The sequence below is a fragment of the Erigeron canadensis genome, chromosome 5, assembly GCF_010389155.1.
Source record: "Erigeron canadensis isolate Cc75 chromosome 5, C_canadensis_v1, whole genome shotgun sequence".
Lineage (NCBI taxonomy): Eukaryota > Viridiplantae > Streptophyta > Magnoliopsida > Asterales > Asteraceae > Erigeron > Erigeron canadensis.
The window spans coordinates 32,018,844-32,155,794 of record NC_057765.1 but is presented as its reverse complement, the minus strand read 5'-3'; the positions used below and the strand labels follow the sequence as shown (position 1 = coordinate 32,155,794).

The 136,951-nt window shown below is 32.2% G+C and overlaps 14 protein-coding genes and 1 non-coding gene across 15 annotated transcripts; 10 read left to right on the top strand and 5 right to left on the bottom strand.

Annotated features, from left to right (window-relative positions):
• Window positions 1-3,712: 3,712 nt before the first annotated feature.
• On the top strand, window positions 3,713-10,281 carry LOC122602001 (aconitate hydratase, cytoplasmic-like). Its single transcript, XM_043774738.1, has 20 exons — window positions 3,713-3,962; window positions 4,595-4,699; window positions 5,068-5,228; window positions 5,314-5,406; window positions 5,716-5,901; window positions 6,020-6,181; window positions 6,289-6,433; window positions 6,532-6,674; window positions 6,806-6,862; window positions 6,966-7,045; window positions 7,112-7,187; window positions 7,399-7,584; window positions 7,707-7,774; window positions 7,865-7,983; window positions 8,098-8,219; window positions 8,310-8,408; window positions 8,501-8,980; window positions 9,149-9,247; window positions 9,625-9,867; window positions 9,979-10,281. Exons 1-20 carry the CDS (start codon window positions 3,728-3,730, stop codon window positions 10,042-10,044), a joined length of 2,925 nt encoding a protein of 974 aa, XP_043630673.1. The 5' UTR covers window positions 3,713-3,727; the 3' UTR covers window positions 10,045-10,281.
• Window positions 10,282-13,660: 3,379 nt separating this feature from the next.
• On the top strand, window positions 13,661-17,624 carry LOC122600115 (AUGMIN subunit 4). The gene is made up of 13 exons (XM_043772779.1): window positions 13,661-13,851; window positions 13,942-13,989; window positions 14,140-14,265; window positions 14,872-15,189; window positions 15,284-15,380; window positions 15,483-15,528; window positions 15,673-15,766; window positions 15,862-15,933; window positions 16,026-16,084; window positions 16,608-16,676; window positions 16,773-16,824; window positions 17,293-17,370; window positions 17,454-17,624. The coding sequence occupies exons 1-13, from the start codon at window positions 13,726-13,728 to the stop codon at window positions 17,520-17,522; spliced, it is 1,254 nt and encodes a 417-aa protein (XP_043628714.1). The 5' UTR covers window positions 13,661-13,725; the 3' UTR covers window positions 17,523-17,624.
• Window positions 17,625-18,065: 441 nt separating this feature from the next.
• LOC122601598 (calcium-dependent protein kinase 33) lies at window positions 18,066-20,739 on the bottom strand. The gene is made up of 8 exons (XM_043774348.1): window positions 20,106-20,739; window positions 19,686-19,826; window positions 19,431-19,586; window positions 19,094-19,203; window positions 18,856-19,023; window positions 18,644-18,771; window positions 18,458-18,557; window positions 18,066-18,374 (listed from the first exon to the last, which is right to left on the bottom strand). Exons 1-8 carry the CDS (start codon window positions 20,737-20,739, stop codon window positions 18,327-18,329), a joined length of 1,485 nt encoding a protein of 494 aa, XP_043630283.1. The 3' UTR covers window positions 18,066-18,326.
• A 24,921-nt stretch (window positions 20,740-45,660) lies between these two features.
• On the top strand, window positions 45,661-47,097 carry LOC122601597 (NEP1-interacting protein 2-like). The gene is made up of 4 exons (XM_043774347.1): window positions 45,661-45,733; window positions 45,849-46,000; window positions 46,516-46,599; window positions 46,690-47,097. Exons 1-4 carry the CDS (start codon window positions 45,661-45,663, stop codon window positions 46,975-46,977), a joined length of 597 nt encoding a protein of 198 aa, XP_043630282.1. The 3' UTR covers window positions 46,978-47,097.
• A 1,594-nt stretch (window positions 47,098-48,691) lies between these two features.
• LOC122599775 (reactive Intermediate Deaminase A, chloroplastic-like) lies at window positions 48,692-51,275 on the top strand. The gene is made up of 6 exons (XM_043772342.1): window positions 48,692-48,930; window positions 50,062-50,177; window positions 50,331-50,375; window positions 50,614-50,687; window positions 50,792-50,841; window positions 51,016-51,275. Exons 1-6 carry the CDS (start codon window positions 48,729-48,731, stop codon window positions 51,108-51,110), a joined length of 582 nt encoding a protein of 193 aa, XP_043628277.1. The 5' UTR covers window positions 48,692-48,728; the 3' UTR covers window positions 51,111-51,275.
• A 1,211-nt stretch (window positions 51,276-52,486) lies between these two features.
• TRNAP-UGG lies at window positions 52,487-52,558 on the top strand. Its single transcript has one exon. It is a non-coding gene; the product is annotated as a tRNA-Pro (tRNA).
• Window positions 52,559-60,547: 7,989 nt separating this feature from the next.
• LOC122602190 lies at window positions 60,548-61,095 on the top strand. Its single transcript, XM_043774906.1, has one exon. It carries the CDS (start codon window positions 60,575-60,577, stop codon window positions 60,884-60,886), a length of 312 nt encoding a protein of 103 aa, XP_043630841.1. The 5' UTR covers window positions 60,548-60,574; the 3' UTR covers window positions 60,887-61,095.
• Window positions 61,096-71,870: 10,775 nt separating this feature from the next.
• On the top strand, window positions 71,871-75,732 carry LOC122601596. Its single transcript, XM_043774345.1, has 5 exons — window positions 71,871-72,246; window positions 73,392-74,070; window positions 74,163-74,397; window positions 75,045-75,107; window positions 75,390-75,732. The coding sequence occupies exons 1-5, from the start codon at window positions 71,871-71,873 to the stop codon at window positions 75,444-75,446; spliced, it is 1,410 nt and encodes a 469-aa protein (XP_043630280.1). The 3' UTR covers window positions 75,447-75,732.
• Window positions 75,733-79,918: 4,186 nt separating this feature from the next.
• On the top strand, window positions 79,919-81,609 carry LOC122600964 (probable purine permease 11). The gene is made up of 2 exons (XM_043773743.1): window positions 79,919-80,034; window positions 80,256-81,609. The coding sequence occupies exons 1-2, from the start codon at window positions 79,995-79,997 to the stop codon at window positions 81,365-81,367; spliced, it is 1,152 nt and encodes a 383-aa protein (XP_043629678.1). The 5' UTR covers window positions 79,919-79,994; the 3' UTR covers window positions 81,368-81,609.
• Window positions 81,610-88,424: 6,815 nt separating this feature from the next.
• Window positions 88,425-93,199, top strand: LOC122602028 (F-box/LRR-repeat protein At4g14103-like). Its single transcript, XM_043774760.1, has 5 exons — window positions 88,425-88,583; window positions 89,854-90,812; window positions 90,897-91,052; window positions 92,318-92,617; window positions 92,841-93,199. Exons 2-4 carry the CDS (start codon window positions 89,862-89,864, stop codon window positions 92,600-92,602), a joined length of 1,392 nt encoding a protein of 463 aa, XP_043630695.1. The 5' UTR covers window positions 88,425-88,583; window positions 89,854-89,861; the 3' UTR covers window positions 92,603-92,617; window positions 92,841-93,199.
• A 10,696-nt stretch (window positions 93,200-103,895) lies between these two features.
• On the top strand, window positions 103,896-107,372 carry LOC122600148 (glucose-6-phosphate/phosphate translocator 2, chloroplastic-like). Its single transcript, XM_043772814.1, has 5 exons — window positions 103,896-104,503; window positions 104,659-104,884; window positions 105,189-105,411; window positions 106,403-106,616; window positions 107,155-107,372. Exons 1-5 carry the CDS (start codon window positions 104,021-104,023, stop codon window positions 107,164-107,166), a joined length of 1,158 nt encoding a protein of 385 aa, XP_043628749.1. The 5' UTR covers window positions 103,896-104,020; the 3' UTR covers window positions 107,167-107,372.
• A 78-nt stretch (window positions 107,373-107,450) lies between these two features.
• On the bottom strand, window positions 107,451-111,360 carry LOC122600147 (tryptophan synthase beta chain 1-like). The gene is made up of 5 exons (XM_043772813.1): window positions 110,948-111,360; window positions 109,607-109,963; window positions 108,318-108,760; window positions 108,144-108,238; window positions 107,451-107,833 (listed from the first exon to the last, which is right to left on the bottom strand). The coding sequence occupies exons 1-5, from the start codon at window positions 111,275-111,277 to the stop codon at window positions 107,658-107,660; spliced, it is 1,401 nt and encodes a 466-aa protein (XP_043628748.1). The 5' UTR covers window positions 111,278-111,360; the 3' UTR covers window positions 107,451-107,657.
• Window positions 111,361-116,207: 4,847 nt separating this feature from the next.
• LOC122601595 lies at window positions 116,208-116,585 on the bottom strand. Its single transcript, XM_043774344.1, has one exon. The coding sequence runs from the start codon at window positions 116,583-116,585 to the stop codon at window positions 116,208-116,210; it is 378 nt and encodes a 125-aa protein (XP_043630279.1).
• Window positions 116,586-118,488: 1,903 nt separating this feature from the next.
• Window positions 118,489-121,314, bottom strand: LOC122599946 (probable serine/threonine-protein kinase PBL23). The gene is made up of 5 exons (XM_043772566.1): window positions 121,125-121,314; window positions 120,852-121,033; window positions 119,533-119,722; window positions 119,025-119,419; window positions 118,489-118,941 (listed from the first exon to the last, which is right to left on the bottom strand). The coding sequence occupies exons 1-5, from the start codon at window positions 121,237-121,239 to the stop codon at window positions 118,693-118,695; spliced, it is 1,131 nt and encodes a 376-aa protein (XP_043628501.1). The 5' UTR covers window positions 121,240-121,314; the 3' UTR covers window positions 118,489-118,692.
• Window positions 121,315-132,799: 11,485 nt separating this feature from the next.
• On the bottom strand, window positions 132,800-134,092 carry LOC122602116 (transcription factor MYB114-like). The gene is made up of 3 exons (XM_043774844.1): window positions 133,960-134,092; window positions 133,687-133,816; window positions 132,800-133,392 (listed from the first exon to the last, which is right to left on the bottom strand). Exons 1-3 carry the CDS (start codon window positions 134,090-134,092, stop codon window positions 133,053-133,055), a joined length of 603 nt encoding a protein of 200 aa, XP_043630779.1. The 3' UTR covers window positions 132,800-133,052.
• Between the last annotated feature and the right edge of the window lie 2,859 nt (window positions 134,093-136,951).

Here is a 136,951-nt window from a genome sequence, read left to right as displayed (position 1 = left end):
AAACCCAACACACATAGACTCACACAAAAGTAGCTACGGCTCAAAATCCGCTCCTGAACGAGTAAGTTACAACTTTTCAAATAATAATTCCAACCGACCAATGTGTCTGAAAAAGAGAAAATGTCGACCCATTACAAAATTTAAAGAACCCTGCTTAATTAATTCAAACGCTAACAAAAGATGAAACTTAATTAATCATGAATGGATATACAAATTAGTTATCGGTTGATTATACTAATGGAATTAAATCATTACCACTTTTAATGTCAAAGAATCTCAGTTAACATCATAGATGATACCATTTATTAAGCATCTACTCCAACTAAGGATTAAACATTGGCAGAAATATGTAAAAAGTTGCAGCAAAACATGAAATACTAGAAATCGGTACTAGTGATCGGTTTCCCCGTACCGAACCAGTACCGAACCGATTGGTACCGAAACCGATTTCACCAAATTTCTAAAACCGATACCGATCCCGATTCCCTATCGGTACCGATTTTCGGTACCGGTACCGGTTCGGTTTCTGTATTTCGGTAATTTTGCTCTATCTCTAGATCATACTTTGTCATTTGAAATTTATTATTTATAAATAAATTAAGGGATTATACTTTTCATATAAAGTTAGATGGTATCTATAAAAAAATATTAAATTAATTTCATTTTGATTCTTATTTGAGGATGATCAACATATATATAATTTCAACTTATGATAAGCCCGAGTAAATTTTCTTTAAAGGATGATGCAAATTTCTCACTAAAAGAGTTTTAAACTAGGATTATTATTCGAGGAAACTTTTTAACGTGAATCCGATTAAGATAATGTATATTAGATATAAAGGAGTGATGATGGAGGGAGGGTGGGTGATTAGCGCCATATGACATATGAGGTAGAAAGAATTGCCTTTCGAAAATGGTGAAAATGGATAAATTTTGAAGAGTGAAGCGACTTACGCTATGTAACATGAGGGAGTGGTGGGTTCTTTTTTTTTTAAATTGGTGGAGGGGGTTTCTGTTTTGACTTTTGGGCTGGTCAAAAAAGGAGGAGCGAACCTCACAGTTCGTCTAGGGGGTGGTTCGCCCAAAAAGAGGTGGTGTGGGGGCGACTTTGGGCGAAAAATGACATGGTTCGCCCCCACTCCCTCCAGTCTTAGATTTTCTACCATTTACGTGTAATTCACATGTTAAAAAAATTCAAATACATACGCAACTATATAAGGCTCTTGCCTGTTAGGGTAGAGACTAATGTTCAATCATTGACATTAGTTAGTTGTAGGATTATTTGTTGTATTAGTATTTAATAATAATTGTATTTGCCGTTATAAAAAAAGAAAGAGTAATGATCAATCCTCTTAATTGTTTAGCCTAAAAGCCTCCTAATTAATAAGATCGTGACGTGTGGAAAATCAGAGGATGGAATTAGGAAAGAGAATTAATGAATTACATATTTTAACAAGTGAATATATTAGGATGATTTTTAGAAGTATTGGTTTGGAGGATTTAACATTTTCCAAAAATAAAACAATACGCAACTTTATGGCAGGGGGATAAACATTGGAATGTGAACAGTACGAGGATCAATGTTTGACAAAGCGTCACATCATTTCTTGAAAAAAGGTATTATCCATTTTTTCATCCATTTGCTGTGTGTGATTGTGTCTTGTTTTTCTTACAACCCCACCAAATTTGGGTCAGGTATAATTGGACTTGGGTATATGTTAGCAATTTTGCTTTGTGCTTTTCATCAACAACAAAATATTGATATTTAACTAAATTAATGTATTAGAGAAACTAATATTTATCATTTCTTTTGACTCATTATAAATCCTCATCGACCAATTATATAAAGAGAAAATGAATCAACATAACATTTTTTATACATATTTAAGAGTGATCATAAAAAATTTTTCTTTTAATTTATATTTATTTTTAGTCATGGACTTGAGAGGATTTTTAAAGAAATTTTAATCATTTAATTAATTAAAAAAGTTTCAACTATGAAATATTGTCTTAAAAAAATTATTTCAAAAGATGAAATATTATATATGTGTTCAATGTTCTAGAAACAATCAAAGAACATGAAAACAATTCTAATTATTATCTAATTATCATAGAATATTTGATTGAAAATAAACCTACTCGTGTTATGGGTCTGTATCATTATCAAAGACATATACTGAAAACAATTCTAATTATTATCTAATTATCATAGAATATGTGATTGAAAATAAACTTACTTGTGTTATGGGCCTGTATCATTATCAAAGACATATATTGAATATTGTAAAATACAGGATCGATTACAAATATATTTATATTTTATTTTTTAATTATCTCTCATAATCATATCATATTATGAATACAACTGCTTTCAGATAATTCTATGATAGAAGAATTATTGTAGCATGTGTCATGTGAAATGAATACGACAAACAATTCCATAAATATGTTTCAGCGAATAATGACAATGACGAATATGTGATTATTGTAATACAACTTGCAAAGTATAACAGTTGAAACCGTATATCTTCAAAATTGAATATATTAAATAAATAACAATAAATAATATATATCTAATAGAATAATAATTGATATATATCCAATAAAATAATAACAAATATATATTTAGTTGAATAATAACTGTTCTATCATATAAATATATATTCAATTGAATAATAACTAATATATATCCAATAGTATGTTGTATCATATAAATATAATATTAATTGATTAATAATAAATAAAATTTGATATAAATATATTAACATTTTAAGAACTACTTCGATAAACATATTTAATATTGATAACGTCGTAAGCCCCATGTATTAGACACAAAGTTAAAAACAGTTGAACTAATGACTTAAGTTATTAAAAAACTTTTAAAAATTTACAGTAATATTTTACAAACAAAATACAACGTTCTAACTTCAAACAAATATGAACTTCATTAAAAAAAAAGTTATAATTTTCTTACTTTATATGTATTAACTTTTTGTATCAATAATGTTCACAGTTAATTATTATCAAAGCATTTAGCAATTATAATATTGTAAGTCTCGTGTCCAGTGTTGGACACGGGTCTATATTCTAGTATTTAACTAAGTTAATGTATTAGAGAAACTAATATCTATCATTTCTTTTGACCCATTATAAATCATCATCGACCAATTATATGACAAATATATAAAGAGAAAATGAATCAACATAACATTTTTTTATACATATTTAAGAGTGATCATAAAAATTTAATTTCACTAATGATGAATTGGGTGATTTTTTTCTTTTAAATCTCTAAATGACAAGGGTGAAAAAAAAAAAAAAAAAACCTCCTAAGCCTTTGAACCAAACACCATTTTAAAATCTTTTATTGAAAAGGTAAAAATAGGGCCGCCGATCAGTTAAAAAACACAATAAAAAACCAAATAAGTAAAATCACTATTGGAGTGTGCAACCCACACTCGTCTAAATCTAGCCGACTTCTAAATATATCCACAACCAAAACCAAATCCCACCGTCCACCTTTCCTCCAAACACAAATCTCACCGTCCATTTTAACTCAACAACTCACCCTCACCGTCTTACACTACACCTCGTCACACCCCTGTCAGCATCCATGAATATCTTTCTATCTCTATCCTCGTCATTTTTAACTTGTAATTATATAATCTAAAAAATAATTACTAAAAATAATTAAAATTTAATCTTTCTGGCACACAATACAAACGTGATGCATATAATATCATCACCATCTTCAATAGCATCACTTCTCAGATCATCATCATCATCGCCGTCTTCTCTCCCATCAAAACTTTCTCTCTCTAAAAATTTTCCGTCCCGATCATTCACTACAACTTCGTCGCCGTCGTTTCTCCGCCGGAGATCCGCTCTCAGTGTCACCGCTCAGATCGGAACCACCGTTACTCCTCTCATTCAACAGTTTCACCGAAAAATCTCTTCCATGGGTATATATACTATATCTATATCTATCTATACGTACAGTTTCATTTCATCATTATACTTTTTATTATAATATTATTTATTCATTTTATTGATTAATGATTTAGATTAGTTAAATAAGACGTTGACTTTATTTTACTCCGTTATTATAATATGTGTATATATATTTCTCCCTGGACTAGTGATTTAATAAGTTTATATATATATATCTGTATCTATCACTATAGATATATAAATAAACAGACACACGCAAAGTGCAGGTTATAATTGATGTGTAAGTAAGCATGGTGTTATTTATTTTGACCTTTTTATTTGAAAATTTTTCGAAAAATAAATCGATACTGATTTGGATTCATGTATTAAATCTTAAGGAATATTGACTTTATCAGTGATACTGATTTAAACTTTATTCACTTCACTTTGATTGTCTACTTTATAAGAGCAAAAAATAAATAAAATGGAATAAAGATGCTTTTTTTAATATTAGAATTGTTTTGAGCTCAATCTATATCTCAAATACATTCTTGTTGTGTCTTTTGTGCTGGCAATTTATCTATTGTTTTTAATATAAATTTGATCTTCTGTTTCATATTTATATATATTTTGAGTTTTTTTTTTTTGGTTTTATAATGCACAGCTTCTGAAAATCCATTCAAGGGAATCTTCACTGCTCTTCCAAGACCTGGAGGTGGCGAATTCGGAAAATTTTATAGTCTTCCTGCTTTAAACGATCCCAGAGTTGGTACAGACACATTTCTTGTACTCATTAGAAAAGTTTTTATTTTTATTTTACCTCATATGTGTTGACTCTGCTTATATAGCTTTTTGCCTATTGTTTGTGTTTATAAAGAGGTGTTTATAAGATAAAACGTAATATTTTGTTTAAAACTTCGGTTCTTGTGTAGTTAACGAATTAACCCCTGTTGATCGTTATAAAAAGCTAGCATTTTTGTTGCAGCTACCAAGATATTTGATTTTGTCATCACACAATGTTATCTCTCACACGTGAATATACTATTTGTACTCACAGTGTTTATTAGCAGTTACCCAGTCCTTAAATTCGCTTTTATACGTTGTTTCTCTTTAATTTGTGGATTTACATATTTGCAGACAAGCTCCCATACTCCATCAGGATTCTTTTAGAGTCTGCAATACGCAATTGTGATAACTTTCAAGTTACACCAAACGATGTTGAAAAGATTATCGACTGGGAAAATACTTCACCCAAGCAAGTGGAGATTCCATTTAAACCTGCCCGTGTTCTCTTACAGGTATATCTCATTAAGTATGCAAGTATGTAGTTATTTACGCTAGTACCTGATTGGTCATTTCTGATCATGTGTGAAATTTGTTTAGGATTTCACAGGAGTTCCAGCTGTAGTTGACCTTGCTTGTATGCGAGATGCTATGAACAAGCTCGGTGGTGACTCTAAGAAGATCAATCCATTGGTTAGTTATTTATTAGTTATTATTAACTATCTGCCTTCCAACACTAAGCATTAGTGCATTTGACTAGTCTATGTGAACATTTTTCTTGCTTGATGATTTTTTTTGAGTGCCAAGGAATCTTAAAGGATTGCATATTCTTTCCAGCAATGACATTTTCTTTCTCTGTCTGATTTATATCAGCTGACCTTATTCCAATTTATGTAATCTGACCTATAATATGCTGCATTCTGGAATAACTTTCCATGATCACATATTTGTTGGAGCATGAATCCTTTTATTTTCATGCTTTTAATGTTTGGTAATTCACAGGTGCCAGTAGACCTTGTTATCGACCATTCAGTTCAAGTTGATGTTGCAAGAAGTGCAAATGCTGTCCAAGCAAACATGGACCTTGAGTTTCAGCGCAACAATGAGCGGTTTGCCTTCCTCAAATGGGGATCACATGCATTTGACAACATGCTTGTTGTTCCTCCTGGTTCTGGGATTGTTCACCAGGTAAGATATATGCATTGGAAGTATGATTTTTGATGTTTGCTTCAGCTTTCATTTTGGTTTCTTTCCTTAACCTCTAGACATATATCTGGGACTAAATAGGTTATTTTCATATATTCAGGTCAATCTGGAGTATCTTGGACGGGTTGTTTTTAACACCGATGGCCTTCTCTATCCTGATAGTGTTGTTGGAACTGATTCCCACACAACCATGATTGATGGATTAGGAGTAGCTGGCTGGGGAGTAGGGGGGATTGAAGCAGAGGCAACAATGCTTGGACAGGTATAACTCATTTTAGATTTGGCGATGTAACTCTTCTTGTCTGGTGGCTGATGGGTCGGGATCACTATGTTCACTATAATTGGTTAACTCTTCACTGGCATTGACAGCCCATGAGCATGGTTTTGCCTGGAGTTGTTGGATTCAAGTTGTCTGGAAAGTTGAAAAATGGTGTCACAGCTACTGATTTGGTGTTGACCGTGACCCAAATGTTAAGAAAGCATGGTGTTGTTGGAAAATTTGTTGAGTTCTTCGGTAATGTCTTGCATCCTGCAATCATATCTTTTTATTCTTGTTAACAAATATCTTAACCATGCTTTACACACTTTCTACTGTCATGTTTGTACATGTAGGCGAGGGTATGCGTGAACTTCCTTTGGCTGATAGAGCCACTATTGCCAATATGTCTCCTGAGTATGGTGCAACAATGGGCTTCTTCCCTGTTGATCATGTAACATTGCAGTACCTCAAGTTAACAGGAAGAAGCGACGATACTGTAAGCTATCTTCTTTATAACCTGAATTAATCTCTAAAGTAACATTAATAAAATATAATAAAGTTAGGGGATTTTTTGGAATTATTATAGTGCACTCTTTATATGGTATTTCTTTTTCCGATCGCTTATAGGTGGCTATGATTGAAGCATACTTGCGAGCAAACAACATGTTTGTTGATTATAGTGAGGTTAGCTTTCTTCATGTTTCTTTCCCCTTTCCGGCCTTTTGGAAGTTCTTGAATTCATAAGTAGTATCATCTACTCATCACTAATAATGATATGAAATGACAGCCTCAGGAAGAGAAAGTTTACTCATCATATCTACAACTGGAACTAAGTGATGTTGAACCCTGTATCTCTGGTCCAAAACGGTATGTTATGGTGTGTTTTTTTCATTGTTGTATGTTATACGTTTCTTATACCCAAACATCTTACAGGCCGCATGATCGTGTTCCAATTAAAGAAATGAAGAGCGACTGGCATTCATGCCTTGATAACAAAGTTGGATTTAAGGTGATATAAGTTTATTGTTTTCTGTTAATGTGTGTTTTTCACCTTCAATCAATGTTGTTGCCTATGCTTTGATTAGCTGGCATGAAGTATGGATTTATTTATGGAAAGTGGAAAACCATGGATTTGCTGTCTAAATGATTACTTTGATCTGGGACTCTGGGTTGCCACTACAGTTGGCTTTTCAGTTTTTAAGCTCCTCGGTTTAATGCAGGGATTTGCCATACCAAAGGAGGCTCAAGAAAAAGTTGTAAGCTTTCCATTTCATGGGCAAACTGCTGAATTGAAACATGGTAGTGTTGTGATTGCAGCAATCACGAGCTGTACAAACACATCAAACCCTAGTGTCATGCTTGGAGCTGGTCTTGTTGCAAAGAAGGCTTGCGAACTTGGTCTGGAGGTTCGTATATAGCTCTAAAATGTTATATACTTATGTTAGTATGGTTTGGTACCCATTTATCGTATATGTGGTAAAATAAAAAGCTTCATGCTCCTGAGATAGCCTCTTTTATCTCTTTTCAGGTTAAACCATGGGTAAAAACAAGTCTTGCTCCTGGTTCCGGAGTTGTTACTAAGTACTTGCTTCAAAGGTAATGGCAATTGGTGATGGTTTAATTTGTTCGTTTCCTCATCCTTCAAAATCATATCTATAAGTAGCTGAGAAGCTTTCCTCTATGTAGTGGCCTGCAAAAGTATCTAGATCAGCAGGGATTCAATATAGTGGGATATGGCTGCACCACATGTATTGGGAACTCGGGTGATCTTGATGAGTCGGTTGCCTCTGCCATTACTGAAAATGGTATGATTTTAACTCATATGAAGTGTTAAAGACGGATAAGTAATCAGTGTTAATGTTAATGTTAATGTTACTGGTCTTTTTTTTTCTGAATATTTTGTTTGGTGTGCTTTCCAGATCTTGTCGCTGCAGCTGTACTGTCTGGAAACCGTAACTTTGAAGGACGTGTTCATCCGTTGACAAGAGCCAACTATCTTGCCTCACCCCCCTTAGTTGTGGCTTATGCACTTGCTGGCACGGTATGTGGAGAGCTGGAAATCATTAATGTCTGATTTACAGTATTTTTGTGCTTTGTAGAATCTTCGAAGAATAAATATGTTGTGTTTCAGGTTGACATCGACTTCGAGAAGGAGCCAATTGGAACTACAAAGGATGGAAAGAGTGTGTATTTTAAGGATGTATGGCCCAGTAATGAAGAAATAGCTGAGGTACAAGTCTTTCATTCTTCTTTTTACTCCATGTCCAGACCACATTGAATCTTAACGAGAGTTAAATTTATGGTACTTCTATAATTTAACAGGTCGTTCAGTCAAGTGTTTTGCCCGATATGTTTAAAAGCACCTACCAGGCTATCACACAGGGCAATCCGATGTGGAATAAGTTATCTGTTCCTTCATCAAGTTTATATTCTTGGGATCCTAACTCAACTTACATTCACGAACCACCATATTTCAAGGACATGACCATGGACCCACCGGGTCCCCGCAAAGTGAAGGATGCATACTGCTTACTGAATTTTGGCGACAGTATCACCACTGACCATATTTCTCCAGCCGGTAGTATCCATAAGGACAGCCCTGCTGCAAAGTTCCTCCTTGATCGTGGAGTTGACCGTAGGGATTTTAACTCCTATGGTAGCCGTCGTGGAAACGATGAAGTTATGGCCAGAGGAACGTTTGCCAATATCCGAATCGTTAATAAGTTGTTAAACGGGGAGGTGGGCCCAAAGACTATTCACATTCCCACGGGAGAGAAGCTTTCGGTGTTTGATGCAGCAATGGTATGTTGTAGGACACCTCTATTTTCATTGAATTTGTCAGGAATATGATAAATAGTCAAACCTACTGCTCTATGTGTGCATGTGGCTGTAATTGCTTCATGACGTCATTGTTCACTTTTAAGTTCTTTTTGCTAGATGTAAAACCCTTTATTGTTCAAAATATTGCAGAGGTACAAAGAGGCTGGACAGGAAACCATTGTTTTGGCCGGAGCTGAATATGGAAGTGGCAGTTCCCGAGACTGGGCTGCCAAAGGCCCAATGCTACAGGTAAGTAATTTGTTAATCCTATCTGCAGACTTCAAAGATATTTTGGTCACTTGTAGTCTGGGCTAGATATATTTTGAGTTCTGTTTTTTATATTGGGTTCGCATGAAAGACTTGTGTCCAATGATAGTAATCGAGCACTCGAAAAAACATAATTCAAGTTGGTTTTATACTGTTCGAGATATTTTCTTAATATTTTGATTTCTTAATATTTTCTTTTTTTGATTTTTTTCATACTGTTCGAGATACAACTTGACCCCAGGCTACCCATTCATAATGTTAAGTTGAATCGTCACCTCTAGCTCTAGTTGGAACGATCAATTTGATTTGAGCGATCGAGTGTCAATATGGATTCTCTTTAAACTTTGTAAATGTTTCAGGGAGTGAAGGCAGTGATAGCCAAGAGTTTCGAGAGGATACATAGGAGTAACTTAGTTGGTATGGGTATTATTCCACTTTGTTTCAAGGCTGGTGAAGATGCAGATACTCTAGGTTTGACTGGTCATGAACGTTACACCATTGACCTGCCATCAAAAGCCAGTGACATAAAGCCGGGGCAAGATGTCACTGTGACAACTGACAATGGTAAATCCTTCACATGTACAGTCCGATTTGACACACAGGTATGTTGTCTTTAATTCTTTTGAGTTGTCACTTAAACGCCTATTCTTGTCAAAATCTGTAGAACTTATGAAAGCGTGAGATTTGAGTACCCCAATTGTTTGCATCTACAGGTAGAATTGACATACTTTGATCATGGAGGCATCCTTCAATACGTGATCAGGAACCTGATTAAATAAATGTCTCCCTCCATGTTCAAGTTCCACAATGCCAGCTGATTGCGTCTCCCTTTTTATTTGCGTTTTAGTGCTCTGAATAAAATCGGAATTATGTTTCCTTTCTGATCTCTTGTTCTTGTGGATAATATCATCATTTTATATTAGTTGAGTTATATTTATACAGTTACTGATGCTATGGGTTCTGTATTCAAGATTTTGGTAGCAATTAAAAATTAAAAGGCATGATTTTTGATTTCATGGCTGTGCGTTTTCTGACCCCATGTCGTTGGAGATTAATTTGTATGTTATGCAAATGAATGGCATTTGCCGATATGGCGATTAATCTGTATGTTGGTGATTAATTTAAAAAGCACCATTATTTGGATATTCTAATGTTTGAACTAACTTATAAAAATGTTTCATTTGACTTTTGAAATAGCTCCATTACTCGCCAGTCACCAACAATCTTTACTATTAAGACAAGGGTTTATCAAAATGACTTCACTAGTGGGAAGTTCAAAATCTGTTCCATATGAGGATATGGTGTTAAGTTCAAGGGGAGTGATATTCACACAACACAAATTAGCCATCCAGAACATACGTATATATTCTACTGCACAGTGTACAATTGTGTAAAGCATGTATTGTTGTGGATGGCTAATTTGTGTTGTGGGGATATCATTTCCGTAAGTTCAAAGGCTTGTACATGCTGCTCTTACAAATGTTATTTACTTATTTACCATATGTGGGATAGCCTGTAAAATTTTTTTTCGAAATATTTACAGATATCCATGTCTTACACAATACAAAATAGTCATTTTGGGGAAAAATGGTTTTGTTCGTGATGTGGATAATTTTTGCATAAATCAATGCCTTTATGTAAACATTAGGTTAGATCAATGGGGTTGGATTCATATAGATCCTTTAAAAATGATGGAAACCAAGGGACTAATCTCAGTCTTTGGATCAACCATCATCAAAATCCCATCAAACATGATTGGTTACTCCGGTGAATTACTCCGGCGACTGTGCAATCATATTTGATTGGTTTAGCCAATCAAGCTTGATTGGTTACTCCGGCGACATTATCCAATCATATTTGATTGGTTAAGCCAATCAAGCTTGATTGATTACTCTGACGAATTACTCCGGTGAATTACTACGGCGACATTTTCTAATCATAGTTGATTAGTCAAGCCAAATCAAGCTTGACTGGTAATCACTAAGACACTAACGCCGTCGAATCTTCTCCGGCGACTTCTCCGGCTAATCAATTTCGTTTTCGGGTGGATATGGAACGGGCCAGAGGCCCTTATCCGTTCTAAACTGACCGTCAAGGGACGCATATGGGAATAGTATGGATTTGATGGGCGGCGATCCAAGAGAGGGTGGATTCTGATTTTTCTGGCGACACTGATTTTTCCGGCGAGCTCAAAAACAGTGTTTATTGGATAGGGTTTGTGCGGAATGTGTTTCTGAGTGTTTTGGTACAAGTTTCATGCATTAATTCGAAGAAACAACACAACTATAGTGTTTTTAATTTTTCCGGTGAGTTTTTCAAGTTTTCCGGCGAGTATAGATCGGATTAATTTATGGTCAGGGTTTGTTCGCGGTGTGATTGTGAGTGTTTTGGTAGAAGTGTGATGTTCTAATTCGAAGGAACGAATGATATATCGGCGTTTGAAGTTTTTCAGCGAAGTTTGTTGCATTTTCCGACGGTTGTATCGCCGGAGAAGAAGGAGGAGGAGTAGGTCGCTGTCGCCGGTCAGAGATAAAGGTGGAGATTGCGGTGGTTCAAGATCCCGTCGCCGGAGAGTGGTTGCCAGAAAAGCGGGGGGGAGAGAGAGAGAGTCATAGTGTGTGTGTGTGTGTGTGTGTCTGTGTTTGGTAGGAGGAAGAAGACAATGGGAAGGGAAATAAAGGGTGGGATTTATTTTTGAGGGGATAATCTAATGGTCTAGATTTGTCTCCTAGTTTCCAAGGAAAAATTAGGACTCAAATGAACAAACTTCTAGATCAATGACCCATGACAATTTTAGCTATATACAACTAACTAGATACTTGCACAATGCTGTATAGGCGATTTGATCTTAACGGCTAAGTAGTGTAAGTTATTGACCTTGGGGGGATTCATCTTGGTTCGAGTCCCAATTCTCACATTTGTGGGGTGGATTAATAGGAATTTTTCGAGAGTCCTGGGTATCATCCCAGGCATGCGCGTAATTTAGGAGTAGAAGTAGATTCAAATGTCGTTCGAAAAAAAGGTACTGTATATATTTTAAGAGTTAAAAGAATAAATGATATAAATAGGTGAAATGGATATATTGGTTATTTATCATATACTAAATTTGTAACATAAAAAATAAAAAAATAGCTATAACTTTTATATATTAGCATAGATACGTATTCAGAAACCCAAAATTTTCACACTATAAGTGATCAAATAGGTAGTATTACATAAATATATATATATATATATATATATACACATTATGTAAAAATGTTGACTTAGTCATTTACTTATTTAATGACATATTAACTTACACCTGAGTAATGTGGCCACCCTAACTAAAATGATAAAAAGATTGAAAGATGGTGATCAAATAGCTAGTATTACATAAAAAGTAAAAAAATATACATTATGTAAAAATGTTGACTTAGTCATTTACTTATTTAATGACATATTAACTTACACCCGAGTAATGTGGCAACCCTAACTAAAATGATAAAAAGATTGAAAGACGGTGATAAGTCTAGAGAGTAGAGAAAGAATGAATGAGAGGAAGTTTTTGGGTGTGTGGGTGTGTTTTTATTGTTTGATTTATATGCCTTTTCTATCGACACGTCTTTTGTATCTATAAGAGTAATATGCGTTATTTTATGATGTATGTATTTGGATAAAAAAGACTTTTTAACTTGTGAAACCAGTTTTTAATGGTTTTTTGCCAACATCAACGGTTAATTGTTTTATAGTTTCACCTAATCAACCAATACATAAATTCCATTTTCCCCCCTTTATTTCTTCATTTTTCATCTACAATCTTCTTGTTTTTGTATGACTTTAAACATATTTAATCTTAATTACAAAAACCGTTCTTATGGTTTGTGAGGTACATAAATTATCGTTTTGATTCCTAACTTTTGACCTTTATCGCCATTGCGGTGTTAGCTTAATAGTCGTTTTTCACAATGTGGTTTACTCATGGGGGTCTGAGGTTCGAATTCTGCCACCTTAGCAATGCGATACCCCATCTAATACATGGGGAGTAAACCCATTTGGGCATTATCAGGAGTCGAACCGGCATGAACGCATCCGTGTATAAGGTGTTAGCCAATTATCCGTTGCCACCTTTAAAAAAAAAAACCTTTTGACCTTCATCTACATTTTTGATTCAAAAGTCGATAGTTTTAGTCAAAATTCAACATTGTTGATCTAAGAGTCAACAAGTTTTTGGACTAAAACTGTTGATTGAGCTTCAAAATCAGAGACAAAAACCGTAATTTAAGAAAGGTAAGAATGAAACTTGCAATTTTTAACATGAACGATTTTTGTAATTTTAAATTTTATTCATATGCTTGTTTTGTAACTTTTACTTGTAACACACTAACACCCGGGTAAATTACCTGCCGGCCAAACCAAATCAAACCCGGGCATTTTACTTTAATTTTTTTTCAAAAAAGAAAGAAACACCAGGGCCAAAAATGTCTAGAACCGCAGGGCAAAATCTGGCAGCAGATGTAACACAATTAATAGATCAATTAGATCGCCATTGTTTAGCTCCTGATGGATCCCTCATCACTAAATCTGTTTACAATGATCTTCAACTTGTACCCATTTCTTTTCATATCCTGTTTTTTCCTTTCTAACTAACATTTTTTTCAAATAAATTAAATTAATTTCTTTAAAATTTGTTTCAGGCGCGTGAAGAAATGTCCAGAGAAAGATTACGGTATTTGGAAGCCATGGTACTTATAAAGTTTTAATCTTTTTTATTCAGCTTTTACAGTTTTTTGATTTTTTTTTTAGTGTTTTTGGGAAAGTTATATTAGGGTTTTTGATTATATTTTGTGGGTGTTTTTTAATTTTTAGTGTAGTGATGTTTATATACAATGTAGGCTATATATTGTGAAGCAATTGGGATGGTGGAAGATTACCAACAGGCGGTTTCGGTTGCTAATCTTGGTGGGATTCGAGACGGTCAGGGTTTGCATTCCAATCTTGGCCTCAAGAATACTCCTCAGGTTTACTTCCCCCTTTTTTTTTAATAAAAATGTTAAATGTTTGATGTGTATATTTATTGAAAAGTTGAATTTTACGAAAGTTGGCTTTCGTTAGACCTCACCAGACCCATAATTATGTGAATTAAGCTTCTCTATTGTCCTGCTCATATAGTGACTGGCCTAACCAACTGATCCGCATTTACCGAGGAGTCATTTTAATACGAGAAATGAATTAGGTTCCTCTTTGGCTCAGACGGGATACTTTTTAAATGCCATTAACTTTGGAACCAAGTAGGCTACACGTAGTAAACTAGTTTTATATACTTTGTGAATACGTTCATCATATGTTTTGACTAATTACTGTTAATAGTTTCAATATGTCTTTTATTAGAGGTGGTAATTCAGTTATTTTGATCCATCTACTTAGAATGGGTTGATTGGGGTTATTTTTGAAATCTGGAAATAATAATTCAATGCAAGCTGACTAAATCATACCACTTTGAACCTGTTTTTTAACCAGTCCATTCTGCCACATCTAAAATTGTTGCCTTTTACTGTGACTGTGAGCATGTAACCTTGTTTTTTGATCAGGCGTCATGAATGCGGTTTTTCTATATTATTGTGTAGGTATATGAAGCGCTTGAACATCGATTAGTTGTTGCAGAAGCTGCTCAGAGATTGAGACTTCCTCTAATATCAAAAGATGGGGAGGTCCACGAGGAAGAAATAGAAAAAATGAGTGTATTATCACGAAGCTCCATTGATAGTACAACTACCAATATCACAATAAACTCAAACTCAAGCAACTACACAAACATTTCTTCAATAAACATTGGTGCTTCTGATGCTGGAGATCCTGGAGTCGGTGGTGTTCCTGACCGTTTTCTTGGAATAACACCTGGTTATTTGTGGCAAAGTCAGGTCCAACATGCATCATTGCCTAGGGTAAGATTATAGTTTATGACCACTTAAGACAATAGTTGCTATGCATTGTTTTTAGTCTTAATTTATTTGTTTGTGATTTCTTACTTTTTTGTAGGATGTGGCAGAATACCAAATGCCACTTCTTCGTGAGATTGAGGGTCGCTTGAAGTCTAAATGTGATAAGTTAGCTGACGCTTTTATAGATGACTTAGGTACAATTTTGTGTCTAAAATACTTACCTGATAAGTTCTATATGTATTATATGTAACATATCGAAAGATGGTGAAATTTTCTTAATCTCTCGCGGTCTTCAGATAGGTCAACTGGTAATCAAAATTCAAGTGCCCGGCTTCCTGAAAGGTTTGTATTATTATCTGTTGTTATGATTGGTGAAAGATACATTTGGTATATCTTCTGGTTACCTTCTTTGAACTTTGTGTTTCTATTTATCACTAGCTGCTTTTTTAGCGAATGTAAATATATTCCTTTAATTCTTTGAAACAGGGTGAAGTTAATTATTGAGGAGATTGAAAGAGAAGAAGGTGCTTTACGTGAAGATTTATATTCTGCTGACAGAAAGTTTGCAGAGTATTATAATGTATGTGATAAGAACTATACCATCTTAGCTAATTCCATTTGTTGTCTATATACACAGTTAAGTTGGCTAACCTAAAATCATATTTGTTTCTTAAGGTCTTGGAACAGATACTTGGTGTCCTTATTAAGCTTGTGCGAGATTTAAAGTTGCAACATCATCATAAATATGTGAGAATTGTTGTGTGTTTTCTTTAGACATGATGCTTTTTTTCTGTGAAACCAAATGTGCACTAAACATAGTTTTATTTGAAATCTTGTAGGACGAACTGCATAAAAGTTGGTTGTGCAAAAGGTGTGAAACTATGAGTGCAAAATTAAGGTTGGTATCTATACTCTCTTGGAATCTCTGATAGTAACACCGATGTGGAATTGAAGATGTTATAAATACTGCTTCAAATTCTGAAATTTCAAGGCGTGTACAATTCTTGTAAAGTTGAGAGTTGCTAAAAAATTTAATATATAACATGATGCTGTAGGGGGTGTTATATATGATTTGGAAGTGATTATTGCTACTGACAGAATTAAACTCTCGATTCCTGATTAATGACCATAGCTGGTTCAGGTAGGAAGGGTTATCAACATAGGAAGTGTAGGAAGGGTGATGCACCTAGAGTAAGTGCACTAGGTGCATCAGAGTGTAAAAAGTAGGTGAATTTACTTCAGGTGCATCGAAATGTAAAAAGTTGGTTCAACATCCTTTCTATGTTAAATAACACTGGAAACTCACCCATTGACCATTAATAATCAGAAAGTAAATACGAAAACTGGTTATCGTGACTTCACTTAAAACAGAGATCCAACACGGCAACACCTATATAACATACCATATCTTTTTTGTTCAGAGTATTGGAGCATATTCTCTTGCTTGAGACATACACACAGGAATCAGTTCCAGCTCTGCATGAGATAAGGTGAAGATGTTGATATTTTAGTGGAGTTTTTTTCTCGTCCTGATCTTAGTAAATTTTACGCAATTACATGTTAATGAAATTTACTGTTTGTTACAGGAAATATCTTGTTGAAGCCACTGAAGAAGCTTCACTTGCTTATAACAAAGCGGTAAGTTTGTCTTGCATAACATTTTAGCATTGATGGTTAATTATGTTTCCCATTTATTGTCTGGGACTCTTGTTAGTAAATTGTCGCTTTTAGTGGAGCAATAGGCAGATTGGGAATAGGTCAAAACATGTAAGCTTTTAGCATGGGTCAGAAATGGATCTGGTTGGCTGATCACATAATTTTTAATTTTTTAGAGTTCAATAGTTGATGTAGTAAATATGATTACATGACTATATTATTACAATCACCACCTAAATTTTGTTTAATCGGGTGCTTCAAAAGATTTTCTACATTTAAGTACATTTTGGATGACTTCCAAACCGTTTGACTTGTCCCTTTTAAGTTTAATTTTCGATTTAAAAGTAAAACTAATTAGCCTGTTAGAGATAAACCCAAGTCAACTTTTTTGCATGTAAATGTGTCAAAGTTCTCACTTCTAGTTGACACAATTGCACTGACCGTAAATAGGTGACACGACTTCGTGAATATCAAGGGGTTGACCCGCATTTTGACACGATTGCAAGGCAATATCAGGATATTGTGAAGGTAAGTAGCATAATCTATTGTTACTTAATTCTTTATCATCACTGCTAATAAGATTGTAAAAAAGTCTGATCATATTGTTGCAGAAACTGGAGAATATGCAGTGGACAATTCACCAAGTTGAGATGGACCTCAACCGTTTACCAAGTTCTTGATGTAAATTCAGTGATATGTTGGACCTCTCATTTTGTGCTGTTTGGTTTTGTATCATAATACAAGATGAATCAATGAGATAACTGTGTCGTGATTGAGTGTTATCCATTGTGCATCTACTTATCAGGTTCTAGTTGTATTTTGACACTAGATGCATGAAATGATGGTTCAATTCTAAGTAGGAAAAACACGCATATCTGAAAAAAAAATGTTCACTCCTAAGGTCTGTTGCCGTCTTGCCCATCTGCATGTCTATGTTAATTGATCTGATTAAGTTAATCAAACATGGCAACTAACATGATATTCAAAATTTTGAAGTATATTGATTTTGTTGTTCATAACCTGTATATTTTGTTCCAACATGCTAGTATTTGATCAATTTATCAAGCCGTATATTAGATTTTGTTGTTCGGTAATGTTTGAACTACATTAAGCTGCAACCAGTTTGCTTTTACTTTTATCTTAATATGTACTGATGGTCAATCGTGGTTGTGCACTTGTGTTTGATTGTGACTAAGTGAGATGGTATTACTTAGCATTCCATATAAGACAATTTATCGGAACTTATTCAAACAGATAAGGACATATGACTTGAAGATGCAGTCGTATTTTTTCTATGAAATACCAACGAACATATGGCTTGATAATTATTGCAGTAAGCATCCGTTAACAACCATTGTCATAATACTAGCTTTCACACACATTTTAGACACTTTGACACTGGCATGAAAATGGCTTGTTTTTCTGCTTTTCTTTGTCAGGTAAAGATATCACGAAGGGAATTAGAACGGTAACGCCTGCCCTCTTTAATTTTTTATCATGTCGACGAATTCTATGTAACTTATATGACCATCCTGTGAATTTCAAGAATGTAGAGTCAGTCAACCATGCCACTCAATTTTGTCGAGTTGCATACTACGAAGATGGACAAAATTACCTGATTTACATCAACTTGTTCTATTATTTCATCAATGGTTGCCTCGTTGCCGAATTTATGTTCTTCCAGTACTGATTTAAGCTCATCTTTTGAGATATAGCTGTCGATGAATTCCCCATCAAGATGCTAAAAGGGAGGGGAAAGGAAATTGTAATAAAAAATTTGTTGAAAGTACAAGATGCTTACTTGTCGTCATTCTTATCAAAATGCTTAAAAACTTTACGAAGCTCTTCAGCTTTATGTTTTCTTTGAAAGTTCATGATGGCAGTAATGAACTCATCATAGTCGATAGATCCATTTTCGTCTACATCAGCCTGCAATTTTCAAAATATTACATATAACCATTTTCAAATATATATGTGTATATATATATCGACACTTCATTAAAGATTCCTTACAGCATTAACAATTTCATCAATTTCTTCTGAAGTGAGCTTTGAGTCAAGCTTAGCCAACAAGTTCTTGAATTCATCAGGTTTGATAAGTTTCCTTTCATCCGTGTCAATGTCATAAAACATTAATTTTAGTTCTTGAAGCTCTTCTTGAGGAATAATTTTCGTCATTGTCTAAGATATGAAGTTTCATTAGTGCCTAAGCATGATTTACCCTTTTTTATTTTCGGTTTTTTGAAGGTACCTTGTATGCAAGTTTCTTGAATATGTTCATAGCTCGAAAGTGCTTCACCTTATTAGAAAATTTGTCATCTATTGTATATTCTACTCCATTAATCTTCAACCATGGATCCCCTAGATGATATTTCAACAGAGACAACATTATTATATGAAATAAGTGTAAAAGTAATGATATAAGTTCCGTTGCAATCACAAACAGGTGATCCGTGCACCATTTTTTTTAGCTGTACACCATCATACATGTTTCACTGTATTGTACAGTCTAGCACCTTAAAACTCCCGATGGTGTACTGCTAAAAATAGGTGGTGTACGGATCATCAACTAATGTCAGAAAACATACCAAGAACCTTTTCGGCAGTTGGGCGTTTCTTTGGATCATATGAGAGCATATTCTTCACCAGGTTTTTGGCTTCGTCTGATCTCTTTGTCCATGGATAGCTCTCCATATCAGGTGGTTTATTCTGTGTTATGCGCTCGAATATCTGTTCATCAGTCTCTACAAATTTGTTGGATCAAAATTAGATTTTCTTCAAGTGTTATAACACAAATGCTAAAAACATATGTTGATACTTGACTGAATCATAATTAAACTTACCAGCATAAAAGGGTGGTGCCCCTGTGAGTAACATATACAAAATCACCCCTGCACTCCATATATCGACTTTTTCTCCATATGGTTGACGCCGTAAAACCTCAGGAGCAACATAAAATGCTGTTCCAACTTTATCCTGTGTCACTGGAAAAGATTGCATTCTTCACTACACAAGTCATCATATCATATCATATATCTAATATATATCTACTATTTTGAGATATATTCATATATCATGTCTCATTCTCATACATACAACTTGATCTATATATGGTGAGCTTTTTGTTAAGCAACTCTCATATTTCAAAAGGTTAAAGGTTTATAAGTTACCATATCATCTTAAACCAAAAAACTTGAAACTTTATCAATTTAGTAATAAGCAAATACTGAAAATGAAGAAAATATAAAAAACTACGAAAATACCTTCATCTGTGTAGGTAGATAACCCGAAATCAATTGCTTTCATCATGGAATAATCATCAGCTAAACATGGTCCTAATGAACCTTTTTGTGCACATGGAACAAATCCTAATGCACTTTTTTTTGGCAACAAAAAATTCTCAGGCTTTAAATCTCTATGCATAATACCCATTCGATGAAGAAGACTAACAAATTTCATTATAGAACCAAGTATTTGTGCAGCAACTTTTTCGTTAAACAAACCTTTGGAATCCATTTTATCATAAAGCTCACCTCCTTCACAATACTCCATAACTAAATGCACATATTTAGGATCTTCATATGTATCTTTTAACTCCACAACATTTGGTGCACCTTTTAAACACTCCAAGATTGCAACTTCTCTTTTCAAATCCTCTTTTTCACTATTCGTAAATAGTCTTCTTTTTGGTATGGTCTTACATGCATATTTCTTGCCTGTTTTTCTTTCTTTATAAAGATATGTGACTGCAAATTTACCACTGCCTAGTTGTTTAAGAAATTTATAATCTTCATTTATATCTTTATATCCTTTTCTAAGAAGTGAACCTGACCTTGGAATCGATGGCTTCTGCGGCTGATCCTCCGGCTGGTTATCTTTGCTTAGAGAGATACCCATTTGCCCAAATGTGATGAAAATGAGTAAAAGTTTGAATCTTTATGAAGAATTATGCAAGAAATGGAAGAATCTAGGTGGAGTGACTATATAGTTTAGGATAGGAAGAAATGAAAGGAAAGAATATACTTGTTTATAAGGATTGACAATTGGATCTTTTAAACGGGAGCTGATACTACTGCAGGTTTTTATTCTTATGCTGCATAAAATTGGTTATGGCTACTTTGCCCATATTAATTAAAATTTTTAAAATTAGTAACTACTTTGCCCATAAAATTAGTTTTACACTTTTACCCCCTCCACTCTCATTTATGCCTTTTACTTTTGCTGGCAAACAACATTTAGTCTCGTTTATTGCTTATTATTTTTGGAGTCGATGATATTTTGAGCTTTGATGCTTGTCATATACAACTCTAACTAATTTTGTGGGGCCCATAAACTGTTTGATATAAGTCCTATGACAGATTGGTGCACATATTGTAACTGAACTAGTCACAAAGATTTTGACTAACTTCTACTACGAAAAAAATATAGATTATAAATGCAGTTAATGATTCCATAATAGCGAGAGTTATGGTGAAGTAGTACAAGTTGAAAAAGAAGCTTGCAATGTCATACCGACCCTGTCTGCACAAAAGGCTAAGTTACATGGTTGAATCCCTCTGGCTCCAATGATCAAAAGACCAAAGGCTGTACATCACGTTATATTTACCACTTTTGCTTATTCCCTTTGAACATTCTTCAATACTACTCAAAATGACAAACAAGAATCGTTGAATGTAACAATAAAGATCAACATATGGTATTTGAGTTTGAGAAGAAATACTATTCAACAACTCATTAAATTAGTTGGAATGAAAGATAATACTTCAAACCAAGAAAGTGATATTGTCTTGCAAGTTCAAAACGACGCCATACATGACCAGTTGCAAAAATTCATCACACAATTGAAAGAAAAAAATAACATACAACCAAGAAAGTCAACAAAATTTAGAATCCAACGATGACCAAAACACAACAGCAACCCAAAACCTTGGCAAAAGCCATGTGCCAAGCCAAAGTCAACCTAGCTGATGTATAGCTTCATATTTGACCATCACATCCTACTCGAACAAAATAGAATCACCTCAAATATTAGGATAGACATTTAAATCAAGCAAGTCGTTCTCAAGATGCATATAACTAGATCCCGCGAACACTTCACGTCTACTCTGAAATTCACAAGTAGAGCTTATAGGGTTGTGTGCTTGTAATGATTCCACGTGCTAAAATCTAGAAGGATCTCGACAAGTTGAAGTTGTTCCAGTTCCTTTTTTTCTTTTTTGCTTTCGGAGATCTTTCTTTTGGTCGTTGGATCATTGGCTTAAACAAAACATCAGATTCCGTCATAACTTTGGTGATCATAGAAGTAACAAGTCCTTTTTTTCTTAGAGGCCACGTTTTGTACTTTGAGATCAACTCATTTACTAACTTAATAAACTTTTCATGGTCATTATCATCAGAATCATCTTCCAAATTCAGGCATAATGTGTCGATCCTCCACTGTGAATGAATAAGATCCAATGAAAGGGTCATTCCATGCAAAGATTCGATCTCGTGAGCACATGGAAGACCCATAGTTGCCATATAATTACCAGTACACGAAGTCATTGTAATTAGGATGAATTGAACATAAAGCTTAACAATGTCAGACGCGATCCTTTGACTTGGAAACGAGCATTGTGGTCACTGGAGAGAATTATATCTAGCCATGGCTTAAGAGCTGGGTAATTAAAAGATTAATTAGTAACACAAACTTTAGGTCATTAATACTTAAACAATGAATCTAGCGAGAATTTGTTTATAGGGTAGTGTGAGTCTAGCGACAACACTATTAATTAGGCAAAGTGAATCTAACGAGAATATGAGCCGTGATGAAGTTTCCAACAGACTAGCAGACCAGTAGAATAGTATTTGGTCGTACCATGAGATCGGAGATGCCAAACACGTATTTTAATTTAATTACTGTTATTAGGTTCCTTACAATTTTAGGTTGTTTCTTCAGAAACGGCCTGCGCCAGTAACACCGGATATTTACTTTAAAGTATTAGTTATTTAGGAGTTAGTGACAAACCCCCAAAACAAACTAGAATTACGCATACTACTAGATTAGGTAACGCAACGCGTCTCTGCGAACGATCTTGTAGCTTATCACTAGATTATATTGCATAGACCGGGTTCTCTGCTCGTTAAGTGTGGTTTGTTTAAGATAGTTACTTGTAAAACATTATAAATTTAAAGACCGAATAAAAACCACCATCACTTGAGCATGCTATTTATAAAAGTAATAACATTGGTTAGCGTCTAGCAACACGCCAATGCTCCCGGAAATATTTAAGATTAGTTTCTTAAATTTTTTGCCAATTTGAAACGATTTAATCTTCAATATCCCTTTGTTCAGATACCCTTGTTATTTATGAATATGGATCAATGTCATTTCATAAGTTAACAATTATGTTTTCATTTTTACAATTTAATCAAGATTACCAAATTAGTCAAGACATCTTCTTGAGTTCATTTGGGTATGCGCATACAAACATCTTAATTAATTAATGAGGGCGCCAAATGGTATCATACTTCAGTTGCAAATTGAAGGAACAAATCATGTGTTGATTACAAGTGTTTGGCCCTTGAAATTTCTGAAAATAGCCCTTTATTACTACCTTGTTCAGGACAGTTAGGAACTATATCTAAAAATGCAATCCACACATGCATAACTCACTTGTATCTCAAGTCAAAGGATAAATAAAGTAACCATTTCACGAATTTCATTTAATGACGCCGATCCATGATAATTCGTTCTGTGGGGTAAGTCTAATATTCACTTTGAATATCATATGAGTTTGGTACGAAATCCAACATCTTCAAAATATTCCCTTAAATATTTTCACCAATGTCTCACAATTGTCTTACTTTAATTTATATTCCCATATAATTAATCGACAATAGACTTTTAGAATATTTAAAACATTTAAAATATTTAAATATTCATGGATCTAAACATGCAAATATAGGACACAATTATTAAATAAAATGAGATTACTTATACCGCGTATAAAAATTCATTTAATGCAAATAACAATTGTTTAACATCCCATTATCCAAATACCAAAACAGATTTACATGATATAACTAGCAATATCTAAGACCAATGCCTTCAGCATGCTTATTGAGCTTTCCTTTCGCCAATGCCTTTGTAAAAGGATCCGTTAGATTATAATTTGTTTGAACTTTGAGTAGTTTGATTTCACCCAATTCGATTTGCTCACGAACATAGTGATATCTCCTTTGGTAATGTCTGACGCCTTTTTGAACTCCAGGTTCATTGGCAATGATAATTGCTCCCGAATTATCACAAAATAAATCCACTGGAGTGTTATTTGATGGCATCACGCCAAGTCCAGAAATAAACTTTCTGATCCAGACAGCTTCCATTGCTGCATCCGACTGAGATTTTGTATCATCTTTATCAGTCTGAAATCCAGCATCACAGTATCCAGTGACTTTAAGCTCAACATCGGGATTTCCTCCATACACCAAAAACATTTCTTTAGTAGCACGCATGTACTTCAGAATGTTCTTTATAACAGTCCAATGATCCTCTCCAGGATTTTGTTGATAGCTGCTAACTATATTTTGCGCAACCGCAACATCAGGTCTAGTGCATCTTACCGCATACATGATAGAACCCACCGCCGAAGCATAAGGAATTCTTTTCATACGTTCCACCTCTTCAGGTGTAGAAGCACCGTTCTTGCTAGATAAATTAAGTTCCCGCGCTTAGAATTCTCCATCTTGAATCTCTTCAAGATTTTGTCTATATAAGCACTTTGACTTAATCCAATCAACCATTTACTTCTATCTCTATAGATCTTGATTCCAAGTATAAATGCCGCTTCACCCAAGTCTTTCATAGCAAAACACTTTCCAAGATAAGATTTAACGTCTTTCAACATTGGAATGTGATTTCCTACTATCAATATGTCATCTACATACAAGACAAGAAAAGTGACATTACTCCCACTAGCTTTGCGATATACACATGTCTCATCAGGATTTTGAGCAAAACCAAACCTTTTGATTTGTTCATCAAACCTCTTATTCCAACTTCTTGATGCTTGCTTCAATCCATAAATGGACCTTTGAAGTTTGCATACTTTGTTGGGATGTTCCGGATTGACAAAACCTTATGGTTGTACCATATAGACTTCCTCGTCTAGAAAACCATTCAAGCAAGTGGTTTTGACATCCATTTGCCATATCTCATAGTCATAGTACGCTGCTATGGCTAAGATGATCCTAATAGCTCTAATGTCCGCAACGGGAGAAAAAGTTTCCTCATAATCAACTCCATAAAGTTGAGTATAACCTTTCGCCACAAGACGAGCTTTATAGGTGTGTACATTTCCATCCATGTCGGTCTTCTTCTTGAAGATCCATTTACACCCAACGGTTCCACCATTCGGTGGAAGATCAACCAAGCTCCAGACTTGATTATCTTTCATGGATTTCATTTCCACATTCGTAGCTTCAAGCCATTTTTCAAATTCCGGATCTGATAATGCTACTTTGAAATTAGGAGGTTCATTCAAATCTCCTACTACGTGTTCTTCAGACTCAATCATAAGATTTAATCTTTCACGAGCACGTATTGTCCTTGAGGACCTACAAGTGGAATCGCTTCATCTTCAACTTGATATTCATCTAGAGATTCATCTCTTTGAACATCCCCCCCCCCCCAGTTGAAGATTCCTAGTGCTTTCAGAAGTTGACACATCATCTTTTGATGCTCATTAAGTTCAACAATCCTCCCACTGTCCTTTTGAGTTATGAGTTTCTCTTCGAAAAAACTCAGCAAATCTATATACCTTGAAAGTGTTTTCCGTAAGAAAGTAGAAATAGTAACCCATAGTTTCCTTTGGGTATCCTACAAAGATGCACTTAATAGATCTAGATTCAAGTTTGTCAGGTGTATCTCATTTCACGAGTGCCTCACATCCCCAGTCCTTTAAGTAAGACAATTTGGGAACACTCCCATGCCACAATTCATGCGGTGTCTTGTCAACCTTTTTGGTTGGAACCTTATTGAGAATGCGAACAACAGTCTCAAGGGCATAATCCCAAAACAAAAAAGGAAGAGTTGTATGATTCATCATTGATCGAACCATTTCCAACAAGGTTCGATTTCTCCTCTCTGAAACACCATTATGTTGAGGAGTATATGGAGGAGTAAGATGTTGGACTATTCCACAATCTTTAAGATAATCTTTAAACTCTTGACTTAAGTATTCACCACCGCGATCCGAACGAAGAATCTTGATGGACTTACTGAGTTGATTTTCTACTTCACTTTTAAATTCCTTGAATTTTTCAAAGACTTCATGTTTATGTTTAATCAAATAAACATAACCATAACGACTGAAATCATCCGTAAAAGTGACGAAATAGCTAGCACTTTTCCTTGACACATGCCTAAATGGGCCACATACATCCGTATGTATTAGTCCAAGTAGTTCCTTAGCCCTTTCCGGTTTATTTGGAAAAGGTTTCCTTGTCGATTTGCCCGAAACACAAGATACGCATTTTTCAAATGATTCATCATTTGTTTGTAAGACACCGTCCCTTTGAAGTCTTTCAACGCGTTTCTTGCCAATATGAGCAAGTCGACAATGCCAAAGATAAGTCGAGTCCGAATTTGGCTTGACTCGTTTGCTAACATTATACATTGAATTATCCTTTGAATCACAACCATTCATTTCAATTTCATAAATACCATCACAATCAATAGCATTAAAGTAATGAACATTATTACGAGAAACTGAAATTCCATAATCATTAAAAACATTAATGAATCCGTTGTTTTTCAACAAAGAAACTGAAATAACACCTCTAGTAATAGAAGGTGCATAATGACAATTGTCTAAAACAATTATTAAACCACTAGGTAAAACCAAATGATATTCGCCAATTTCTTCTACAGTTGCCGGTAGGCCATTTCCCACGAACAATTGTAAAGATCCCGACTTCAGTTTCCTTCTTCTTCTAAGCCCCTGTAAAGAATTACAGATATGAGTACCACACCCGGTGTCGTAAACCCATGAAGCACGCTTAGAAAATAAATATAATTCAATAGTGAAGATACCTGAAGTGTTGGCCGAACCAGTTTGCTTCTTCTTCAACTCAGCTAGATACTTTGAATAATTCCGCTTCCAATGTCCCACTTCATTGCAATGATAGCAAGTTTGGTTCTTGGCTGGATGTTCCTTTTTCGCCGGAGGGGTCTTCTTAGGTTTAGGAGTAGCAACTTGCTTTCCTTTATCCTGTTTGCCCTTTCCCTTCGGTTGTTTACCTTTTTGGACCTTTCCCCCCTTGATCATGAGAACTTGGGGTGTAGCAGATTTCTTTGGAAGCTTCTTTTCATACTCATTTGCAAGAGCATGAAGTTCAGCAATGGTTTTATCCAAACTATGCAAAGTGTAATTGCGCACAAATTCCTCAAAGTCCTTAGATACAGACTTGAGAATCATGCCAATTGCTACAGGCTGTGGATAAGCATAGTTCAACCTTTCCAATTGCTCAAATTAATTCCGGACATACATTTTATAATTAACATGATCACACTCCAACAAAAGCCATGTGCCAAGCCAAAGTCAACCTAGCTGATGTATAGCTTCATATTTGACCATCACATCCTACTCGAACAAAATAGAATCACCTCAAATATTAGGATAGACATTTAAATCAAGCAAGTCGTTCTCAAGATGCATATAACTAGATCCCGCGAACACTTCACGTCTATTCTGAAATTCACAAGTAGAGCTTATAGGGTTGTGTGCTTGTAATGATTCCACGTGCTCAAATCTAGAAGGATCTCGACAAGTTGAAGTTGTTCCAATTCCTTTTTTTCTTTTGGAGGTCTTCCTTTTGGTCGTCGGATCATTGGCTTAAACAAAACATCAGATTCCGTCATAACTTTGGTGATCATAGAAGTAACAAGTCCTTTTTTGCTTAGAGGACACGTTTTGTACTTTGAGATCAACTCATTTACTAACTTAATAAACTTTTCATGGTCATTATCATCAGAATCATCTTCCAAATTCAGGCATAATGTGTCGATCCTCCATTGTGAATGAATAAGATCCAATGAAAGGGTCGTTCCATGCAAAGATTCGATCTCGTGAGCACATGGAAGACCCATAGTTGCCATATAATTACCAGTTGACGAAGTCATTGTAATTAGGATAAATTGAACATGAAGCTTAACAATGTCAGACGCGATCCTTTGACTTGGAAACGAGCATTGTGGTCACCGGAGAGAATTATATCTAGCCATGGCTTAAGAGCTGGGTAATCAAAAGATTAATTAGTAACACAAACTTTAGGTCATTAATACTTAAACAATGAATCTAGCGAGAATTTGTTTATAGGGTAGTGTGAGTCTAGCGACAACACTATTAATTAGGCAAAGTGAATCTAACGAGAATATGAGCTGTGATGAAGTTTCCAACAGACTAGCAGACCAGTTGGATAGTATTTGGTCGTACCATGAGATCGGAGATGCCAAACAAGTATTTTAATTTAATTACTGTTATTAGGTTCCTTACAATTTTAGGTTGTTTCTTCAGAAACGGCCTGCGCCAGTAACACCGGATATTTACTTTAAAGTATTAGTTATTTAGGAGTTAGTGACAAACCCCCAAAACAAACTAGAATTACGCATACTACTAGATTAGGTAACGCAACGCGTCTCTACGAACGATCTTGTAGCTTATCACTAGACTATACTGCATAGACCGGGTTCTCTGCTCGTTAAGTGTGGTTTGTTTAAGATAGTTACTTGTAAAACATTATAAATTTAAAGACCGAATAAAAACCACCATCACGTTGCTCTTTTTTTGTTTATCACCAAATGTATCTTGCTAGGATCCAGCCCGACCACGTTGTAAAATGACATACTTATCTTTCCTTGAATCACGAATAGTTAAGGCATATCCTTTGGTGCGATAAAAGTCTCGAACAATCTTTAGTAAATCATCATATAATTCAAATTTGGAGTTAGCCAGATAAAATTCTTCATTTTGAATCACCGAACTTGAAGGCTCAATTGAGCTTATCTGTATGCATTGACAAAAATATAAGAATGACACTCAGTATGGGTTTAGTATGAATATATTACACTATGAATATATGTTTCAACATTATCGTTTTGCAACAAGAATGAAATAATGTATTAGTATAAAAAACATTTCCAAGACAAAGGATCTCATTCAACCTTTAAAATATATATTATCAGTAACTCAAAAAACTAAAAACTATTCAACCAATACGAGTAGTATATAATAATTGGCTTTTTTTCTCAAATGAAAGACATGTTGTGTTAATAATGAACAACATTCATTTGTCACATGAATTGCAATTTGTAATATGATCGATATTAAATTTCAATCGGAATAAGATATTATGATTACCTGAGTCTTGATGTGTCGCCAGAGCAAGAAAAAGAAAAGACGAAAAAGAATAGGGTGAATATCTTGTGATTAGATCAAATTAATAAAAATATTAAAATGACTCAATAAGGGCAAAATAGTAATAAAAATTTTGTTGCAGTGAGGGAAGTAAAATTTGCAGTATAAAAATCACCTCCCTTTTGTTTATTATTGGTAATGATAATGAATACTCTTTCATTAATATGATTCTTGTCCGAGATTCTTGTTATAAATTTACATGTGAAGGATCCTTAATTATCCGTTATTACATTACATAGTGTTAGTGTTCACTCCAAAAAGAGACTGCTAAGTCAAGTGTGACTAGCAGTATAATCATTGGTATAAGACTGCTAAGTGTGACTTGCTATAACATTAACTTGTCAACTCAACTTTGATACCATTTTTAGATTAATAAGCTTACAACAGTGCTCTTACTTTGTGTACGAACTTTATTTATTCTAAGAATGATATCAAAAATAATATGACAAAGCTAACATTTTATTTTTAGAAGTGAACACTTTTGGACAATCTAAAAGAGGGAAAGACGAATACTTATTTTAGATCTAATCGGGGACGGAGCCAGAAAACTTTTTTGCATGGGCAAAATATAAATTTTAAGTGTATCAGGTTTCTAATAAATAATTTAGTCAAACTAAATTCATCTAAACTAAAACTTGATGTGTTATACCGAGATGTTAAAAACAAATTCACATCTATATATGAGAAGGAAACAAATAAACAGTTAAAATGATGAAAATTTATTACCGTATGTTTATTAGAAATACATTTGTGAAATAAAAATACTTTTGTGAAAGAAAAATACTTTCTATTTAAAAGAAAACAGCAAAATTAAAACTATATTTTTTTTGCGATGTAATTACTTACATTCTCTTGTATTTTCTTTAACTTATTTTATTATATTATAATATTAATGTAAATTTGAAAAACTAACTGACATTTAAGCAAAAATATATATACAAATAACTGACATTTAAGCAAAAATATATATAAAAATGACAAAAATATATACAAATGCAAAAGACAAAAAAAAAATAAAAGGTAGGAGGCTATAAGTGAGTATTGTTTCACTTAACCGTATCTTCAATTACATATAAAAAAGGATAAAAATACGTCATGCCTTCCAAATTTTATGGGAGCGGTTGCCCCCATCGTAGCTCCGCCCCTGGATCTAATGATGTATTATAACAATATGTACTCGATTATTTTGGTAGTTGATGTCTTGACGTGCCTTGCGTTTGGGCTAATATTGTAGTGACTAAAGCTTTTATATCGGTTATACATGGGCTAAAGTCCAATCCGAAATATTGTGTGGATGAAGTAAATATCATATATAAATTATTATATATACTACTATATTTTTTTTAACTGCAAATATATATATATATATTAGAAAGGCTTCGGTAAGATACTGAAGTTAGAACTACATTATACAAATAGGACTAGTTTGCCATAATGGCTAAGAGACATGTCTCTTTCTAAAACGACTAGATAACCAATGAAAGGAAGTTGAAACAATTAAATCAAATACGACTCTACTACTTTTACTAGTAGACGAGAATAACACATCATTTCTATGTTTCCAAAGATCCCACCACCATACGAAACAAACCGCTTCTAGTATGCATTTTTCATCAACAGGTAGATCTAATGAGTAAAGCCATGTTAATATATTGAGTGGTGAACCATTAAGAAATTGATGTTGGCACCATGACGACATTAGAGTTTTAAGCTCCACATAAAACTTGCACTCCCCGAATAAATGTAACACATCTTCTAATCCAACCGTGCATAGATTACATTCTAATGCATGAATCTGGATACCATGAAAGGAAAGATTTACCCGCGTCGGAATTTTGTTCTTCAGGAGCCGCCAAACGAATATATTGACTTTCTTCGGGATCCAATTATTCCATTTAGTAGGATTAGAACTCAGGAGTAGAATATCATCTATAGCCTTTCTTAAGATCTTCACAGTAAAATATATAATTTTTGCCAAGGTAATTCCAATCCCAAGTGTCATGTTTGTCCCCTAACTTAATTTGGGCTAAATCTTGACATAAAGTTTTGAGTTGACTTTCTTAAGCCACCTCTTATGCTTCTGCGCCATGACTAACACCACTGGCATCTGTGCCATCTTTCACCTACAAGACAACTTTTTCATTTTCCAGTGCATACAGCCTCCCATAGCGATCTTTAAGAGCCCTTCCTGGGAGCCAATCTTCTGTCCAGAATATAGTAGACATTCCATTGCCAATCGATTTCTTCATAATGTTTTTTGGAATATTTGTTTGATCATGTATAGAAGAGATAGCGTCACATATACGTGACCAAACACTTGGTCCCCTAACTGGACTGTTAACCAGTGTTTCTGACCCCTGAACATCCGAGATGACCTTCACCCAAAGCGATGAAGGTTGTGTAAGCGCTGTCCATTTCCACTTGTACAATAACGTAAGATTTAACAAGTTTAAACTACCGATACCTAATCCCCCTTAACTTTTGACTGTAGTACAGTGTTCCAAGAAACCCAAGCCATCTTTCTTTCTTGACAAGCCCCTCAAAAAAAAAAAACGAGATCTGATAGATTCTAGTTTAGACATCACAACCTTGGGCATACGAAATAGCGAGAGATAATAAGTGCCCAGAGCTCCAGAGCTCCAAGCACTGAGGAGATTAGGGTTGCTCTTCCACCAATAGACTACAATTTCGCGTTCTAGCCAGATAAGCGTTTTTCAATTTTGGCAATAATCGGGTACCAATCTTTTGATCTTGTCATTCTCGCCCCAATTGGAATCCCCAGGTAAGTGAATGGAAAAGAATCTGTTTTACATCCCACTTTTGCCGCCAATGTGCTTAGCTCATTTGTTGAAGTGCCGACTCCATATAGAAATGATTTCTCATAATTTATTTTGAGCCCTGACACTAGATGAAACACCTCAAAAACTTTTCTAAGAACCTTCATGTTATTCGCGGATCAATCTCCAAGCAACATAACATCATCAGCGAAAAACAAATGAAATATCTGGACATTTGGGAAAGAAACACCTCTGAACTTACTAGAGCTAACCAGTTTGCTAATGGAAACATGGAGGCCTTCCATCGCAATGATGAAAAGAAATGGTGCCATGGGATCACCTTAGCGCGCGCAGTCCATGTTGAATATTAAATTCCCCGGTCGGGCTTCCATTGACCAGAATAGATGACTTTGCCGAGTTAAGACACGCATTAATCCATCCGATCCATTTTTCTCCAAGCCCCATCACACACATGATCTTATTAAGGTATTCCCATGATAATGAGTCATATGCCTTAAAATCCATGTGACATCCGTCACCAAAACTGGTACTTTATTATAGCCTTTAACTTAAATTCCAAATTTCTTGACTAGTCAATGTACCTATATAGTATAACATGTGTAGAATTTTGGTGAATAAAATCAATAATTATCAAAGTAATTTATAATCAATACAAGTAGAATAATAATAATAATAATAATAATAAAATTATACAACAACAACAAAAAAAAAAAAAATTTGGAAGTATAGCATTTAAGGGGGAGGGGCAACGACCAAAAGAAAAAAAAAATTGTATTTCTATTAGAACTCTTGTTAAATTATATATTAATATATCCTAATTACATTCAAACTCTAAAACACTTATCCTTATAACAAATATAAGTAAATACCTAAAAAAAAATAAAACTATTTTTGTTTCTCTTTTCCTTATTGCCGTCGACCCAAAGAAAAAAAAAAGGGAAAACTCTCTCAAGATCAAAGCTATAATTTATTGGTAAGTTTAATTATAATTCAATTGAATCTTGATTTAAATTACAATTAATAATAAAATTCTTAAAGATTATACTCTATTCTTTTTTTTTTTCAAGGTATCTAAGAAGAAGGTCATCAATCTTGGGGTAAAATCACTTGTCTTCTCTTTTCATAATATATATATATATATATATATATAAGCATATCTTTTTATTTATTAATTTTTTTTTATAAGTAACCTATTTGATGAATATATATTATGGCAAATTATAATAATGAATGAAAGGGTTTTTTTAGGGTTAAATCAAAAGCTTGAAGTATAAATCATATTAATGTTAAAAATTTACGTATTTATTGTAGCATAATAATTAATGTAATTAAAGAAATTCAATTATGAAGGCATGGAAATCATAATAACAGATGTAAATAGGTGTTGGAAAGATTTGAAAGTTTTTATATAAGTATTTAATTGTAGTAGTTTTTAAAACAGTAAGTTTGAGTTATTTCATAATCTGGACAGATTCAGTTTATAAACTTTAAGAGATCGTATCTTGGTCATGGGAGATGGTTAAGTCACGTTTTTTGTGTCTAAAATTAAGTTCAGGAAGTCTACTTTCTGGTGGAAGTGGTTTCGTGTCAAAATATGAGGTTTAAGGTTGTCAAAAGAATTTTATAACAAAACTGCGCAAAGCTGAGTTTTTCCGAACAGATTTTGGTCAACTTCAAATAGTCATATCTTGGTCGATTTTATGAACTGGAAAATTATTTTTCTCCAGAAACGTTTTTGAGATGTTAAGATTGTACAGTAAAAAATTTGTATTTTTTTGAAGCTTCGAAGGCCCTTAACTTTTATAAAACTTTTCTGTGCGCAAACAGTGATTTTTCTGACTAGTCTGTAATCATTGAATTTTTAAAAATAGTTAACGTGCCAAATAAATTATGTAAAAATTCATGTAAGTATATAACACTCTAAGGTAACAGTAGTTAAGATTTGGAATCTTGAATCGTTCGTTTCATCCTAATAAAAAATAGATAAAGTTACCAAAAATTTCAGTAAATGTGAACTTGTAGAATTTAATCTTAAATCATTAAAACAAATACCATATATTAAGTTATGTGACTTGTAGCTTAATAATATATGACAAATCAGTTATGAATATTTTGAAAGTAGCCATATGTGTATTACATCAAATACGGGTTACAATGGACGGTTCTTGACCATGTCCATAATTGTAACTTGTTCATATTTATATGTTGTGTAGATTCTAGCGACCTTGTTGGATTTGCATAACTACTTGCTTGTTGAGGTGAGTTTCGTGGCCCCTTTTTATTTTATTTATTTGGGGGAAAATGATGCTCAAAACACCTTTCATTTCTTTACTAGTTGTGCCAAAACTTGTTTGTTTTCTTGGACAAATACGTGTAATTATGAAATGTGTATACTAGCTTGTTTGTGTTGATTTCTATGATGCAATAGATGTATGTTGATATCTATTGAAGACTATTGGATAACTATCGACCAACTATATACTCCAGCTGGTAGTTGTTGGTATTACAGTGTGTGATTGAGTTGTTGGCAGGAGTGATGGGGATTGTGTTGTTGGATAACTATGATGGCATTGATCAGTATTTGGATTGCATACAGACTGCTACATGTTTATATTTACACTATTGTCCAAACCTCATATATCATGCACAACAAACTCATTTGTATTCCTTTAAACCTACGAACTCACCAACGTTATGTTGACATTTTCGAGCATTCATTTTCAGGTAATAACAATGCTTAAGGAGAGTGAGCTTATGGACTTTAGGAAGACCAATAAAGAGATCCTTCATGGACTCCTAGTTGTATTTAATCATTGAACCCTATTTGCCTAGACTTATCCCGCTTGTGGGAATTACATTTATTTGGATTTCATTTAGTATAACTCTAGTACAAATTCCATGTGCTATGCTATGTCATTTAGTCATATCCTACGATTCCGCCTAAGGTGGGGTGTGACAATCCCCCTTGAATAACATAAGTTTCCTTTTCTCCTTCTTGAACCAATGATTTCGTTCACGATCAGAGGCCCATTCAATATTTGTCTATTTTTAATGAATGCCGATTGAACGTTACTTACCAGCCATTCAATTACTACATAGAGCCGAGCTGCCAGTATCTTAGTGATGATTTTATATTGGAAACCGATTAGAGTAATAGGGCGGTAGTCTGAAATAAGAATGGGATTGTCACCTTTAGGGATCAAAGTAATGAAGGAAGAATTACATCCAGTAGGAATTCTGGAACTGTTAAAGAAAGCCATCATAGATGCCACAAGTTCATCTTTAATAAGATCCCATTATTGCCTGATTAAACCAAAAGAAAAGTCATCTGGACCCGGGGATTTGTCACCCCCACATTGCCAAACCGCACTTTTAATTTCCTCAGCAGATACCCCCTATTCTAAGCCCAACTTTTGATTACCAGAAAGTTGATTAAATCCGCCTGGGTCTAATTCGAAGTCGACCCCATCAACATTTTGAAACTTAGTAGAGAAGTAGTTGAAAAAAACTTCTTTTACTCTTTGTGGATCTTCAACCCAAAGTCCATCAACTCTAACTCCACTGATAGTTAGAAGCCTTCTCCTACAGTTAACCAAATAATGGAAATACTTGGAATTTTCGTCGCCTTTAATTGCCCATTTTACTTTTGCCTTTTGTTGGAGATCCTTGTTTAAACGTGATTCCATCACCAAAAGTTCCTGTTGTAATTCCAACTTTTTGGAAACTAGATGATCTTGGTTTTGTCCCTTTGCCAGCTCTTGCTCTATTTCGTTGATTCTCTTAACCAAATTCTCACATTCTTTATTTGGAGATGCATTATCAGCTTTCCATCTTTTTATGTCACTCTTCAGTCTCTTCATGCGGTTTTTTAAGTGCACCATACCATACCCCGGTTCTCCATTCAATAGTTGCCAAGAAGATTGAATGCAATCATGAAAACCTGGACACTCCAACCAAGAATTATATCATTTGAAAAGGTTAGGCCCAAAATCAAAAACCTTTTGAGTAAAGAGGATAGGCCTATGATCAGAGAGGATATCGTCTAGCACTTTGCCCATGAGGTTGGGCACCATATCGAAACAACTTTGTGAAAGTAAGAAACGATCTAGTTTACTCGCCTCTAGGCCATTAGAAGTCACACGTGTGAATTTGTTACCACCCATAGGAATATCAATAAAACCACCATCTGCTATAAAGGCATTAAATCTGGAGGCATTTAAAGTTGAGAAATTTGTACCAAACCTTTCGTCCGTGTTACGAACTGAGTTAAAATCCCCACACACAAAATAGCAACCACGATTATTTTCTTTAAATCTAATTAAAAAGTTCCACAAGTCATTTTTATCACTTTCTGACTATGGAGCATACACATTTATCATGAACACCTTCATCTTCAACGCTACCCACGTCCCCTCTACAATTAACACATTTTTAGTACACGCCACTGAGATTTTCAGGAATGCAATAGGATCCCAAATAGATAGGATACCACCAGATCGACCCCTTGCTAGCACCTCTTTGAAATGGAAATGGTAATTACCCCATAGGCTCCTCACTCTACTCACATCAAATTTCGACAACAATGATTCCTGAATTGCAAGAAAGTTTATTTTATGTCTATACAAAATAGAACGAAGTTTGTTTCTTTTTATTTGACACCCGCTACCACATAGATTAACTGAAAGGACATTCATTAGAACATTTCCGCATCACTAATCCCATACAATGCTTTGGCTACTACCTCATTCTTGCTCTTAAAAACGACTCCCATTGTTCGACTGACTTCCATTGCACTTATGAATTCTTCTACATGAATACCAGATCGTAATTCACAAATTGAAAAGCTAGACGTCACTTTTCCTGTTAAGCCAGTTTCATGTGCTGCCCTTTTATTCCAGAAGGTTGTGAGGCATCTGATGATGTTGTTTATTTTTTTGTCTTTTAGATTTATAATGTTGTACAAGTAACTATCTTAAAATACACCACACTAACGAGCACAAAACCCGGTCAATGCAGTATAGTCTAATGATAAGCTATAGGATCGTTCGCAGGGACGCGTTGCGTTACATAATCTACTAATATGTGTAATTCTAGTTTGTTTTTGGGGGTTGTCACTAAGTCCTAATAAACTATTACCTAACAGTAACTATCCGGTATTACCGGCGCAGGCCGTGTCGGAAGTCACAACGTAAATCAAATTAGGAAAAGAAAAGCAGATAACAGTAATAAAATTAAAATACTTGTTTGGCATCTCCGATCTCATGGTACGACCAAATACTATCCTACTGGTTTGTTAGATTGTTGGAAACTTCATCACGGCTTAGATTCTTGTTAGATTCACTTCGCCTAATTAGTAGTGTTGTCGCTAGACTCACACTACCCTATAAACAAATTCTCGCTAGATTCATTATTTAAGCATTAATGACCTAAGCGTTATGTTACTAATTCATCTTTTAATTACCCAGCTCTTAAGTCATGGCTAGATATAATTCTCTCCGGTGACCACAATGTTTGTTTCCAAGTCAAAGGATCGCGTCTGACACTATTAAGCTTCATGTTCAATTCATCCTAGTTACTATGGTTTTGGATCCCTCGGTTACAAGTGAATCACTTTTTACTTATAGTTATAGACCGAGTAGTTGTTTTCTGTCCTAGCATATTAGGCCTAGTGTATGATCATAGACAACCATCATTATTAAACTAATATGTTAAGATATAAAACCAATAGCAACATGAATTACCAATAAACATGGATCTACGATAAACAGAAAAGCACATTCCAACAGAATCTAAACAAACACAGTAAAACAATAAGTGTCTACATGATCACATTGATCCAAACAAGTATTCAGCCTACTAGCCTAGCATAATTAAATGAATAACAAAGTATGTAAAGATAAAAGACATTGTTTGATAATATAAAGTAAATAGAAAAGATAAATCTAGACCGAGGATGAAGATCGGAAGGCGTTAGAAGCTCCAAAACCTTCTTGGAATCTGCAAAGTCGACCAAGGGTTTTTGCTGGGCGGCTAGGGCTGCTGAATAGGCTCTCTCTTGGGGTTTTGAGGGTTAGTTCGACTTAAATAGGTATTTAAGTCGGTTATGTTGTGGTCCGACTAGCGACACTGGTGGGCTTTCCAGCAGCGCGGGTTGTGGGTTCTGATGGGCCAGCGACGCTGGTCTCCAGGGAGCGGCGCTGGTGGCTGCTGTTCCTTCTATTGCGTCTTCGTTTGACTCCCGAATCACTTCCTTGTGTCTTGTAACTTCATAGGCTTCCTTCTTGAGTCGCTTGATGTCATTTACCCTCTCTCGTATCTTCTGTGAACCTGCATAATCATACGATTCATTAAGTACCAATAGTTCTGGAATAATAACTCATTTAAGCTTTAAAATGAAGCCTTTCAATAGGTTTTTTATCACAAAATGAACGCTCATCAACATCTGACGCAGACATATTTTGCTCCAATTGAGTAGTGCTCTGCTTTTCTTCCTCTTGTACTTTAGGTGCCTCTTGATTTCTCGACTCTTCTGCTTCATTATCAGATCAAATCTGCCTAGTTATTATCATCCATAGATTCCTTTGATGAGTCTGCATCACTAAACTCACCTTCGTCGTCGGAGTTCATTTCATCATCGGACTGAATGTGAGGCAATTGAATCTCAGGTGACCACGATGAAAATTCATTCACCCATACCTCATAAGATAGCTCTTTGACGAGCAACTCGATCTTTTGCTAGATTTGTATGTCCTTTTTTACCAGAATACACGCTCTAATACACGCCAGAGGGTCATCCTTGTCGTTTGAGCAGAACGTAAGCGTGCCCCACAATTTACAAATGTCTTTTAAAGCATCGTAGTGAACTGCCCCCACTGGAATACCCGTTATCTCTACCCACTTCATATGTTCATCGTGAGAACGATGCCTTCATCGGTTCCAATAATATGAATTTAGCCATCTCCCTCCCACATAAGCAAATTCCAATCCCTTAAAACCTTCAGCAAATGAAAGCAGATGAATAGACGGGAGGGTCTTCGGATCAATCACCTTCCCCAAAAGCACCACTGCAGTTTCTCCTTCCTCCAAAAGAGAGACCCTAACAGAACGCACATTCCTTTGAACCAGAGGTGTGCCTTTCACAACATCAGAAAACGATGGTTTGGCATTAGAAGCGGAGTGGTGATGATTTTTCAATTCACCTGCTTGAGGAGTAGTTTTAAGTGGCTCTTTCTTGTCATATTTAACCACATCCGCATATAAGTGGTGATTACCAAACCACATCGATCTTAGATCCTGAACCAAATGCACCGCATCTCCAACTTCAACATATCGCACAAACCCAAAAGCTTTACCAGCTTTGGAATCACGCTTAGACACAAAAATATCTACTACTGTTCCCCATTCATGAAATCTTTTCCATAACTCGGAAATAGGTGTTGTACGGGGGAAATTATAAAAATTATAACTCATGTTGAAGTTTTAAAAAAATAGGACATGCAGGTTGACCAAAATGCCCTTAATGAATTAAATCATAATCAACCTTTAATATTAAATTACATCGTTAGTCCATTATATTATAAAGTATCTTACTAACCCCCTTTAAATCAAATAATTTTACCTATACCAATGGATACCGCCACCACCGCCACCATCTGTCGCCGCCATTACATCACCGTCATCGTCGCCGCATTGTGCCGGTACCATGTTCGTTATTATAAATATACATAGATATAGCTCTCTGTTGACAACTTGATGCTATACAAAGGTCCAACCTAGCTAGGATATTGTAACCAAGGACACCCCGTTGAATTTGTTATTTATGTCGCATGAATGTTACTACAAATATTGAATCATGTTTTAGTTTAGATGTGGACCATTAACGAACGTTATACTGGGGCCATAATACTTCTTCCGTCTTAAAATAAAGGGATTTTATCATATATATCCTTCTCAACTCTTAGAATCACATATTTATCTATTTAAATAAGATAATATCACATATATCCATTTTAAATACTTAAACCAATCATACATACGGACATACTCAATTGGTCAATTTAATATTGAATTAAACCTTAATGATAATAAAAAAGTAAGTAACTGCTCAATGCCGTTTTCTGCGGGTTTTGAGCCCCAATACCTCGACGGTGTATGGGGGAGGTTAAAATGTAGGCAGACCTTACCTCTACCTAAGTAGAGAGGCTGCTTCCAGTTTCTACCTAAATGGTAGAAAAAACCCTCCAACCTTTGCATGGGATGAGGATCAAACCCATGACCTCTGTTTCCAGAAGCAATGGTGTTTACCACTGATCCAACCATGCTGCTTTTTTTACCTTAATGATAATAATAATTATGAATTAAGAACTTTATTGACCATTATGTCCTTTTTTTATATGAACATCAAAACAATCAGTAAATCTATCATTTTTCTACCCTACAACCCGTAGCCTCTAGAATGAAATTGAGACAAATATATGGTGTGGTGATGATAACTTCTATAAACAATACTAATCCATTTGACTTCATACCAACATCAAGGCATTTCAAAAATGAAATATATTTATTCCCATTTTAGTGAGCGCAGCCTGATTTCTATTTGATTTGTCTTGGAGCGATGCATAATCTCGACATTACACGTCCACAAAGTGGGTCATGTAACCCAATTGTTGTTGGCTGTATAAACATTTTCGCAATCCATCATCTAATATGAATAGGATTAATTAATAGGATTAATATAAAATTAATCTAATTTGTCTTTTCTGAGTACGAGCGTGTTTATGTTAGATGCATCAAGCCACTTACAATGATTCTTCATGACCAGAATCGGTAGAATGGGAATTCAATTATATGAAATTATTTTTATTAAATATTTTATTGAAATGGGTAAATATGTGAAATTTAACAATTAAATTGGTTATATTTGATATTAGGTTATTTAGTTGGGTATATATGTTATTTCAAAAGTTAATAGAGGGATATATGAGATTGTTTTTTTTTTTTTTGAACGGCAAATTTATATTTATATTATTAAAGAAAAGCCATCTAGTGAAATACTAGAAGGCCAAATGATACAGAAACAAAAAAATATAGAATTACACAGTAAGTCCGGCGAAGTAAAGATGAGAAATCACAAGAAGGTTAGATGTGAAGTAATGGGTTTTCAACCCATTCTTCCCACCGAATGTAACCATGTTTGCCTCTGCTGGTGAACCATAAGAAAGAAAAATTAACGATGGAGTCCATGGTCGCCGTCTCTCTAATCTTAGATGAATTGAAAACCGCCTCATTTCTAACACGCCATAGAACCCACCACGAATCCTAAAATAGAATCCATTTTGATTAAATATCATCTATATCCGTCAACTCTCTTTTGATTTTAAGTATGATATTGTTAAAAATATGAAACAAGACATATTGTTTGAAACGATGTTGAAAGTTCAAGTCCCTCTTCCGCTCCCAGCTTCGTCGTTTAGTGGTAACGAGTGTCCGCCCCTTTATAGCTAGGTCCAAGTAGCAACGTGGATACTTATGGGATGTAGAGATTAATAACAAAAATGTTAACTAAAAAGAAGAAAGAAAAAAAATACCAATATGATGACTAGGTAAAACAACAATGAATCTAAAAACTAAATTCAGAATCCCATTGGGATACTCACACGACCCATTTAGATACAATGTTTCTAGTTATGTAAAGTCTAGTTTTTAATGTAACAAAAAAGGTTTCCAATTCAGAAACATGGGTTTTACAATTGCATTGCAATACTAATAAATCTTGGAGGTGGGCCATTGTATATAAGATAAAATTATCATTAAAGTCATTAAAGGGAAGCCCATAACAAGCCCACAGAAATATTTTTCTTCGAGACCCTACTACGCTCCCCTTGTTTTAACTAGTTCATGTTATCATGTATTCATTTATATACAAATACAACTGAGCTAGAATCTATTCTCTCTATATCACTGTTTGTTAGCCTTAAAACGTGTTTTATAATGTTATATTATATAATAAAATGAAACACATTTTTTGTATAATATGATATACAGATCACCTCTCATTATGTAACTTGTCTTTGCTTGTAGCACATAATTAATAATTAATTAATGTGAACTAAATTGTGAAAGCTGCTTTAATCGAACAAAAGTTAGGATTCGGACCACGACTTAACATACCAATCATACATTGAGACACAAATAAGTGATCAATCGAATTCGACTTTAATGCATTCATTCATACATACATATTATTTTATGATCGGAAGTACGTCCATATTCGATACATCTAATAACAAGTCATAGTCGTGGTACAAGTTTGATTGCGTGTAGCATTGTCAAATTATGGTTGTTATTATACACTACACTTGTGTTTGATCGAAACGCAATAGCGAATTTATCTTTATGGTAAAAGGTTGAAAGTGAATGCAGATTAAATTTGTTGTTCTTAATTTATTTATTTTTTTAATTCAAAACTTAAGTCATGTTTTGCTAGGATATATACAAAAATAAATATAAATTTCATATACGGTATACCGTATACATAAACATGATTTTTTTTTCTTTTTGTTAAGTATATGGTACTTTGCCATATATTGGATTATTGGGTCAGATTGTATATATATATTGAACGGTATAGTTTAAGGATAATGATGTTCGTATCATTGTTTTTGATGGATGTATCACAAGATATAAGTTTTAGAGTCGAATGTACAAACCAATATTGTTTGTCTATTATAGTCGACATTACAATAATACATTGATATGAATTGAAATCTAACTCATCATAAAGTATAGATGTTTTTTTTTTGTTTTTTTTAATCATAGGGTATAGGTGTTACGATACTGATCTTTTCTTCTTATGTTTATGTATTGATATTTTTTTAAAAGTACGATGATTAAATAAAATTTTGCGACTGTATTTTTTTTTAACAACAAAAGATAGTTATCTCTGATTTCCACATAAAAATTCACTTAAGATAAAACCTTCTGACCAACTCTATGTAAGTAGAATTGTCCAAATTTTTGCTAGCTGAATTCTTTATTAAAGTCTTAAACTTAGATAACTTTTTTGTTGATGCATGGACATGACACCAAGGGAGCATACTGTAACACATTACACGCCGGCCCTCTCAAACATGAAAAAAAAGGGTGGCAAATGTTAGTTGTGATTTGTAAATCATATTAAAGCAAATCTCTATAAACAATATGAAAAATGATAGTGGATAAACAAACTATAGATAGATGATTTAATTAACTAATTATTAGTTGTAAATCGTTGTTCACTCTCTTAATTTTATTGATGCTAGCCCAATATATATATAATCTGTTTGTAAACTTGTCTGTCTCTCATCCATTCACCATTTTTAGGTTATGGTCAATTTTATACAAACTAAAACAAAATTTAATATCACATCCATATAATATAATATTTTTAATTAAATAAGAGCTAGTAAGCTGGACTGTTTAACACCTTGTGCATGTATGGCAAGTGGATGCTACGTAGCTTTCTGAAATCAATCATCCATTAATGCAATCTCCTGTGTTTTCTCTTCGTTCTTTACTTCTATAAATAAATGATGCATATTTTTTTCCTTCACTTAATTTCACCATCCCTTGCGTCTTTCCATCATTCTAAAACTTAATTAGTAACTCTTAATTGGATGGGGTATATATCTATACACAAACTACCTTTTTAAATTGTTGGACTTCATATCTATATATCACAATAAGCTTCTAATATCACCCTAAGGGCTATTTAAAAACTAAAAGTTTATGTTTATAATGAATATTTTCTAAGTTTTAATAACATATATATTCAAGATTATTCTTATCGAATTATTCAAGTTCGAATTTGAATTTGACTCAAACTTTATAGATTAAGGGGGTGTTTGGTAGAAGGGAATCATAGAGAATGAAAATAGTGAGAAAAAGAATGAGTATTTGGAAAGAGAATGAATTCCGTTGTTTGGTACCCACAGAGAATGAATATATATAAAAAATAAAATTTTAAATAATGGAGTAATACATTTATTACCTATAACATATTCAAAAATAAAATAAAATTTTTTGAATATGTTATATGTAATAAAATTCTCACCATTCTCTACTTGTAGAGAATGGAGAGAATGAAATTGATTCCTCTTTCTCATTTCTCATTCTCTTTCTTCGTCGCAAATAAACAAGGGAAGTCCTTCTCATTCCCATTCTCTTCTTTCCATTCCATCATACCAAACACCCCCTAAGATCTTTTAAAGTTGTAGTAAATCTAAGAATTTTGATCTTTAGATTAAAATGAATTGTGAAGATCACAAATTCATCGTTGAATCGTGACCCTTAATTTTAGGTCAAGATTTCCCCAACTTTACTTATAAAAGTTGTTTTTAACTTTACAATATCTATATCCAAATTTTATTGAACTTCAACTTGGACTACTTGATCAGTTTGAAAGTCGATCGAGTTGAAATATCTGTCGAATTAAGTTTGAGCTTATATTAGTTAATGTTTCGGCTTGAATTTTTTAGTTTTCGAATTGAGGTCTTGTCTCTTTTTAAGAATATCCAAAATCAAATTTAGATACGAATATATTATATAAAAATTAAATGAACATGCAAATTGATCACACTATTCTTAATAAATTTAATCATAATTTCATTTTTAATATTTAATTACACCATTGGTCTCTTTTATCATAAAATATTTTTATTATCTCTTTAAATCAAACATCTTTACATCATTTATCTAGACGTCGTCACCATCATCACCATCTGTTATCGCCATCATACCGTCGCATTGTACAAGTATCGAAAATGATTCTGGTTGAGTAATGAGTTTTTCAACTTTAGATTCGGGTTCATCAAGTTGGACAACGTATTTTGATGAGATTTTCTGAAAAAATGCACTTAATTGTAAATGCATGTTTGATTAAAAGAATGTAGTTTATACCGAATAAGTCGAAAGTGATTTAAAACATGTCACTAAATAAAATGTGGATATTTAATTTCTAATCTAAGATGTCATATTGTGGTGTAGGTTTAATGAAAGTTGTCACTAAAAAATTTACAATAAAAATATAAATCTATCTAATTGGTGTGTTTAAAGTTATGTCAAATAAAAATATAAATCAATCTAATTGGTGTGTTTAAAGTTATGTCAAATAGTAAGATAATGTCATGCGGCAAAATTAGAGGCAAGATTAGGAAAAAAAATTAATAGAATCCACATGTTAAATTCTTAAAATTTATGTTGATTTTTAGACATATGAATTAGGGATTAATATTTTTCATAAAAGATATGTTAGAAAAATTTTGTTAATTGAATGAATGAAACCCAGCGTGCATGTATGGCATGTGGATAACTACGTACGTAGCTTTCTGAACCATCCATTAATGCCCTCAATCTCCTCTGTTTTCTCTAGTAGTATAAATCAAACAAATGCTACTCTTTTTGTGTTCTTTAATTACCTCCTAATTCAATCCATTAATTTATAAACTCTCCCTTTCATCTGCTATACTCGTATTATATATACACACATATACTCTATATAGAATACACACAAACAACAAAAAAAGATGGCCGATTCTAAAATCATGGTTTGGATCAACAGAGTTTTTATGGGTGTTCTCACTTGCATCACAGCTCTTTGTATGTGTTAACTTATAGTATAATAGTCTTGTTGAAATATTATTAACTTTATAAGTTTTGTTAATGTTTATAAGTTTTTGTTTTTTTTTTTTAAATGTTTTTTATGTATATATAGGTGGAGCAAGTATTGGAATAATAATGGGAATAATAAAAGGGCCAGCTACAGAAACTGGGCTGGTTCGTGGAGCTTGTATTGGTGTGGTTACAGGTGCCATTACTGCTTTGCAAGTTATGGATATGAGCCTTAACGGTGAACCATTTTCCAAGGTTAATTTGTTTAATTAATTCACTGTTGACTTTTTTTTTTTAATTGGTTTTCAAAGTATTTTAGTCAATTGTTGAGTATAGTAATTTAGATTTGGTAATAAGCTAGTCGGTCAAAAGTATAATGTACGTTTAGTTGTGATGACCGTGTGGTCTTGGCCCACTGCCCAAAAGTATATATATCTCTACGTACGTACAATATATGTACTCCGTAATATATATGTAGATTAACACTTAAAAACTTTTATCATTATTACATATCTATATATTTGCATTCTACACCTTTTATTAAAACTTGTTTTAGAACTTTTAATTTTATTTTGTATTGCACTTCATCTCGTTCAATCCATTTGATTTGTTTGACCTATTACTCTGATTCGTTTGACTCGTTATTGATTAATTAATATAGCCCGTTTGACCCGCTATTGATTATATATTCCAAAATTTTAATTTGGTTAAAATTTACCGTCTCTAAAATATATTGATACCAACAATTTACCATGCATGTGGTTATACAGGTATCTTTGCTATGTAGTCTTGTAAATGGACAAATCATTACGGATTGGGTCGCTCCTGCTATGCTTAAAGCCTATCAATGGCAAGTAAGTCAAACTCTTACATTAATGAACAAATATTAAGGTAAAAATTTCTTCGATTTTCAACATTATGGTCTATGATTATTGATTACGCAGGTAAATGGAGTCGAGGCGAATTTTGTTGACATTTTTGATATATTTGAGAACAACGAGTCCAAAGGGCTATGTGAAGATTCTATAAACAAATTACCAAAATGCATATTGAAGAATTCTTGCAAAAAGATTGAAAGCCATGAGACCGATTGTGTGATTTGTTTACAAAGCTTCAAGAATAAAGAAGAGGGAAGAGAATTGCCAAATTGTAGACATGTATTTCATTTAGCATGCATAGATGAGTGGTTAATTAGGAATGGTTCTTGTCCTGTTTGTAGAAGAGATGTTTAGGGGTCATTTGGTTAAATTGTAAAACCCAAAGGGGTGGTTTGATATGTTTTGAAAGTGTAAAAAAGTTATGGGTTTTGTTAGTGATAGCCCTAAAGCCCTTAGGGTTGTCAGTAAAAACTAATTGGGTGCATTAAAATTTGTATCTTGCTGTTAGAAAAATCAGGGGACGGTTTTTAATATATAATTTACAAATTTTTAAGCATGCAATATGCTGTTAGTGACAACCCTTAGGGTTGTCATTATCATTTTCCAAAAGTTATATGCTGTTTTTCTTTTGTGACATAGAAGACTAATCAAGTAAAGCAAACTTTGATTCGATCATCTCCAACAGTCCAAGTGGTTAAATTAGTTAAAACTTAAAACCAACGATGCTACATATCATAGATCACTTGGGTCTAAAATAATTTTAAAATATACAGTATTTGTATTAGGACCCACATTCAAGGCCCATAACCTCTTTTCCTAACATATCTCCTCTTTTATAAAAAGGAAAATGATAATGACAGTCCTAAGGGTTGTCACTAGCAACATATTACATGTTTAAAAACTTGTATATTATATATTAAAAACCGTCCCCTGATTTTTCTAACAGCAAGGTATAAATTTTAATGCACCCAATTAGTTTTTACTGACAACCCTAAAGGCTGTTACCCTTATAAAAATTATCAAACTTTTCATTTAGGAAATAGTAACAAAACAGTTATATATTTGGAATTACTAAATTATCTTTAATAAACGCCCACTATAAAAAGAGTTTTTATAAAATATCAAATTTATCATTAATAAATTAATTTACACTTTAAACCTTTATTTTAATAGTTAAAATGTTAAGTCATTGTCTTTTAAAAGTTTTCACTATCACAATTATATCAACCTACACCACTTGATATCGCCGCCACCACCAATACAATCACCGACACCACTAGACCGTTTTCCCCTCCACCGCCACATTACAGAGTACGATGCTCGTATCGTATTTATTAGGGCTCTAGAGGGATCTTAATATTGACTTCGGTTGCAATATTCAACATTTAGTCCGGGTTGGTTAATTTATTTGCTTAAACATAAGTTAAACTATGGGTGAGCAAAAACCGAACTGGAAAGCCAAAAACAAAAAAAACCCGACAAAACCGAACCGAAAAAACCGAAAACCGAACGAAATTCATTGGTTTGGTTTTTGTTTTTCTAAAAACCGAACGGATCAGTTCGGGTTTCAGTTTCATATGCCAAAAAACCGATCAAAAACCAAACCGAATCAATTATATATTAATTATTTAATATTTATATCATATTACATTTATATTTATTACTTATAATTTGTAAATATGTTAATATATTTAAACTTTTTGTCTTTTTAGTATACAAATCTATATAAATTGTATGTTTTAGATGAAAACGTACAAGAAAATCAATTCGTTTTATAAAAGTTATATCAATTTTAACACCTAAAAAATATAATTAGTCGATAAAAAACATCTTTATATTTTAATTTCTATATCATAATTTTTTTGTTAACAACTGAAAATTAAATTTATAACATATTAAACAAAAAAGTTAAAAAAATATTATAATAAAACCAAACAAAAACCGAAACCGATTCAAACCAAACCAACAAACCAAACCAAACCAAACCGATTCATACTCACCCCTAAATTAAACTCACACAAGATGCCCAACTTGAGTTAAAAGCAAATAGAGACAGAATAAGTATATTTTAATTCTATTCTACAGAAAAAGAAAAAAAAAAAAAAATGGGTTGGACGGCTTCTGGTATAGCTCTAGCAAGGTCCTTTAACATGTCGGCGATAGACACCGGCCGTTTACGCCACCGTGGTCCGATCATTGCCGGTATAGGTTTCGCCTCCGTCGCCGGCACCACCTTGTGGCGGCGGTCTTCATTTACCAACAGCCGGTCAAACCCGTTTGCTTGCTTGAGCATTTCTACTGATGCTAGTAAGCTGCTATCTCTAGATTCATTAATTATTTGTATACCTCAAATTTTTATATATAATAATATAATATAATATTTTGTTTGATTTTAGATTATGTGAAAAGAAAAGAATATTGTAGTGATATTGTTTAGAAAATGATTACATCCCTTTTTAGCCATTAGTTCAATAGGAGCCGATTTGCATTTTGAGTTCCGATTGTACACTTCCGTCTCTAAGAAATATTGTCATTTAAAAAAGATGCAATTCTATATGAGCATTGTAGTGTTTCTTTGATGTTTTTTAGCTCGAGTAGTTAGTTAGTTGATTGTGATTTTTTAGGAGAGGGACATGAAATGTCGGATGGATATAAGTAGGAACGATTTAGAACGTATAAGCAAATTAATTTACTTAATCGTGTGGTAAAGTTCTAAGTGGTTCATTAGTTATATAGTCTCTGTAGAAGATTGTCCGTAAGTTTGCAGTTTAGCGTATGTCCACATTGTCCAGTGTAGTGTCTTCCTTAACGACAAGACTTCTTTTGAGAAGCTTTCACTTGGTAAATGAAGCGGGGATTTGTCTATACTCAAAGTTTAGTTAGCGGGATAAATGGATGCGAGTATTGGTTCCAACTTCTTACTCTACTTACCACACACCCTTTTCAGTTTGTTTATAGATATGATCTTCAATTAGCTTTCTTTCCCTGAGGAAGCCAAGTGGATATTGTTGATAACAGTCTTATATTGCTATGATATTGGATGAAGCAACAAGAAAAACCAGACTAATTTGACAGGGTATTCCATTAGCTTCTCTGGCTGTATAGGAAGTAGAAACTGAATTAGTCTTGTTTTTCCATGAGCAAATCAACCTCACTCAATTTGCGCTGCAGTTTAGCAGACGGGCATCTAAAGGAGATTTGAAAATCTTCTATATATCTTGTATTTTGTGTTTTGGATATTTGGGTTTGTTATGGATCTTATGTCCGTACTCCACTATAGGATAAATATTCGATGTGACGTATGTACTCACATAATGAAGCGGTATTGCATGCCCTTTTTGCTACTGGCTGCCTTCATTTTCGTCAAACCTATAAGATTTGTACTTGTTCTTCATCAGTAGTTGGTGTGAATTATATGTTGTTTGTATTTGGGTGTAGGCATCAAGGAAGCTGTTGTAACAGACAAGGCTCCAGCAGCTCTGGGTCCTTATTCACAAGCCATTAAGGCCAACAATACTCTATTCGTCTCTGGTGTTCTTGGTCTTATTCCTGAGGTTTCTTGACACTCATACTACACAAATTTCCGATCCGATGCCTCTTTTTGTATCATCTTTTTTAGAGACTATAATCTAGTACCATTCTGCTCTTTAAATGCTCATATGCAATAGTAACATCCGTGTATTAAACTTGTTATGATACTTGTGCAGACAGGAAAGTTTGTGTCGGACAGTGTAGAGGATCAAACAGAGCAGGTAATGAATTTATGGAGTTTGCTATTCATAGCCCTTAGTATTATGGTACAGGTGCAGGAATATGCTATACATGGCGGTTGAAAATTATATTTAGGGGTGGTTATTTTATGCACAACATTTTACTAAGTGTTCTTCATAGCCATAAGGGCTACGAATAGCAAAATTCATAATTTATACATTTGAATCAGTTGAAAGTAGTGGAAGTTATATTAATTGTAATCTTGCCTATTTTAATCAGGTCCTCAAGAATATGGGAGAGATACTGAAAGCCAGTGGAGCTAGCTATTCTTCAGTGGTTAAGACCACAATCATGTAACGAACTCTATCTATCTGTGTGTCTGTGTATGTGTGTATATACACACATGTTATAGGTGGACATGGACATTGCTTTCTATGTTATGTTTATCTGGTTTCAGGTTGGCGGATCTGAAAGACTTTAAGAAAGTTAATGAAATCTATGCTAAATGTGAGTTTATCCATCTTGTGTTTGTAGATTCATAATGTTATCTAAACTCGGTTATATAATGTGCTTTTTTTTTGGAATGGCGAGTTAATGTACTTGGTATATTTTTTCACTCATATACGTTTAGGCTTTATTTCATTATAGATCTTAGAGTTGATATAAAATGTTGTGTGGTAGATTTTCCTGCACCAGCTCCTGCACGGTCAACGTACCAGGTTGCTGCATTGCCGCTTGATGCAAGGATTGAAATAGAATGCATAGCATCTCTTTAGTGTTTCTCTGATTCCAAGTAACTCTACTTCAAAGATGCCGTAAAATAAGGGATCAATGTTGTATATCTTATCCCCCTCCCTCTCCCCAAATGCTTGTCTGGATAACTAATCATTCAACATTGAGTTGCTGAGATTTATAAAAAGTTCATGCTGTAGGAAACCAAACTCATCCCTATTGTTGCAATCGATAGCCTTTATAGTTTGAGTCATGTTTATATGCTTTTCAATAACGACTCCCTAACCAAAATATGTCTGGATGCAACTTGAACTGGTAGAGCCTGTTTGCTTGGTGTGAATTGTAGAGGTAGTCTTTATATTTTTCCTTGACATACAACATTCAGGGGCAATGACTGTTTGAAATTTAAATTTTGTTATAGATTTTAAGTTTTTTTTAATGTATTTTTAAATTTCTTTTGAATTTTTTATCATGGATTTTTTTAATTTGAAACTCTTAAAAAAAATTCTGGTACCTCCTTCGCAATTCTGCATTGCTTCCTCAATGACAATGACATATAAACATGTCTATTTGCATTGGTAAATGGTAAGGTTTTGACTTTGAGAGGATTAATTTGGATTCGGTCTCACTTCTCACATTTATAGGGTGGGTTAATAGGGTTTCTTGGGTTCCATCTTAAACATTCGTGTACAAAGAGTAGAATAATATGTTGGTAAAAACTAAAAAAAAAAATAAAAGGCAAGGCTGTAGGAGCATAAAGGTGCATCCATTCGATCACATGTAAAATATAATAATGGTTCATTGTAAATAAAAAAAAGTTTGTTAAAAACTTGTAAAAAACATATGTCATATAGTCACATAAAACGGTGATATGAATAAGTTGATTAAGTTCATTTACATGTGAATAAAATTTTACTTTTACGAATTTAATTTTGTTTTGTAATCATAGGAATTTTACAACTTTTAGTCTTTTACAATGCGAATAAATTTTAAATACAAGTGATTCACACAAAATTAAGAAGAATCATGATTCTTGAAAGTAATAGTTTTCACTAATGATTGAAAATTTGTCACTAATGTGTTCTTTTTAACCTCTTACGACTCAAACTTTTGTAATCAAAGCAATATGAATAGTTTTGATCAAAGATGTCTACAGAATTTTTAATGTCTTGTAGACAATGTAATATTTGATCATTTCGAGATTGAATCTAGTGTAAGAGTAAACTTTTAGTAGTCGTTCTAACATTAACATTTTCCTTTCTTGTAGGAGAATGCATTGTGACCGATGATTATAAAGTTTTAATAGCACTTATTTTCAGCCACTAAATGTCATTTCTTGTAGTGGTTAGGTTTCATTATAAAACAACAAAAGTGAATTTTATGATTAAAGTATATGATTTTATGTGCCAATGTCAAACAAGGGCGTTTGGTCTAGTGGTATGATTCTCGCTTTGGGTGCGAGAGGTCCCGAGTTCGATTCTCGGAACGCCCCATTTTTTTCCCTCAACTACTTTTTATTTATGTGTGTCTTTCTTATAAATAAAGTATTCATGATTCATGTGATCATAAAACCTTATATTCATCTACGGCTCTGTGCTCACATTTTGTTTTCTGATTTTCGTTCCTTTTTTGTTGCAACTAGAGTGAAGGCCCGTGCATTGCACGGCTGGGCTTCAAGGGTTATTTTGTACGTTTCTTTTATTTAGCGATTTTTTCTTATGATAGTTTGAAATTTTCTAAACAATACAAAATGATATCAAAAGAACTAAAAGGCAAAAAGGCATTAATCTTATTCAAAATCAAACTAAAGTCAACCTGATAAACTAAAATAAATACTTCTAAAGCTTGAAATACAACTCTAAAGCCAGGGGTGCTAAATCCACTTCTATCTACACACTCTCTTGATCTCAAAGCCCTTCTGATAACCTGCCGTATAAGAAAGAAAAAGGAATACGGCTGAGCAAAAAGCCCAGTAAACGGATATGACAAAAGCTGAAATATAATACCAAATGCGGAGACGTATATTAAAAGAACGAACTTATTACCTTAACAAACTTATTTCAAATCAAAGTACACATACGCATAGTTCACAAATACCTTATACATTAACAAATCAAATTAGACTATAAAACATGGTTCCATAAAATAATGCACATAAGAGTCAAACAAAATTACTTGTCAAAGGGTCGAACGCTTCGTATGACACTACGAAAACGCAAACCATCAAACTTACAAAATGCCTAGGACCGATCCATACGCCTCCTATCAAAATATCAAAGTGCGCATACCACTACCGGGTAATCAAAAGGAGACGTCGTAGATCAAATCAAATACACCGCTACGGCCGGTGCCACGTCATCGGTGTCACAATAACGCGCCCATGGGACCTCCATGGATAGGTTACTCTTATATGCATATCTTAAGAAACCATTTTGATCGACTTATATATATATATATATATACACTTAAATATATCAAATGACAAACTTAGTTTTCGGACAAATAAATAATAATTACATATATTTCGAGACATTCTAAAATATTAACTTAAAACCACATCTCCATCCACCCAATTCTTACAAAATTTCAATAGAGTCACTTATAAATTTTCGGGCCAATCAATATGATTCATAGTATGCGTCTGTATTAATTTATGTGGCCAATGAATATTCGAGGGACATATCATAAATCACAAAATGCGACTGTATTAATCTTTTGGGGCCAATTAATATGATTTATAATAAGCGACTGTATTATTATTTCGGCCAACGAATATTGAAGGGACATATTAGTGTACAAATTATCGCACCACATGTAATATACCAAACGCATCTTTTCGGGACCATACTCAAATCGGGTTTGAAGAGATGGTTTTGACACAACTATAAAGAATAAAATATTGTGATTCCCAAATAAATATTTCTGAAGGCAACCTCGTTAGTACGTCAAAAGTCAGGGATATCACAATATTTATACAAAGGATAACAAACAACTAATTTTTCAAATAACAAGCAACTTTTATAAAAATAAATACACATTTAATCAAATAAAGTTTTGAGAGAAAAGATTTTACCGGAAGGATCCTAAGACCAACTACAATATCCGTACGATAATACATACACATATAACAAATAAAAGTCTTGAAAGAAAATATTGGATCGAAAAGCTCCTAATTACCTTTAGAATATCCGTACCTTAATAAAGGTCTAAACTTTCAAAAGTCGGTGTACTCCACCAATATTAGCAAACAAAATCTACATTAAAATAATTTTAACTAAAATCAAGATACTTTAAGAATTTCTATAAGAATTAGTTATTTAGATTTATAGGTTTTATTTTCTTTAATATGGTTAATAACCATAACTTGTTTAAAACATATATTAAAATGATAAAGTTTGTCATATGGCTGACTGGCTTTCTTACTTGTATGTACGTATGCGGAAAACTCGTTACAAAGGTTGTCAGTATTTTGCAACATCGAAAACTAACAGTAATGTGATTAATCGTTTAGCTATTGATCAAGTTTTTCTCGATCCATTTCTATATAACGTCTTGTGTCTTATTATACTTAAATTGAAAGAAGAACTTTTGTTTTATGCCATCATCGAAAAGTTTTTGTTTTCTGTTTCGCGAGTTTGTATCAATATTATAGATCGATTACCACAAAACGTACGTACATTATTAGTATACTTTTTATATCTATTATATAAACACAAGGTAGATATTTAAATGAGTTGATCTCGATATACCTCTACGGATAAAAGATGGGCCTCGTAAACGAACTCGAATAGATCTCAAAACGAACAAGAAACAACTCAAGGGTGATAGCTTAACCCGAAGCAGATCTAACTACGAACTTTCTGACCCATGATCTAAACATAGACTCTTGTTTCTAACTTTCTGATCAATATATCAAGGATTTGCGGTCAACGGAAGAGTGGGACGTACGATGGTGTAGTTTCTGTTTCGAATGGTGAAGATGTGCTGAAAACTTATGATCGATGTGTATTTATATATATCTTAAGGTTGGGTTGATGGATGAATAAAAGGGAACAAAATCTGACTCTATAAAATAAATTGTAGCTGAGTAATAGAGGATTTGATTTTATCTAATTTGATCGTCTCTTTGATTTATATGACCAAGTTTCTCCAATTTTAATCAAAAATTTAGTTTCACTTAATTAACACAAATTGCTTTTGTGCTCAATTTGTCTACTGCCGCAAGCCGTGCAAGATGAGAAAAACTAAAAGAAGATTTAATATTTGTATAGAACTTATGATTGTAGTTACAAAGTATATTTATTTGGCTTCATAAATTTGGAATACATGTAGTCGTAACCTACACCCAATCGATTTGAATTCTTTCTTTTCACTAATAATAATTATTATTATCTTAACAGTTATTGATTCATACATACATATCCCTTAGTAACTTTTGATTCAATTCATTCCATATTTATTTAACATTACTTCATTTGTTTTTAAAGTCCATGATTCTAAATTCCTTATATGCTGTCTAATATCTTTCTTAACCAACGCTATACATATTCACGTTAGTTTTTAAATTTCATGTTCTATGACACTAATAATTTAATTATCAAAAATAAGGATGTTAGTGATATCGTTTTAATTAGCATACGCGTTATAACAAACCATTCAATTAGTATTATATCATTCTCTTAATACATTAGTGTCATTTTTTTTACGACTTAAGCTATATATACTTAGCCCATATTAATACTGCTAATTTATATTTACTTAGATATTTAATTTGGTGTACCAAATTATCAATACCAATATACATCTACAGTAAACTATATATATTAAATAGATAGGTAAGCATTCAATACCCTAATAATCTTATTAAGTCATTAACCTTATTAAGTATCATTATAAACCCTATTAAGTACATATCGATAAAGCGTCAAGAATACGCTAATTTTTCCACTTTCATGATAAAACTTTTAATTATATATAGATATATATAGATGTATGGATGTTTTAGAGTTGGTCAATATATGCATGCTTATAATATTATAGATATTCTAAATACCAAAAGCTAATATATAATCCCCATGAGAGACTCATGAATAGATAAAAATGATTATTAAAATGTGGTTTAGAATTTTAAAACTAATTAATATATTACAGAGACGATAAATAAACAAATGTAAAATACTTTAAGAAAAACGAACATTTTTAAAAAGTATATATTTATGCTTTGTTGGCTCTAACCTTATTATGGAAGAATTCTACAGTAATTGTCTAGACAAAAGCTTTTCAATTTTGTAATGTTAAAATTGAGATAAAATATCTATTTTAATTTATGTTTTATGTTTCATATTAATGAAGATGTACCTCCTTGTTACTGTAACTGCTACAGTATTTTCATTCACAGCCATTCAATTGTGCCTTGTTACATCTATAATCTATATCTATAATCTATTATAAAGCATTTTGTCTTATTTTTAAATCTCAAAAAATGATTTGAACTACCTAAATTATCATTATTTTTAATTCATTAATTTAAATATCTCTACTTAATATACCTATAATACCCTTAAATCTCAACCATTCATTTTTTTTCTCTCCTCCATAAATCATTTTATTTCTCTAATTTATTCAAAATCTTTTATCTTAAAAACCGTGTATCGATAAATTATAAAAATTATATGAGTGTTCTTACAATTTCATGCTCTTTCATTAGAGATGTCATTCGATATACTTTCGACAAATTTTTAAATCCGAATACGAAGCCCGTACGGCTAAGACATTTGGATATCACACTCTATGACTTATCACCTCCTATGAGCTATCACCCCCACAATCTCACCGCCGTATTACACGGCCACGCGGGTACTATTGCTCGTGTATAGTACGTGGAGGAAAAGAAGTCTCGTTCTTTTTCATTCTATTCTTTTATGTTGTCTTTTTTTTAGTATCTAACCATAATAAAAAAAAAATCTAATATCTCTCTGTCGTTATGATTAATTAGTTTCGTCTTTTTTTGTTGTAAATTTTATGTAATTGTTTCTGTCGTACAAAAATAGTCCAATGGAATTTATTTTCTTGCTTCGACGTTTTGATGAAACTTTATTGATAAATTTCACGGTCTTTCAAAATATATCTTTTTAACTAAAAAGTGGAGTTATTAAACTGAGGTATAAAATTGAACGATTGTTGGTAAGGAAAAAAAAAATGATTCAATATGTTAATTAATTAGATGTGTTGTTGACATGGTATGGGGCTGAAAATGGCCTTAATATTACTAATTTAGATACAAATATATAATTAATTTTGATCAAAAGGGAGCAAATAAGAAAAGTACAATTTCACAGATTTAAACTTAATTCTCTAAATGATTTTCAACTTAATATGCAAATTATATTATAGTATTAAAAATAATGAAAATGACATGCTTAATATAGTATTCTTGTTCTTTCGCCATGCACGTAATTAATTTGGGAAATGTCGACTCGTGTGAAACTTTTTTTATAAAATATAGTTGTAGAATTCTGACTTTGTGTTTAGTAATATGAACAGAAATAAAGCAACAATAATTATGATGTAATCACGTTAATCTTAATAGTAATATTATAATAGTAGAATAATAGTTATTGCTAGATACATATATCTTTTTTTTTAAGGTGAATTTCGTTGAAAACTTCGTGTTGCAATTCGACAGCGAGAGATTTAGCATACGTTATCTTAACCAGATCCGCGCTAGAGAGCTCCCTCGAAGTAGAATTGTCTGTTTTAAATACCCGATAGGGGAAAACCCCTACTAATCCGCCCGAAGGCACGACGATTAATAGGGGTAAACCCTGCCCCTTTAGACTTGAACCTAAACTCATGAATGAGGGATGGTCTTTCAACCATTGAGCTAATGCTCAAGGAATAGATATCTAGTCAAATTTATGAATGTATACTCGATCTGTAATGTAATGTATGTGTAATGGTTTTGTGGCCGCGGTGTACAATAATTCTGAAATTCCCTCGTATTTATTACGAGTATATATATAAGTTTTACCCCAAAATTTTTAATCTCCACAACTAAAAGAAAATAAAGAAAAAATGTCTTTTTGATTGAATCTGGCAAGACAGGTTTCGGTTTTATAGCTCGTAAGTCATAACCATAACAACAGGGATTAGGACGTACATGAGTCGAGCTCGGCTAACTTGATTTGAGCTTAGCCGATCATTATATAAATTTTTTGTGTGGAACTCATCATGCTTGATCAAGGCACTCTATATAACCGACTCTATTACAGATTGCAAGTATGCTTTTGAAAAATTAATCAGTTTTGCAAACTTTATGCTAACGAATGTGGGTCAATACTGAATTCCCTTACTTTTCAATATTCTACATTATCCTTCATTATATATTAATTATTTAATATTTATATCATATTACATTTATATTTATTACTTATAATTTGTAAATATGTTAAAATATTTAACCTTCTTGTCTTTTTAGTATACAAATCTATATAAATTGTATGTTTTAGATGAAAACGTACAAGAAAATCAATTCGTTTTATAAAAAGTTATATCAATTTTAACACCTAAAAAAATATAGTTAATCGATAAAAAACATCTTTATATTTTAATTTCTATATCATAATTTTTTTTGTTAACAACTGAAAATTAAATTTATAACATAATAAACAAAAAAGTTAAAAAAAAAATTATAATAAAAACCGAACAAAAACCGAAACCGATCCAAACCGAACAAAAAAACCGACAAACCGAACCGAACAAAAACCGAATCCAATGGATTGGGTTTTCTAAAAACCAAATGGATCGATTATGGTTTTGGTTTTAGCCAAAAAACAAACCAAACCGATCCATACTCACCCCTAGACTATTACATATGTCACCTGACAACCACTTCACAAAATTTTTGGGGGAACAAAGTACAACTTATTCAACACAAAAATTAAATTATAGTCTATAGATGACATATAATTATAGTATTAATGACCTTTTAGAATAAACTTTTACACATTCAAATTTACTACCAAACAGCTAGCTAGCCATAATATTAATAAACTTTTTTTTTTCCACATAATATTAATAAATCTGTTTGATACATAGACTTACAAATAATTACGGAGTATTTGTAGACTCAATCGATTAACTTCACACTTATGAGACAAATTAAACCGGACCCATCACTTAATTCAATATGATGCCCAAGATTTTCTAACTTTTCGTACTATCCCCATGCATGCTAGTCAAATTGAGAGGGCGTCACAAATTCTTACTTTTCCATCTTGAAAACGACTTAAAAGACACATCTATCGAACCCTGTTGAGCTAAAAAGTTACTATCTACATAAAGGACCGATGACTATATAAACCCGATTTTTTTTCGAACATCTAGTCTGCATACGACATCGGGGAAAACCTCACCGTATAATGGTGAATCCTTGCATGTACCCTCGACAACGAGATGTTGACCATGGGTCATCACAAGTATTCAGAGGGAAAAACCCCAAGGTTTTGTCATCCCAAAGTATCGAACTCAAGACCTTAGATAAAACCGGAAATACTTCTAACCAGTTGGACTGATCTTCATTGACTATATAAACCCGATTTAATAAACTTTTGGGAGACCAAATGAGATTTTTAATTATTCTTTTAATGGTGTAAATTTTGTTTGACTCAACGACATTATCTCTTTATATAATCAACTGTAAATATGTGAAGATTCATTATGGGAAAACATGTGTTTCCGCTCTTGATATTATTTTGCTCACATCATTTTTTGAACTAAAATAAACCAGTTACAAATTTTCCAAGTATCAATCCATGATGGTTGATAATGAGTTTTTGGTCTTGTACTACAAATTAGGGAAGAAGAAATTGTCTCTCTAAACATTTTGTTTTCAAATACAGGCAATAATGTTTAAATTCTACTCTCTTCGTTCCATAAAGTGTCATAGTTTATCTTTTTGAGTTTTTTTCTCTCAATTTTGACCGTAAATACTTTTATTTGTGATTTATAATATTTGATATTATACATATAAATTGATTGAGTTTTAAATGTATTTTTTTTTATATAATTTTCATCAACTAATGTACATATAAACAAAGATATTTACGATCAAATTAAGTTGAAAAAAATAAATTGACCAATCAAAATAATACAAATAAAAAATAGAACGGAGGGAATAAAATGGAACATATATACTAGCTACGTAGTAGTAATAACTAGAGTAATATATATTTATCGTTAAAAAGGTAGATACTTTATCGAGCCGGGCGAGAGATGAACCGGATGAGATTTATCAATTTGAATGGATAAAAGTATAGAATCCGTACGAAAGTGAGATGTGACAAGGATCAGTCAAACTTTTGCATGCCACGTAAGATAACATTTTTTTGAACTTGGCAGCAGTCTTGTTCCAACTTGGCACTCTGCCCACCCCTATATATAAAGTTCAAACCCAACACATGTTTTGCTCATTACAACAAATTTTAAATTTTAATTAATTATTAATAAGATGGGAAATTGTATAATGAAAAAGCAGCCAGCCATTCAATACAACAGCGATGACTGGGGATCCCCGAAAGCAAAGGTTGATTATGTATCGGGTAGCCATTGCGATGATTGCTTTGTTAGTGAAAAGAAGGTGACAACGACGACGGAGGTGAAGATTAAGATATCGAAGAAACAACTTGAAGAGTTGTTGGGTAGGACGGATGTGCAAGGACTAAGTGTACAGCAAGTACTCGGTCGGTTGATGGATGCTAGTGACGGTTTTGAATCACATCAACCATCGTGGAGGCCTGCTCTTCAAAGCATTCCTGAATAACCGTCGATGTGTATGTGTATATATGCACTCCGAATTGGGTTACTTGTTTTACCCAATTGTGTGAGTTTTTTTTTTAATCTTTTTCATGTTAGAATTTGGACATATGTATAGTTTTCAATTTGTTTATTGTATGTATAAAATCGGATGCTATTGTACGTACGTGATTGCAATGACAATTACTTTGTGGCAAATAATATTCTTAAACTATATGTGTTGTACACTTATGAATATACGAATTAAGACACCTTCTGCGTTATAACTCTTAAACATAATTTAATTAGTTGGTGATCGATACGCTCCTCGATCCATTTGTGCCCGATACCCATGTGCTTAATTACTCCAGCTACCACAAAACATTGCCTCCATGGACGACGTCGTAATATAACACCTGCTATATATAACCGACCCAAACTGAAATATGCTTGTAAAAAACCCATTACATATACGTTATGCGGATATGCCATGTTCTTCGAAACTAAATTATCTTGTAATAAGTTTTAATAATAGGCTGCATTTTCTATGTTTGTGCGGAAATCTCTAATAATAAATTTTATATATATATATATTTTTCTGGTATAGTTTCGATTCAGACGTGTTAGAAACAATTTTAACCATCAATTGTTGGACCTCTAACCCCCTTTTAATGGAAAACACCATGAGATGAAAACCTTAGACTCGAACAGTCGAACTCGATACCTAAGAGAAAAACTCACTTACGAGACTCACATAATTATTTCAAATAATAAATAATTAATATTCGAATGCTGGATATAATAAAGAAAACTCTTGTCACGGGGAAAATTTCAGGTTCACTCCCTCACGTTAGTGCATTTAAGGGAGTGTTTAAATTCTCATGAAATTTTAGAAATTGAAATTTGAGTTTTATCCTTTGTCATGTAGAGAAATGCTACATTATCATTACTAGAGATTCATCGATATATGATGTGGCTCTGTAAACGGTTTAGTTCGGTTAGCTAGAAATTTTGAACCGTTTTTTGGATTTCGGTTCAGTTCGGTTAGTTAAAAATTATGAACCGTTAATTTCGGTTACCCGAAAAAGTCGGTTAATTTCGGCTTTATTTTTCGGTTAACCATTTATTAAAGTTATGCTAATATAAAGTTTAAGTTTTCAATTATAATAGTCAAATTACATTGTATTAATTAATTTTTTTTAGGTATAATAGTTATTTAACTACATTAGTATTTTGTTTTATTAATAAATATACATTATATGTAATTTTGAATTACTTTTTTCTAGCGTTATATTTATGCAATGCAAGTTTCTATTTAAGAGTTCATGATTTATTACTTAAAATGTCTTTTATGTGATATTACTAATATTTTTGATAAATATTTTAAACATAGTTAACAACTTTTCTTTTATATATATATATATATAGAGAGAGAGAGAGAGAGAGAGAGAGAGTTAGGTTATTACGAGAACTAATTTTTTGTCGAGAACTGCGATAACTATTTAGAACCATTGATGATGTTGATCAATGGCTATAAATAGGCAATATTTTAACTAATTATTATATGATTAATGATTAATTTAATAATTAAAGAGGGGCAAAAGGGGAATTAAGATTTAAACGAGGAGACAAAAACGCATATATTTATGGAGTTATGAATCCTTTGACTTTTTAAGGATTCAATATAATTATATTTACTTATTATGATTACGATATAAATTAAACCCATACAATTTATTTAAAAGTAAACCCATACATTCATCAGCCAACTATTAGTCTTTTTAAATTAAACCTATACAATATATTTAAAATTAACGAATGACGTTTTTATCACCCATAACCATTTCATACATTAACTTTTGTTATTCTGCGAACACATGTATTTTTATAACAATTATATATGAATTGCGTACACACGTAAATATATATTTTATCACATGAAATTGTATATGCATAAGTGTAAATAGATACAAAGACAAAATAGACTTAAACTCGTGAAATCTTAATCCTTTTAGGGTGTACATATTTGTATGCATAGGTGTACACAGATATACATATTTGTATGCATGGATGGACACAAGTATACATACGTCTACATATTTGTATGCATAGGTGTACACAGGTATACATATTTGTATACACAGGTATACATATTTGTATGCATAGGTGTACATATGTATACATGTTTGTATGCATAGGTGTACACAGGTGCATATATTTTATGCATGGGTGTACACAAGTGCACATCTTTGTATGCATATGTATGCAAATTAATATGTGTAGGTGTTTTGTTTACATGTGAATCATCAATGCTCAAAATATAAAAGATTAAACACAACATGGGATGATCGTAAAGATGCATGCTCATTAACTAATAAATGAAATAAATGACGAAATAATTAATTTTGAAAAGACCAACAAAGTAAGCAAATACTATTGAAAATTGAAGAATATGAATCCGAGTATACGTTAATATGGATTTAAGATTAAACATGATTTTCTCCATTATTTCTTAATTAAATACAAAAGTAGATAATGACTAAGGATGACCATGATGTTCGTTATTTTAAAAAAATGATAACCGCTTGTTTTAGTCTGTTACATTATGAGAGAAATATGGATTTAATTTAATAAATTTATTAATCAAAAAGTATAAAATATAAAAATACAATAATACCTTTAATGATAAATGGTTCTCGCAACAAAAAATGTAGTTCTCATAATATCTTTTTACTATATATATATATATATATATATATATTAATTACTTAGAATATCCAAAATTAATCATAGATTGTGAAAGAATTTTGTGAAATTGTTGATAGTTTAGACAACAAATACAAGAAATTAGCTAAATAGATATATAAATGATGTATTCATATAATACATATATGTGTAAATATATATACATATATATGACTATATGTAGGTATATATCAGAATTCGGTTCGGTTCGGTTAATCGCGGGTAATGAATATTGAAAACCGTAACCGAACCGTTACACATCGGGTTTTTTGTTTTCGGTTTTTTCGAGCTTCAGTTTTTTCCGATTTCGGGTTTTTCGGTTTTGGATCACGCGGTTCGGACCGGTTTTTTCGGTTTTCCGGTTCATTTCTTACACCCCTATGTGGCTCATTCGAACTTTGACAGCCTGGATTTTTGTTCTCATGGCTGCTCGATCTTCTTTGTTTCTGTGTGGCTTCATAGATACATATATTTCCTTAAATATCATAATTAGTACGGAGGAGTATGAACAAGAATATATATATATGGTGGCTTTTACAAACGGAATCATGAATTATATTTCAAAGTTCATTTAATTACTTATGGAAGAAAAAAAATGTGATTACATTATGTATGGCGAAAAAGTTGATCACTGATGTCGAATTCTTCTAGCTTCTCTAGAAGAAGATTGAAGCATTAATTAGCCCCCCTCTCTCAGAATTATTGTACTTTTTGTATACAAGCATAGGTTTAGTATATAGAATCCACTGATTCAAGCCTTGATTTTGGGATTTATTTTCGAAACTAAACGTATATATACGCATAGGTTTAGCATATAGAATCCAAAAAGAGAAAACCAAATTAAAATCCTAGTTTTATACTAACTAGCTAATCAACCCGGATTTAACCTGGGCCTTATAATTAAAAAGTTAAAAGCAAAAAAATATATAGAATTATGTATGTAATTTAGGAGAGTTCTATGTGTGTCTGGTTCAACCCTATTTGCTTCTTTGGCTTGTTGTGAGGGGATTTAAGGGAGTTCTTACACATATCGCTCGTAATTGTTGGATCCTTGCTTGGTTGTATGCACATGAACATGTTTATTACATTTGTAGGTTGATGTTTAATAGGTTTAAATGCCCTTTTTACTATGTATTGTCCATTTTACGTTAAAGTGTGTTATGTGGTGTCTGGTAATCTTCTTTAATTGTAATGTAATCAGACGACTCAACCGACATGTATGGTCACTAAACTTTTTACCCTCTCAATCTTTTGGCTCTTTTTGGCCGGAGATCCTTCTGGAAACAATCTATCTACCTTCATATAGGTGTAAGACTGTCTACATTTCTAACTTCCCCAAACCTGGCTTTTGCCGGATTGGGTACATTGTTGTTGTATGTAATTTGTTGTCGATACATTATAACTTTTGATATGGAGATAACAATATATTTGTAAAGATGAACATTAATATATAAAATCGATTAGGTGATAAAAAAATAAACCTAACTACCATAAATCAATGGTAGATATAGAATTAAAAATAAGAGAATTACATCTTTGGTCCCTTAAGTTGGTAGGATTTTCAGTTATTGCTCTTAAGTAAATTAATTACAAAAAAAACCCTAAAGTTGGTCAAATTTTTCACTTTCAACTCTGTGACTAACAACCGTCTATTAGGTCCGTTAAGTGAATGACAGATTCGTTATTTCACCATGATCTCTTCTTCTCACACTCAAACACAAACCAGATTCATTAGGTTTTGCTGAAAATGAAATGTACACTGAACTCACGACGACCGGAAATTTGAAAATCATGATCGAAAAATTTAAATCTAGATTTATTTCTTGACTCGCTGGAAAAACTTGTTTGAATCGAAAATAAAGACAAAACAAAGCAATTGCACTTCAAATCCAACCAAACCTAGCCAAAACCGATCCCGATCCAAGCAATTCCGAATCCATAAACCCTTGTTTCCAATCTCAGATGTGTGTGTGTTTGTGTGCTCGGTGTGTGTTTTTCAGTTAACATTTCGTTTTCCGGCCGTTGTAATTTTCAAAATTTGGGTTTGTGTTTGAGTTTGGAAGAATAAAAAGAAGGGATCATGGTGAATTGACAAATCTGCCCCTCACTTAACGGAGCTAATAGACATATGTTAGTCACATAGTGAAAAGTGAAAAATTTGACCAACCTTAGGGTTTTTTCTGTAATTAATTCACTTAAGAACAATAACTGGAAATCCTGCCAACTTGAGAGACCAAAAATGTAATATTTACTAAAAATAAAGAGCTAGAATACAATCAATCATTTTTAATATTAATAAGGTTACAAAAATAATATGTAATAAAAGAGATAACATAGGGCCTAATATGAAAAATAGTTTTTTAAAAATAAAGAAAAAATAATTATGACATCATAAATTTGTAGAAAATACCTTAAGAGAAAATGTTAGCATGCCACATAGGAAAAAAAGTTCTAGAAACAGTTTTGTTTTATTTATATAAGAGATTCTAACATATAAGAAAATACACGTCATCTTTTAATTAAATGATATATTAAAATGCATGTGTCGATTAAAGATTACGTCAAGTGTCATTTAAAAAATCTTCCAATCATGTTTTAGTATATTGGTAGATATGCATGAGTTATATTATAGATTTTACACATATTGATAATTTTTTTCCTAATTATATGCACAAATAAATTTTCATCTAGAACTGTTCAAAAACACTATCCATATGAGAACAATTTAAAAGAATGTAGGCAATATTTTGGTGACTCTCGTTTTCACAATTTTTCCAAGAAAAATTTTTTGTTCGTTAAACAATATCGCCGCCAACAGTAGAACTGTAAACGGTTCGGTTCAGTTAACTAGAAATTTCCAACAGTTTTTCGTGTTTTGGTTCAGTTTTTTAGAAATTTGTTAGAAATTTCGAACTGTTAATTTCGGTTACCCGGATATCAGTTACCCGAAAAAGTCAGTTAATTTCGGTTAACCATTTATTAAAGTTATGCTAATCATAAAGTTTAAGTTTTCAATTATAATAGTCAATTTACATTGTATTAATTGATTTTTTTTATATATAATAGTTATTTAACTACATTAATATTTTGTTTTATAAATAAATATATATTACATCTAATTTTGAATTATTTTTGTCTAACATTATATTTATGCAATGCAAGTTTCTATTTAAGAATATGATGATTTACTACTTAAAATGTTTTCTATAGGATATTACTAATATTTTTGATAAATATATTAAACAAAGCTAACAACTTTTCTTAAAAATAGTATATATATGAAAAAATTACTTATAATATCAAAACTAATCATAGATTATGAAAAAAAGTTAGTAAAATTGTTAATATTTTAAACAACAAATACAAAAAATTAACTAAATAGATATGTAAATGATGTATTAATGTAATACATACATGTGTAAATATACATATATATATATATATATATCAAATTTTGGTTCGGTTCGGTTAACCGCGAGTAATGAATATTGAAAACCGTAACCGAACCATTACACATCAGTTATTTTTTTTTCGTTTTTTTCGGGTTTCGGATCACGCGGTTCAGACCGGTTTTTTAGTTTTCCGTTTCATTTCTTACACCCCTAGCCAACAGTATCACGTCGTGACATAACCATGACATAGTTGTAATATAACCGTTGAGAGTCATGGACGGGACAAGCTCAACTAAGAGTTGAGGTAACCGGGATTACGGATCCAATCAACCGATGTAGTGTAAAATTTTCAATATATTTTGGTTTTTTTTTTATTAATGTTACGGGTCAGCGAAATTCGGGATACGAGTCAATATAAATAACTTTAGACTTTTGAAAGATGCTTATAAGAACAAAAATTAGATAGATGTATATGAGTATGTAAATGGGATATAAAAACAAACAAAAATACTAAAACTCTTATAAAATGCTAAAAATCCATGAAAAAATGATTAAAAATCGTAACAATCTAGTCGTAACGTTACTTTGCACGAATATGAGACTATTGTTAAAAAGTGTGTGCTACGGGTCACTCCTAATCCTGATTCCGCCGCTTTGAGAATGGTCTTCTAAGTAATTAAAAATCTGAATATGAGACTATTTTTAAAAAATTTGTGCTACAAGTCACTCGTAATTCTGGTTCTGTCATTATGAGAGTGGTCTTCCAAGCAGGGACTGATTTATTATGGGGGCAACGAGGTTAGGTGCCCACACTCCTATTCTAGTACAATGTAAATTTTTAAAATTTAAATGGTATGTCTGTAATATTTTTCTAAAAGTAACGAAAAATAAATAGAAAATACATATAAATATTATCTTCGTTGTTATAAAGTTATTTTTTAAAAGTCATTGGTAATTGAAATATTAATTTTGAGATAGATATTTACATTAGGAGAGTAAAAAACTTTCTTTGTTGGGTATGTAAATGATTAATACATTAGTGTAGCAGTTTGTGAAAAAAAAATTCTTTAAATTATATTTATCACAAACAATTAATTATAATAGTCATAATAATTATGTAAAAAAGACATATATATGCTAGTTATTTCATTTCAATTTTTTTTCCAGGTATCATGCATTATGGTTGAATACGTTTTCATTTAATAAGACCTTGTTTACATATGTGGTCTTTATATATTAAAAAAATGGTAGTTTTTAAATATGAGTATTACACCTGGGGAATAAAATTCTTATGAGGGTCAATTTTTTATTTCCTATCCAGGCCCCATTTTTTTTTATATATTTTCGGATATCACTCATATAAGTATGAGAAACAATTTTTATAATTGTCCCTCATAAAAATTATTTTAGGCTCAAAATCCGAATAATCAAGTAAAACTAGAACAATACCCGGTTGACCGGGTTAGAACAATGAATTAACGAAAGTGCAAGTATCCCAATAAATTAACAAAAGTGAAAGTATGTTTAAAGTACTTGAAACATGTTCAAGTTCGTCTATAAAGATAGAGTGAATTAATAAAAGTGTAAATATCCAATGTTTATTAGAAAGACGTAACATGAAACGTCGCAAAACCAGATATAAGATTGGTAGAAAAATAATGAACGAAAAGTATAAGCCCTGTAGTATACAAAGATGAAGTTTAGTATAAATCGAGTATCGTAATAAGATAACCTTTTAACACTTATATATATATATATATAAGGGTTAAAAGGTTATCTTATTACGATACTCGATTTATACTAAACTTCATCTTTGTATATATATATATATATATAAGTGTTAAAAGGTTATCTTATTACGATACTCGATTTTTACTAAACTTCATCTTTGTATACTACAGGGCTTATACTTTTCGTTCATTGTTTTCTACCAATCTTATATCTGGTTTTGCGACGTTTCATGTTACGTCTTTCTAATAAACATTGGATATTTACACTTTTATTAATTCACTCTATCTTTATAGACGAACTTGAACATGTTTCAAGTACTTTAAACATACTTTCACTTTTGTTAATTTACTGGGATACTTGCACTTTCGTTAAATCATTGTTCTAACCCGATCAACGACCGAGTATTGTTCTAGTTATCATGGTTATGGTAAAAATACACAACTCATTTTGAACGTAATTACTATGTACTCAGTATTAAATAGTTACTATAATTACAAACGTACATATTAAATATAATAAAAAGAGTTACCATATATATAATACTCAAAGTTGACTTTTAGTTTATTAATTAATTAGTTACCATATCTGCAATCCTAATTTCAAAGGCTCAGATTATTTTATTTATTAATTTCAATGGTCCATATTATAAGTTAAGTTTATTTTTTTCTTTCTGCTCTACCGGCAATATATACTAGATCAATACCCGGTCGGTGACCGGGTTATCAAGTAAATTTAAAAGTCTTTTAACCAAAAATAAAGTTTGTTATGAAATTGAGCATAATGTTAAAGTAAAGTTTTAAATCTTGTACACTTTTTGATATAACATATATATATATATATATGTGTGTGTGTGTGTGTGTGTGTGTGTGTTTGTTTGTGTGCGTGTATAGGATAGAGATCAAATGAGAAGGTACCTTAAGGAGAGAAATGTGAGATGTTCGTTTTTTTTTTAAGTTGTTTTTTGAACTTTTTTTTTCGTTTTTTTCATTCTCTCTTTAATTAACTATTTCCATTATTTTTCAAAGGGCGTAGCCGTAAGCTATAGGCAAAGCCTCTCGGCATATGGCGGAGCCATAATAGCTAAAGGCGAAGCCCGTTAGGTAGATCACCTCATCACCGATCACCCCCTATGACCTATCACTCCCACCAGTTACCCCTTATTAATATCCTTAAGGGCGAAGCCCGTATCGTACGCTTACATATATAACTCACTATCTTGAGTTAGAAATTTTTTATTTTTATTTATTTTTTTAAATTTTTTTATGGATTGAATTAATTAAAAAAAGAATAAAAAAAAGTGAAAAATTAAATTAGACCCGTTATAATTATATTATAATTATACTTTTATTTATTTAATGTATTATTTTACATAACGTTATTTACCATTTTATTAGAAAAATTAAAATTGACGATTGGTGAAGTGGATCGTCATCAACCTCACCCGTTTTCATAAATAAAGTTTATAAACATCATTATTAAACTTGATTTAAGTAAAATTTTGAATCTTTTGATGAATCATCTTGCGCATTATGGGGGTATGATTTTAGTTTATATAGTTGCATCGCGTTTATACATATAATCTCTATAATTTCCAGTTTTAATTCTATATATTTGATATTGATTTTGGTTTCGTATTTCATGTTTTTAGAATTGATTAAGTTTTAATTGAAGTTAGCTTTTGTATAAGAAATAAATGTCCATACTTTCCGCCGTATTTCATTTCAGATGGTATTAACAATGGAAAATTTAGGGTACGTTGCATCGCGTTTATACATACTTCATGAATATCCATACTTCCAGCCGTATTGGTTGATATTTCATTTCAATAGTTAGGATTAAAGTGTGACTTATTTTCAATGGCCTGACATAAAAATAAGGATTATTTTTTTCTTTACGCTCTAGGTTACCAATCTTGAAGCGGTTTAACTTCTTTTTTTTTTCTTTAATATTTATATTAAGATTGTTTAGTTTATTATTTTATATACTTTACATACATTTGATATTAGAGAAACAAATTTCATTCAAAGAGTAAATATTGATACATTTTACTATGAGTTTAAGTATTTTTGCTATGGCTGTTTTGGTACATTTATATTTTACTATATAACGTACATAGTGATTACTATTTTTTAAAATTATTTAATGAAATCTTTCGATATTTAGAGGGCCTAATGAAAAATATTGTGCAGAGCATCTAAAATTCTCAAGACAGGGCTGATCCTTTTTTATTACAAAAGCATTCAACAAATATGTGCACTGAATTCTTTTACTAAAGATTGTCAAATATAAAGATGAAAATTGTATAAATATATATAAATTGGAAAGAAAGTATAATATAAATATGAAGAAAACATGAAAAAATATGTATAAAAAACATTATAATTTTCATTTTTTTCTTAAAAGTTGTGATGTACTAAAATGAAAAGAAAATATTTAAATATATATGATAGTGTAGTAAAATCTTTCTTAACATTTATAAAGATTTATTATTAATTATAAATTTTGACTTTTGAGTATGTGTTTTAGGACTATAGGCAGTATCAATGTACGCTACTAAGATTTATTATTAATTATAAATTTTGACTTTTGAGTATGTGTTTTAGGACTATAGGCAGTATCAATGTACGCTACTTTTGTATATACGGCAAGTAATTAACTTTGAAAAAGCTAGATGTCATTTAATATATATACAACAGACGGACAATGCTAATTAACGATGTAAACTTAGCTGCTATAATTAATTTGATAATGGTATTCAAAGTTTGACTATTTAGGTTAAATAATTTGACTTTGATTTTAAACGGTCAAGATTAATTTGGGTGTGATTTTAAATGGTATTGATTACTTTGTAAACTTGATTTTTTTATCTCAGCTCTACCGGCAATATATATAATAATAATGTAAAATTTCCAATTACACGGATGTTTCCTTCAAAAATCAAAATCCATAATCAATCAAAATTTTTTATAAAAGTTATCGCGCCACTAAAATGGGTTTAAAAAAAGTGCGCCAATAAATTTTTCAAAAATGCCAATAAAAATAAAATAAAAGCTTACAATTCACGAATCCCCCAATTCACATTATCAAAACCCTAAACCCAAAATCAATTCTGTAATTAATCAATTCAACAATTCTTTCATAATAATGGATGATTTTGAACCTCCTTCATTCTCATTAGGTTTCGATTTCGATTTCGATCAACCCGAACCCGAGCCCCAACAAACTACAACACCACCAAAAACCACAAATGGATCTTCATTAGCTTCTGGTTCGAGTGTCCTTGAAGATGCGAATGATAATGAATATGAAAACCTAACTGTGCTTGATTCAGAATCTGATTATGATGAGTTTTTGCGGCCCAGGTTGAAGCGGTTAAGGAGAGGGTATGTCGCCGAAAATCACGGGGCCTCGGGTTCAGGTGGAAAGAAAGTTGATTTGGATTCTGTGATGAATCTTGTTGATGTCGATGACGATGATATCGAGGATTTTGATTTTGATTCGCCTCAGCGTAATCGTAAAGGTTGGAAAAAAGAATTATTTATAATTTATTTTGTTGTGATTAATTTTGTTTTGAGAAAATGTTTTTTATTAGGTATATGATGAAATGTGATTTATGTTGTATTAGCTTTGTGCCGTTTTTTAGCAGTTTTGTTTTATATAGTAGTATAGTTATAGATATTGGGTTGATACTTGATTTACATTCTTGTTGCCCCCCTAATAAGATTAGGTTTTAGTTTAGTGGGATAAATTCTGAAAATCACACCCTTTTGGAAAGAAATTCACAACTTTTTGGGTTACATTTGCAAAATGACTACATTACCAATTGGGCAAAACTTCGCTCATATGACTAAATTGCCTATTGCAGTTAAGTTTAAATGTCATGTGTGCCCGAAAATTAGTATGTTTCTTCAGTTGCAACAAATGAGAAACTACGTTGTTATTTTCTGGAAAACAAAATTATATAATGATTGGAATGGAATGGGTAAGTTGTTCTTGTGGACGTGTGATAGAATGTCAATTTTTTTTACAGTAGCAAGATATTGTAGCTGTTTTCTGTATGTTTTGGCTTTTGGGTGGTAGGACACTAACTGTTTAGAGCAGCTCTTAATCACCCTAAAATTCCACTAATTTTTGTATTGTGTAATACGAGTAGATTATTATCTGACCATCGATGATGCTTTATAACCCCAAACTGTGTTTACTTAATATAATCACCCTAAAATGCATCAATTTGTGACTCATTATATCATCACAAAGATGCTAAAGATCAACACGTTGACTCATCGTATTGTAGAAAAAGATGGCACTGATGGGTTTTGTATGATATATGAGAAGTTTCATATTAGAAAATTTGTTTGGTTGTGACTATTGTTAATTTGTCCTATGCATTGTTACTTGTAACTTTATTTTCAACTTGTTTGATGAATTCCCAATTAAAACCTTTATGTTATTTGTTTGTGGCATGGTGTTGCTAGTTTGCTACAATGAGTACTTTATGTTTCTTTGTTACACTATGCATTTTTCAACAGTGACTCAACTTTTAGTGAATTATTAGAATATTTCTGTAGGGATTCTTAATGTTAGAACTTCTCATTATCTAGTCTTGTGTGCCTGTATAACATTCCGATTTATTCTAATTGGGTTCTCATGTATGGCTAACTGCAGATGAACCTCTTTCAACACAGCACCGTTCGGTCTGTAACAGTTCAAAAATCCCACTCAATGGACATGGGGTTTTGACCAAGCAATCGGGAAAGAAAAAGCAAAGTGTCTCGAGTGGTCCAGATTCTGTAATCACAACCTGCAATAAATCACCGTTTCCAAAGTTAACTGTTAGTCCTCTTAGAAGGTTTCAGTTGATCGATTCTGACTCTGATCCAGATGACCCTTTTGTCAGTGAAGGTCATACTAAAAAGAATTGTAAGGAATCAGATTCTCATATGAATTTGGGGCAACCTAATCTCAAGCAATGTGTAGGTTTAAGTGAGCACAGAAACTTAAATAAACCAACCAATACATTTGCCCAGAAAGATCTATGGGAAGATTTCCAACCACAGAAGACCCGTATCCCGACACCTGCATTGGATCAGGTCTGTGAGGAATATTTCAGCTCCTTCAAAGATAAAAGTACGCCTAAGAGTAACACTGTAAAGAGTAATCATGATAGTGGTGTTACAAACAGTGTAATTGATTTGGATGACCCTAAACCCCCTGCACATCAATATTTTTTCCATTGTGATCCGAGGGTCCGAGAGCTAGTTCGAACTCGCCTGCCCAATTTTTTTCCTTTAAATGCAGTAAACCAAGATTCTGAACAGCCTAGTACATCAAATATTGATTACATGTAAGCTTTGCTACAAGTTAGTTTTGTTATGTAAATCAAATATAGAGTACTAAAGCTTTATACCTTGCTCTTTATATATATTGTTTTCTTAGGGGCCAGTTTAGCCATGGGGAAAAGCCAAAACAAGGGTCTAGTACAAATAAATCTGAAACAAGTGCACGGAAAAATTCAAGAAAATCAAAGGCTTCGGAAATGTCACAAGGTTTTTTGAATCCTAAGGGTAATAGTCGGAAAGAGATCCCAACAGACGCTGGCAAAAGGAGGGTTCAGGCAGATGGTCAAGCTTCTAATTCTGGGCATTGGTTCACAGGCTCAGATGGGAAGAGGGTAAGTTGGAACATTGTTATAAATTACAATAATTATTTATTAGTTCTGGATTCTTGTGGAAAACAAAACAATTTTTTTAATTTTATTTTCTTATTTTTTTTTATCTCAAGTAGTTTTTAATTTGTACCGATATATGTTATTCACTCAAGAAAGCTTCACAGCCTAAAGTTTGTACTTTATAGTGGAAAAATGGGTGGTTGGGTCTGTTGAGTAATGAGTTCTGTACAAGCCTGGGTGACCTGAAACACCTTTTGCCCGGTATTTTTTTTTAAATATCTTTAATTACTAATTAGTGTGTCGAATATGGTTGCTATTTTATTCTTTTCCAAACAAAATGATTTATTTGGAAAATTTGCATTAAAAATATGCTGTGTTTGGATTTTACCCCTTTGATCCTTGACTCATTTGTAAGTCAATGAGCTGAAATTATAAGTTTCACTGTTGATATACATCCACCGTTTTTGTGTGATTTGTGATTCAGATTAATGGATTTCTTAAAGTTCGACATTTTTGTCTATGCTGTAAAATTGATTATCCAGAAATCATTATCTGAGTTTGAGATTTTGTTCTTGGATGTTTGTTGTCTACTTCTAAATGATATCGCCATATATGTCATATGATCAAAATTAATTTTCTTATACCTTCAGGTTTATGTCAGTAAAAATGGGCAAGAGCATACTGGTCGAGCTGCTTACGTTCTCTATAAAAAGGTACTTGTTCTAAAATTCATCTCTTCATTTCATTTAGCTTTTGTAATCAAGAGGTTCATCTTATAAACTTTTGCTAGTGCATTGGCAATTGGGTCTAAAAAACTGTTCAAGTGAATAGACTATTACGAGTATATCACAAGTTCACAACTGTTACAAGACATAATTTTTCTAATTATTTTTTAGTTAAATTTGCAATATCATTGCTTGTTACAAATTAACATTCAACCTTCACGTGAACTGCAATATTTGTTATTACCATTACCAATTCTGTTGCTTTGACAGGAAAGTGGAGGATTAAAAAATAGAAGGGCGAAGAAAGCTTCTTCCAAGAAGAAATGACCATGTATCTGCCACGTGATATTGGTATATAATCATGTTGCATATCAATACTAAGATAGCTTGTTTGAGATTACTCAAAGGCAAGTGACGCTGTCATTATCAGATAAAAAGGGCATAAAGAAGAAATATCTCAAAGTTCAACCTGGCGTTCGGACCATTTGTTTAGAGATAAACATATTTTAGACTTTAGGTATGCATATTTAGAAGATAGTTGAAGCTTGTTAGAAGAGAGTTTTTAGTTACCGAGTTATCTTTTCCAGATAAGATGGTACCATGTTTACTTCAATAATTGGCATATCTTGGCTTTCCTTATCATCTGCTCTATATCTTTATAACAGATTATACTTTTAGTACATTTAACTTTCTTGTGCACTTGCTATGTTTCTGATGGTACTCTTGTGTGATCTGCGCTTGCATTATCATTAATTGCTACGTTTGCTCGTTTCTATTCTGAGATACACATTCTCTTTTGTGACGGATTTGCAGAGCTACAGTTTACTATCACTGGTACAAGCTAGATCTCAGTAGCATTCGTGGTGCTTAGATGACAAATTACCAAGTGTACTACAAGATATTGGCAAAATATAACCATTTTTTTGTGTAAACATTTGAGAGCGGTAGAGTTGCAAATCTCACTCTGGTTGAAAATATCAGATATCAACAATTGCATATTAGTTAGTTAAAGTTTAAATAGCTCAACTAACTGGACAAATGCTCAGCTCTTTAGTAGTCATAATTTCTAAAGTATTGGTACTTCTTAGACTTGGGTTTTTTTTTATGTTGATACGAATTAAAGTTGAGTTTGTATAATTTTTAGTTTGACTTGTTATGTGTTCCAACTTCAATCTCAGAATAACTGGACAACATTCTTGTATCATCTTCATGTTTTTCCGCTAGACTTTCTCAACTGAATGGTTTAAAGTTTAAACAAAGTGACGCTTGCCCAAATCCCAATCCTTGTTATCTGCTTAACTTGAGTACAGCAAAAGAGTTGGATATTTACTTTTCTAATAATCATAATAATTCCTTGATCACTTGACAAGTATATTACACTAAGAGTGTTTGTTTTTTAACAATTAAATGACTGAATGAATAAATAAATAATGTTTGTATTGAATTAGATCGATATTATTTATTATTTTTTTTATAAATTAAAAACAAACATGCTTAATTCACTTAATGAATTAAATATTGGTAAAAACCAATATGCTGCTAGCAAATAACCGTCACATAAATTTTATCACGCGATAAAAATAAATTTTTTTTTTGAAGCATGCTTCTAGCAGCAATGGGAAAAGTGAATATAAGATTCACTACAAATAATGTTGCACTTGTCTATACTTTTAGTGAGTGTGAACAATTTAAAAATTTTGTCACCTTTTTATGTATGTAACATTATGTAGAAATTTATCAACACTAAAAAGTGTGTAGAAATAAAAGTTAAAGTTCACACTTTTTAGTATGGACTTTCATAAATATTTTCTAACACCTCATTTGTCCACACTCATTTTCTAGTTAACGTGAACAAATAGGGTATTACAAAATAATTATATAAGTACACACTAAAAAGTGTGAACTTTTAGTTCTACTTACTTTTTAGTGTAGATAAATTTCTACCCACTTTTGCTTCTACATATTTTTACACACTGTAAAGTGTGACAAAATTTTTAATCTGTTCATTCTCACTAAAAGTGTGGACAAATGCAATATTATTTGTAGTGGTTGTCTCAAACCTAAGCTTAGGTATGAAAACTTCACATTTCAATATTTGAATATTTGTTTTATACTAAATAAATTACATGATCCCATGAATTTTATAGTTAAAAAAAAAATGTTATGTAAGGGGTTTCATAGATAAATCTAATTTTTGATTTTGCCAAAAAGATTTTTTAGGAGTTTTTCTTTTAAGAGATCATTTCCCATATAAATTGATCCCTCCAATGAAGGGATTATTTTACGCAACAATTCGTCCCTGTCAAACAATGAAAAAATTAAAAACCCGAACCCTCCTCAAAGAATCATCATCAGAAGAAGATGACCACCATCAAACAACAACAACAGTTTCCATCCCAAACGAAATCATACAAGACATTCTTTCAAGACTTCCCGTCAAACCCATTCTCCAATTCCGATCAGTTTCTAAAAACTGGCTCTCCCTCATTTCCCACGACCCTTGTTTCCGCAAACTGCATTACAACGACCGCCCGACATCCTTTTTCATATCCGCTCACGACACATCCACTAACGAATGACACCTTTTGTCAGCCCCTCACCTTCTCACACTACACTATGCTCCTAAAAATTATGACACCACTGAAGCTGAACATCTTAATGGGTTAGTTTTTTTCAGTTCCAGAAAGGCGTTAAGGAAAATTTCGTTTTTGTTATAAACCCGGCCACTCGTAAAGTTATCAAACTTCCACCTCCTCCTTTTAAACGTAATAATATATAATTACTTTTTCGGGTTTGATGAGTCCAATACCGAACATAAGATTTTGAGTATTATTAACTCTCGTACTCAACATCCCGCGTTTATGATATTCTCTTTGCCGACTTATTCTTGGAGACAGATTCATGTGGATTTGGTGGAGCTTCGTTCTGTTTTAGATATAATTTGTTATATTGAACATAGTGTTTGTGTTAATAGTGTCATCCATATGACGCTTTATTATAAAAGGTTTAAAATCTTGTCGTTTAACTTGACAACCGAAAAGTTTTCCATTATTGACCTTCCTCAGGGTGCTATATGTTCCGCGTGAAACTGAAACATGGATCGGTAGGACTTTTACTTTGAAGAGCAACAGGCCATTTTTAATTAAAGCTAAAAAGGAATTACTTGGAGTTGTTTGTCATGATTTCGTGATGCAAACCAACAAAATGCATATCTGGATTTTACAAGACTAGGTAAACCGTGTTTGGGTGAGAGAGACCGTTAGGTTTTCCGAGTCATGGATTGAAACGGAAGGAAGACATCTTAATATGCAGAATTATGTGTTTTCTTGCCCTAGGTTGTCTAGGGATATGGTGAACGCGTTTATCCTTGACACGAAAACTAAACGTTTCAAGTTAGTAAATTTCAATCTGGGTTATCGGTTCCTGCATTGGAATTTTGTGAAGTTTCATCAAGTTAGGAGTTATGTTGAAAGCATTATACCTTTAAGAGAATAATGAACCATGGATCTCATGATGCACTAAAAGTAGCTCCATCGGGTAATGGATGGCTCGGATGAAAGCTCTTGGAAATGCTCTTTTTTTTTTTCTTTTTTTTTTTCACGATGCAGTCAGGTTTTTACTTTGTTTGTCTATTGCATGTAAGGGTGGCTTTAAGATTGTTCTAGGATTTTTTATGTTAAGTATTGTTCTGATTCTGTATTTTAAGGTCGTATGCTTTAAGTACTGCTTTTATTTTTTTTTAATTAACTGTTATGAAAATTGCTTTGAATTATCGTGAAAGTAAAATGTTTGACATCATTTTACTGGTGTAATTTCTGTTGATCCTTTTATTTTGGGAAGATTGGAAGGTGGTTAACTTTGATGATCAAAGTCATCTGTGTATCGAGTTTTAGGTGAAACAAGTAAATTCTGACCCATTTTAACTCCAAAGCTTGTTGACTCCTTACCCAACCCATCCCTGTGTGGCCTGAGGTAACCACTGCTCTGGATTTGGTGCTGGAGGGGGGTTAGCAAGGTCAAACCCTCTAGGGTACCTTGTCTTTCCTTTCCTTTTCTTTTTTGCTTTATCCTTGCTTTTTGTTTGATGGGGTTTAATGTTGTTCACCGAGTGGGACCCTTTTTGAACATGTTTTGCACCAGATGTTTTTGGCACGGCATTTACATCGACATGTTCCAAACCAGAAAGAGGTGTCATTTGTTTCGCATAAGTTTCTGCCTTTTCAACATCGGTATTAGCATTCGGTGCGTTCTTTGAGAGATACAAGAGGATGCCCTGGAGGGGCTGCAATCTGTACCCTGGCCAGCAAAAGGATCTCTGATTTTTTAGAAAACTTCTCTGCATAGTTTACCAGCATTTCTTCTGCTTTTTCTGCCTTGTATTTCTGACACAGAGTGCAGCTTGAAGGAGTATAGGTGTCATACATGATAACTCACATGTCACATGCTTTTTCCACATGTAAGAATCTTGGTGATTAAGTTGCCTATATTTAGCCACATATAACAATATGGCAAACCAGTATTGACCATACTTAATTAGACTATTCCAACTTCTTTTTTCTCTTTTCCCATTAGATAGACTTTATCAATTTGTTTTGTATGTAGTAGCCTTCATCAATATACAAAAGCTAACTTTTGAACATCACTTAGCCGTGGCCCATCGCCAACCATTAAAAAAGGATCATGTTAGAAAGATGTCAAGATCAATCAAGGAACTAAAGTCAACAAACTATGCAAAAAGTTGAACATATATATATGCATGAAGAATGGATTCCTTACTCAACTTTGACTTTTGCCTGTATTTGGGCAAGTTTGACTTCCTGAACACTACAATATGGATTCTTGCACTTCTTGAAAGTTGAAATTACATTTTCTCTAATGGCTGATGCAGTTCAAGTAGTAGAACTGCAAACAAGAGGTATGCAATATTATTTCATTTTTGTATCAATTTGGTTATATCTTTAAGCTAAGGGAAGTGATATCCTTACCACACTTATTAGCCATCCACAACATATATACGTATTTTACTGCACAATTTACATCTGTGTAAAACAATGATCTTTGTAGATGGCTAATTTGTGTTGTGGGAATATCACTTCCCTTAAGCTAATTGTAACTGTTATATATCTTTTGTATCAGATTTAAAAGCTAAAGATGGCATTTCTAATAGAGATGACTCGAGTTCAACCAACGAAAACCAGGCTATTCCAAAAATCAAACACTACAAATGGTGGTTGCGTGTGGCCGTCTACATTATCTTTCTCTTAGCCGGTCAGGCAACCGCGACCCTTTTGGGTGGTCTTTACTATGACAAAGGTGGTAATAGTAAGTGGATGGCTACTTTTGTTCAATCTGCCGGCTTCCCAATTCTGATACCCGTCCTACTTTTCATATTACCATCTAAAAATTCCCCCAAAGTTGTCACGTCAGCACCTCCCTTTGTCACGCTGTTGCTTCTTTACTTATTTTTCGGCTTACTCTTAACGGGTGATAACTTAATGTATTCATATGGTCTATTATACCTTCCTGTCTCTACATACTCCCTACTATGTGCAACACAATTAGCATTCAACGCTCTTTTCTCGTACCTGTACAATTCACAAAAGTTTACTGCTCTGATTATCAACTCTCTGTTTATCCTTACAACTTCAGCCTCACTTATTGCAGTTAATTCAGACTCGGATAACTCGTCAAAAATCCCAAAAGGTAAATACATAATCGGGTTTTTATGCACTTTAGGTGCATCCGCCGGTTACTCTTTGTATCTTTCCTTATTGCAACTATCTTTTGAAAAGGTAATCAAAAGCGAAAACTTTAGAGTTGTGCTAGAAATGCAAATATATCCTTCATTTGTAGCATCATGTGGTTCTTTGGTGGGACTTTTCGCTAGTGGCGAATGGGACGGGCTAAAGAAGGAGATGAATGATTACGAAAAGGGGCCGGTTTCATACATAATGACATTGTTATGGATAGCCATTGCTTGGCAAATTTGTTCGGTTGGGATTTTGGGGTTGATATTTGAAGTGTCGTCTCTATTTTCTAACGTGATCAGCACGTTGGCTTTGCCCGTGGTTCCTGTTCTTGCTGTTATATTTTTCGGAGATAAGATGGATGGTGTGAAGGCTATCTCATTGCTTCTTGCCATATGGGGATCGGTTTCATATGTGTATCAACACTACCTTGATGACTTGAAATTGAAGGCTAAGGCAAGATTACTAGCAAGTGCCAGCAATGGCTTAGATAATGTTTAGTCTATAGTGTTAACATTGTTTGGTTTGTTAAGATTTATATAGATCGATATAGATGTTTTTATATACTTTTCTAGCTCAATATCCACATCTTCTAGTACAATTTGTTACACTACATCTTTATGTACTTGCATTTATGCTTCTAAAGCTGTATTGAATTCGGTTCGAGTAGGACTGAATCAATGCCAAATCGATATCGTATAGTACACCTCCGGATCCTAAAATAAAAGTTTTAAGTTCTTCAAGTTTGCTTTTTTTAATACGAGTACAGTACCCGCGCGTTGTGGCGGTGGAGAAAGAGAGCAACAACGGAGGGTTATAGAAAGGGTATTTTGGGGGAAAAAAAGTGCTGAATTTTAAGAAATCCAATACTCTTTATAAGGGAGTATAGATAAGGTCCTTAGACCATTTCTATTCACAACTCAATTCAACGATAATATTCATTAAAAAATTAATTTTTCTTTCTTATATCCAACCCAACTACACTCAATTTTTACACTCTCATTAAGCTATCCTCATTCACAACCCAACGATACTATTCATTATAAAACTAATTTCTCTCTCTTACATCTATCCAACCCAACTAAAACTTAGTTTTACACTCCCATTAACAACCCAACCGAAATCAATTTTTTATTAATTTAACTCAAGTATATAAACCTTTTAAACCAACTTACAATAACAAAAATAATTAAACAACAGATTTTTAATGCCCAAACATTAGTGGCCGGACCGAACAAGTTGGTGACAATTTGCATACATAAATTAATTAAATATGTTTGACTCCCGACCGAATTAAATTTTTTTATTCCGATGGGGTGGCCTTAGACATTAACAACCCAACCGACATATTTATTCAATAAATAAAAATGTTTTATTTCTAGTATTTAACTTATTTAAAATTAATTAAATAATATAGAAACACTTATTTTATTTCAAAAAATTAAGTTATGTATCATCATAATAAGTTGATTAGAGTAAAAAACATTTTCATATTCAACAAATATATATTTTTAAAAAATAAATAACTCATAAAACATTATATATAAATTAATTATAAATGTAAGAAGCAAAAAGGAAAATAAGAGAATAGTTATGGAAATACATACGCAAAAAACGTTTATAGATATGTGGACAGTTAATTGATTTTATCACAAACATATACAAATAAACTAAAACAGGATTGACATGTTCTTGAAACGACACATGGCATAATCCTTAATCGACACATATCTTTTTTTTATTTATTTTTTTAATAAGTTATTAACATGAATATTTCAAAATTTTGAGTTTACCACAATTTATTTCATCTTCACGAATCATGTACCGTATATATGAGACATATTTGAATTCTTTATGATATAAAATTACCGTACAACGTACGAGTATTAATACTAGTATTTATAATAAAAAAAAGGGCCGACTAATGTTGGATATACCGAACAAGTCGGATATAATATCGAATGGGCTCCACAAAAAATTCTTATTTTACCGACCGAATAGACCTATTGTTCATGGATGGGGATGGTCTTATGAATTTTTGGTTAGACTAATGATATTTACAAAATCTTTCAATAAATATAAAAGAGCTCCTTAAATTCTTTTTTTAAAAAAACACAACCATTAGATGAAAAATAAAATTGAATTGTGACGTTTTGATTATTTTGATGAACTCACCTTCCTTTTTTAAATTTTTACTAAATTAATAAATGATTATTTATGATAAACCAGTTAACTAACTAATTAACATTGTATATTTGTATATGTTCCAAATTAAAATTAATAACAAACGATGTTTGCTTTGATTGATTTTTTAGTTTCATATTGTTTTTGTTTTGGTTGTTGCGTTTTTAAAGCTTAAAAGGTTTAACTTTCCGTTTTTTAATATTTATATTTTTTTATTCATATTTAGCTGGTTACCTTTTAATTAAAATTTTCATGTTAGTATGAACGATGGTATAATACTTTTTATTTATGGTTTATTATATGTTAATTTATATTTCGGTTAGCTACTTGAATTTATATTTTTGAAAAAATACCAACTTGCATCATAGTTATTTAACTTCAAATATATCTTAAGTGATAGATTAATAAGCGTATAAACTTTTGGGCAAATCAAATTCAAGTGTTTTTCATAGTTATTAACTCGATATTATTAATACTAAAAATGTATCTCGACAATGTTATGTGGTGGATAAGTCTTAAAATTATTAAAATTGGGTAAATCAAATTCAAAAATAATATTAGTAACTTTTAATTGGTTAATGAAGCAAGTGGTGCGGCCGACGACGGCTTCGCCAACCATTGATTTAGGGTTATTTAGCATACCAATATAACAATTATGATATTTGGTAAGTTTAAAATAAATATTAAAATGTTTAAAATTTTAAATCCTCAAATACTTAATATATAATGCAGTATATATGGAGGGTGTTTGGGATTACGCTTTGAAGTGATTATTTTGATTATTACGATTGTAAAAACACAAATAACTTTAAAATATGTTTGGATGATGAAGTGATTATTTAAAAAACTGTTTTGCAGAATTTTAGTACCATAATATTAATACCATATACATACACGCCTTATTAAAACGAGAATTTGAAAACGTAACTCCAAACACCCTCATAGTATCCTATGTTATAATGTAAAAATTTTAGTACCATAGTTTAAGAAAAATTCATTTTCAATATTTTACTTGTATTTGTTAAGATAATACTTAATTGATTTAGATATTAAAACTGAACAATAACTTTGGATAAATTTATATTTATTATAACATAAACTTTTATAATATTCCAAATGACAAGTACTAAAATTAAATAACATACATCAATATTCAATAAAAACATTCATCTAGATTGAATTAGTTCTCATGGTGATAGTAATATGTTTTTAAAAGTTAACCATTGTAATTACAATAATTACACATGTAATTAAGACAATATATGTAAAACCTCTCGATGTTCACTAGTAATTTACATTTTTTTTTTTTAAAAAAATGAAAGTTTATATTTATTTTTTTTGAACTATATTTCGCTTGAAACTTCGTGTCTCGATTCGACAGCGAGAGGTCTAGCATACATTGTCTTGACCGGGTCCACGCTAGAAAGCTCTTTCGAAGTAGAAATACCTCATTTTAAATACCCAATAGAAGAAAAACCACCTATTCTGCTTTTGATAAACTATACAACTTACATACATTGTAAGGTATAGAGGTATATGTCTTATCATCCATCCAACATTCAAAATAAATCAATATTTTGAGATTGTTATTTCTCAATTACTATTATATTTTTCAATATGTTTCCCGCGTATTACGCGGGTTCATAATCTAGTAGAAAATCAAAGAAGAAACTTGTAAAATCATTAATCTTTGGGAAACTTGGGTAATGACATTTTGTAAACAACCGATATTTATAAACTCTGATGATAAGATATTTTCAATCTGATAATAATGAGGCAAATCATCAATTCCTCATCTGATGCCTTATATATTCAACATCTTTATCTTGATAGTAGCTTTTTGTTTAGTGGTCAGTATATCTCAAGCAAATTTGCATTCTAAATTTGTTTGTGGTTCAAAGGTTATGCATTTGATATTTAATGGAATTGACACAATAGCTATTAGCTAGTTGCGAAGTTGAAAAGAGCGTATGACCCGAGTCTTGGAAACACGGGTCCGTATCATCAACTGTGACTTGGGTTTAACAAGCTCAGCTCCTTCTAAAAATTTATCACCTCAGTTTTCGTAGCCCATGTTTTCTACTTCTACAAGAATTTCATTTGACTCCCTAGTTTTACAATTTGTTTTGTTTAATATCACTATTCCAACAAAAAGTTCAAATTGCAACCTAAAATTACATCATGTCCCTTAACAAAAACCCGAAAAACAAAAAGAACTTACTCAGAAACTTTTAAAAAGGAAAAAAAAAAAAAAAACATGCCCTTTTCTTTAAAGTTCCTGGATTCGCCACTAATACTTTATGGTATGCAGAGCCGGCCCTATGAGTGGGCAGTATGGGCGACAACCCGGAGCGTCGTCTAAGTAAGGGGCATAAAATTTAAGATCAATCTTATATTAAATTATGTTTGTTTAACTCAATTTTTGATTATATAAACAAATAGAATGATGTACGATGGATCCTATGTTATATCATAAAGTATATGACAGTTTATGTCATAAACTGTTATTAAAAACACGAGAGTAAGTATCCGTGCGTTGCGGCAGTGAGATGGTAGAGATGATAGCTAGGTCATAGAGTATGATATGTCATAAAGTGTGATAGGTCATATGAGTTGATATGTCATAGAGATAGTCAAATGCCTTAGTCGTACGGGCTCCGTCCTCGGATTTAAAAATTCGTCGAAAGTATATTGAATGACATCTCTAATGAGAGTATATTGAATGACATCTCTAATGAAAGAGCATGAAAGTTTAAGAACAACCATATAATTTTTATAATTTATCGATGTACGATTTTTGAGATAAAAGATTTTGAATGAATTAGAAAATAAATGATTTATGGAAGAGAGGAAAAAAAATGATTGGTTGAGATTTGAGCAGAGAGAAAATATATTATAGTTATTTTAAGTAAATATAGAATAGATTGGAGGGACATTTTGAGGAAGTACTTAAAATCAATATTGAAAATTTAACTTTAATATTGAATATCTAGAGGAAATCTGCTTTATAATATACGAAAGTAAGTACCCGCACGTTGCGGCCGTAAGATAGTGAGGGTGATAGGTCATTGGAGGTGATATGTCATATAGTGTCATAGCCAAATGCCTTAGCCATACGGGTTCCGCCGTCAGATTTTAAAAATTCGTCGAAAGTATATCGAATGACATCTCTAATGAAAGAGCATGAAATTTTAAGAACACCCATATATTTTTTATAATTTATCGATGTTCGGTTTTTGAGATAAAAGATTTTGAAATAATTAGAGAAATATAATGATTTATGAAAGAGAGAGAAAATTGTAGGCATTGATGTATGGTACATCATGTATTATTATGTGTACATTGTTAGAAATTGAAAGTTGAAATCTTATTTTTATAATCTATACTTCTATAATTCTATACTATTATACAAAAATTATACCTCTATGTTGAAAAGTTTACAACTTTGGAACATGCGAAATTACCATTTTACTTACACAATCATTTCATTATCTTTCGAAAGATATTCACTATCCTTAAAAATCAAATATTTTTGTCTCAGTTACTTACACGACGCCACCGTAGCGCAACTAATGTTATCGTCGCCGCATTGCGTGAGTACCATGCTCGTATAGTATAGATAAAAAACATAATTATGACATAAACTGTTATTAAAAACATAATTAGATGCCAATTAAAAAGAAAACTTTCCAATCAGAATATCAAACGGAAGTTGCAGTCTTGCAGATCGAAGTCTTTGGGACTTGGGAGGAAGATGAAATCTTTATTGTATTTGTGTTTTATTAGCCTTTACTTATTAAAATGTTCATTTTCACCCCCTTAGACTTATACATCTGAACATACCCTGTTCTTACAAAACCCAAAGAAAAACATTATTTCTAACTTTTTGTTTCCCAATAGTCCGAAAATATATAAAGTGGTTAACCATGATTATTAGCTAAAACTCTAATACAACCTTATAGCTGAAGTTATCTAGCAATATTTTAAACAAGATTGTGATATTTTTAAGACTTTTACTGACCGATTAATGACAAAAGAAAATACTTTAAGAAAAAACAAGAATCGACGCGAAAGGATATCGAGAGAGCATTCGGGGTTCTTAAAAAGCGTTGGAAAGTTATTAGTTTTTCCTCACGGTTATGGGACAAGGAGAGGATACGTGTATTATTTTACACAACATGATATTGGAGGATGAAGATAAAGCTTTTTGTCAAGACTTCAACTATGAAGACCTGACACTAGACCCAACGTATTGGGAACAAGAAACTCCAATGGAGCAACGGATCGCGAATTCACAAGCCGTTCGGAATAGCCAAACCCACAACATGTTCCTAGCGGATTTGGTAGATCATCTTTGGGAAAACAAGAGGGGAAATCAAGTACCATACGTGCCACTGGAAGTTGATGACTACTTTAGCGATGATGATTCGTTAGTTTTTTATTTTTTGTTTTTTATGGAATAATTTTTATTTTTATGTGTTTGTTTGTATTTTTCATGTTTAGTATTTTTAATTTTTATGTGTTGGATTATAATTTTAATGGTTAGTATTTTATTTTTCTATTTATAGAAAAGTTATTATTTTTTAAATAATATTGAGATTACAAAAAATAAAAAATAAAAAAATCAATCATTGGAAGTGTCACATGGCACAAGTTGTCCCCAACTTAAAACCTACCCATTTCTACCTTTTTTGGAAACAACTTTTTTTATCCCACATGTCATATGGCACAAGTCTCCTCACTCTATTCATTAGCTTGGCCACAAAGTTGCTAGTTACGAGTACTAGGGGAACAATCAAATAAGAACAACCTTAAAATAAGAACGGTGAGAACACTTAAAAAACATCATTTTGATGCATTAAAAGTTCATAAAGCTAACATAGTGCATAACTAATTATCATTATTTAAGTGTTTAACAACACATTCGTCTGTCAAAATCAAGAAAATCATGTTTTTTGTTTTGTGCATCTATCTTGGGTGCATATTCTACAAAATGATGCATCCAAAAAAACCGTGATTTTTTCGATTTTGACCGATCAATGTGTTGTTATACACTTAAATAATGATAATTAGTTATGCACTATGTTAGTTTTATGGACTTTTAATGCATTAAAGTGATGTTTTTTAAGTGTTCTCACAGTTCTTATTTTAAAACTGTTTTCACCGGAGTGTTACCTACGAGTACTATTTATAATTTACTACAGTAGTTTTGAAAAGTTTGTTTAGCAATTTAATTTTATCTAGTTTAATCACATCAATTGGATCTCAGTCTGTAACTATGTAAAAACTAAAATACTGTAGTAACTTAACTAGTACAAACAAATTTCTTTTCCAACACAAAAAACTTTTTTATTAAAAAAACTGACATGATCATTTCACAGCTTCCATCTTTTCTTTCCCAACTTCCAAAACAAAAAGAAACCTGTAATCTTCTAACCGCGATATATACATACATACCCATTTACCCCCCTTATTATTCCTTAGAAGAAGTTTTTTTTTACTTTATTTCATTCACCTCATGCTTTACTCACTGGTTAGCTAACCCTTTTCTCTGTATATATATACCCTGTTTATATCTATGTGTAACTGTGTTTATTTTATTACTCCTAAGTCTCAAAATAATTATATCATAAGAGAGTTTAGTATTATGTTCTGTGTATAGTATATGAAGTTTGGATCGTCTAACTAGGAAAAAAGAAAGATTACCCTTGTCTGCTTTTCATAAATCTTGTGGTATTTCCTTTAATTTAAGGTGAATGAATTATTTTTTTGAGTTTGACTAGTTTTAGCTTAATAATAATTTTAGTAAAGTTCCGTGATACTCATGACATGTATCGTTGATATGTTAATTTGGACTTTATATATTTTCCTAACTTGCCATAGATGGTAATCCCTCCCAAAAAATTGTACGTTTTTGACTTTTTTAAAATATCTCTCTCTCTCTCTCTCTTATAATAAATTTGACTTTAACACTTTTGTGTGTTAATACGAAGTAGTTCATACAAAATATATGAATGAATTGAATTTTAAATTTATTTTCGTTAGTATAATTTTCTCCCGCTATTATATAACAAAAACATTTTAAGGTCAAAGTTTAGATCAAAATATTAAAAGTGGGAAGGGGGAGGGGGGTACCATGAAAGTCAGTTTTTGTCACACTTATATGTATATCTAAAAATAGATTGAAATCCAATATTCACTTTCTAAAAATGGAAAGAAAGAACATACAATTGGATTTTAAATTATAAAAGGTCTACTAAGTACTAACATAATGTGAGAGATCAGACTTTATTATCCTTTATGGATATGGACTCTGCATTGACAAAAATTGACTTTGATATTAGATTTTCTGATTGATTTTCAGTATATTTTTTGTAGTTATTGTAGTGGTATATTTTTGGGGGGTACATTATATTGTGTGAAAATTAGATTAATAAATTGCAAAGTGGTTATTGCTCTAAATATGGAATGAACCAATAGAATTTTGATATAGGTATAGTATGAAGTTATGAGTATCTACAATATATGCAGCTATAGGTTCTATATTACTTGATTTTGAAATTAGGAGCCTTAGGGCTGTATTCAGCAAGATATTTGTTGTAGTAGGAATAGATACATACATGTCCTAAGAATTATCACAAAAACAACATCCATGGTCAAGAAGTATTTTGAGAATGATTGGATTGGATCACTACTCACTAATGCGAGTTGAAGTATGCAATAAAGCTGCTAAAGCTTTGATTTTTCCCTTCCCCCCCCCCCTAAAATTTGGTTAATTTTGAGACCCTATGATCTTGATACAGATGAAATCATGAATGACACGGGCCAAGAACGGTATGTGATTCAAAATGTGGGTGATGATGGATATGATGATTTAAGTCGACTGCCAGATTGTATTCTTCATTATATTCTATCATTTATTCCAACAAAAGACGTTTTGAAAACTGCCATACTTTCAAAACGATGGAACAACATTTGGGCTTCCGTTTCAAATCTGGATTTTGACGATTCATTGTTGTATGCTAATGAAATTAACGGCTGGAATCCACCAGAGAAGAGTTACTTCATAAACTTTGTCGAACGAGTCCTCTTATTGCGTGATGCATCAAAGGTTAACAAGTTTCGTTTATCATGTCGTGTTTTCTTTGATGCATCACGCTTACATATGTGGATTTCGTCTGCTGTCATGCACAACATTCAAGAGCTTGATCTCTGCCTCTTTGTCAAAGATCCGTTTGTCCTCCCCAGCTCCATGTTTTGTAGTCGAACAATTACCATCTTAAAAATAGAAATGAATTGCATCCTCGAGCTCCCGAGTAACATCTGCTTTCCAAATTTAAAAACCCTGCATTTATCTCTTGTTGCATTCCCAGATGATGATTCTACCCAAAGGCTTTTTATGGGATGTCAAATTCTTGAGGAGTTGATAATACTTGACTGTGAGTGGATGAATTTGAAGAACATCACAATTTCTAGTTCCACTTTAAAACGTCTAACTATCAATGACCTGCCATACTTTGGCCCACCTGATGGACCCAGCAGTTGTAAGATCAAGATCTATGCATCAAGTCTTATGTATTTGAATTATTTGGGATATCCATCATATGAGATTTTCTTGTGTGATGTGTCGTCCCTGGTCAAAGCATACATTAGTGTTCCAGTTCCACAGGAGAGGAAAAAAAGAGTTGCTTATCGTGTTGTTAATCTGCTCAAAGGACTAAGTCAAGTTGCGTCTTTGAGCGTCTCTGAACATACTATTGAGGTACTTGAGTGGAATCAGTAGGAACTTTACTTGTTGACTTATTTTATCTTGTCTTATAAGTTGGTGACTTTTTTGTTTTTCAAGTCTCTTGTATTTGCAGGTAACTTGTTGGTTGATCTTCCGGTTTTAAAGAACTTGACTCATTTAGAATTAAGCATGGAAATTGGAGATCCCACATTTGGAGCATTGATGAAATTTCTCAACCGCTGTCCAAATCTACAGTCTCTTTGTTTCGCTAAGGTAACACCAACTATGATTAGGGGATGTTTGGATATGTATTTTGAAGTAGCTATTGCGGGTTGTTGTCACAAACTCATAATTAGCTTGGATTAAGAGATTATGTTTCTGATGATATTTTCATTTAGTATTCATATAATTACTTTATGGGCTAGTCAGATTAATACTAGCTGCAACAAACAGATTATCAAAGGGCAAGTAAAGCTGCATAATTACCCTTCTTTTGACTCAATTTGAGAGATTCTCACTACCATCTAAGGATGTGCACGGATCAAAATCTGGCCCGACTCGGTCTGAACCGGTTTGACCCGTGACCCACGGGTGCAAGAAAAATGGAACCGTGACCCGGCCCGTGAAGGTTCGAATCGGGTCACGGGTTTCCTTAACAGTTTTTTGTCTTTTGGCGTCACCCGACCCAACTAACTCGTGACCCGGGATTGCAACAAAAACTTGACCCGTGAACCTGCCCGTTAGGGCTTCAGACGGGTCCGTTCGGGTTGGGTTCGGGTTTACGGGTCTTTTGCTCATCCCTACTACCATCTCATAAGATGCATATTAATAATTTGTTCCCCCAGAATCTTTTATGATTTATCGTTAATTTTATGTATTCGTATCTATACTATATTATAAAACAAAAAGCCTATAAATTTTCAACATTGAACTTAAATTTTCAATATTGATTTTTAGTACTTTCCCAAAATGCCCCTCCTATCTATTTTATATTTACTAAAAATAACTATAATACCCTTTCTCTCTCCTCAAATCTCAACCAATCTTTTTTTTTTTCCTCTCCTCTAGAAATCATTTTATTCCTCTAACTCTTTCAAAATATTTTATCTCAAAAAGCGCACATCGATAAATTATAAAAATTATATGGGTGTTCTTAAAATTTCATGCTCTTTCATTCGAGATGTCATTCGATGAATTTTTAAATCCGAGGCCGGAGTCCATACGGCTAAGACATTTGGCTATGACACTCTATGACATATCACTAACTATGACCTATCACACTCTATGACCTATCACCCTCACCCTTTCACCGTCGCAACGCGCGGGTAGTTGCTCTCGTTTTTTCTAATAAGCCTTTTAGGCAACGGATTATCTGATATTCCAACTCCAAACATCAACCAGGCATCCAGACAATAGCTTCTGTAACCACTCTGATAATTCAATATTATATACACTTACAATACTCATATCCAAACACCACCTCAAAGCAATATCCTTATGATCGAGATATTCATCTTGTTTCATTCAATACTGTGCAGGGATTTGAGCCGGATGTATGTCTGTTTGAGAACAATCTGATCTGGTCATCACTACCTAAATGCTTGTTGTCCTGTCTCAATATGCTAACTTTCAAGAATTTTCATGGGAATGATTCAGAAGTATGTTTTCTTAAATGCATTTTGCAGCATTCACTTGTTTTCTTGAAGATGAATATATGCTGTTGTGAGAATCTCTTAGAAGATCCGAACAAGCATAAAGAGGTCAAGAAGGCGTTCCAAATGATCGCAAAGGGCTCTAAGTCCTGTATTGTCTTATTCTCATGATACTTGGAGTAAAATGTACGTAATTCCTCTTGTTTCTCGGTATATATCTCGTGGGCAAGCTGCATTTGCAGGGAACATACTATTAGTCGATTTCTGCTCTAGGGAACAGCATAAAACAGACCCTAAAATGTTGTTTTGACAAGTACATTCTTTTTGGGTACAGTTGACCCTGATATAATCTTTGTTTTCTAGTTTTTCCTAATGTTATTTGCGCAACTATATTTCAACTTATGTGCAGGGGGCTATATTGTTGAAACGTTTTTGTTAGTTGGTCAGCTGGCTCTACTTTTTTGATGATGGCAGCAAGTGCACCTAGTATGTTATGGTTTCTGTTTTTGGCGTTTCTTTTGACCAGGGTTGTGATGCATACGTTGTGTGCTTTGTAAGATTGTGGTTTGTAAGATTTTATACACTTATAGGCTGCTCCTCTTTTTTGTTTGATTTAGCCATACATATAGAAGCTAACATTGACTATCTGCTGTTTCTCAAGTATATGTTGCTTTTGCTTGGCAAAGTCCATAAGACGTTAAGAGCCTGAACTGATAAGCCAGTGGCGTTGTAAAACTTACTGTGCCAATGGTATCAACCAATTCTGCCTTTCGATTTGTTCATTATTTCATAGTTAGTATTGTCTATACAATGTTTTAACTGGTTCAAATCAGCCGTTTGAACCAGTATCCAGTCTCTAGTCAATCGACCAGTTTAATTATTGCATGTGGATTGTAAACTTATAACAACTTTAACTCAAATGTCAAAATTCAAATTTAATTTTTTAAACTAATTTATTTTAAGGGAAATGCTAAATACAACCTTATACAACCTTTAGGACTGTATTTAACGTGCATAAAAGATCTTGTACCTTCCATATTAAAAGTCCGTCTCTTGATTTTCATGGTAAATGTACAAACAATTTATGCACTTTAAACGCAGCTCTAAGGGCTATATTTAGCAAACTCTTTATTTTAATGAAAAAATTAAAGTTCTTTTAACTTTATCAATCATGTATAAATAAATCTATTTTTTCCATAGTGTCCAAGAAAAGACGTTTGCCTTTAGTCACGGACCATACAACTATTTCCTTTTTCATAGCTTTTGCTATGTGCTAATTATTTCTAATCTTTAATAAAAAAAAAAGTCCTTGAATCACTAATGAAAATAATTGAATAGTTAGATGAGTTGAATGATCGATTGTTTCGCTTTACAATTTAATAAAAATATGTTGTGCAATAAAATCATAACACAAGTCTGACGCTAGATGATCGATTGTTTGTGTAAAATGTTTATACATTGAAAGGTTTTTGTACTTTTCATGTGATCCCTACACAACCTTTTTTAACCATACATAATAAATATATGCATTATATGATTGTACTGTTCATTTATATAATGCATATAGTATTGTATATGACTAAAAGGTGTTTGGATTAAAAGAAGGGATTTAATTTTGAAAAAAAAGTACACGAATCTGAGTATTATTTTTTATTTTGGAAATAACTAACAGCAAGGATCTCTAATTAAATTTGATATCATTAAAAAAAATTACAGTATTAATTATTGTTATCAATATTTAACAAGATTTAAGGTCATTTTCTCTTTTAGTCAGTTTAAATAAGTATTAATAATGTTAGAATAAAACTAAAATAATGTTAGAATAAAAATAATTAATTGTTATTTTTGTTTAGGGGTTTGCTAAATATAGCCCTTAAGGCTGTGTTTAAGGTGCATAAATTGTTTGTACATTTACCATGAAATCAGGAGACGGACTTTTAATATGGAAGGTACAAGTTTTTTTATGCACGTTAAATACAGCCAAGAACTGTATTTAGCATTTCCCTTTTGTTTATTAAGTAAAAGAATCATAAAATTTAATTTAATTATTATGTTAAGTTTATTAAATACAGTAATAACGAGGTAATTTTGCGAACAACCTACACTAATCTTTATATATACTAAAAGACAACTGACCTAATAACTTAGTAACCAATCATAGCTTTCGATTTTATCAAATTGAAAATTGATGATGTCATGCTTATTAGATTATTTAATTAATTAATTGATTAATTAAATCAATACATCAGTTTACGAATATATCCATATTTATGTAGATTTACTAACAATATATAAAATAATATATTTATGGTCCAGTTAATTTAAATTCAATCTTTATATTCATGATTTATGAAGTTATATCTTTATCCATATGTAATATAAGAATCTCATAATCGACTTTCTTTGTTTATATATTTTTCTTCCATTCATGACATAATGATTTAAGTTCATTAGTTTTTCTCTTGAAATATATTCAATATATCGATTAAATTTATGGGTTTTTTTTTTAGTTTGTTTAAATTTGATAAAATAACAAATAATGTATATTCTAAGATTATGGGCTATTATCCATATTCTCTACTTAAATAGCAAATAATGTTATTTTGTATATAGATTTTTTTAATTATATATTTAATAATTTTGCTTATAATGAAGATGCCGTGAATATCCCGTGTATTTAACACGGTTCTAAATCTAGTTTATCATTTAATCTTGAAGCTCTATGAGATCGCTTAATAATACTCATAAAGCGCGCCAAAGTTTAGCCCAATAGTTTACGGTTTCATCATCTTTACGTATCAATTAATCAATCGGAACGCCGACTCCATTTGTTTCTCTCTCAATTTACATCCCCTGAATCACTGGTACGATTTTTCTTGTGTGTGTGTGTGTGTGGTAAGCCAATTAATTATCCCCAAATCAGTGGTACGATTCTTCTAATTCTTTATTGTTGTTGTTGTGGTTTGTTAGAATCTATCATGGCCAAAAGGAAGATGGTACATACCTGCGAGCCAACTGTCCGCACTCGCAGTATGACACACAACAGCAATACTTTCTCCGCAGGCGAAGAGAGGCGTGACGTGGTACCTCTGATCAAAAAGGAGCACTCTACTTTCCCCCCGTGATCAGAGAGAAGCGCCCTACTTTCCCCCCATCCTCGTGACCAGAGAGGAGCGCCTTACTCACCCCCCCGTCCCTGTGATCAGAGAAGCGAGCCCTACTTCCCCTCCCGTGTTCAGAGAGGAGCAATCCCACGATTCTCTCCCCACGCCAACCCAATGGATTTGTTTTAGGCAGACAAAGATACTAGGGGAGATATGATTGATTGCACTGCACTTGGAATTGGAGGTAAAAGTATTCCTTAATTTGGATGTGGATAGTGTTATCGCCACTTTTTGTTGAAAAGGGTTTAGTTAAGGTTCCTTTTTATGATCAATATCCTTTTGTAATTGTGACAACCAAAGGCGCCCCTGATGAGGCTACAAGATTGTTCTTGATGAAAATCAGTCTTAGACTAAAGCTACAAGATTGTTTCTTTCATCTTCTTTTACTTCCTAACCGCCATATATACATACATACATACATACATACATACATACATACATATGCACATACCCATTTACCCCTTATTATTCCTTAGAAGTTTCTTAATTTATCTCATTCACCTCATGCTTTACTCACTGCCTAACTGGTTAGCTAACCCTTTTCCCCTGTATCTATCTATATATACCCTGTTTATATCTGTGGGTAGCTGTGTTTATTTTATATACCACCATGTTAATAACTGTGTTTAGTTTACTTTACTACCCCCGAGTCTCTAAATAATTATATCATAAGAGAGTTTAATGTAATGATCGGGTATTCCTTAATCCGTGCGCATTTTCATATATACACCATGCTAATAACTGTGCTTAGTTTACTACCCACAAGTCTCAAAATAGTTGTATCATAAGAGAGTATAGTGTAATGTTCTGCGTATATGAAGTTTGGAGGAAAGAAGAAAGATTACCCTTTGTTTGCTTTTCAGAAATCTTGTGTTTTTAGGTGAATGACTTATTTATTTGACATGTTACTTTAACTTAATTAATAAATTTAGTTAAGTTACCCATCTTATATAGGTTGACTCTGTACCAGTAGGATTCAAATAATCACTTGTTGGGCTAGCCGATGTATACTAACTGCAACAAACAGATTACCAAAGGGTAAGTAAAGTTGCTTGATTACCCTTCTTTTGACTCAATTTGAGAGATTCTTTACCATCTCACAAGATGTATATTTATATTCCCCCCTGAGTCGTTTTTGGTTACTTTTATGCATTGATATCTTTGCTTTTAGGCAACGGGTTATCTAAATATTACAACTCCAAACAAGAAGCCTATGCATCCAAGCAATATCTTCTACAACCACTCTGATAATCTAAAAATCATATAATAAACTTTCGAAACTCACATCCAACCGCCACCATAAAACAAGATTCTTATGATCGAGTGTTCATCTTGTTTCATTCAATACTCTGCAGGGATTTGAGCGTATGTTTGTTCGAGAACAATCTGATTTGGTCATCACTACCCAAATGCTTGTTGTCCTGTCTCAATACGCTAACCTTCTAAAATTTTCATGGTTATGATCATTCAAAAGTATGTTTCTTAAATGCATTTTGTAGCATTCACTTGTTTTCTTGAAGATGAATATCTGCTATTGTGAGAATCTCTTAGGAGATCCAAACAGGCATAAAGAGGTCAAGTTGGTGTTACAAATGATTGCAAAGGGATCCAAGTCCTCTATTGTCTTATTCTCATGATACTTGAAGGAACATGTACTTAATTCCTCTTGTTTTTCTGTATGATTCTTATGGGCAAGTTGCATTTGCAAGGAACGTACTTTAAATCAATGCCCTTTTTACTAAATTATAACACAGACCCTATATATGTTTTGAAAATGCTTTGACAAGTACATTTCTTTTGTACACAGTTGACCCTTATATAATCTCTGTTTTCTAGTTTTTCCGTAATGCTATTTTCGCGACTATATTTCAAATTATGTGCAGGGGCTAAATTCTTGAAACATTTTTGTTAGTTGGACAGCTGGCTCCATTTTTTTTTTTATGATGGCAGCAAGTGCACCTAGTATGTCATGGTTCCAGTTTTGTGTGGATTGTTAAGATTGTATACACATGTGGGCTACTCCTGTTTTTTTGTTTGATGTAGCCATACATGTAGAAGCTAACATTTTCTGGCCATCTTTGTGTGTCTCAAGTATATGTTGCTTTTACTTGTGAATTGCATAAGATGTTTAAGAGCCTGAACTGATAAGCCAATGGCATTGTAAAACCAATAGTATCGACCAACTCTGTTTGCAACTAGTTAATTTGGTTATATTATATAACTAGTATCATCTATAATTCTGCCAATGTTTTAACCGGTTCCAATCAGTCGTTTGAACCAATATCTGGTCGATTGAGTCCATAAAACGGTTGAACTGTCCATTTTCCCCGGTTGATTAAACACTGGGAATTTTGGAAATTATTTTTTTATCAATAAGAAAAAAAAAAATCAAAGTAATCTTGAGTTTTTATATTGTCATTTTATTGTTTGTATTGTTTAAGTTAAAGAATGTTATTATTCACTTGTTAAGTATGATGCTTTTTGAATTTTAATATAATTTTGTGATTTTTTTTATAAGTTTAAAGCATGTATTTGATTTTAACTATTTAGTATTTAATATCATTTTTAAATGTAGACATAATTTTTAATTATAACAGTTTTAATAACATCATTTCATGAAGAAATAGGTTGACTGGTCAATTTGGTTTAAATGGTTCTTGGTATGATGTTCAACTAAAATACCATTTTTCGAAATATTGATATCTTCGTACTATTTGAATCATGTACTTTGGATCATCATATTGCTTATAGTTTGATGGTTCTCTTACATTTTTCATAGTTAGATGTTCAATTTTATACGAAAAATTGTTAGTGCTTCATATTGTAATATGTAAAAATAAATATTTCACTTAGAAAGGGAGGCAAAGACAATATCCCATGATCTAATTAGACAATAGCAAATGCAGTTTAAACATTTTTTTAATCGAGAAGGGAAAATTAAGCATAAATGTTGAATGAAACGGGTTCTAAAATTTAAGGTTTGGTCTGAAAATTATATTAGCAATTTAGCATTACATAAAGTTTTTTTTATTCATACTAATGCATGTAATTTAAATTGTTGTTTTGTTAGTCAACTTGACTAGAGATATATAGAGATGACCTTTGAAGCCAACAACAATAATTGAATAAACATTTTTCAATTAATTTAATCCACAACTCTCTCAATTGCTACATGCCAAAAACGACAAAATTATTTATATTAATCCGGAAAAACTACAAATATATATTATTTTAAAATTAAAAAAAAAAATACATCATATCAAAATTATAATGGGGGCAGTTGACCACACTGCCCCATTGTGGATCCGTCTATGGTTACTGGACTATTACCTAGTGGTTAACTTTTTGTTATTTAACTATTGGTTGAAAAATTAATGAAAAAACAAGGAAAATTACGTCAATCGAGTGATATAGAGAATTGATATAAAGAGTTAATAAATATATTTTAAAAGATAAATTATTAATTGTGTAATTTAATTATTAAGGTATTTTAACAAATTTCATGTAACTTTTAACATGAAGACTATCTTTTGTATAATATATTTTAGATAATATTAGTTTTTATTTTTATAATTAGAACAATATTATTCAATGTTCGTATAATTATAAGATAACTTATAGTGCGAATGGAATATCACAATGGAGGTTTAGACTATGTTGATTTGACTAGATATACGTTAGATAGTCCTCTCACTCAATACCTAGTAGGAGGAAGAAAAAACCTTTATTAATTTGTCCAAAGATATGACAATTAATAAGGGTATATCTTGTCCCTCAGGACTTGAACCCAATTTCTCTTAATCTTAAAGGACTTTTTTTTAAGGTGTGGATCATTTGATCACAACAGATGATCTAGCTTACGTTGTCTTAATTGAATCAGCGTTAGAGAGCCCATCGCCCTCAATACCTAGTAGGAGGAGAAACCCCAACTAAACCGCCCGAAATGCACGACATTTAATTGGGATAAAACCATGCCCTCTCTGCAAATTAAATTTAAATATGCTTCACTGAAGGACTTTATTTGTTAAATTCTTTGAAATATTTTTCCATGTCTCAAACTCGAGACTTTCAACATATAAATGCTCAACCAATAAGATATAATAAAAAGTATTTTTTATTGGGTTATTATTATTAACCCAGTGATTATAAAATAATAAAATAGTTACCAAATGACTTTGGTATCATTAGAACATCGAAATGATGCATATTATTTCTTATATCTTTTTATATTACATCCCCGTGTTAGTGTATTTTTCGTTTAAAACTTACTTATTTGCATATGTGATTTAATACACTTTGAAACCACTTACAAAGTGACCTAATAGGCTAATAGTTGATATCTGATTTGTACATGTTTACAAAACGTCTTAGCTCGAATCCCACTAGATGCAATCATGAAGGTGGCTAGCTTAAAGTTCAAAAACCTTTAGGGGGAAGGGAGTTGCAGCGGCATGCCTGGCGGGTTGGCCAAGCCGCTGGCTGCACACCGCCGCCATCAAGACGGCATCATAGCGGGCTGGGAGCTGGCGGGTTAAAAGCCCTGCGAGGCATGAGAGAAAATAGTCGTTGGGGAGCGTGTGGGGACCATTGGAAGCTGTGCACTACTCTTTGTTTAATATTGCTTGCTACCTGCACATGTTTGTATATATATATATATATATATATAGTGAAAAATTATATTGAGAACCTAAAAAAAAGCAAGAACTTTTAAGAACCTTTTGAATTAATTATAACCATTAGATGATTTAAATCAAAGGTTGATAACTAAAATGGTATACTTGTAAATAAATGGAAATGAAAAGGAACGGAATGTGAGATCTATGGTATAAAGGGTAAAATTGGTAAATGGATTTCAATAAAAAGTCTCAAATACATAACCGACTCAATGACATTTTCTCACATAAAAAGCCTTGATTATCGTGTTGCCTACTAGATACAATCTTCATACCAATCTCTCTGAAAACAAAAAAATTATTACTCAAAACAAAATCCAAAAAAAATTGTTAATATAATAATATTGATTTGGTTTTGTTTGAGAATTTTTCTTGATCGACAGTAAAACTAAGAAAAGGGGCGTATAAAGATTTGGATCAATAGTCCACTTTTCAATTAACAAGTTTGTATATATGGAACTGCCAAAGTATGCCAGTTTCTATTAAATCTCTTGCCGAATGAAAGATTTTCATAGTGTTCAATCAGACTATGTTTGAAAGAAGGACGTAACCAGTGCTAGTTGAATCAGCCCTTACTCAGAAGTTGACAACTTTTCTATGTTTTACTAAATTCGATTTTTAATTTCTATTTCATAAATTAATTTGGTTTTTTCTTTGACGTTGTTTCTGTTTAATAAATAATTTATTTCTAAAAGTTTCCTTAACTAATACATGTTTGTTATTTTTGTTTTATTAGGTATTATGATTATGATGCTTTCTTTTAAAAATATTATGTTCATTCATATGCCCATATGTTTATTTATCGGTATCACATGTATGTAAATGTGATTATATGTTCATGTATAATGTATGGGCATATTTATGCAAGTATTTTGTAGATGAATATTTAATGAGATATAGCTGGCGATCACATATGCATGAAGAGTGCTATGAACATAAATATGCAAATGGAACACATGTATGCAAGTATTTTGTAAAAAATATCACATGTGATAGTTGATGATCACATGTGATAGTTGATGATCACATGTGATAGTTGATGATCACATGTGCATGTAATATATGTGTTTATCAAAACTAATCTTATACAAATAGAGCACATATATGCAAGTATTTTGTAAAAAAAAATGTTTCATAGGAATAGTTATGATCACATGTGATAATTGATGATCACATGTGCATGTATTATATGTGTTTATCATAATTCATATAGTTTTTTTTTTTTTTACATATGTGGATCCTCCATGTGAATATACATCTTTTAATTTATTATTAACTTTTAATGTGAGAAAAAGATTTTTTTATAAATTTATGTTAGAAGTATATATTTAAGTTGTTCATATGTGTAATATTAGAAAATTTTGATATTTATAAATGAAGTTTGACACATGTAAAAAATTCATATATGTAATCCTTCCAAAAAAATGAAGATCAAGTCGAATTAAAAAAAATATTTGTACGTTGGTTAAAAAGATGAATGTAATTGAGTGGATTAAGAAATACAAACACTCCTATAATTATGGAATTTTTCAAATACGTAACTACTCATAAATACTATTAATTATAATGAAATAACAAATTTACTATTATATCCTTTTAAAAAAGGTTCTTAAAAGTTCTTGCTTTTTAAAGGGTTTTCAAAATAACCTTTCCATATATATATATATATATATATATATAATGTATGTATTTTTCATGTAAAGAAGACATTATTGAATTAATTTGTATATTTCGTTTTAGGCCCTTGAACTTTTATTTGCTTATATAATACTACTTCTAGTTTTGTATAGTTTAAGTTTAAACCCTATTTTTTAGTAAAAAAAATACATTTTGTTTAAATTATAAATGTTTGTTGTTATTATGAATAAAGTTTTATAATTATAAAGTTTAAATCATGTTTATACAATTTTTAGTTAATTTTAATGAAATATTTAAGTTTTTATAAAAAAAATAATTTTGGGAGGGTTGAGAAGGTCATGAATGCCGTTGAAAATGGTTGGGAGGGATGGCTGGCAGGGTTGAAAAGGAAAATTGAGTTGGAAGTATTTAATTATTTGGGAGGGATGAAATTTTGGGAGGCATGATTTCTCCCTTACGGTATATCCGTTATCCGTTATTCGGCGAATGGGAATAACTTTATCCGTAATTTTTTCTTTGGATATGAGTAAATAAAAAAACCCCATCATCACCTCATTTTCTTTTGGTGAGATCCCCCAATCCCGCTAAGTCCGTCCAAATCATGTTATATAAAGACCATGAAGAGAAGAAAAACTTACTCGTATTTCATTAATGTATCTCATGTGTATCCCATTTGACAAGAAACTTTTTGTGTAACATTGTATTTTAATATTTTAAAAATACACGTGGTGTATGCAGTATGATACTATGATAGGATATTTTTGTATACTACAAAAGCGTAAGCTTGGAGCAACCCTTTAGACACCGCCCCTTTCATTCCATCACCCTAGTAATAAACTACACACAAAATATATTTTATTCCATCGAAAGTCTTCACAAATTTATGGGGCTGTTTGGTCTAACTTTTGACAAATAATTCATCCTCATAATATATTTCTTGAATAACTAAAAAGCCCTTCTAAAAAGAAAGTGATATCTGTATCATAATAAACGATAAATAAACGCATTACTATACCATGTGATGTAAAACTTATATATCGTAGTAAATTAAATAAAGATGATGATACTCTTATCATTTCCCCTTCCGAAAGAACATGTATATGACAGATGAAGTTTACAAAAACTTTTCTTTACAATTTTTTTTTTAATAACAAGATAATGATATACGGTAAATCTTTATAGTGTTTGACAATTTCTATCTATGCTGATTTATGAATCAAAACTTAAAGGACAAATTTTTATATCATTGAACTACTTGTAGTTAACATAAAACAATTTGACTTTTAATCATTAATTCACGTAGTACTCGTATATATAATATTATTTTCACGTAATTTTATATTATTTTGAGTATCTTTAATAAATTTTAAATCATTTTGAGTATCTTTAATCACTTTCAAATGTTGACCAAAACTCTATTATCTAAAGAGTACAATAAAGCTCATTAAAATAGAAACCAATCTTAAATTCTTAATCACAACAGCAGATAGCACGAAATTTAAGTATAAATAATTCAAAGACAATCAAATAAAACAACTTATATATGTATAATGGATTACCTTGTGATTTATATAATCAGTACGTGTATATATAAAAGAAAATTAAGAAATTTGACATACCTTAATGTTTGCAAAACGAAAGTAGGTGGATGGAAGAGAAAATGTATTTAGATGTAGTTGTGAGATTAAAACAATTGTTTTTTTTTTCTTCTAGAAAAGAAATTTTAAATATTACATATTGATTTCATAATTTTAAAATATTTTACATTGAAGATATTACAAAATTATTTTTATTATAATTTTTTTCACATCGAAATATAACATTGAAATAATATAAGTAATTATAAGATTCTATAACACATTATTAGTTCGGTAGCTCTTTTTTAATTTCAAAATTTCCAACTTATATCATTCATTTCCCACTAAACACATTTTTTTTTTCCGAATGATCAATCAAGTTATCATTAGTCACCAAACATCACCATTTCCCACTCAACACATTATTACACCAACTCCTTTACAAAAGATCAAATCTTTTTCAAAACCCATTTCCAAGTTTTCATTTTTAGCCAAAATCCAAATATCAAAGGTTCAAAATTCTTGATCATATACACTATGATCACTTCAATACAACAATCTCAGTTTCTGGGCTGTAATTCCAATCTTGTTAAACATCCAAGAAACACCCTAACAAAATTGTGTGTTTTACCATCCATTTCTATGCATAAAATTTCCAAATTTAGTAACTTTTCGGTTTCTAAACCTTTGCATATTTCTTCATTTGAGACTGTTGGTTTGCAAAAAAGGAAAGTTTTGGTAGAAGCATATGATGGAGATAAAACAGAAGGTGAAGAAGTAGTTGTTGGGAAAACTGAAGCTGCAAGAAAAGTGAAAATTGGATTTTATTTTGCAACATGGTGGTTTTTAAATGTTATTTTTAATATTTATAATAAAAAAGTTTTGAATGCTTTTCCATTTCCATGGTTAACTTCAACTTTATCACTTGCTGCTGGATCTGTCATTATGTTGATTTCTTGGGCTACAAAAGTTGCTGAAGCACCAAAAACTGATCTTGACTTTTGGAAGTCTTTGTTCCCTGTAAGTACTTCTTTTTTAAGACTTTTTAACAATTCTGCTATGCGGGTTTGGTCTACTTATGTGTTTTATATGTGGGGGTGGTATAAAGTTTTAAAATTAATTGTGTATGTTAATATGGGGGTGAAATCTTGAAAATTTGTTATATGTGTGTTTAGGTTGCATTGGCACATACAATTGGTCATGTAGCAGCAACAGTAAGTATGTCAAAGGTTGCTGTTTCTTTTACTCATATAATCAAAAGTGGTGAGCCTGCTTTTAGTGTACTGGTCTCGAGGTTTATTTTGGGCGAAACGTTCCCTATGCCGGTTTACTTGTCTCTGGTGCCGATTATCGGTGGTTGTGGTCTTGCTGCTCTAACTGAACTCAACTTTAACATGACTGGTAAACTAATCACAAGTTTCTTGAAATATGATCTGTTATTAAATGAATGTGTATTGCTTATAATTTGGGTATGATCTGTTATTAGATGAATGTGTATTGCTTATAATTTGGGTATGATCTGTTATTAGATGAATGTGTATTGCTTATAATTTGGGTATGATCTGTTATTAGATGAATGTGTATTGCTTATAATTTGGGTATGATCTGTTATTAGATGAATGTGTATTGCTTATAATTTGGGTATGATCTGTTATTAGATGAATGTGTATTGCTTATAATTTGGGTTTGTGATTCCGCTTTGCAGGATTTATGGGAGCCATGATTTCGAATTTGGCATTTGTGTTTAGGAACATATTTTCAAAGAGAGGGATGAAGGGAAAATCTGTTAGTGGGATGAACTACTATGCTTGTTTATCATTGCTCTCTCTTTTGATCCTTACTCCATTTGCAATTGCTGTTGAGGGTCCAAAGCTATGGGCAGTTGGATGGCAAAATGCAATTACTGAAATTGGACCCCATTTCATTTGGTAAATTCACATGACTTCTACCAACTCTATTTGTCCATTTTAATTTGTTGCTCAATCAAATCCAGTTTTTTTTTCTATCACTCTATCAATATCTTTCTGACTTCAATTTTTCACAAAAAGAATCTTGATTCTATAATCCTTTTAAATGGATGATAGACCCATTATCGATCGGTCTCATACCAACCAGTCTCACAGTCAACATGAGAGAAGATAAATTATGCAACACTATGGTCAAAGGAACATGGGGCGAGTTTTGAATCCCCCGACTCTGTGTTTATGTTACATGTGCCCCACCACTAATGAGTATATGGCCCTTTAACACTCATTTGGGCATGTGTTTTGGTGTATATCCACGCCTTTGTTTTTCCATAAGTTACAACTAAGAGACAATAGGGTTGCTAAACGATCCTACAAGTTCCCAACATTGTAGTAGATAGGTTGTTTTGCACTTGGTATGAGAAGGAAATAGCATATCAATTGGTTGAAGGACTTGAAGCATCCAAGACTTGGCGGGTGTTCGGATGCGTGTTTTGAATTTGACTATCACCATTCAGATCTTTAACCTACATCATCAGCCCCATAAGCATAATCACTTCTACCTAAACGCTCAAATCTCACCCAGTTTAATGCACATCCAACACCCTGTTAAAGCTATGTGCTCTTATTCTTTAAAATCTTATTTATTCTTATAAATTGAATCTCTAGTTGCAAGGACAAGGAGCAATTTTCCTTAATCACAAGCCTAAATCTTGACAACTGTGTTTCTTTCATGGTAGAGTTAGTAATTTTTATAATCTAGTGGTTTAACTTTCTTATAAGATACTTTGTTTGATGTTTTTGATTTTCTTAATGATTTGATACTTTTTTTTTTTTTTTTTTTTTCTTTGATGTTTTTGATTTTCATATAGATAAGACATTGTCTAAAATTCTTTCTTATGTTTGGCTGGATGTTTGAAAGGTATATTTTTGTTGGTTGTTTTTTAAATGATAGGTGGGTGGCAGCTCAAAGTATCTTCTACCACTTGTACAATCAAGTTTCCTACATGTCTCTCGACGAAATCTCTCCTTTGACGTTTAGCATTGGAAACACAATGAAGCGTATATCTGTCATAGTTTCCTCCATCATCATTTTCCGTACACCTGTCCAGCCGGTCAACGCTCTTGGAGCCGCAATTGCTGTCTTTGGAACTTTCTTGTATTCTCAGGTAAATTATTAGTCTGTTATTTACTTATTTATAAGATGTCTTGTATTTGTCTTTCAAGAGCCGACCGCATGAAAACTGCATGTAGTAGCAAAGATTTGTCCACTTGTCTAATGGTTTGTGTTCTTTTGGACCACATATGCAGCATATTGTCTTTTGATGTTGATGTTTAGGAGTAAAAACAAAAAAAATGCGGTTGCAGTTTGCCATGATATAATCTATATTTTTTTTTGCATTTTTCAGTTTACATTATTGTTTAAGAAAGTAACAAACTTAGGTATAATTTTCTATTTTCGCACGCCTGAGATTTAAATATGTTCAAACTTGTTGACATATCAGGTTAAAAAACTTGAACAGATATTTTTAAAGTTGAACATTTTAATACAATGTTTAAGCCTTCTTATGGGTGAAACATAGCTTGCTGCAACAATTAGAAGATGATTTTCGACATTGTAACATGTAATATGATACTATAACTTTCAGCTTAACGATTTTAGTCTCGCTATTACTGATGTTTAAGACGTTTTATTTCCATTTTCAGGCAAAGCAATAAAGCTGAATGAAGAACAGAGTTTTTTTGTTTGTACCATAAACAAGAGGAAACTTTTCATTTTGTAGATAATAAAAATGATAATAAGGAAATGGCTTAGTTGCATGTTATCAACAAGGACAGTAGTCGGTTTGATATCTTCGCTCTTGCTGAACCAACAAAGGCAAGATGAATGAGCATCATCAATAATTCAATATTTTTTCCTTTCATTCTGTCTATATATTTATGATATTTGTTGGCATTTTATTCTCATTTCTTTAGGTAATTATTAAAAATAAACAGAGAGGTTCAGGAACGGCTAACAAATTCCGATATCACATGTTTCATTCAGAGGCCACTAATGAAAACCATCTCATCACAAGTTTTCTAGAAAACCTTTATTCTCTAAGAAAGTATATATGATAACTTTTTTTAGTTTTTATATAGCAAAAGACGTCTCCAAAAGCATAATTTTTCCTGATAATCCAACTTTCTGAGGGGTTGAGTTCTTGAGATCAAACCTGCAAGTATTTTATGGCAGTATGCACATCTTTGTCTCCTCTACCACTGCAATTGACAACAACTTTGGTTCCATTTGGTAGTGTCGGGCACAATTTCTCCAGATAAGCCAGTGCATGCGATGTTTCCAGTGCTGGGATTATACCCTCTAGTCTAGACAGTCTCTTAAAGGCTGCATATATAATCACCCAAAATTAATAAGCATAAGGAGATCGAAACTATGAGATGGCATAGATCTTGTGTAGGTGTAACCCAAAATTGAACGTTACGTGGTCCGTTCTAAGGTTATCGAAATTTGGGGTTTTGTATTTATTACCTTTTGTAGTTAGTTAGCCATTGAATACATTATCGCATCTTTTAATATAGTTTTTGCTATCATGCTAGAGAAATTACAGACTTTCGGTCTGACAAAAATTTTGACCCATAACCCACCCCACTTTGCCACCACTCTTCATCACAAATTTGACACTGATGATATATACCTTCCAATGCCTCCTCATCAGTGATGCTATAGTATTCCGCACGGCCTAGATCTTTCAGAAAGCTGTGCTCCGGTCCAACTCCAGGGTAGTCCAACCTACATGACAAACAATATAACCTTAAGAGGAAAAAACACTCGAGATAATATATTAAAGGCACCAGTTTAATAGCTTTACCCCGCACTTATAGAGTGAGGCTCAATAATCTGGCCGTCATCATCCTGCAACAAATAGCTCATGGCTCCATGCAGGACCCCGACCTCTCCTTTGGTCAATGTAGCTGCATGTTTTCCACTGTCTAGTCCAAAACCCGCAGCCTCCACACCGATTAATCTAACATCTTTATCATCGACAAACTCATGAAAGAGACCAATGGCATTTGACCCACCACCTACACAAGCAACCAATACATCTGGCTTTCCGCCCCATTTTTCCAATGCCTGTTTTCTTGTTTCTTTACCAATCACTGCATGGAATTCCCGCACCATCATGGGGTAGGGATGTGGCCCAGCAACTGAACCCAATATGTAATGGGTTGTTTCAACATTGGTTACCCAGTCCCTTATGGCTTCTGATGTAGCATCCTTCAGTGTAGCTGTGCCAGAATGAACTGGTCTAACCTACATGATGTAGCAACTGTTGTGAATTATGAACAGAAGAAAAATAATTAGATGAAAAAAAACATGGAGCTACTCCCTATATACATACACACACAGACATATCGTAGATATTGTATTCTACAATTAAATACTGACCACAGATTTACCAGATTTGATACAACAATCATGCCTAGGTATAGCTGGCTTGACTTGAGTAAGCAACTAAGCATATAATCATGCGAATTTAGTACGTAATGGCAGAGATATAAAAGTATGAGGTCAGGGGCGCCCTTTACTGCATCTGTTAATGAGATGTTGCCCTAAGAATCAGGAAATGGGTTGTTTCAAATCAGGTAGAAGCGGCAAATTCGACCCAATCACTAACAAATGGGTTGTGTTTATCCCAAACTGGTCAAACAAAAAAACTAGCTAGACAAACCAAACCGACCTTTTACCCAATCAGGAAGAAGCCTTCTTCAACCCATACGAACGTTAACCCGGCCTTTTACCCAAACCGCCCATCTTGCCACTTCTAGTTATGCCTTGACTCCTTGAGTAATTAAATTAATAGACGGTGCCCCTTGGTTACATAGATACATCCATATATATCAATTTTGTACATGAAGCATTTGGATGATATAAGTTAGACAAACAAGGTACATCATTAGACATCACACCTGATGGGGTTTGACAGGTTCGCTTCAGATCCAAAACTAAGTGAATGTTAGTATGTGCATTCTTGTAGTGCTTATTATGACCCGAATAATCAAAATCACATAACCAGTTTCTTAATGCTTGGACAGTGAGGTAAGTTCACATTTAACTCTAAACGGTTGGATAATTTAAAAGAGAGACTGACAAACAGACCTCTGCTCCAAGTAGCTTCATTCTGAACACGTTAAGTGCCTGTCTTTCCATATCTTGAGCACCCATATAAATAATACACTGCAACCCAAAACGAGCACACACAGTGGCGGTTGCAACTCCATGCTGCCCAGCCCCAGTTTCGGCAATGATACGTTCTTTACCCAACTTCTTGGCTAGCAAAGCTTGAGCAACCGCATTGTTGATCTTATGTGCACCTGTATGGTTCAGATCTTCCCTTTTCATGTAAACTTCTGGTCCTTCACCGGTTGGACGTTTATAATGTTCTGTAAGTCTTTCAGCAAAATAAAGAGGGGTTTCCCTACCAACGTAGTCCTTCAGTATGGAATTTAACTCCTCCTACACTTGCATCAATCATCCAACTTGTTTTTAGCAATTCTTTTTCTTTTTCGGATATCACATAAACTAAGATATCAATTGCAATACATGAACTGAAAAATAAGGAACTTCTTTAATATAACAACTAGTGTGTTAAGTTTCCATAGCATAAAAGCACTATAAAGTGCCACGATATTACTTGCTTCGCATTAATTGGGACTAAGCCCGCAAATTTTGAATTCACTTATATACAGGTAGATTCAGTTCATGTTTTATCTTAATGGGTCAAAATGGTTAAAAGTAACCATAAACGTTGTTTAAATACGAAAACAAAAAAAAAAACTTTCTAAACCATTTCATTCAATCATTATTTGATTTTATTTTTTTGAAACAAATCTATTTTTACTTTAAGCAAGTGTTTCAGAATGCTTATTTGAAAAGTTCATCTACTCTGAATATAAGCAAATACCAACATGCTTATTTTTATAAGCTCATTTTTCTACATTATTAAGCAGATAAATAGTTTTAAGACTATGTTCGGCGTTACTTATATCTCTTTCCAAAATAAAAAACAATAGCAATCAAATAAGAAATATCAAACACCTCCTTATATACTTACAAAAAAGCTACAAACTTTTGAACAATAATGTTGTGGGTCAAACCAACACCAACCCGACCCATTTCAACATGTACTCAATGTCTCAATATACACATTGATGGTGAGGAGCCAATACCGCTGAGTGCAGTCAACACTGCTATTAAAAAAAATTATGCCCGTTTTGTCATATTACAACAAAAATAACCCCTTTTGCGGCCTCTAAATTTGTGACCATCAATCATAAGTCATAACAAAGCACAATCAATAATTTATTTAAAAAAAAAAAAAAACGAGACCTTTGTTCAAGCTAACAAAAAGGTCTCGACTTTGGTTTCAAGCCTTTACTCGAATAAAGCACAATATAAATTTTTTTAAAAAAAATAATAAAATACTAATAAAAATGTAACCTGAAAATCATGGTCAGAAGACAGGGCATTAAAAGCCAACTCAAGTTCAGACAAAGCATACATTAATGTCTCAGGAACATATTTGCCACCAAATTTACCAAACCGGCCAAGAGAATCCGGTCGGAGATGGACCGCCGGTTCATCATGGACCACCTCTATTGATTGGCTATTGGTCATTAAGCATGAAACTGAAAATGATTTCGAAATGGGTGTCCAAGATTTGAATGTGGTGGGGTGGTGATGTACTGGATATGATGTGCAAGGTTTTTTAAGATATGAAGAATTTTGAGGTTTAACAATGGCGGTGGATGATGAATGTGTACATGCCATTTTTGGGGGTTTTTTTTTATAAAAATATTTGGGGAAGGAGGTATGTATAGAAAGGTGGTGATGACACTATTATGTTGGTTGGTGACTGGTGAGTATTGCCTAGTTTGGATGTGTCGTGTCAAAGCACACACCTTTCCGTTCAAACTATTCCTTTTGTCTCAGAATTAATACTAAGTTGCGGTGGCAACGATACGTGATATACTGTAACTATACAAGCTGTTTAGGTTACTTCTATTAGATATGATGATGAGACATCCAACCGTAATTATCATTTTAATTTGAGGATTACATGCAAAAAGTAATAAGGTGTAAAAGTGAACCATTTTAAATATATTTGTTAGAGTTATTTAAATATAGTTATGGTTGAATGTTCAAAAATAGAGAAGCCAGATTGTATTATAAGAGATTATAAAAGTTTTACAATTGGTTAAGCATACAAGCAAACAAAATTTTTATGAAGATGTTATTTGTATTATTTAATTTAGTTAATCTATTAAAGTTATGCATTAGACACTGACACAGTACGTTATAAAGATTATACAGTTTGATAAATTATCAAAATGTTTGGCACAAATATCAGTTCTCAATTTATATTGCTTTATAAATGAGATGGGAGATGTCTTCATTTTTAAAGTTTCTAAAAACTTATTTTTAAAAAATTGTATAGTTTAGAAATTTTAACTTTTAAACATTGTCATATTTATATTAATTTTGAACATAATCTACTTAGTCATTTATATATTACATGTATTTTTATCCGGGCGTTGTTCCGGGAGAAAAAAAAAACTCTCGTGACAAAAGTTAAAAAAGATTAAGCCGAAATCAAAATTTTCGTAGCAAAAGTTAAGAAAATAAAAGTTATGGTTAAAAGCAAAAAAAAAATGAAACTTTGATAACAATATTTACAAACCAAAAGATATATGGTAAAAAACAAATAAAAGAAAACTTTCTGAGCGATACTTAAAAAAACAAACTTATGTGGGAAAAAAAAGTATAAAAGTTAAAAACTTAAACTTGAAAACAAAGTTTGTCTGGAGAAAGTTTAAAAAACAAAAGTTACGTGACAAAAAATAAAAAGCGAAAATGTAAATAAAAAAAAAGGTTTTGTGGCGAAAGTTTAAAACGTAAAACTTATATAGTAGAAATAAGAAAGAAATAACTTTTGATGGGAAAAGTTTAAAAACTAAAAGTTATGTGGCAAAAAGTAACTAAAGCAAAACTTTAGTGGCAAAAGTTAAAAAAACTTAAACTTAAAAAGAAACCCGTTAAATACCCTTTTATAATTACCGTTAGTTAGCCAAGAAACACTTAACGGTCGTCAAAATCGTTAATTTATTTTGGTTGTGCAATAGCAACTTGTACTTCATGCATGAAATAATGTATTTTTAGCTACAATACCCTTACATACCAAAGTTAGTTTTTAAACATTAGTTAGTTTTCACTGTCAAGAGATCACAACACAATGACAGATATTATATAGAAAACGAACAATAAATGTGTTGTTCTAATTATTAAATTAAAATATAATTGTTTTAAAAAAAAAAGAGGTAATGAGAGGAACCCTAGCACTGGTACCACAATTAGATACTCATCGACCCATCCCGTATGAGTCATATGATGTCGGTAAAATACCTCATATTAAGATAAAAGTAAATCCAAATTACATAATAGTTTATTAATACTTAATGTCAAGACTTTTGATTAGTTTATACAGTAAGAGATTTCTATATGTGAATGTACTTATGAAATGATGCATGTGACAAGAGGTGTATGTGTCACCTCAAAGTCCCACACTCCCACCGCTGACTCGTCTTCTTGTTACTACGTACTCTGGATCATCTTCTTACATAATACTATAGCATAAGCTCATCTCTTAATATCGAAGCTTAAAGTTTTTTACTTTTACCCTTATGCATAGTACTTTCATTCCCAAGTATTACTATATATATTAAAAGGTATGACTATGAATAGTGACATGCCCTTTAATTTTTCGCCACATATCACCACTCATTGCTCACCACGTGTCACTGGATCAATGGTTGATTTTACATCCCGTATTATTATTCGGATTTGTCATATCGGATCCTGTTTTTTCTTTTTTTGTGATTAGTAACTCGTCTACGTGGTAAGTTGCTATTAAAGGGCATGACTATGAATAGTGTCATGCCCTTTAATTTTCCGCCACATGTCACCACTCATTGCTCACCACGTGTCACCGGATCAATGGTTGATTTTACATCCTGTATTATTATTCGGATTTGTCATATCGGATCCCGTTTTTTCTTTTTTTGTGATTAGTAACTCGCCTACGTGGTAAGTTGCTATTCGTTGATGTCACACCCCGTACCATTATTTGGACTTTGCTAAATCGCATCCGTCTAAAATTTTCTACTATGGGTTACTTTTTGGTTTATTCTCGACACTATTTTTCTTTTGATTCATCTAAACTTTTGTGGCACACCCGTACCACTATTTGCATTTTGCTACATTGGACACGGTTAAATTCTCAACTAATATATTAAGGTTTTTGCTATATCATATCCCATTTTGGTTTCCATTACGAATTACTTTATGAGTTATTGTACACTTTCAAATAAACATATTATATTTAATTAATAAGTGGTAGAAGGTTCAATACAAATACACCAAAATAACGTAACCATTTCAACAAGACAACTGAGACTCCACAACGCGGGGTCCAAGTTTTTTCTAGTTATAGATTAAATACCATGCACCATTTGGTCAAGTTAGCGTTACTAACCCGGACCATTCCCAGGCATTATAGATCGGATATCATGCACCCATTTGACCATTCGGTCAAGTTAGCACTACTAACCCGGGCCTAATTCACTTACTTATAGGTTCTTTTCACCTACTTTTTTCACCTATATTTTATCACCACAATTTTCACCAACCATTTAATTCAACTATTTATTGGTTCTTTTCACTTTACTCTTTCACCCGCCCTTTACAAATGGTCTTAGGGATAGCACCATATATATATATATATATACTTCAAAATAGAATAATCTTGTTTCTAAGTGTCGAGGAGACGGAAGCTAGCTCAAAGTGTATTGGGCGGAGGATTGGAAAAAGTTAGTTGTTTTCCGTTTTGTCCTGCCACATTAATTAGTCTATATAGCCTCATACATGTTAGCACAAAAATGGCAAAGTTCTAGTTTTCTAGGATGGAAAGCGTCACATGAATGTATGTCCATTGTGTTTGTGCTCTCAGATCTATGTGGACGGCTGGAAAGTGAAAAAGAGAAACGCTTTTGTTAATTGTTTCCGGCCTTCTTGATATCTTAATACTACTAGCTAGGTTCTCTATGCATGAAAGAGGGGTACGAAGATGGTGAATTTATGTTTGTATCAAACTAGATATAATCTTAATTGAATAAGTCCATGAAAGTACCTTGACTAGTTCCTTTACTTGTGCATCATAGTTACACTGAATTCGTGCTAAGTTGTGAGCATGCTAGCGCTACTATATATGATCAAGGCCATTTGGCCGATTTGTTTGGATAGCAAAGAAAAGTAATCTTTTGGCCAGAGTACTTTTTGGCACCTCGCATGCTGTATATATCTAGTATAATGTAGGGATAATGGCATACAAATGTAACCACCTATGACAAAATGGTTATGTAATGTAGTGATCTACTCGTGTGGCTATGTAATGTATGCACCTATATTTTTTGGGCTATACTATGTAAAATATGTATGGACCTTACATAGTATAGCCAAAAAAGATACATAGGTTCTTACATTGATTGACCCAAATAAAAAGGTCCTTACATTGTATAACCAAAAAAACATAAGTGCATACATTACATAGCCACCTGAGTAGGTTACTACATTACATAACCATTTTGTCATAAGTGGTTACATTCGTATGTCATAATCCCCACTCCTATAAACTATGGAGTAAGGGGCGATTTTATAAATTGACAGTGAAAAAAAAAAAAAATGAATAGGCATGGGATCGGTTATTAATATTCTTGCAAATCAAATACGAGTATACAACTTTCGCGGTTGATATTTTGACAATTTAGTGGTTGCCTTCATCGTATATTCAATGCCTTTATTTGGGATTTAAATTAGCCAGATGCCCTTAATTGAATTAGTTGAAATTGGTACCCATTTTCTCAGAGAATAATAATGGGCTTTAATGATCTCTGCCCGTCAAGACAAAAGACTACCATCTTCTTGAATTAGTTGTATACGATTTTGTGTGAACATAATTCGACATTCGATCTTTTTTAGGTGCACAATCCACGTTTACACTTTACACCTTCATCAAAAGGGGTATAGAACGTACGTTCTGCATCATGGATCGGGTTTCGCCCCCAATCTAAACCGCCCATTAACGTATTGAAGTTTTAATGTATGATCTTTGTGGTTTGCATTAGAAAAGAATTACAATTACCTACAGAAATTTATTAACGGAGACGCTTCAATTATATAAAGCTAGGTTGTTCCATGCATAATTTCAATGTATACGTGAAAAGACAGAGCACATGTACATATATATATATAATCTTAAGCTTGGGCTTATCAAAATTTCCCAGTTTTTAATTGTTTTCTAGCGACTTCTGCTACATTCATATATGCAATATATACTTATATCAATGTCCAACATAAAGAGAATTCCAATCATTCAATAATCAAAATTCTTTCAAGAACCGTAGGCTATATATTATTGGTCAGAAAAAAGTACGTACAATATATGAAATAAGTACCATCAACAATCCATCCTGTGTATATATCGATGACTGAAACAACGTACATTTTGCAAATAAATCTATATATAGCTAGATTGATCAACTTATCTTAAAAACAAAAAGACATTACATTAAGAAGATATGGCCGGGCGAACCCGGCCCATAGAAGATCGATACACGAATTCAGCTCATATATATGTATTTTCTAGCTAAACTTGCAATCTACGAGCATCCGCTTTTAGAGTCTTGTAGCTAAATGCTGAAATCATTTTAGGCCCATTGGTATCAGCTACATCAATAGCAGAACATATACTTGGTACAAAGTTTTTGCTTTTTTTCTTTCTTTTGGGGGTTATGGTCACTGAATTGATCATCTTGGACCTTGGTTGACTACTTGCAGCCGCTTCTCTGACATGTAAGGTATGCTGTTGAGAGTGTACTTCAAGCTTGTTAAAGTACTCTAATTCTTTCATCATGAGTGATCCAACAGTCCCTTTTGTGCCAATCTTGATTGGAGTTTCATTAGGCATTATTTTTGATGATGCCAATGAAATAGTAGTGGAAGGAGGAGTAGGTTTTAAAGTCATATATCTTTGTTGGGTATTTGGTGTGGAATTTGAAATCTTGGCTTATTTGAATAAACAGTGAGGATCTTGTTTTTTTTCTCCCAAAGGTTTTGGTGATCATGAGATGTGGCACTTTTATGTTCATGGGTATGCAGTGGAAACATTTATGTTTTGTTTTGGGGGCCTCTTTGATGTCCACCTTAACTACTTGACACCTATTTCTTTTGGGGTAAAGATCATGTGATTGGGGTAAAAATGTCAATATTTTTATATGTGAAGGTGATAGAAGACTTCAACTGTACCTTTCCCTCGAATTGGATAAGTGTGTTTTTTAAAACATTATATATCTTGAGGGAATTTTTTCTAGTGTATTTTCTAACATATGTATGTAATATATATAAAAATAAAAGTCATAAATAAAATGTATTCACAAATGAACCAACGTGGTATGCCCTTACACCTAAAACATCATCTTTGGCTATCACAATGGAATAGTGGTACCACAAGGTTTAAATGTGCCATTTTGACATTGTTTTGCCTCCATGACGTGTTATCTTTTAGGCAAAATGACACCACAGAGTAATTGAAAGGGTATTTCATTTGTATATATATAATTTTCTTAGGAAAATTTTAAATAATTAATTTAAGTTATATATTTTATGTTTAGTTAAAAAAGAGTAGTTACTTATTTCTGATTATCTATTTTTTTTATTTTTTTTTAACAATTGTTGAGTTGCCCTTCGCTAGGAGTTTTCCAGGCCAGAATGTTACCCACTCCGATACCTTGAGAAATCTCCAATTAAATTAATTAGGGGAAAACTCTGCTCTCTCCGGATTCGAACCCAGGACTCCTGAATCCAAAGCCATCATTTATCGTACTCGATCGCCATAAAATATATATTGTGCTAGTATGACTAATGTTGGAAAAATTCCAACCGTAGTAGGTAAAGAAAGTGGGTGACTTTTGCTACTAACAATTTGGAAATTTATTATAATGCATGTATATATTTACGAATTAGTTAGTTTATTCATATAAATAACAACATATAAAAGTCAATATTTTGTTATAAAATCAAAGACTGAACTAGCTGTTATCCTTCGAATATCATGGATGTTTCTTCTATCCGTAGTATTTCGTTCGTTTATAAATATTTAAAGCTATAAGATAGCTGTTTGACTTATATATAATGGTTTTTATAATAAAAAACATAACAATTTAAAAAAAAAATAAAATTTAGTTTTACCAATAAGAATGTAATAGTCTGGAAAAATCCATGACAGTGAGCATTGCTTTCCTAGTCGATCATACATTTTTAGTTTATCAGTCTACATATGTATATTTAAGAAAATGATTACTCCTCTTAATATATCATACTAAATCTTTCTAACAATATAATCATGAGTTCATGACACATGATACAACCAAACATGAGACTATATAAAAAAAAATTAATAAATTATGCCTGATATGAATCGAAAACATTAACAAAATTATTAAGATTATATATCATTTTACTCGAATATTTAACATGAGATGAGATGAGATTTTATGTCGGTGTTGGTAAAGAATTCTGTCATTTTATACTCTTATATTGGGCTCAATCTTTATTTTTAGAATTTAGTCCAGATTTCGATTAGCTATTATTTATTTTCTTTTAGCCTCACTTTGTTAGCCCATATTCTCTGAAACTGATCAGAGCTTATTCTTTATTTTCAACCCATATACTAGCCCAATTTGGTTTTTTCGTTAGTTCCTTTGTATTTTGATAGAATTCAAACTAAGCTAATTTGATCTTTATTTAAACTTAAATAATATCTAATATAAACGATATAATATGTAACATTTGTTCTTTGTTTTTGTTATAAGAAACTATATACAATGAACAATTTGATGGAAAATAGTATTAAAGCATGGAAGAGAAGATTCATAAATGACTATGGTAAACAAGTTCTACCACCATATATTGCAATTTACATCCAAAAGGTTGTATGTTCGAGTCACAAGACAATACAAAAATCTCGACACAAAATCTTTATAACAAATTTACAAAATTTGACATCTAAAATTGTAACGAAAAATGGGTTTGAATTTACATGGTTCTACAGGTTTTTGCCTACACGATGTCCTTCAATGTCTCTTGGAACTACCATTACGATCTTGATCTTCCTCCGTTGGTTGTTCTTCGTTCTCTCCTGAAGTCAAATACTCAAGAGCCTTGACAACTTCACTTATGGTAGGTCGTTTTGCCGCATCTTCTTGAAGACACATTGCCGTAATGGCTAAAGCTTGGTAGAGCCCCTTTGTCGGATATCTCCCTTCTAGCAATGGATCCACCATAAAATGGAACTTTTTTCGATCTTTGAACAATGGTCCTGCCTGCAAAGAGTAACAAAAATCTAAGAAACTTGGACTAGTTAAATTGTTTGTTATTTTATTTATGTTTGTTTTTATAAACCTACCCAAGCGATTAAGTTTTGTTCTTCACTTGGCCTTGAACCATCAATGACTCGCTTTCCTGTGATTATTTCCAAGAACACAACTCCAAAGCTATAGACATCAGCTTTTCTAGTCAACCGACCGGTCAATGCATACTCAGGTGCGCAATACCCATAAGTACCCATCACCTTAGTCGTGATATGAGTTTGGTTGCTGGTTGGAGCCAGCTTAGCTAGCCCAAAATCGGAAAGCTTTGGGTTCCATTCTTCGTCTAGTAATATGTTTGATGCTTTTAAATCACGATAGATCACCGGTGGGTCTGCCTTATCGTGCAAGTATTCAAGCCCTTTTGCTGCCCCCGTTGCAATTTTGATTCTTATGTCCCATTCTAGAGGCTTTTGCTCTCCGGCTCCCCAATCTTACCAAAGAAAATTAACAATACATAAAGTTAATTAGTAATTTTGTGAAAATGTAGCAAATTAAGTCTCATCAAAAACTTCTATGATGAATCATAAAAAAAAAAAAACATACTAAAGAGATGATCTTCAAGGGAACCATTGGGCATAAATTTGTAAACTAAAATCCGTTGGTCGCCATCACAACAATATCCAAGCAAGTTAACGAGATTCGAGTGGCCGAGAAGACTCAACAACAGAACCTCCACCAAAAACTCACTGTTGCCTTGATATCCATTTCTATCTAGTTTTTTTACAGCAACATCCTATATATATGACATTCGAAAAAGAAGATATATATATAAAAAAAACAATTTAGGACCGGTTACTAAATTCTTATGGATCATCTTTAATCTTTAATATATATTAAAACAAAACCCTTAATTCCAAATTTGAAAAATATGGACCATTGATGTAATTTGATAACTTATTTTCCACCATTAGATTATATTGATGACATCATCAATATTCAAATAATTAATTAATAACACTTTTAGTCCTTAAACTTTTATATAAATGTGTCTACCACTTAATAACTTTGTTAACTACATCTTTTTAATAATAGTACTCTGAATTTCCCAATGTTAGTAACTTGTAACTATATAAAATTATATACGACACTATAATATATTTTCATGTATATAAAGTTTTTTTTGTATATTTCTATTTCTAATGTCGTGTAAATGATACGAGTTTTGATAAAATTTTCATTTAAAATTGATTGACAAATTGAATATGGTATTTAGATTTTGATAAAAAAAAATTATTTGATAAATTTACTACACGTTTATTTATTTGTCGATAATCTGTACCATTTGTTTCACTAAGTTTCTTTTGATAAGAATCTTAGTTGTATTATTTTTTTGTTATTTTTTACAATATTTATTTATAATAAAGCATTAAAACTATGATATTATTACGAGAAATTTTAATTACATTTTCCTTTCATTATTAAACCTTTACTTTCAATGATGCCACAACTTTTTTCAAATACTTTTATACTACATGGTTTTTAGATGTGATTTTTAAATCCATGAATTAAAATAACATATTTGGTACTCTTATTATTAATAAAAGATATGTAGCTTAAACATAGTATTAATAAAGATATCTATTTAATATTTCACAACTAAGATAATGATGAACTACACTTATTGTAATATATATGCTTCATGTATAGATTTTAGTTTTATGGTTGAAAAAATTATTTGTTAGTATTTTAACTTGACAAAACATGATATTATAATTGTGGTTCAAAAATCTGTAAGTACTTATTTAGATGTCAATTATTTTCATATATTAAAAGTTTTTTAATATAAAAAATTATATACAACCCCGCGTATTACGCCGGTAATAAACTAGTATATATGATAAAAAGGCGATTTTAAGACTTACACTATGTTCTTTGGCAATGTGGCCTTTGTAGACCCTTCCGAAACCTCCTTCTCCAATCAACGAGTTGTAGTTGAAGTTGTTGGTTGCCACGGACAACTCCTCGTATGTGAAAAATTGTGAAGAAATGTTCTCTTTTCCGTACTTTTCTATCTCATCCGTAATGTACCTTCTTCTAAAACTATCTACACGTATTATATTCCGTTCTCGTTAAAAACAAAACCTATGATTAGGTAATTTGTTGCGAAAATTGATGAGAAAATTAAAAAAGCTTACCATTTCCTAAAGAAAATCCGGGGAAGGATTCTTCCTTTGTTTCTTTGAAATCGAAAGAGCCTTTCTTCCTTTTGGCTCGTCTTCGGGTCTTACAACACCAAAAACAAACCCTCATTTTCTTTACGAATCAGGCGGGTCATTGAGATGATTTATGGTTTCCTTGATCCATCTAGAACTCACGATGGCATTGCAATTTTTGTCCGTGATCTATTTTTGATGGAATTTACGAGACGTAGCAACACCAACGCACGTTCAAAGATTTGACAACATAACCCACGGAATTTCTTTCAGCTCCCTGGAAGAACCAGTCTTGCTTGGGGGTTCCACGGAGCTAAGAGAAATTCCGAACGTTTTCTGTTTATGGATTTCTTTTACTTAATTTGATTGGGATCGCTACAACAAATGTTAATTTGACATTGTCAAATATATTGCTTCCTATAATTTAGTTTTTAGTGCATCTTAGGCCATCCATTTTTATTTAATGTTGATCTTTATAATTCCATATCTAGGAATCCAATATATAAAGTTTGTCTTTGTATTTAGTTTCTATGTCCCGAGTGTATATTGTAGCCCCTCTACAAATTACCTTTGTTTGTCTTAATTTCTAATTCTCTATACAACTACAGTTCACACATATTGCTAAATTTACTCTTCATACATATTTTACTACCAACTTAGCTGAACTAAAACTGATGTATGCAGAGTTAGCTTGATATGCTACAATTTTCCCTAATTGCTGATTAACATAGGATGAGTAGCACATCAAAAAAAATTTCATCCCACTACGGAACAACCAATTTTATCACTTTCTTTTTTGTAGCAACTCAATTAGATTAATTATGAGTTAACATGGAAATTTAAGGCAAACGAACAAAGTCCTTTTTTTAGAACAAAATCAAGACGTTTAAAAATCACAGTCATAGATTTTGAGAAACTTCAAAATCGAATATCGCTTATCGTTCATAATTACCATATCACATATCATCATCTCATCCTTTTCTATAACTATGCTACAAAACCTTTCTCTTCAATTGTTACGTACACAGTGCAGGCAACCCATAAAAGAAATGGTCGGGTAGTTTCAAAATATATTAATCATATCAAAGCTAATATGATTCGAGCAACCATCAATATGACCAATATCACAACTTAATCAATATGAAAGTTAACGAAGAAACATATGAAAATTAACTCTCCATATATAAATATTGATTCCAGTTTAACCTTTTTTTAAATTTAATTAAATAAAAAACTTGCAACAAAGTATATAGTTTGAAAAATACATACCAATTCATCAATAACGATCATCTTGAACGTTTTGATTTTCTTCTGGTTGTTCCACTCCGAAACAGTCCATACATGCACAACACAGAGTCGTAGATGATGGTTAACATGTGTTGGCTTAAGATCTTCAAGATGAACTAATGTGGTCTTATTTTTTGTTGTTGAAAAAGAAGTCATAACAAACTTATAATAAAATACAAACTAAATTAAAAGAAATAATAATAACAATAACACAAGAATTAAATGTTGAATAATAATAATAACGATTAAAGTATATATATAAAAAAAAATCTTTTGGTAGTCGGTCGTAGTTTTTTCTTTGGTCGTAGGTTTTTTTTGGGGTTGAGAATATGTGATGGTTTTTTTCCAGGTTGTATATATAGATAAATATTTTTTGGAAAAATTTTAAAAAATAAAAAGAGTTGTTTAATTAATAATAAGGTCGATCATTTATTAAATTAAATTAAATACTAAAAAAATAGATGATTGATAAAGAGAGAGGATTAGGCTCAAAGAAGGGGATTAGGGGTGCCAAGTGTACTTCCAACATCCTCTTTTAGTTATATTATAGATATCCTTAACTACGAATAACGAAATAGGTTTTAGCTTTAGCTTTATCTTTACTTTTTTCCAAACATCCAGACAATATAAGACACCAAAATAACTTTACTGTATAATGATGAAACCTTGCACGTATTCTAGACAAATAGATATTGACCATGACCTGAGGAAAAACTCCAAGGTTTGTCATAACTAAGGATTGAATTCAAGACCTTAAGTAAAACCAAGAGTGCCTCTGATTAGCTGGGCTAAAACAAACTCTTTCTTTCGCTTGCGACTCTTTTATCTTTAGAATATCAAAGATGTCTTTAATAGTATAACTAACATTATCTATGAGTATATTGATTACCCACTATACCCTTAATGAAATTTATATAATATTTACTTTAAATTCTTAAAAAGTACACTATCATTTTACATCAATAATCTACACTACCCACCATCGACCCTGGTCACCACCATCTTCACGCTGCCGCTACCATCAAAGTTGCCGCTTCGTGTAGGTATTCGCCTAATTATATAATTGAAATTGTAGTGCATACTACGATCAAATTCGACTTTTTCTTTTTTCGTTTGACTATTTAATAGTTTAGGTCTTCATATTTTGATTAAATTTATCACTCTTTTCGTTTAACTCTGAGCTTAATACCAAAAAAAAAGCTATTTGTTATCACATCTTATACCCCTTTTATATACTTGGTAAATCTTTTAGTTTGGTAAAGTTTCTTTATTTTTTTTAATTATATATAACTTTGAGTTTAGTCCATTTGGTATGTTTGATTCCAATTTGTAAAAACCAAATTTAACTTATTCCTTCGTTATATAATATACACTAACCAAATATCCTGTATAACTAAAGGTGCAAATATAGGTTAATCGGTTAGGTTAATTTTTAGTAATAACCGTAACCGTATTTTTTTTTATAAAAAAATAATCGATTTCGGTTAACCTATATCGGTTAATAACTGATTACGACATGTAAAAACCTTAACCGCCTTAACCGATTTCGGTTTTTATTAACCGGTTAACCTATTTGGTTAACCTATTTTCAGTTATAATTAACCGAAGGACCAAGAATCATTTACAACAGAAACATAAACACAGTAGCATAGATTGAACTTCATAAACCAACATAAACATAAACATTACAGTAGCATTACAAGAAAGGTGTTGATTGGTGTGTCGAATGATGATTGAAAGAAGAAAGGGATGATTGATTTGGGGATTGCGATTGATCGATTTGGGAGTTGCAGGATATTTGATCGATTTTCGGGATTTTATTTGTTAAGGTTTTTATTTGGTTTGTGAATCGATCGGTACTAAATTGGGTATAATAATAACTGAGTGAGTGACTGGTAAGTATAAAATACAAAACAATCCCATTATATATATAGTTAATCGATTAACCGGTTAATATTATAAAAAAAAATTGATTATCGGTTAACCGATTAGGAATCGGTTTTTGGTTTTGGAAGTGCAAATCGATTACTAACCGCCGGTTTTTCCTAACCTATAATCGGTTTGTATAGTATCGGTTACTAACCAGTTACGGTTATAGGATAACTTTCGCATCGATTCGGTTAACCGGTTTTTTAGTGCACCTCTATGTATAACTGCATAAGTCATGTAGCACGATACTATCTGACGTAGACATCATATATGAACAACAAAACAAAATTTTCTTATCGTTCTTTTTTTTTTAAAATTAATTCATTACTTATTTTTTATAATATTTTGTAAAGAGAACCTCTTCCCTTTTTTTCAACAAAAGATAGTAGAGCAAACTATTATATCGATACCTCTAAAATATATTCTACCCACAAATATATGATTTTACTTAAACTACTTTAATGAAACTAGCATGGTATCCGCGCAATGCGGCGGTGATCGTGGCGACGACAGTATGGTGGTGGGAGCGACTGCTGACGGTAGAGGCGGCGTCAAGTGGTATAGATAATTGATGTAAAAGTAATTGATTTAAAAGGTTAATGAAGATATTTTAAAAGATAAAAGACTGGTAGTGTAATTTAATCATTAATGTTATTTTAGATAATTTTTCCATGTAACATTTAAAGAGAGAGTTGTTTTTTTTGTTAGATAGTATAAAAGTATATACTAGGTGTATATGAAAATTAGGATTAAGAAATAGAGGTATTTTGGGTATAAAAAAGTGCTGAATTTTCTAAAATAGAAAAATTCAATATGTTTTATATGGGATTATAGATATGTTACAGTATGAATCTCTTAACCTTTAAAATAAATACATTATCCCCTTTTAAATCAATTATTTTAACATTAACACCACAATCACCACCACCGTTGCCACCACTATTCGTCGCTGCCACTACCATACCGTCGTCGTTACCACTATCGTCGTTGCATTGTACGAACATACGTCTGGTTAAATTAATTGGGGTACTGCAAAACACACTTAACTATGGATATACTAGCAACACATAAAAGTTAAAGAGCTTTTTGCTAAACATAATTCTAAAAGATGTAGTTAGAATGAGTTTAAACAATTGTATATTTATCATAAAATTCAAAGAGAATGAATTTTAGATATGAAATATACAACTTTTTATGTAAAATAAGTAAATTACAACCCTTGATGTTCGCATTTAATATTTTCCAAATTAAAATTAAGTACCATTTTATTAGTGTATGTACTTGGAGTGGCGTCGTGGAATAATTTATTCAATATTTTGCCCCTCCGGTGGTAGTGGCGAGCGAAATGGGACCCTCAAAATGCAAGCCTTGTTTTGTAGATGGAAAGCATATGAACTTGTTTTGATTTCGTGCTTTTGTTTTTTCAATGGCACCATAAGCAATTGTGTGGTGGGCTCCTCTAATATATAAATTCCTCCATGAATAAACTCGACATGTCATAACCAAAGTTGCAACCTTCATTATTCTTGCTCCAAATAGGATACTATGGCAACCTAATGCAAAGATTCGAGTTAGGTCTCGTCTCGCTCAACAGGGCCCCCTCAATCTTTATTGAGGCCTAAAACAGATTTATGAAATGAAGCATTATATCCTTTATTAAGGAAAATGCCTGTGAACTTTAAAATATAAGTTTCAATGCATATTGTGCAGTATTCAAACTTGAATAGTATATATATTTAGGCCTTTTTTATAACCTTTTATTCTTTCTCTATATTCTTTTACTATTTATTTTGTTATGTCAGTTTTTCTGACTCTAAAACATTCCAAAAACATCCCTTTCTTATAACCACATATTCTCTCAATATTTTATTAAATCTTTTTTTTTTATACAAAAATATCTATAAATTGAATAATAGATTAATTTAAAATTTTATTAATAGCAAATATATATATATATATATATATGAGTTTTGATCATTTGAAAACTAAATTTTTCGTGAAAACTAGAAAACTATCAAAACACATTGTGTGCTGAATTTAACACAACGTGTTTTTAATATGTATTACAAAAACACATTGTGTTAAGTTCATATCACAGTGTGTTTGAACAATTTTCTGATTTACAACGCTATAAAAAACACACCATGATTTAAAACTTAACACAACGTAGTTTAGATTACACAATAAAAAACATTGTGTCTTATTAAAACACAATTAAAACACATTGTGTTAAATTCAGATCACAATGTGTTTTGACAGTTTTCTAGTTTTCACAGAAAATATAGTTTTCAAATGAACATTTCACACACACACACACACACACACGTATATATATGGGAAAAATGAATACAAAGCTGTCCGAAACCTAAGCTTAGGTGTAGAACCCCTCACATACAAATTTTTTAATATATTTTTATTAATGATTAAATGCATGACCCCCCATGATATTTATGGATTAAAAAAAAATATGCGAGTGTTCCACATCTAAGCTTAGGTACCTAACAGCCTTATATTCTAATCCCATATATATATATATATATATATATATAGGGTGTAAAAGTAAATTTTTTAAACTTTAATAAATACTTTGTGAACTAATTAAAAGATAAGTGGTTAAATTGAAAATTTGTATTAAATATTATATATTAATTCAAGTGATTAGAAAGAAACAAACAAATTGTTGTTTTGAGTCCTAATATCTCAACAGTGTATGGAGGAGATTAAGATGTAGGCAGACCTTATCTCTACCTAAGTAGATAGACTGTTTCTATTTTCTACCTAAATCGTAGAAAAAAACCCTCTAACCTTTGCTTCCATAAAGTCACGTGATTGTTTTTTTCAATTTGTTTTCCCTTTACCTTCAACTTAAAATCATATATATATATATGAGTCGGGTATTGTAAAACAACTATTAAAGTAAAACAAATAAGACAAGATCTTGACCCTTAGATCATGATTAAATTGATGCACGAAGATTCACGAACCAATTGATGTATGATTTTCATGATGCACGGTGATCTTCAGTGCATGGAAACATATTGTTTTATTTATTTACTTTAATTTATGTTTTATTTTACCTAAAACATATATATATATATAGTTTGATAGAATTTTTTTTAAAAAAAAGTCTTCTTATTGTGCAACGGATACAACAAGAAACAGGCCTCGCATACGCTTCAAATGCGCGTCCATTCTTGGCACAAACCCCTCGGACGCAAAGGTGGACGTTGACCGTGCTAATTGCGTCTTCGAGCAAGTCGACGGCGGACGAGGTGTTTGGAATGCTATAAGAAAAGGCCTTAGTAGACCATAAAATAAGAGAAAATGAGTTCAATCAGGTGGTTTGGATGCCTCATGTCATTTCAGGCGTATCAAGATCAAAACATGACGACTTTCCACTTTTTCATTTGCTTCTTTCTTTTTAGTTTTCTAATTTTCAAACTTGCATTTTGGCCTTTCTTATCTTTTGGGTTTTTAAAATCACCCTTAAGAGCCTTAAAGTAAACTTAATAGAAATGATATATATATGTTTTGTAGTTTTTAATTCTTAAACACTTTTGTTTTTTTAATAAATTTTGTTGTATTTTTTTTTTTAATTTTTATTTTGCCATTTTTTTTAATAGTTTGTAACTTGTTATATATAACATATCTTTCTAACTTTTTAGTTTTTATACCTTTTGTAACATTTTTATCTCATGTTTTATATTTTATAAAAATGGCATGTATTTTGTATTTTATGATTTGTTTACAGTTTGTTTTTTAAAAACATTCGTCTTTAAACCTTTTTGAAATTTTTTATACTTTTTCCAGGTTTTTTTTTTCCTGTGTTATATAGGTTTCAGTTTTTTATTTTAAATATTTTTCGCTTATGAGGTTTTTAAGAATTAAACTTCAACATGATGTTGTGATTGTGGTATTTCCCTTAACAATGAAAATCGATATCCGCAGTAACATGTAGAGTTGAACCACCTACGATCCATTTTGGTTCAAAATGGATATTCTTTTAATACTTTTTGTTATGATATTTAGACAATTTTGATTTACATATATCATATATGGTTATCTTTTAATTCTTTTTATTGTATCTTTTTCTTCTTTTTTTTTTAACTTTCTTTGTTAAAAATGTGTTTTTTTGGTGATTATTTGGAGTAAACATAAACATAAATGTACCCAATTGTGATCGATATTCTCCTTTATATAGAAAACAAATAACCACGAATCGATCCACCTAGTTATCCATAATATTTTGCATATATTAATACTTAAGTATAATATTGCCTCAAGAGTTATAAAAGAGAAGAAAAAAAAGGACCCTCAAAATATAAACTCAAAAAGCTTCGTTCTCCAAAAAAAATTATGTTAATAGATCTTCACACATTTACCAAACGTGTAAAAATAGGAAGATGTTGTCACACTTATATAACTTTATTTCTAATGGGTTCGTGACCTATTGGTAAAGTCTTTGATTTGAAAAAATCTATCAAGGTTCGAATCACACTTCCTACATTTGTAGGAGTGGATTATTACCCTGGTTCATGATAGAGAGTCCCCTCATTTAATACCTTATAGGAGGAAACACGCTAATATATACTCCATTCACACAAATATAAAAAGTGAGATTTGAACCGGCTGAATTTTTCCAATGTTTAAGACTTTACCAAGAGCCCCTAACCCATTGGCTAGAAAAAAAATTACAAAATAAAAGGAAATTTCTACAACTAATTAAACAAGGCCAATGTTTATATATAGTTTAATTTTTCTGATGCCTACAATAATACTTCAAAACAAAATCACATAATTAAGCCAAGTAAAAATAAGAATTTCATAAACTACAAAATATCATATGCGTCTAATAAAAAAGTTTTAATGCACTATCTATAATGATGTTAAAACGTGTTTTAAACATATACGATATTTTAAGGTATACAGATGACAGTAGATGTATGAAATTATCTCAAAAATAGGAATATCAAATATCCCATTTTAACAAGAGATATATATCTCACCTGGGCTGGACCACATGCATCATGCAACCGATAGAAACTAATGCCGACATGGGATTGAAAGATCTACGACGACTACTCGACTATCATAGGTATATATACCCGTTTTTCTTGGCGATCGATCTAGTGTAATGTTGATGTCATGATCCACCGTCTGAAAAATTCACAATCCTTTCAGCTGTTCTTTTGAACAATGCCAATGTGTGCGACTCCTAATTAATAACCAGACGCAACTTAAGATCGTGACATAAAAAATATGTTGTGATCTTGAGCTACTTAATTAAGGGTGAGATAATATAGCACGTACAGAAGCTCGTGAACGCTAGTAAGGATTGGGGAATTTTTCAGATGATGGATTGACATCAAGTATAATATTTTTTTCATGTTGAATATATGTGATAAACTAGCTAGCTATTTAGCTAATGGTCCAAAGGGACTCATCATCCATCTTCTGTATTTTCCTTTACTATGCCAGGTTGGTATCTTTAAATGTACGTGACCCGGCCAATACTTTAAATGACTTCCTAATAAATACTCCCTCCTTTAGAATCATCACACATGTATGTAAATAGTTGATCAATCAATTGGCCCGGCACAAAATGTATGATTGATTGAAAGAGAAATGACTTGTATACAAGTATACAACAATCTTAATTTAGATAAATTAGACATACATAAAATAAACAAATAGTAAGTAATGATATCCTCTCTACGTCCTATTTTAATTGTCCAATTTTGATTAATCAAGTCTTTTTCTTTCGACTTTGACCGTAAATATTTTTGTTTGTGTTATATATTAGTTGATGAAAGTTATATCAATGAAAACTATATGTAAAACTCAATCAATTCATATATGTTATATCAAGTGTGATCTAACATGCACGAAGATATTTACGGTCAAAGTCGGAAGAAAAAGACTTGACTAGTCAAAATTGGACAATTAAAATAGAACGGCGGGAGTATATGTTTTTTATTATAAGCATATACATGTCTTATCAACCAACTATTATATACTCTAATAATTGAATAGCATGTGAATAGTAACTCGTCTGCATGACGAGCTACTATTCGTCCATATTACAACCCGTACTATTATTCGGATTTTGCCAAATCGTATCCGGTTCGGATCTTTTAATATGAGTTACTTCCTGGTTTTTTCATATGTTTTTCCTTTCGGGTTTTCAAATAATTATATTAAAAACGTTTATTTATTTATTTATTTTTTTGTAACAGTATTCATATTTTACCACATTAGATCCCTTTTATGTTTAAAACTATGCGTTACTTCTTGGTTTTTTACACCTTTTTTTGGGGGGTTTAAAATAATATATCAAAACTACTTTTTTTTTCCTTTGCCTTTGAAAAAATATCATTTCATATGTCAAATATTTTAACAAACATATATAGCGACACATCATCAATAACAAAACATAATCGTTAATTTTCAGGTTTCCAAATAATATATTAAAACTTTTATTAATTTTTTTTGGTATTGTCTTTGAATAAGTATATATTTTATATGTCAAATTTTTTAAAAACATAAATCATCAATAACAAAACTAATCGAACTAATTGAAACCACACAATACGCGGACGGAATTTTTAGTGGTTTCCATTTAAAAAAAATATATTAAATATATATTTGATATGATAAACTTTTAAACAAAGCTATCAATGACAGAATGTTTGTTCATTCAACACTAAATATACTATATAACACAATTGTTTCAAAACAATAATTAATGCCCCGTTGCGGGCCAGAAATTCCTAGTTCACATATAATTGTACTTAAAATTATATTGTTCTAGCCTTCACATTTTATCTTGTCACGTGTTTTATCTCTTTAATTCTTAGACACGCTTAAAACTATCACATAAATCATTTTATTAAAACTATATATAAATCATACAATTATTCTACATAGCTAAATGTCAAATATGTATTCGTTTAACTCTAAGTTCAAATATATTTCCCCAAAACGTATTAAAAATAGCAAATAGAAATATTCATATTATTCCTCTCTAAGTTTAGATTAAGGGTATATTTGGCAAAACTAACTGGTGGCCGGTAGCTATTAGCTAGTAGCTGTAGCTGTAGCTGGTAGCTGGTAGCTGAAGTTTTTTGATATATTTAGATGTTTGACAGAGAAACTGGAGCTTCTAAAGAAATATATAAATGACATAAATGGACATAAAAAATAAATAATACTAAACACTTATATATATAGTTCTCTATTATCATATTTATTATATATGAATATTCACTTCTATATTTATGTAATTGTATTCTAAAATGTTCTCTCGAAGCCTATAAATACTAGGCTATATTGTAACCCTATGTATCTCTCATTAATAGAATATCATTCTATCCTTACTATTCTTTCTCAATCTTATAATACGTTACCAACACGACCCATGAATTATATATGTATAAAAGGATTCATAAGAATATAAAATCCATACATAAAAAACACTACATACTACATAGCATACATTAATATAAAAACATAAAACTCACAACAAACAAAAAATGCTATCTACGTAGCTATATGATTAAGCTACACCCTATTACAAGATATAAATAGGTTGGTGGCCTTTAGATCATAATAAAATTGATGCACAAAAATCAATATATATATATATATACTTATGCAAGATGATTTTCATAATGTACGGTGATTTTCAGTGAAAAGAAATGTATTGTTCTATTTGTTTTACTTTACCTATATATATACAATTAAATTGATGCACAAAAATGTATTGTTCTATTTGTTTTATTTTACCTATATATATACATAATAACTATATTATATTATACGAGAGAAAGTAACCACGCGTTGCAGCGGTGAGATGGTGGGGTAATAGGTCATAGGAGGTAATAAGTCATAAAGTATGATAGCCAAATGACATCTCTAATAACATGAAATTTTAAGAACACCTATACAATTTTTATAATTTATCGATATACGGTTTTTGAGATAAATTTTTTTGAATGAATTAGAGCAATAAAATGATTATAAATACAAAGTTATAGAATTCAAGACAAGAATGATGAAAGCTAGACGTTGAACTATTGAAGGAGTTCCATTTTTCCCAATCGACCCGGAGTTTACTGAACTGAGTTGAAAACGAGAGAAAAGTTGTTTTAATTTCCTTGATAGCAAAACGGATCAATTGTTGCTTGTTTGAGAATATGCAATCGTTGCGGCATATCCAAATTACCCAGACATATGCGAGCATGACAAGGTTAATAAGAGCTCTACATTCAAAGTTAATCATGGAATTTTTGTGAATCTCGATCAAGTCTTGGATACAGTAGAGGTTATAGCAATGATAAACAAAAAAGTTTAAGAAAATATCCCCTTAAAAAGAGAGACCTAACACAGATACAGGTAAAATTCTGAGAGCATTACTCTACAACGTACTTATTTCGGGGACATTCAATATAACAATATTGGCACATCTAATAATGATCGAACACGACTACGCGAGTGATATTTATTTTTCTTTTTGACCCGCAAATGAACGCGTGTACGTGATTTTTATTCCGAATCTAAGAGGTCCCACATAGCCTTCTGGAAGTTGAACAGATTGACTTGGCCTTCTTCTTGCTGCAGGATCATATCTGCGGACTTACCATCCATCATAGAACCATCAAATGACCACCCGAAATTGCGATCAATTTCATCCTCTCAACCGCTATATAACGTCTCCAAATACTCGTCATGTGTCACGGTGGGTGCCACGATTGAACCTGAGGGGATATTGAAAGCATTATTGTTCACAGCTGCGTCATTTGACATTCTTATCGAGTTATTTCCATCATGTGTTTCCATTTGTTGATAAAAGTTCACGGTTTTGGAGAAGGTATATGGCTGAGGCTTGTTAACAGTGACTGTGGCGGATTCATTATCATCTTTATGTTTTTTCTCTTCTTTTTGCTTGGAACAAGAACTACGCATATGCGTGTTCCAGTAGTTCTTCACGTCATTACCCGTTCTTCCTGGTATTCTCCCTGCAATCAATGACCATCTACGCATAAAGAATACAAATCAGCCTCGGTATATATATATATATATCGTGATATATGTTACGGAGTAGTAAATTAAAATTAATCTATATTGGTCGGGTACATCAGGATTTAAAAATTCATTACAATGAACACCTGAGTAGTTCGTTACACAACATAGACATTTGCGTATTGTTTATTACGTTCTGAAACCATAAACCCAGAATTTTATACAGGGCTCCTTACGTGAGCCAGCGTAGTAAAATCAAGTGTAACATATGTATTCAAGTCATGATCGATCAATGGGTTTCATTCACCTGTTGCCTAGAAGCTTGTGAAGCCTACATATAAGATCAATTTCATCTTCACCAAAATCTCCTTTCTTCAGATTTGGTCTAAGATAATTCAACCATCGTAACCTACAACTCTTCCTGCAACGACTTAAACCTATATATTGAAGAATTAGTGTTGTACGACTACATGCCATTGTAATGTAATGACTTAATATCTATGATTAAACGAGGTTTAATTATCTCATGTTATCGTTCTTTTTGGAGAGATCAAACTAAAAATATATATTACGTACGTACCTGATCTAAGAGGAACAAGGTGCCATTTTCCTTCGCCATACGTCTCAATGCATTTCTTAAGAAGCGTGTCTTCTTGGATAGTCCAAGCACCATTCCTCAATGCTAATCCTTTATTTTGATCACTCGGACTCATTTGATTGTACGAGTAATTTGTTATTTTTAGTTGAAACCAGGTTTTTGTGAATCTTTTTCTATATATATATATAGTAACAGGGGAAAGATAATTTGAGACCAACTAAAAAAAGTCCAAAAAAGGACCATTGATTTTCGTAAGTTACACACCACCATCATAATCTACTATGATATACAAGACTTTTTTGTAAAAACACTAAGACTTTCAAGCGACGGGCCCACAGAAAAATCATGTGTAAGTTACTTACACATGTGTAAGTAACTTACACACAGAAAAATCATGTGTAAGTTACTTACACATGTGTAAGTAACTTACACATGATTTTTCTGTGAATCCATCGCCGGAAAGTCTTAGTGTTTTTACAAAAAAGTCTTGTATATCGTAGTAGATCATGATGGTGTACAAAAATCAATGGTCCTAGTTGGTCCTAAAATAAGAGGTGGTCTCAAATTATCTCACCCCTATAGTAACATGCCAACAAGTTTAGTTTATGTGCATAACAACAATAATCGTCGTTCATTTTATTTTATAGACGTACATGATAACGAACAACATGTATTCTCCCCAGCCCTCCTCCGATCCACGTATGTATAATATTGATTGATAATTAATGCCATAATGTCCTAATCGAAATATCTAACTTTCTTTAATTAGAACAACTTCCAGGAATAACAACTTTAACGAGTGAAATACCAAAAAAACCAGACCAAATCAACATAAAATTAATCATAACGAACAAAAATATGCGACCAAATAGACGAAATCAACATATATAACATTCTTAATAATTGATGCTATACCCTACCTTCAAGATGAAGTACTGAATCTTCATCTGCAGGCATTATTAACGTGTAAATTATAACCCTTCGTCATCCCACTTCACGAAGGCTACTTCAGAGGAATTTGCCAACTGACACACGAAGCCCTGCCTCCATGGTTTAATTCGACTGTGGAGATAATTTAATTGCACATATATATCCCTTTTGATAAAGGCGGGATTTATCTACATCTCTCCCTTTCGATATACAAGCTAGGAATCTGACTATATTTCCATGGCATTTTAGATATACTACAATGGTAATAAAATCCGATTATGTCATATTCATATACATATAGGAAAATGATTTATCCTCTTAAAAGATTAGCCTAAAAATCCTTCTAATAGCTTTAGATGGTGACATGTAGATACCACTAATTCTCTTTCCTAATTTTACCTATTTTTCCACATGTCCTCATCTAAAGGTTCAGGGGGATTTTTAAGCTATTATATATTAAGGATTCCCATATACATATATATTACTACACAACCATACCCATGAGACTCTAGTCTATAGCGCAAGAGGTTAATCAATAAGTACTAATATAGCGCCTTACGTTTGGATTTTCCAAGTTACACATAGTTATACTTTAATTACAAATTAAATTTTGTCCTAATATAAAACAGAAAAAAAAATGTAATCCTTTAATTTATGGATTCCTGAAAATATTTAAAAAGAGTTGTTTAAAAGTGTCAGAATAAGAGCACCCCAATTCATCATAAATACCCAAACACTCATCATACAAAGAGTATACATTTATACTTACCATATGGTCATTGATAATTCTAGTATGGTGCTTTTTGACTTTTCAGATACTTCCCATGTAAGAGCATACTCGTGTATAGTGCATGGGTGTGTATGTTGAATTGGTGAATGTGTATATAGACGTTCCCATAAAACATGTTGGATCTTGACAGGGCATCACAAAACTCCTCCGCGCATGATGGGGCAGGGTAGTATTATACAATAATAGCGGAAATCGTCTTAGTCTTTGCAACTGCTGCCCTCATATCTCAATACAGATCATTTCCCCATTATATATATCTAAAAAGAGAATTGTCGAGATTTTTTATCCAAATCACCCAACTTGTAGACAACCTTAATTCATATGTCGTGAGCAATCTACAATGAAGAAAGAGATGGCTGCCGGTTCCTAGGTCGCTATCCAAGTTTGTATAGTGGATAGCCTTTGAGAAGTACACGCCAAAAAAGGATATATATTGAGTTTTGAGGTTGTTCAAAGGAAACATAGGACTCATATATAGCATTCACAGAGTCATGCCCAATTAACTAAAGGACTCATGGAAGAAAATAATTCATTTAACTTTGCAGCCACTATACATAACTACGTACGCCACATATTGATTATGATGTTTTTCAAAAACTCAGATTTGGTTTTACTTTGAGTAAAAAAAGTATATTAATCTCAACTTAATATCTAGGCATTTAGAGTCCAATTTTAATTAGTATATAAGCCCATTTGTAAACTCGGCCTTTAAAACCCTTTCAAGGCTTAGACCTTTTTTTTTTTAAAGAAAAAATAAAAAGCCTAAGATGCGTATGAGCTATCCGACCGGGGCCCATTTTTTAGCTCGAACATTGCCCCTAAATCCTCAGGACCGCGCAACCAACCCTCATTTCAGCTGTAGCTTGTTCCTACGACAATATTATTGAATTGAGTGTAGTAAGGAACATATAAATTGATATGAAAGAAAAGGGAAGGCAACCTAAACTAAAGACAGAAAAGCATGAAACCACAAGATAACATGCACCAATCTATGCGTACTAATACTAATCTACTATTAAATACAAAAACTTAAATCAAAGTCACTATATATGTTTAATTTCTCCGACATAAATTTGGCTCCAGAATGTGAAGTAGCTCGCTCATGGCGGGGTGGATACACTCACCAGTCTTTGGAGAATATCTTCTCTCCTTCCATTACTTTTCAAGGACAAATTAGAATTGTATCCTTTTATAATCATACCACTTGTTAAGGTTTAATTACTTGAAGATGAATCCCATCATGAGCAGGCTACA

What these genes read in the sequence shown, in the direction of transcription:
- LOC122601596 (XM_043774345.1), top strand. Translation starts at nt 71,871, where the DNA reads ATGGATGATTTTGAACCTCCTTCATTCTCATTAGGTTTCGATTTCGAT. An exon ending in ACATCAAATATTGATTACAT is followed by an intron (nt 74,071 to 74,162) that starts GTAAGCTTTGCT and finishes TTGTTTTCTTAG; the next exon opens with GGGCCAGTTTAGCCATGGGG. An exon ending in CAGGCTCAGATGGGAAGAGG is followed by an intron (nt 74,398 to 75,044) that starts GTAAGTTGGAAC and finishes TTATACCTTCAG; the next exon opens with GTTTATGTCAGTAAAAATGG.
- LOC122601595 (XM_043774344.1), bottom strand. Translation starts at nt 116,585, where the DNA reads ATGACTTTAAAACCTACTCCTCCTTCCACTACTATTTCATTGGCATCA.
- LOC122600147 (XM_043772813.1), bottom strand. Translation starts at nt 111,277, where the DNA reads ATGGCATGTACACATTCATCATCCACCGCCATTGTTAAACCTCAAAAT. An exon ending in TGAAGCTACTTGGAGCAGAG is followed by an intron (nt 108,761 to 109,606) that starts GTCTGTTTGTCA and finishes TACATCATGTAG; the next exon opens with GTTAGACCAGTTCATTCTGG. An exon ending in CCTCACTCTATAAGTGCGGG is followed by an intron (nt 108,239 to 108,317) that starts GTAAAGCTATTA and finishes TTTGTCATGTAG; the next exon opens with GTTGGACTACCCTGGAGTTG.
- LOC122602001 (XM_043774738.1), top strand. Translation starts at nt 3,728, where the DNA reads ATGCATATAATATCATCACCATCTTCAATAGCATCACTTCTCAGATCA. An exon ending in TTTAAACGATCCCAGAGTTG is followed by an intron (nt 4,700 to 5,067) that starts GTACAGACACAT and finishes ACATATTTGCAG; the next exon opens with ACAAGCTCCCATACTCCATC. An exon ending in ATAACAAAGTTGGATTTAAG is followed by an intron (nt 7,188 to 7,398) that starts GTGATATAAGTT and finishes GGTTTAATGCAG; the next exon opens with GGATTTGCCATACCAAAGGA.
- LOC122599946 (XM_043772566.1), bottom strand. Translation starts at nt 121,239, where the DNA reads ATGAGGGTTTGTTTTTGGTGTTGTAAGACCCGAAGACGAGCCAAAAGG. An exon ending in CGGATTTTCTTTAGGAAATG is followed by an intron (nt 121,034 to 121,124) that starts GTAAGCTTTTTT and finishes TAATACGTGTAG; the next exon opens with ATAGTTTTAGAAGAAGGTAC. An exon ending in ACATTGCCAAAGAACATAGT is followed by an intron (nt 119,723 to 120,851) that starts GTAAGTCTTAAA and finishes TCATATATATAG; the next exon opens with GATGTTGCTGTAAAAAAACT.
- LOC122602028 (XM_043774760.1), top strand. Translation starts at nt 89,862, where the DNA reads ATGAATGACACGGGCCAAGAACGGTATGTGATTCAAAATGTGGGTGAT. An exon ending in TCTCTGAACATACTATTGAG is followed by an intron (nt 90,813 to 90,896) that starts GTACTTGAGTGG and finishes TTGTTTTTCAAG; the next exon opens with TCTCTTGTATTTGCAGGTAA. An exon ending in AGTCTCTTTGTTTCGCTAAG is followed by an intron (nt 91,053 to 92,317) that starts GTAACACCAACT and finishes AATACTGTGCAG; the next exon opens with GGATTTGAGCCGGATGTATG.
- LOC122602190 (XM_043774906.1), top strand. Translation starts at nt 60,575, where the DNA reads ATGGGAAATTGTATAATGAAAAAGCAGCCAGCCATTCAATACAACAGC.
- LOC122600148 (XM_043772814.1), top strand. Translation starts at nt 104,021, where the DNA reads ATGATCACTTCAATACAACAATCTCAGTTTCTGGGCTGTAATTCCAAT. An exon ending in TTTGGAAGTCTTTGTTCCCT is followed by an intron (nt 104,504 to 104,658) that starts GTAAGTACTTCT and finishes ATGTGTGTTTAG; the next exon opens with GTTGCATTGGCACATACAAT. An exon ending in ACTCAACTTTAACATGACTG is followed by an intron (nt 104,885 to 105,188) that starts GTAAACTAATCA and finishes TCCGCTTTGCAG; the next exon opens with GATTTATGGGAGCCATGATT.
- LOC122600964 (XM_043773743.1), top strand. Translation starts at nt 79,995, where the DNA reads ATGGCTGATGCAGTTCAAGTAGTAGAACTGCAAACAAGAG. An exon ending in AGTAGAACTGCAAACAAGAG is followed by an intron (nt 80,035 to 80,255) that starts GTATGCAATATT and finishes CTTTTGTATCAG; the next exon opens with ATTTAAAAGCTAAAGATGGC.
- LOC122601597 (XM_043774347.1), top strand. Translation starts at nt 45,661, where the DNA reads ATGGCCGATTCTAAAATCATGGTTTGGATCAACAGAGTTTTTATGGGT. An exon ending in CACTTGCATCACAGCTCTTT is followed by an intron (nt 45,734 to 45,848) that starts GTATGTGTTAAC and finishes ATGTATATATAG; the next exon opens with GTGGAGCAAGTATTGGAATA. An exon ending in ACGGTGAACCATTTTCCAAG is followed by an intron (nt 46,001 to 46,515) that starts GTTAATTTGTTT and finishes GTGGTTATACAG; the next exon opens with GTATCTTTGCTATGTAGTCT.
- LOC122600115 (XM_043772779.1), top strand. Translation starts at nt 13,726, where the DNA reads ATGTCTAGAACCGCAGGGCAAAATCTGGCAGCAGATGTAACACAATTA. An exon ending in GCCTCAAGAATACTCCTCAG is followed by an intron (nt 14,266 to 14,871) that starts GTTTACTTCCCC and finishes ATTATTGTGTAG; the next exon opens with GTATATGAAGCGCTTGAACA. An exon ending in AATATCAGGATATTGTGAAG is followed by an intron (nt 17,371 to 17,453) that starts GTAAGTAGCATA and finishes ATATTGTTGCAG; the next exon opens with AAACTGGAGAATATGCAGTG.
- LOC122601598 (XM_043774348.1), bottom strand. Translation starts at nt 20,739, where the DNA reads ATGGGTATCTCTCTAAGCAAAGATAACCAGCCGGAGGATCAGCCGCAG. An exon ending in AACTGCCGAAAAGGTTCTTG is followed by an intron (nt 19,204 to 19,430) that starts GTATGTTTTCTG and finishes AATATCATCTAG; the next exon opens with GGGATCCATGGTTGAAGATT. An exon ending in TTTGATAAGAATGACGACAA is followed by an intron (nt 18,558 to 18,643) that starts GTAAGCATCTTG and finishes ATTCATCGACAG; the next exon opens with CTATATCTCAAAAGATGAGC.
- LOC122599775 (XM_043772342.1), top strand. Translation starts at nt 48,729, where the DNA reads ATGGGTTGGACGGCTTCTGGTATAGCTCTAGCAAGGTCCTTTAACATG. An exon ending in TTCTTGGTCTTATTCCTGAG is followed by an intron (nt 50,178 to 50,330) that starts GTTTCTTGACAC and finishes ATACTTGTGCAG; the next exon opens with ACAGGAAAGTTTGTGTCGGA. An exon ending in TAGAGGATCAAACAGAGCAG is followed by an intron (nt 50,376 to 50,613) that starts GTAATGAATTTA and finishes TATTTTAATCAG; the next exon opens with GTCCTCAAGAATATGGGAGA.
- LOC122602116 (XM_043774844.1), bottom strand. Translation starts at nt 134,092, where the DNA reads ATGAGTCCGAGTGATCAAAATAAAGGATTAGCATTGAGGAATGGTGCT. An exon ending in CCTTGTTCCTCTTAGATCAG is followed by an intron (nt 133,817 to 133,959) that starts GTACGTACGTAA and finishes TTCAATATATAG; the next exon opens with GTTTAAGTCGTTGCAGGAAG. An exon ending in CACAAGCTTCTAGGCAACAG is followed by an intron (nt 133,393 to 133,686) that starts GTGAATGAAACC and finishes CTTTATGCGTAG; the next exon opens with ATGGTCATTGATTGCAGGGA.